Below are 144,179 nucleotides of genomic sequence, written 5' to 3'. Positions count from 1 at the left end.
CCCTGAATCTTATACAAAAGTTAACTCAAAATGGATGAAAGACTTAAACATAAGAGATAAAAACCATAGAATTGTAGAGGAAAACAGGTAAAAGCTTCATGACATTGGACTTGGCAGTGATTTCTTACATAAGACACCAAAAGGATAGGCTACAAAAGACAAAATACATAAACTGGACTTAACTGAAATAAAAAACTTTATGGATCAAAGAACATAACAGAGTGAAAGGGCAGCCCACAGAGTACAGAAAATATTTGCAAGTCATGTATCTTATAAGAAATTAATATCCAGAACATATAAAGAACTCCTCCAACTTAACAACAAAAAAAACTCTAAACAATTCAATTCAAAACTGGGCAAAGGACTTGAACAGACTTTTTCCAAAGAATATATACAAATGTCCAATTAACACATACAAATAATCAGCAAAACTAATCATCAGGGAAATGAAAATCAAGACCACAATGAAATATCACTTCTTATCCATTAATGTGGCTTTTATTAAAAATAAAAAGCCAGGAATAAAAACTGTTGTCAAGAAAGTGAATAAATTGGAATTGTGCATTGCTGGTGGGGATGTAAAATGTTATAGCTACTGTGGAAAACATTATAACAAAAATGTTAAGTAGAAAAATTAAGCCAAGTTATTGTGTGATTTAGCAATTCTACTTCTAGGTATATGCTTAAAGGTCGAAAGCAAGGACTCTTAACAGATACCTGTACACCCATGCTCATAATTACATTATTCCCCATAGCCAAAAGGTAGAAATAACCCAAATGTCCATAAACAGATAAATGAGTAAATGAAACATAGTATATACATGCAATGGAATGTTATGCAGCCTTAAAAAGGAATGAAGTTGACACGTGCTACAATATGGATGAAACTTGAAAATATGCTAAATGAAATAAGCCAGACACAAAAGAACAAAGATTATATGATTGATTCCACTTAAAAGAGGGATCTGGAATAGGCTAATTCACAGAGACAGAGTAGAATAGGGGCCAGAGAAGTAGAGAATGGGGAGTTATTTATTTATTATTTATTTAATGGGTACAGAGTTTCTGTTTAGGATGATGAAAAAGTTTTGGAGATGGGTAACATTGATGGCTGCTCAACATTGTAGACATACTTAGTGCCATGGAGGTGTACACTTAAGCATGGTTAAAATGGCAAATTTTATGTTATATACATTTTATCACAACTTTAAAAAAGAAATCTTATCAGGAGTAATATGATTTTTAGAAATTTTGTTAAAAATTAAAAAGAACAATTTTTAGGGGAATCTGGGTGGCTCAGTCAGTTAAGCATCTGAATCTTGGTTTCAGCTCAGGGCATGATCTCAGGGTCCTGGGATGGAGCCCTGTGTCAGATTCCACACTCAGTGGGGAATCTTCTCTCTGCCTCTCCCTCTGCCTCTCCCCAACCTCCTTCTCTAAAAAAAAAAAAAAAAAAAAAAAAAAGTTTTTATTTTATTTTTTATTTTATTTATTTTTATTGAAGTACAGTTGACACAAATACTACATTAGCTTCAGATGTTATTGAATGTTTTACAGTGATAACATGCATATGAATTTTATGCAATAGAGAAAATTACCAAGTGGAAAGCAACAGGTGTTCTGATTGCCTTGCGTCGTGGTGAGTATGATTTTAGACATCTCTCTGGGCATTTCTTTAATGTGGCTGAGTGAGTGAATACATGGACTGTCAGTTGCATGGACTTAGATACAGAACATAAACAATTTGATAAGAATGAGATCATACTATGCATATTATTTTAGAAATAGAAAAGTTATATTTAATTTGACCTAAATATAACCCAGGGGAAAGAAACTAAAATGAAACTGAATTACTAAGATTTTTTTTTACCATTAGAAGGCAGTTAAGACTAGTTCCAACTTAGGTTGGAGGATACATTTTTTTAAAGCTACATGACTCAATTTTGGACAACATGTGAGCTGACTCCATGCAATGAAAGAAAGGTGATTAGTACTCTTATACTTCCATCTCCTCTATCCCAGTCTCCAGAGTTCTGTTACTTCTATTATTTTTGTTTTATTGGAGTTTAGAGCATTTACATCCTATTCTGAAAAATATGGCTCCCCAAATTATTTAGTTTTAATTTTATATCTATATTGCCTTAGTGACCATCAACAGTCTTCTCCCTCCTATATCTATTGTTGAGACTGGTTTCAACACTGCTAAGTTGATTAGCTTTCATTGTTTGTTTTTTTTAAGATTTTATTTATTTATTCATGAGAGACACAGAGAGAGAGAGGCACAGACACAGGCAGAGGTATAAGCAGACTCCATGCAGGGAGCCTGACATGGGACTCAATCCCGGGTCTCCAGGAACACACCCTGGGCTGAAGGCGGCACTAAACCACTGAGCCACCCAGGCTGCCCAGCTTTCATTATTAAAGTGGGTTTTTCAGGATGAGCTGTAGTGTTTGAATGCCTTTCTCAATGCTTTTTCAAGAATGCCTGTATCTCTATATTCAAACACCAAACTAGCAGGAACAGTATTCTTGAGTCATATTCTTCCTCCCACAGAGCACTCTGTAAGCACTGCTATACTGTCTTGTGGTGCTGAATATTGCTGAGAAAATACCAGAGGCCTGACCAATCCATCCCCACCCTCCTCTGTAGATAGCTTATTTATTCTGCTTGGATTCCAGAAGTCTTTCATTGGCTTTGAAGCTCAATAACTTCCCCTGTATATGTTCCATTGTGAGCAATCTGTATCAATCTTTTCTAGTATATGGTACATCCATTTACCCACAGAACTAGCTATTCTTTCATTTCAGAATATTGCTGAATTATGTTTTAAAATAACTTTTTCATTAGGTTTGTTGAGGTGCTGTTTCAAGGACTAAATTATCTTCATGTTGAATAAATTATATCTGTCTTCAATTTACTCAATTATCTTTGGCCTCTATTTCCCTGTTATTCAATTTCTTTGTATTTTGGATTCACAGGAATATTTCAAGCTTTTTTCACTTAAATGTCAGGTAACTCAATATTCATATGTATATGTGTGTATATATATGCATATATACTTAAATATATCCCATTTGTTGTGGTCTATAGATTTTAAAATCTATAACAGTATAATTTTTATTATCAATTTATTTCTTTGCTTGAGAGCAGGAGTCAGAGCAGCCCCAGTGGCTCAGCGGTTTAGCGCCGCTTTCAGCCTGGGGCAGGATCCTGGAGATCCAGGATCGAGTCCCACGTTGGGTTCCTGCATGGAGCCTACTTCTCCCTCTGCCTGTGTCTCTGCCTCTCTCTCTCTATGTCTCTCACAGATAAATAAATAAAAATCTTAAAAAAGAGAGAGAGAGAGCAGGAGTCAGCATGCTTTTTCTGTAAAGGATCAGAGAGTAAATATTTTAGGCTTTGTGAGGCACATATCATTTCTGTCACATAGTCTTTGTTTTTTTGTGTTTTATAATCCTTTACAAAAGTGAAAAACAATCTTAAATTGCAGGTACAGGCCATACAAAAGTAGTTGTAGTTTGTGGATTCCTGCTCTTAGAATCACTTTATCATCTCACTCTGTTTCTTTATTAACTTGACCTTCTGTTCTTTTTATTAAATTTGTACATTCATTACATTACTTCATATAATAAAGTGCTTGAGAAATCTGCTTCTTTTTCTTATCTTTTAATATTATTTATTTATTCATAAGAGAGACAGAGAAGCAAAGGGAGAAGCATTATTATTCCTCTTCCGGTGGGGAGCCTTGATGCAGGACTTATCCTAGGACCCAGGGATCACAACCTGAGCCAAAGGCAGATGCTCAACCACTTGAGCCACCCAGGTGTCCCTCTTATTTTTTTCAAAAAAAGTTCTTCACCTAATTTTGCTGATAAAATATTTTCCTCCCTCCCAGTATTCCTTCCTGTTTATCCCTTTTCTTCCCTTCTTTCTTTCCTTCCTTCCCTTCTCCCTTTCTTCCTTCATGTGTTTGTCTGGTTGCCATGACATTTTCTTCTCTCTTGCTCATGTTTTATTTAGATGGCTTAGTTCAAACACTCTGCCTTTTATAATATAGTGTGGGTGTTCTCCCTAATTCTCTTCCCATTTACCTCTGGGACCTATTTATTATTTCCCCTCTGGGCTAATATATGAGGGCATTTTTATTCTTTCAAACCACTTTTTAAAGAGGTGAGGGAAAAGAAAGCAAACTTAATCGGGGCTCATGCTGTCCTTGTGGGGAAATCTTGTTCTGCAGTCTGTTTAGGGTGTGAAATGTCTTGTCCTATAACTCACTCCAGTTAGCCAGAGGCATGTGCTACAGATGGGTTTTGGCCTCCCACCCTAAGACAGCACAGCACCCTATAGGGTGATAGGTACTGATTGGCTTCTGCCTCAGTCGAGCTTCTAAGTTAATTTTAGGTGCTTCTACTTTTGAGGAATTTCTCTAGACTTTTCCCACAGCTACCAGTAGCACCCTAACCCTACTCTGCAAGAATTTTGGCTCATCTTTTTTAGTCCTTGCTGATTATGTCCAGGGAAGATTTAGAAGCTGTCATGTTGTGTCCCATCTAAAACTTTTGTCCTCCTACTCACCCCTTTTCTAACTTTATAGTTCAATTTTATTTGCTTTTCCTAGGATGTTTAGAAGAGAGATTATTCAATCCTGCCTTATACCATAATTTTCCCTCAGAAGTCCTTTAAAAAAATCTTCACAGTAAAAAACCCTAGATGATCTATACACCAACATAATGCCAACCAGTGTAGGTTAATTGTAAGAGCTATGATATTTTAAATCAAGTAGAATTAATAATACTCAAATACTAGTGCCAGACTATGAGGCACTGAGGAAATGAAAACACAAACATTGAATGGCAGGATAGGAAATGACCCTCAAAGGTCACATTTTGAGCGTCTTGGCTTTGGGACACTGGTTTGATAGAGTGTTTGCAGTCTACTGTTGAGATTGGATCCATCCAGCACCAAACATACACACGTACACACACACGTACACACATCCTCAACAGTAAAAAGCAGTGCATATATCAAGAGACAGTCTGATAGCAGTTCTCAGTAAAGAGATGACATGACTCCAATGTCTAGAGAGAATGAAAGACTTCCTGTAAGAAAGTGAATGTGATCTGAATCTTAAAGGAAGCATAGAACTCATATGTTCTTTCATAATTTTTAAGTAAAAAAACCCCCACTTTATTCTTAGTTTCAAATTACACTATTTTAAACATGCCATGATTTTGGGCCTGAATCACATAGGTCAGGCTTTCAGAAATATTGTGGGGAAAATCAAAGCTTAATGATGAAGTAGAAGTGAGTCCAACACCTTGTTTTCATGTATATCTTCATCTGAAGGCTACCTTAAAATTAAAGACATGGGAAAAGTAATTCACAGCTTTCTCTAGTATTGTGTTCTATAATCTCCAACTTTGTTTTCTTCTACCAGTTGAAAAGTACTGCAATTTTAAGCATTTGTGAAAGAACAGTGTCTTACTAGATCACTAAGAGACAAATTATGGATCCTTAGGTATAGAAGTATGTCAAAATAAATTTTAAACTTATTTGGAAGAAAATCTGAGTGAGATTTGCTAAGAAATTTTAGAAAATGAAAAGCAATGAGAGAGGGTTGTTCTATGGATTTTTAAGAAGTAATATTAAACCACTATAATTAAAATAAGTGAATTGGTATAGGAATGATTGAACAGAGCAACACTCTGAAAAGTCCATAAACAGAACTGGAAACAAGAAAGTAGTATGTGAACAAAGTGGCATTTCAAATCACTGGGGGAAAGGATAGTAATTCAATACATGGTGTTATAGCAAATGGCTAATTATTTGAGGGAGAGAATATAAAATGTATATTATGTATATCCTTTTATACAGAAGTCTTTACGTATGTAGATATTCCACCCCTAGGAAGATCCAAAAACAGATCTCAGAAACAATATGTTCTTAAATGTTAAAACTAAAACCTTTAAGTGCCAGAGAACCGTTAATATCTTTTCAGTCTCTGGGTCGAATAAGCATTTCCAAGCTTGGTGCCAAAGGTAGCAGATCAAATTATGTAAAAATGAAAACGTGAAGGGGTTTTTGGTAAAAACATTAAAAACTAAAAACCAAAGAAAAGAGACTAAAAAAATACTGCTGTTTTTATAGCAAAGGACTATTACATAAAGAGTACACAGAAATAAATAATAAAAAGTGTCCCATATAACAGTGATTAAATATGTGAATGGGCTTTTCACAAGAGAAGAGTATAAAATGAAAGACAAATATCTTTTAAAATTTGGGTATCATTAGTAAGCAAAGAAATTTTAGGTTTTAAAAGGCTAGCAAGATGTAATTTAAAGAAAAATAGTAACAAATGGACAAAGATTGTTTTTTATTTGCTGGTCAAATTAATTCACTGCCAGAAGCACTGTGGCAAGCATCAAAAATATTTAACACCTTGACCAAGTGATTCCACTTCCAGAATTTTATCTTAACTATATCTGTGCACAGGAATCTTCATAGCAATACTGGTCATAATAGTAAAGAAATTGTAAACAACCATATGTTCAGTTAACTAAGTTATTGTGTATCCATTTAATAGAATTCCACATAGCCTTTTAAGATGATGTTTTACAAGAATGTTTAATGACATGAAACAATGTCTATTATAGAAGTAAAATGCAAATTACAAATATTGCATATACTTCAGAACAGTTCCATTTTTTCCCCACAGGCCTGTGCTTTTCTCAGTGATGGCATTTCTGGAGATATTTTTGTCTTTCTTTCTTTCTTTCTTTCTTTCTTTCTTTCTTTCTTTCTTTCTTTCTTTCTTCTTTCTTTTCTTTCTTCTTTTTCTTTTTTTTACTGTTTTTCATTCCCTTTGTACTTTCTAAAATTTTCTACCATAAACTCTTTTAAGGAGAAAAATATTAAATTTTTTGATAGTGTCAGAAATTTTTGCCAGTAAGTGTCTCCTGAGGGAACCACCCTGATAACATTTTGTGGTTTTGATATAATAACATCTGCTTTCCAGAGTGAATTTAATCCTGATGAAGTGTCAGTAGAGTTCCTTAATCAGAAAGACCAAATTGCTTTGTTCTCCTGCAGCACTGCAAAATTATTTTCACAATTGGGCTGAAAAATGGAGTATGATGGTGATAATCAACGAGTGTTCATTATTTAATTTACCCCTTATACCTATAAAGGAAAAGACTAACAGTGAGCATTTGGACAGGCTACATCAGAAATCTGAAGACCCAGGTTCTAGAACATTCCTTTTGTCCCACCAGCTTGAGGTGTGCTTTAAAGCTAATGAGATAATAATAATTGCTCACATTATTATTATTAACCTCTTGATTACAGATTACTTTCCGTGGCACTTTACTGTATTATCTCTAATTCTCATAGCCTCTTTCTCAGAGTATTAAGTCTTCCTTCCTATTTTCCTGATGAAGGGAGAAAGTGGGGTTCCCAAAGCTTGCTGACTGGTACCCAACTTCAAAGTTGCAGAGCAAGCTGCAAAGATACTTCCAGTTTGTTTCATTCACTAAAGCCCTTTTGCCCCAATAAATATCAACTAAAGGTAGTAGCTTTGGTTTACTTTGGAGGCAGTAGTTTGCAAAGAAAAGCTCAGTAAATTATATTGATCAAAAATCCAGACTTAAAATCCAGAACGCTGTGTGCGGATCCCAGGCCGTTCACTTACCTACTAGCTTTGTGGATCTTGGGCTCTGACTTCTGTGTATCCCAGCTTCTTCATTTGTAAAATAAGAACAATAATGATGCCTGCCTCAAAACATCTTAGGACAACTAAAAGAGTTATAAGTGATGTGCTGGAAATAGTGTTTGGTACTTGTTAAAGTAATGATATGTATTTATTGAAGAATTAATAAAGAAGCAGTTTGGTGCCTAATTATGTAATGTTGATAGTGTTCACTCGTAGAACTACTAGCCTACTTAGAGTTTCGTGCATGTGTCATTCCTTCTAGTTACATCTATTTCTCTTGAGCAATGCCCCTATGTGTATATTGAACTAATTGATGCCTTTTTATCACCTGGTCCTCTGCCTATTTGTAGAATCTGAAAAATATGATCAGGAATATCACTAAAATCATCAGTTCATTGACTAGGTTGAAGGTATTTGAAAAGACTTTGTATTAAAAATGTGTATTTATTACTAGCATGGATCAGTTGTCTTCTCAGTAGCTTTCTTTAAATACAGAGGTTTAAGAGAAAATAAAAGTTCTAAAAATCATAATTAGGGTCAAATATAGAATTAATACTCATAATATGATAGTTCCTAAGTATCTCAGCCACTCTTTCAAATGTGTTTCAGACACACAAGATAATATGAATACATGCTTTTCTAAAATTTTATGGGATTCTGTGAGTAGGTATGGGTATAAGTCTCATTTTTTTAAAGATTTTATTTATTCATGAGGGACACAAAGAGAGAGAGGCAGAGACACAGGCAGAGGGAGACGTAGGCTCCATGCAGGGAGCCTGATGTGGGATTTGATCCCAGGACCCCAGGATCATGCCCTGAGCCAAAGGCAGACAGACATTCAACTACTGAGCCATCCAGGCGTCTCTAAGTCTTGTTTCAGTATTTTCACGTGCTTGGACACTAGCCTTTTAAAGAGTTTGTGACATCATACAAACTTCTAATTATGTATTCCTGCCTAGGTTTGCAGGTACAAAGAATATCTTCATGCATTTGTAAAGTCAGAAAAGACAGCCCTATTTCACAAATAATAAAAGAATTATTAAACAATCAAACATGAGGAAACAGAGGAGTAAGTGACTTGGTTAAGCACATGGTGTAAATTAGCAGTGCTAGTTAATTAAATAATGAATTTTTTGGCAAACTATTTTTCTGCTCACTAAACCAGATTAGATTGTTAAAATACATATGTAGAAAGAGAAAATATAGTTTCTCTCTCAGTGTGGTTTATTTTTCAATTAATTCATTACAATATGTATGTATAAAAAAAGCATATCAAACAACGAACTATGGTGTGCCAAGTACCATGGAAGATGTAGAGAACCACAAGAGAGAATAAGGAAAGCTTGGGAGGTAAATTGATCTTTGGAGGATATGATTTTGCTATTGTTTAGAGCATTTCAGATTATTTCTTTGTTCACAGGTGATCAGGCATTAAAAAATATATAAATTCAATTACTTAATGGAGAGCTCAGTTGCATCTAATTTACCCATCACATTAATTCACTTGTTAGTGAACAAATGCAGTAAGAATATCTGAAGTGGTTAGTATCTCAGAAGATTTTCGGCCTCAGGCCAGGCCATTTTCACTTAAAATGTAACCATAATCATGCACATGTCAAAACGCATTCACTCTGAGACTGATATTGGTTTTGAAGTAGGTTAATACTTGTTTAAGTATAGACAGTGAAAATATCTCCTAGATTTTTCCCTCCCTCTTGCTCTCTCTTCCTTTGCTTATCTTTAAGTGCTCAATGTTTGAATACATTGAAATAGCATTTTTATAACATATATTTTTGAAATTCTACTTCATAGCTAACTTACAATTTAAAAATATCTTTTTATTCTTTCAAAAAATGATCTAGGATGGAAACTCCAAATGCATCCTGTATTACAAAAGTGTAACCAAGTTTCATGTTAGACTTGAAAGGCCCAGAATATTTAATCTTATTTACATTAAACAATGGAATATAAATCCAACAAAGCCTCAAAGATTTTAAAAAATTGTTTTTGGAAATAAGAAAACTTAATTTAAGCAGTAAAGATAATTATCATGCTTAAAAAATATAAGTAGCAGTGAATCACCAAGGACCATTTTACTATGAGTCATAATGATATGTGGTCAGAGTCTTTAGGTTTGCTGCTTTTTTTTTTTTTTTTTTTTTTTTTTTAAAGAATACCCTTTGGTGGTTTTCTTCTGCCTCCGGATTTTTCATAATTTGGCATTGCTTTCTGGGGCTGAGACTTTTCATCTCTAGAAGATTCACTACACTATAAATACAGTCCTTGTGGTTCACATGGTACAACAGAGCTGTTCATACAGTCCCCTTCAATGTCACCTACTCAGCTCCTTTCTCCACCCCATCCTGCCGCATGTGCAGACATGTAAAATGTTCAGTTGATAAACAGGATGGCTTAAGGTGAAAGGTGAGAAGAAAAAAGGATAATATGAAGTATTTTAAGGGTAAATGTATTACAATTTTGTATCCCCCTTGGTGACTAACATAGTTACTCTGCCTATAATAGAACATTAATAGATACTTGATGACAGAAGGAATGCATGAATAAAAAGGGTAACCTTTGAGTATAGTTTGTAGCCTCTTTTATTGTATTTGGGAAAGTGATTTAATTGAAACAACATTGTAAATAAGGACACTGGAATAATAATAACCTATGTTAATGGTACCTTATAAAACATATAAACACTTTCACATAATTTATCTCATTTGAACTTCACAAAACTCTTGTTAAGGAGGCAGATGTTATTATAGTTGGAAAATATAAGGTACAAGATCAAAGATGACAGTGTCTTCCTTCAATATCTCACTAACAAAGCACCGACCTCTGGGAGTGTCTGTCCACTGGATAGCATGTCATTAGTTGTGGTCATTGTGGTATGCAGCAAACCATTCCAAAGATTAGACTTCCACCAGTTTAGGGATGAAAAAATGAGTCTAATGAGTAGCCTTTATGTAAACATGGACACAGTGGCGGGGAGTGAGATGGGATAGAAGCTTATAAACTAATATTAAGCAAGCAATAAACATTTAATGAGGACTTACTATGTGCTGGGCGGTTCGATAGTTTCCCTTTCATATATTTTCTCCATTTTGCAAATGAGGTAATTGAGGCTTTTAGAGATTGAGTGATTTTCCTAAGGCCACACAAGCAAGTATGTGCTAGGGACAGAATTATAATATCCAAAAAGTATGATAAAGGTTCTTGTCTTCAAGAGTTTGAAATTTTGTGGGAGGCAAAACTATGAGTTACGTGCATCAACTAGACAGAGATAGAGCACAGAACAGACTCAGTTGTCCTAATTAAGAATTCAAATGGTGCAGATGGCATGAGCTAGAGTGGCTTAATTTTTAGAGTAGGAAATCTGAGCTGACCCTTGAAGGGTGAGTAGATTTGGACAGACTATATGTAAGGAAAAAGTGTTTCAGGCAAAGTAAAATGCATCAGTAAATTGCCAATAGAGAGGTGAGCAAAACAGAGTCAAGAAACAATAAAAAGTCTGCGATCATTTTCATAATCTTAACAACTGGCAGCTTTTATGATATAGGGCATAGTGCTAGCAACATCAGCAAATTTAGAGGCCTTAGACACTTGACACAAGGAGTCAGAGGGGGCGATCGAGGACTGCAGTGGCTGATAATGGTTTCATAGAGGAGCTGAATCTTTAGTTCAATTCTAACAAAACCTTAGCACTTAGATATACACAGAAGAGGAAAGCCAGACCAGAAGAATGCTCTTGGTAAAGACATGCTGGCTTTAGGTGTATTTTAGTAGAGAGCAACACTGTGATGGACCTCGGAGGCCAAGGTAAAGGGTTTATGGTTTTTTAGTCAAAATATAGGACTAAAAGTTTTGGAGTTGCCTGTCAGGAAAGGCAGACATAGACTAAGACTTACTTTTTTTTTTTTTTTTTTTTTAATTAGCCATGTGGCTGTTTATAAAACTGATCGAAGGAGAAGAGAAACAATAGTTAGGTTTAGAACTGCTTTTCTTGTCTACAAAAGAAGACATTGAAAGGTTACACCAGGGCCCTCAGAGGCCAGGCAAGGAATGCCAGTGTGCATAAGGAGTTGGCGGTGAGGAATGGTGGGGATTGTGAAGAGCTGGACAGCACAATCCCTATATTCCACATTTCATAGCTTCTATTTGCTCACATTCTAAAATTTCTGAGAGGATGGGTACATCTCACAGTTCTGTTTCACCACCAGTGAGGGGGGGATTGTAATGTAGTTGTCATTGCCTGTGCATGCATTAACTTGGTCAAGCTGTTTGTGTCATGGCCGATTCAACGTAATTACAGGTATTATTGATACTACATGTATTGATTTTAATTGTAATATGTCTTTTAAAAGAGTATGCTATTATTGGGCATTAAAGTCAAGGTAAGGTATCCAAAAAAAGGCATGTAAACAGAGAAGGGGGCATACGTTTGATAATTAGCTGTATTCGCTTTTAATCACTTCCATAACAAGTTTACACAAATGGTGCTTTAAAACAGCACAAATTTATTATCTTATATCTCTGTAGATCAGATGTCTGACATAGGTTTTATCGGGCTAAAATGAAGGTGGCTGTAGGACTGTTCTCCTTTCTGGAGACTCCAGGGGAGAATCTGTTGCCAGCTTCCAGGGGCTGCTCACATTGCTCAGCTCATGGCCCTCTTCCTTCATCTTCAACACTAGAAGCAGAGGGTTGACTCCTCAATCACATTCCTTTCACTGTCTTGTATATTCCATACATCTCCCTCTATTGCTGACCTTAGCTGGGAAAGGTTCCTGCCTTTAAAGATTCATGTAATTAGGTTGGGTCTACCTAGATAATCTTGCCATCATCTAATGTTAAGGTCCTTCTTTACATCTGTAAAGTTCCCCTATCCCATGTAAACTAACATACAGAGTCCAGGTATTAGGATATTGATGACAATGGAGGCCATTATTCTGCTTACCATATTGGTAAAACAAAAATTCATCTTTTAAAAAATGCCCATAGCTCCATATTCTTGCAAAGTAACAGTCAATACTTTATGAGATCCAGAAAAGGAAGTTATCATAAAAATAGATGCAGCTGTTATATTTTGTTCCTGAGAAATATACAAAAGATTTTATTACAAGCCAACCAGTGGAACTAAATAAAGGGAAAGTTGCCCAATCTCTCAATGAATATAAAATATTTTATAGCCAAGAGGCTTTCCTGATTGAGGTTTGGAATATTGAAGGGATAACAGACTGTTTAAAATCTAAGCCACATAACTTCTCACTATTATAGTGTCTGAATTAGTTCAACATTTTGCCCAGTTAAGTTCTAATGTATTTCAACCTGGACTTGTTAGAACTATGTTGTCCTCTCTTTGCCCCTTCACCTCTTTCTAGTATAAAAGAACAAGACAAGCTTCACCAGTTAAGGTATGTGTTATTCCTGGGCGAGGGTATGTTAGTGACAATTTCCAGTGTGGGTGGATTTAAGCTTCTGAAGGGTGAATATTTTCCAGTTTGCCTTTCTATCAACATCAAACACTCTATTGTCATATCTGCCCCCACTTACTGCTTCTATCTTGTGCCTATTTTAAATGTTCTCAACCTTAAGATCTTTTACAAAGTTCTTGTTTCATCTATTTAAGTTATAATTAATTACATGGAAGCTTTTTGAGAACCTACCTGTGCCAATAACTGTGTCATTCATTCATTCATTCATTCATTCATTCATTCATTCATTTTTGACTGCTGTTAATCAAAGAAGACATAAATACATGTAAAATTCAGCTGTTGTAAGAGCTATGAAGGAGAGATACATAGTATTATTGGCCTGTCAAAAAACATTTGACCTAGTCCAGGAAAGAAAGAAGGGCTTTCTTAAGTGATGATTCAGAGATTTAAAGGAACAGTGGGATTTAAACAGACAAAACTAGGGACATGCATAGTACTTGGCATAGAGTGGGCACTCAGTAAGGGAAATGTTGAATAAATTGTGTCTTGCTCGTGTGTTGGAATCTCTGTTCAACTTTGATACTAAGTCTCTGGGAAACCTGGGTTGCTTTCGATTTCAAAGTGTATCACTCTGGGATGACAGCTGATGGTGTCTTTTCAATCCCTCTATAGTCTCTTTTAAAAGCTGGCTTTCAGGGACCGTTAGCACCTGCTCACTGGAAGAATGCCAGCTCTGTTTGAGATCATGTGATAAGAGAACCATGGCCTTTAGCTACACAGCAACCACACAAGTAGCTGTGGTTTGCCTAGAAAAAAAAAAAAAACTACTTTAGAAACTGCCAGCCTCTGGAGTTGTTGTGACGCTGTCTGTCCTCATGTCTGGCTGTTTGGCTGTTTGTTCCCATGTGTACTGTGACTCATGTTCTGTCTTGTCCCTTTGCTGTATGGTTTACAAAGGTAAAACTCCCTCAAGGGAAAAAACACAATCACATGACTACTTTTAAAGTGGTGGAACTTAGGTTTTGAATCCACTTGTGAAGGGAATGTCCTGTGGAATGTGTTTTGCTTAAAGAAATAAAACATAATCATAATAAATATTAAAAGTATTTCCTTGGTGGTGGTGAAAGGGCAGGAAGGCATGGAAAGGAGGCAGGCCACAGGTGGTATTTCATGAAAGTCATTGGTAATATGCTAACCAAGACCTGTTTGAGGAGATCCTTGCTTGCCCAATACATCAAGGTAGAAAGCTCACACAAAAAGGCATGGGGTTCTAGGATTTATGGGTTGGGAAGGGTAAGGAGATGGTTGTCCTAATCAACCACCTGGTCCAGCGGTGTCAGTTCAACCATAGCTCCCCTGAGGTTTAGCCCTCAGCACCCCCAGCTTTTTCTTTTTCATTAAGTCTCAAAAGGATATGTAAGTTTTTGTCTTAATTCCTATGGCTATGACATCACCATAGAAGCCAAAGTCTTTCTACATAGTCATAAATACCCTGGTCCAGTTCTTAACCTCTGTCAATATCATCACAGAAAGAGGCTTTCCTAACACTAACAGCATCAATATGCCAAATGTATTCTGTGTATCAAGTGTGAGAGTTCACCCATCATTCTGTAACCACGAAGGAGTTACCATTTCCATTTTATAGAAGATACTGAAGTGTAATGATATCACCGGGTTAATACAATTCAGTTACTAAGGGACGTGTGTCTATGTGTGGCTTTTGTGGCTCTAAAGCCTGCACTCTTTGTACTATCCCAAAACAGTATTTTTGGTACTCTGGTTTTTGTCCTTTTTTTTTTTTTTTTTTTGCCATAATCTAGTCATCATGGATAAGAATCGTGAATAAATCACTTCATTGCTCTTTCCAGATCTCAGACTAATTTGCCTAGTTTCAACAATGAGGTAACTATAATAATACTCAAGTGATGGAGTTCAGAATAATTTTTTTCCTCTTCTTCCTTTTCTCTTCTAGATGTGCTGAAGTTAAAGAAAAATAGGTGCCATTGTTTTTTTTCTTTTAACACGTCATTTGAAAATAAAGATCTTTAAGGATCACTGCGAGCTGGGATGTTCAAGTGAAAGTTACCCATACTGACTTCCTGCAGGTGGAATATTCTAAACAGTGCTGCTGGTATTGTAGCTGTGATTATCTCTGAGATTTGAAAATCCATAATGTAGAATCACAATGGTAGTAACAGAATAAGGTGTGGACTACAGAAACACAAAGTTCAGAGCCTTTACTAAATTCATAATTAATTTAAAACCCAGTCAACCAAAGGAAATTATTATATAAACAAAAAGAGAAAATGCATTAGGAGAACTACCTTGTATGAAAGCAGTTGGATTTGTCTTTCCAAGGTGTGATTGCACACACAGAAACACATTAAAGCATTGGCTCAGGGCATCCATCAGGCCGTGCAGCACATTCATCTGTCTCTCTGCAGCTATGGGTAGCTCCTGTAAGAAGTATGCTGGGCTTAGTGGGGGGAAATAATAAATCAACATGTGCCATCACAACCTGCCCAGCAGCTCCCCCGCTGGCCCCAAGGTTGGGGGGAAGTAGATCTTCTGAAGTTGGCTAGAAACACTCAGGCCTAAGCTAAGAGGTTAATTTGTAAAATACTCAAGACATTTATTATTCTTTTTTTGAACACAAACATACCATTGTTGACTTTTTCCCAACATTTGACTGTAGAAAGGTGAATTTCTTTTTGTATAGATCATCTACCAAGAAAAAAAAAATCCTCTAGAGCTTACATTCAAAGGCAATTTGGAATTTAATTAAATTAAATAAATTAATTACATTAATTGGAAGTCATTTTAAAACCTGACTTGTCTCCTTGTAGAGGAGGGAGACTTTCAAGTTTGACTCAAATTCTTATATTAATGTTGCCATTTTATTTTTAAATTTTACTTATTTTATTTTTTAAAAATGTTGTTTATTTATCCATGAGAGACACACACATACAGAGAGAGAGAGAGAGAGAGGCAGAGACACAGGCAGAGGGAGAAGCAGGCTCCATGCAGGGAGCCTGATGTGGGACTCAATCCTGGGACTCCAGGATCATGTCCTGAGCCAAAGGCAGATGCTCAACCCCTGAGCCACCCGGGTGTCCCCAATGTTGCCTTTTTACATTTCTGGTTGACTGGGTTCTAAATTAATTAATTAATTAATTAATTAATTATGAAGGAAGGAAGGAATAGCAGTCGCTGAAATTCAACCTTGACTCTATCTAATCTGTTGAGAATGAAATGAATGCGGCAAATTTAAAGCATAGTCTCCAAGAAAAGATCAAAATTAATGAAGAATCTCGTAAACATGGTAGAGATGCTGTAATCATCAAAATAATTGAGAGTAAAATCACTATAACCTTAAAGGCACTTTTTACTAAAAAAATTATATAAGAAATTTCCCCCAGGAAAACCTTAAAAACGAACAAGAATCTATGTGATTGACCCTGGGTTGTCAGAGCAAAGATTATCCAGGATAAATAAGAGGTGGTGGCTGATGATTACAACCCATTTTTAAAATGGCCATATATATATATAGAGATATATATATATCTCAAATATATGAAAATACTCAATAAGATTACTGTTGTATATTTCCTTTATATCAGAAAAGAAGCTAATATCTTTGGTAATTAGACTGAAGGGTCACCTTGAGTATTAGCCCAGTAGATAGTTCTAAGAATTTTGAGCACTTATAAGAATGCTTGGTAGTCTAGGATTGCTGAAGGAGAGTTATATATCTCTGAAGAATGTCCTTATCATCAATTTTCAGTTTATTCTTACATGAAATCTTTGATTCATGGCAAAAGATGAAACTGAGTTCAGTTGTAGTAGTTCAGGACACGAGAGCAGAATAAGGACATTTCAGGCAGGAAATGAGAAAAAAGTAAAAAGGGGTTTTGTGATAATGATAGATTTTCAAAAATTAGAGAAAGAAATAAACAGCATTTTTCCCCTAGTCCATGCTGTGTATCCTTCCCTGAGCCTGACAAAGCCAGCTCACAGCCCCCATTTGAAGCATCTGTCACTACTTCTGACTTCCCCTCTTCATCTGGTGTTTCAAATGATTTCTTTTTAAGATCATAAACCATATTCTCTGCAGTTAATGACTATGCAAAAGTGGATTTTTTTTTTTTTTTTTTTAGTTTCTTTGTGTCTTCACTTTTTTTTTTTTCCTGTTTGCTAGGTCCTCCAGATAGTAGTTGTTCCAAGAATCTGCTCTAAGTCAGTCCTTTCATATGTCAAGCCTTAAAAAGATAACCATCCATACTTTGGACAGCCTTGCAGAAGATCTGATTATAACATCTCTTTACTTCTTTACTTATAGTAGAAAAGTATTGTGTTTCTTCAAAGGGTTAAAAGATGTATATAGAAATAAAAATAGACACTTAATATGATACACAGTGAAAAATGAATAATTTCAGAAAGCATCCAACACTAAAAGTACACATGCAAGAATGTAGTACAAGGAAATATGTGGAAATCTTAGTAACCCCATCACCCATCAGAATAATTTTATTTTTGTTTGCTTGTTTGTTTTTCTCCTTAAGGAAGTGAAAATGGGGGAGAGATAGAAACAGAGTTCAAAAAAAGGTAGTAGGTTAAGTAAATACATTGCTGTATATGAGTAAGTTTTTTGAAAAAACTATGAAAAATCTGGCAATTGAGTAAAAAAATGGGTAGCCGCATATCCATTATGCAAATTCAAAAGGAACAAATACTTGTTTTGCAGACTATGGATACCTATTCTAAGAGCAAGACAAAGCTTTAGAAAGAGTAGAGAATAAATACTGTTCTGCAGTAATAGATCTTCAAAAGAGTTTTCAGCAAATATATAATAAGATCTGGAAATGAATATTACTGATACACTATACAGCCTTTGCTGAAAGAGGTTTTTCCTATTCGTCAGAGAAACCCATTCAGGCTAGCTTAAGCAATGGAGGGATGTACTACTTAACCACTCACCTATTGGTTACATCCACTTCATTTCCTGCCATCACAAATGAGAGCTATAATCCACACCTTTGTACATATATCCTTATATTGGCTATGAAATAGATTGCCAGCAGTGAGATTACCGAGCTAAAAATACGTGTGTACTTTAATTTAAATTTTAATAGATGCTTTCCAAAAAGGTGTTAATAATTTACATTTCCAAATACAATGTCCCTGCAGCCTCTTCAGTAAGTAAGCATTGATATTTTAAAATATTAGTCTTGTCTAACAGGATAAAATAAAATCTACAAAAAACTAACAGAACTAATACGTGAATTTGTTGAAGCTATAGAATACAAGGTCAATGTACAAAAATCAATTCTGTCTTTACATTAGCAATAAACAGATTGAAAATATACAGATTACAATAGCATAAAAAGCATGAAATACTTAGGGATACATTTAACAATATATATGCAAAATCTGTATAATGAAAACCATAAGATGTTCTCCTCATATTGGTCTATAAGGCCAATACAATCCCAAACAAAATATTTTTTTGGTGGTAGTGGCTATTTAAATCATTAAAAGTAATTTCTTATAATAAGAATGTATCAAAATGTTAAAACATAGTACCTGATTTGCTCTAGGAGATAATAGCCAAATATATAATACAAACTAAAATTTTCAGAATACCTAAACATTTCTCTTAAAAGTCAGGTGATTGTATATCCTTTAACAGAAACAATTCTGACTTATGCCTTTTGTCCTGATATAATTAATGTCCTCTGTCACTCTCAAAAATACTTCGATTTTGATACTAAATTATGTGGTCATCTTACCTAATAAGAACTCAGTGGTTTAATTTTACCACATTAAGCCAAAAAGTTTAATAAAATTTAATACAAATTACCTGCTTTTATGTTAAACTGGCACATTCTTGTGTAACATTTTAATTCCCTTATTGTTTCTTTTATTACATATATATTTTTTGTTATTTTCTTAGTAGTTTTTCCAGAGATTGTCAGTAGCATGTAAACTTAAAACCATTAGATTAAGAGAGAACTAATTTCAATATTATACAAAAATTTTCCCCAATATAGCTTCATCCCCTCTTCCATTGTGCTATTAGAAGCCTATCAACACAGTTACATGATTGTTATTCATACAATTGTTATTTTAAAATTTTTTTAATATATTATTTATTTATTCATTTGAGACACAGAGAGAGAGAGAAAGAGAGAGAGAGAGAGAGAGGCAGAGACATAGGCATAGAGAGAAGCAGGCTCCATGGAGGGAGCCTGATGCAGGACTCTATCCTGGGACTCCAGGGTCACACCCTGGGCCAAAGGCAGACACTTGACTGCTGGGCCACCCAGGGTCGCTATACAGTTGTTTTTTAAATCAAGTAAGAGAAGAAAAGACTTATCCAAAAAATGCATGTAATGCTGTCTTTTATATTCACATATATATATTTTTTTCCACTGGTGCTTTTACTGTTTCATGTGGGTTCGAATTATTGTCTGCAGTTCTTTCATTTCAATTTGAAGGTCTGTCTTTAGTATTTTTAGTATTTTGTTTATTCTGTAGTGCCTCAATTTTTTCACTTTTGAAGGACAGTTTTGCTGGATATAGAATCCTCATTGGACAGTCTTTCTCTTTCAGCACTTTGAATGTGTTACCACACTATCTTCTGGACTTCATGGGTTCTGATTAGAAGTCAGAATGTTACAGAGGATCCTTCGTACATATTGAACCATTTATCTCTTATGCCTTCAAGATTCTTTCTTTATCTTTGTCTTTTAACAGTTTGACAATGATTTATCTAGCTCTTAATCTCTTTGAGTTTATCCCACTTAGTGTTTATTGAGCTTCTCAAATGTGCAGATTAATGTTTTTCATTAAATTAGGAAAGTTTTAAACAGTTATTTCTTCAAATATTCCTTCTGCTCTTTTTTCTGTCTCCTTTCCTTTTAGTATTTCCATTATATTTATCTTGGTACAATTGATGTTGTCCTGCAGATCTGAGGCTCTGTTTATTTAGCTTCATTCTTTTTTCCTGCATGTTCCTTAAACTGGATAATCTCAATTGATTTATCTTCAAGTGCACTGATTCTTTCTTCTGTCAGTTGAAATTTGATATCAATCCCTTCTAGTGATATTTTCATTTTAGTTATTGTACTTTTCAACTCCAGAATTTCTATTTGGTTCATTTTTTATTATTTCTACTAATTTATTGATATTCTCTATTTGATGAGGCACTGTTTTCATACTTGCCCTAATTCTTTAGCATAATTTCCTTTAGTTCCTTAAACGGATTTAAAGTCTTTGTCTAAGCCATCCAATGTCCATGTTTCTTCAGAGACAGTTTTTGTTGACTACTATTTTCCTGTGTATGAACCATACTTTCCTGTTTTTTTGTGTGTGTCTTTAATTTTTTTTTATATTAGAAACTGGACATTTAAAATAATATAATGTGGCAAACTGGAAATCTGGAAGCCCAAAGTTTGTTGTTGCTAATGCTGTTTGTTTGTTCGGTGACTTTCCAAACTAATTATGTAAAGTTTGTATATTTTGTTATGCATGGCCATTAAAGTCTCCACTCTGTTAGCTCCGTAGTTAGCTGGTGAGTGGTTAGAGATTTTTTTTTTTAGATTTTACTTATTTATTCATGAGAGACACACACAGAGAGAGGCAGAGATATAGGCAGAGGGAGAAGCAGGCTCCTTGTGGGGAGCCTGATGTGGGACTTGATCCCAAGACCCCAGGACCATGACTCAAGCCAGAGGCAGGTGCTCAATCACTGAGCCACCCAGGTGCTCCTAGAGAGGTCTTAAAATGCCTTTGACTAGTAAATATTCTACTCCTTGCTGAAGAATTCTGTGTGTGTATGCCTATGTGTGTATGTGTTGTTGAGGCATACTTTCAGCTCTTAGGGAGACAGTTTTTGTTATGCAAAAAGGAAATTACTTTTTGTACCATATATCTTCTGTGTCTTAAGTTAAAAGCAATGTAAAATCCATGACACATTTTAAATGAACAAAACTCAATACTACTTCTCTCTAAATCTCTATGGATTTCCTTTGTTTTCTAATTGAAAAAGAAATGACTGTCTTACTGTGCTCAGCTATCCCAAGGACCATGTGGCAATGCTTACAAACACCGTCTTTCTACAACAAAATACTTGCTGTTCACAGAAATAAATGTGTCAAGCATACATTAGACTTAGATTGTAAATAATTGAACAGGCACAAGTCTTGAGCAGATTGTCTGCCTAAACATCATTGTTAGTATAAAATGTGTTGCAGTGAAATCATGCTTCTGATAATTCATTGGAATACTGCACTATGCCCTCCAGCATATGGAGTGGTAATGTTTCAGAACATTTTTTAATGTTCTGTTCCATTTGATGTCTTTTTATGTATATCCCAAAGCATGATTAGACATTTAATGTTCTTTAATAAAATTTCTGAATCCATAAAGGCTTACTTCCTCTAATTTAAGATTAAAAGATTTTAGGGGAAACTCATGGTTAGAACTTGGTGGCACAGCTTCCGTGTTTCCTTTTGGACATATTAGCACACCACTTTTTATACAAAAGCAAATGCTTTAATGCAAGGAAGTGGCTGACTTCTGCGTTTCCCTGTGTGACAGACTACATGGGGAATAGCCTCCTGAAGAAATAAGACATTGTAAATACAGGCATGATATTAAGTTACCCTCAATATTTGTGACATGTGTTTCCCATATTTCGCATAATTAGTAATACCTAATTTAATTAACACATTTTAACTGAATCAAAATTTCACAGCAGCAATGTATATTATCAATGAAACCTACAAAGGTTTTTGAATCTCATACAAGACTTTGTGCTTTAAGCTGAAAATATCAGTAGTGATTCACCAAATGATCAACATGTTACTTCAAAATTCATTTGTACAGTAGACGATAATGAGAGAAGAATCTAGCATTTGTGGAAGAACCTATCTTTTGAGTTACACTGTTCCCTATTGAACACTTGCATTTCCTGATTTTCAGCATTGCAGTAAAAACACTCTATGCTGAGTGCCACCATATGTAATTCAGCTTTTATCACGCTATCGTGACACTGAGTTCTTCTCAGAAATTGGGGGATGGAGCATTCATTTCCTACAGTTCATGATACTCTTTGTCATGTGGAAATCTAAGAGGTATTCCTCACGCCTTGTGTTTTACAAAGACCCTCATGGAAATGATCTCTTAGCCTATTTATAGTCTCTCCCTCCCCATACGATTCTGAATTTATCAGAGACCTAGCTAGGAATTAAATGTCATGCTGTGCTCTTCACACCAATCTTTCCCTTTAGGCATTTGCTTACTAAAACCTATTTCCTTCTCTTTGTACCAAAACAAACAAACAAACAAACAAAATATGCTTAGCTAATCCTGAATGACAGTAGTGGACATAGTCTAGGCTCAAACTGAGGATTCCTTCTCTACCTGCTGTCCCAGCTGGGCAGCACCCGGCTTCAAGGTCTGAGTCCCAGGTCTGTGAACCCCCTCCTCTGATCTCCTGGGGCATCAGCACCAGCCAGGCACAGCCACTCCTCAGAGGCTCTGTTGAGTCTTTCCTGTAAGGCCTCTAAGTTCTGATAACTCCCACTTCTTCCTTTTTGCCTTTGGGTGGTAGCCGCTTCCTGGGGTTGCTTATCTGTTTTACCTCAGTGGCCCCTTTTTGCTTTTCAGTTCTTTAACACTCATTCAGTCTTTCATTATATTAACCTGGTGTAGTTTCTGTTTTTCTGACTAGATGCTGGTGGTTAAGAGGGCGGGGGAAGGGGGGTGGCATGATGAGGCTGAAAGGACACAGAATCCTTTGCCTCTGCCAGAGTGAGAGATCTTTGCTGAGAGAACACCAACAAAACAGAAAGCAAACATAAGAAGCCAGTCCTTTCTTCAGCTCCAGCCTCCATGCCTCCCTCTAGTATCTGTTATTGGCTGAATCTAACTGGGAGTCAGATGGCAAAGGAGAGATGTGCTTTGCAGTCTCAGCCCCAGCATCACAAAACAGGGTGTAGAGGTGAGATAGTCACGTAATAATCAGTACTCGTAGTTTTGACCATTGTTTTTATTTTTTTATTTTTTAAAGATTTTATTTATTTATTCATGAGAGACACACACACACACACAGAGAAAGGCAGAGACACAGGCAGAGGGAGAAGCAGGCTCCATGCAGGGAGCCTGATGTGGGACTTGATTCTGGGTCTCCCGGATCATGCCCTGGGCTGAACCAACACAGGCGCTAAACCACTTAGCCACTCAGGGATCCCAGACCATTGCTTTTAAATATTAATGGTCTCCTCTGCACTTCTGACGAGTCTTAGGGAGTCAATGTACTGTGTTAAGGCATGAGGAAGGGAGGCATTCCACAATATATACAGAACTAATTCTTTTTTGTCTTAAATAAACAAAGATGTACATTGTTATTTCATTACTAACAACTTCCATTTAGTTAAAAAAAAAGAGAGAAGTATGTGTCCATGCATTCCAAGATAATTTGATAGCACTATAATCTAAAACTAGGAAATCAGAAAGTAACAAGGAGGGAGTTGTAAAACTTAGTTGTAATAACACACTGTAGAAAGATGCAAGGGTGCATGTGGAGTCCAAGCAGCAGGGAGCAAGTTAGAACCCTGGAGTCATGATCCTATCATGCTTTTATCTTTACTTTAAAAAATGTTTTCTATTTTACTCACCCTATTTATTAAGTAAATATACCTTTTTATTTATAAATATTGAACTGCATCTATTTATTCATTTGTTAATTCAGAAAGTATTTGTTGAGCCCTTACTATAAGCCTGGAAATGTGCAAGATATAAGGAATATAGTAGCAAACAATAACAACAAATAAACATGTTTCTGTGTTAAAATTTTCAAAGACAGGCATGAAGTGAGTAATATAATAAAATGGTTGAAATTTATTATAAGGAAAATTGCAAGTTCATAGCTGGTGTACCTCACCGAGTCTATGGAGTTGGAGATCTTCCTAAAGGAGTTACATTGAGGTTGAAATCTAAAGATGGAATAAGGGTGTAGCCCTGGTGGCTCAGTGGTTTAGTGCCACTTTCCGCCCAGGGCGGGATCCTGGAGACCAGAGATCAAGTCCCATGTTGGGCTCCCTGCATGGAGCCTGCTTCTCACTCTGCCTGTGTGTCTGCCTCTCTCTGTGTGTGTCTCATGAATAAATAAATAAAATCTTTTTAAAAAATAAAGAAGGAATAGAAGTTGAACAGGTGATGGAGAGTGAGGAGGTGAAGGAAGAATGGAGGACAGCACAAGTGAAGTCATACTGGGAAGGAGTCAAGAGTAAGGCAGGAGAGAGTATTCTGGGTGAACAGTTGGTATTCAATGACAATGTTGTTTTCTTCAGACGTATCCTTCTTACAGTGTTACATTACTTTTTCCAGTTTGTATCTCTGGTTTCTAACAAAAGGCTTGCCATATAGTAAGGGTTCAATAAATACTTGAAAAATGGGCACCTGGGTGGCTCAGTGGTTGAGTGTCTGCCTTTGGTGCAGATCGAGATCCTGGGGTTCCAGGATTGAATTCCACATTAGGCTTCCCGCAGGGAGCCTGTTTCTCCCTCTGCATATGTCTCCCTGCCTCTCTCTCTGTCTCTCATGAATAAATAAATAAAATCTTTTCCAAAAAATGTATGCACGAATGTGTTTTCCCTTTCCCAAAGTATAGAACCTCATTGATTTTCCTGTGACCAAAATGCCAACATACATTTAGGTTTAGGCATTTTGGTTTTAGGAAGTCCAGTTATAAGTCCAAAGATCCTACCCCTTTAGAAGAAATGATACATTGGGTCATATTCAATAATAGAACATTTGGAAATGATACTAGCATTTGAAAGTTCAAGAGGCACTAGAGGTTCAGGACCTCAAAGAGGAAATCAGATATTGTCATATTTTAGCTTTGCCTAAAACACTCCGATATAAAATATCAATATTATTTGCACAGTTCTTTAAAATAGAATTAGAAAGCATTGCATCTAATTCATTTAATATATTTTTTTAAAAGATTTTGCTTATTTGTTACAGAGAGAGAGCACAAAAGGGGAAGGGGCAGAGGGAGAGGGAGAAGCAGACTCCCTGCTGAGCAGGGAGCCCAACGTGGGGCTCAATCCCAGGACCCTGAGATCAAGACATGAGCTGAAGGCATACACTTAACTGGCTGAGCCAATCAGGCACCCCTCATATTCTTTATGTTTGTATTTTAAATGGCCATAGGAATGGAAAGCTATTTAGTACTCTGTAAGTGAATTTTTCTGATAAAATTATTAAAGATGTGAGAAGTAGGGATGCCTGGGTGGCTCAGTGGTTGAGCATCTGCCTTTGGCTCAGGTCATGATTCCAGGGTTCCAGGATTAAGAGCCTGCTTCTTACTCTGCCTATGTCTCTACCTCTCTATCTGTGACTCTCATGAATAAATAAATGAAATCTTTACAAAAAAATACATAAGAAGTGAAATGTTATTCTATGAATATAATAATAAAAATGACATGAGTTCTCTCACAGGCCTATATAATCAAATTTCTTACTAAAAAAAGCACAAATATGCAATAACCAAATAAACAAAAAAAATTAAAAAGTGAACCAAAACAAGTGGTTTAGTTAAATTCCTAATCTCTTAAGTAGCGTAAGTAACAAGCAGAAAAGGAGGAAGGAAAGGAAGAAGGGAAGGAGGGAGAGAGATAGAAAGGAAGATAGAAGGTAAGAATAAGGGATCCCTGGGTGGCGCAGCGGTTTGGCGCCTGCCTTTGGCCCAGGGCGCGATCCTGGAGACCTGGTATCGAATCCCACGTCAGGCTCCCGGGGCATGGAGCCTGCTTCTCCCTCTGCCTGTGTCTCTGCCTCTCTCTCTCTCTCTCTGTGACTATCATAAATAAATAAAAATTTATAAAAAAAAAAAAAAAAGAAGGTAAGAATAACTTCTATTCCTGACACCTAGTCATAATAAAATAGTAAAGTCAAGTCAAGGTCAAGTTGAAGTGAGAAAAGTCAGGTAAGGAAAATGAATTATCCATCTACAAAGTAAGGATAGAGATCCTAATTTACTATAATTTAAAAAAATGTAAGTCCCTGGGAATACTAGGTTATCCTGATCAATATATCAAATAATATTTTTATGTGACTATGTACTTATGGATCTGGTTTCTGTGGTAGGGAAGGGCTGATTGAAATAATTAGGAAAATGCAGCTTTTTAGAGCTGGACTTTGCAAACATTAAAAAAATAGAGGAACAGATTCTCATGTGAAATTGGACATAGTTAAATTAAAGCGCTGTGGGGCACTAGGGTGGCTCAGTTAAGTGTCTGCCTTCGCTTTGGATCATGATCCCAGGGTCCTGGGATGGAGCCTTATGTCATCGGGCTCCCTGCTCAGCAGTGAGCTTGCTTCTCCCTCTCCCTCTGCCTGCCACTCCTCCTGCTTGTGCTTTCTGTCAAATAAGTAAGATAAATAAAATATTTTTTAAAAATTAATTAATTAATTAAAGTGCTCTATTAAAGTATTAAAGAATACACAGAGAACAACCTTCCTTTTCAGTTATAGGTTGTTGGACTTGGTCAATATTTCCTATAAGCAAAACCATTTTACAGTATATTCACAAATAACTAAAAGAAGACTCTGGGGCGAGAAAATAAGAAATGGTGGGAAATTAGAACACTTTCTGCAACTGAAGTTAAGAGAAAGCTCTTCCTCCCCATTGGTATACAAAATTAGATACATTGTTTGAAGCATAGAAGAATTATATTCCCAATTTCACACATACCATTTGAGAATGAGTTAGAACAATATACATAATTTCTATTTTAAAATAATGATAATGGCCAAAGTAAATGAAATCTCTTTTAAGATATACTAATTTTTCAGGCAAGTTGACATTTCCTCTCCTTATACTCATGTAATAAAGTCTTAAAAACTTATTAGTAATAAAGTCTTAAAAACTTATTAGATAGTATTTTGCCTTGAACTTTAAAAAAGTTTCTTATTTTCATCTGTGGCTAATGTTTTCCTATTATCAAGACTTTACATGCTTCTAACACTCACCCAGCCCAATCACATTATTATTATTTTTTATTTTTATTTATTTATTTTTTGGTTAAAGTCTGAGTGACAAGTACCTTGATACAACTGAATCATCCTTCTGCAGGCATGTCCTTGTTAACAGATTGGTTTTCGAGTAGATTTATACATTTTAAAAGTGCATTCATTGAACTAGATTAGTCTTTGCAAGATATGACATTTATTCCAGCACTGGGTAATAGAATTTCATACTTCAGACCTGTAAAGCAAACTGGATAGTAAACTGACATATCGTTAAGTAGTTCCTTTCTTTCTGATTATCAGATTAAACCACCAAAATGAAGCTGAAAGGAGTGTTATCATGAAAGTTTATTGGATTAGGGCCAAGTTTCCACCCTCCTATGATGCCAGGATTTTCCAACAACCAAGCCAAGTTACATCTTGCCTTAATATAAAGAAGAATGCAGAAAAACCCGACAGCTGAGAGGGAAAGTAAAGAAGCAAGCAGAAGTTGATGTTTTCTTGGATTTCTACAGTAAGTCCAAAAAGCATTCCAACGAGAACTGTGTAAAATACAAGAAAAGTTAGAAGTTGCTTCCTATCCTGTAATTTTAGGAAAGATGCCACATTGCTCTATAAAAAATAATCATATTAAATTATATTCTCTAATCATTATGCTCTATAAACATATATTAATAACATAATAAAGATCCAAAATGTTACTGTTTGGCCAAATGATAGAAACTTGAATTTAAAGAGTCTTTTTTGAAGGATATAAAGAGTTCATGGACTTTAAAAAAATCTAAGAATGCCATTATACCACATAGTACAATTGTGTGAACAGTTCCAGACATGTTTTATTAGCTTTTTAGGAAGTAAAATGAAGTATGACTTCCCTCAAACAGCAAAGGATTTAGGTAGGGAGAATGAAATTATTTGACTTGGAATTTGACCAGGATGTCGGAATATTAGCATACCTTCTTCTTGAAGAAATGTGTAATCTTAAATGAATACAAATGTACAAAAGGCTCAGCTATTATTTATTTTCCAGAAAATAATTCCTTTTTGCTTGATGGAGAAATAATGTTTAAAAACAAAAGTGTAAATTCTGTAGGTCCTTTGGAAAGGTCTCTCCCTAACCTTCAGGCAGGCTAACCTCACACCTCCCTTTCCATCTATTGTTCCCAACTTCTCTTCTACTTGTTCCTCCTCTACCATAACTCATTAGCATAAATCACAGAAAAATATATGGCCAAAGATTTAGCCTATGTCCTTTTCTGACCTAAATTGCAACAGTCTCAAAGTCATTGGATGCCTGATTTACCTTTAGCATTGGGCATGTCTTAACAGTTGTTATCTACACCCTTCTATGGCACCACATCCACTTTCTGATTTGTTTCCTTTCTCTTCTTGTTACTCTGCCAACTTCTGGTTACCTTTTGGAGCAAGGTCTCAACCCTCACCTTGAAGGTCAATGTCATGCCTGGCTAATTGTGTTTATTCATCTTGTCTTTTATCATTCTATACTTCCTTTTCTGCATAATTCTCTATTTAGAAACCTATTAGTTTCCCAAGGCTGAACTTTTTTTCAATCTCTCTTTTTTTGCTGAAAATGTTTTCTTGCCTTTGCTTACTATTTAATTAAAAATAGAATCACAGACCAGAGATTCATGAGCTTGTAAAAGGACATGTATTCTAGTCTCTTCCCAAATGAAGAAATTTTCTTAAAAATTTCTCAACAAGGTATATTCCTTGATGGGAAATTCACTGTCTCTGAAGACACACCATTCCGTTGTTGAAAACTTCAAGTTGTCTTCCTCTGTGAGATTTCTCTTCATGTCTTTTGCCCATTTCATGATTGGATTATTTGCTTCTTTGGTGTTGAGTTTAATAAGTTCTTTGTAGATCTTGGAAACTAGCCCTTTATCTGATACGTCATTTGCAAATATCTTCTCCCATTCTGTAGGTTGTCTTTTAGTTTTGTTGACTGTATCCTTTGCTGTGCAAAAGCTTCTTATCTTGATGAAGTCCCAATAGTTCATTTTTGCTTTTGTTTCTTTTACCTTTTTGGATGTATCTTGCAAGAAGTTACTGTGGCTGAGTTCAAAAAGGCCAAGTTCAAAAAGTTACTGTTGCGGGATCCCTGGGTGGCGCAGCGGTTTGGCGCCTGCCTTTGGCCCAGAGCGCGATCCTGGAGACCCGGGATCGAATCCCACATCGGGCTTCCGGTGCATGGAGCCTGCTTCTCCCTCTGCCTATGTCTCTGCCTCTCTCTCTTTCTCTCTCTGTGACTATCATAAAAAAAAAAAAAAAAAAGTTACTGTTGCCTGTGTTCTCCTCTAGGATTTTGATGGAATCTTGTCTCACATTTAGATCTTTCATCCATTTTGAGTTTATCTTTGTGTATGGTGAAAGAGAGTGGTCTATTTTCATTCTTCTGCATGTGGATGTCCAATTTTCCCAGCACCATTTATTGAAGAGACTGTCTTTCTTCCAATGGATAGTCTTTCCTCCTTTATCGAATATTAGTTGACCATAAAGTTCAGGGTCCATTTATGGGTTCTCTATTCTGTTCCATTGATCTATGTGTCTGTTTTTGTGCCAGTACCACACTGTCTTGATGACCACAGCTTTGTAGTACAACATGAAATCTGGCAGGAATGGGTGACGGGCACTGAGGGGGGCACTTGACGGGATGAGCACTGGGTGTTATTCTGTATGTTGGTAAATTGAACACCAATAAAAAATAAATTTATTTAAAAAAACTTTAAGTTGTCCTTATATTCAACTGAAACTTTAAATTGTGGGCAACACAAAATAAATTGATCTGTAACCTATAGGCAGTTCTCAACACAACAGCAGTCATATCTTTCTTTGGTCTCCTTTCTCTAGACCAAATAGCTCCAAGCCATTCAAAAAATATTTTCCAAAACATAGCATTCACCCTCTTACATTTAATCCCTGAGTCTCTTTCAGTCTTCATTGCCTCTGTCTATAATCATCTGATTTCCATGTTTCCCTTTCATCAGCTTGCCAGAAAGCATTTATTTCAATATTAATATTTATTTGGTTGTTTAACATGTTTTTTTGTATTTGACTAATGTTCAAGTTTGTGCATATTGCCTATAAACAATTTTAGAACAGGGACTATGTTGTTTCTTACATTTCATTTGTATAGCATATATTAAGAGACAGATACGGTTCCTCAACATAATTTATATGTGCAAAGAAAGGAAAAGACAACACAGGCACCTCCCAACCTCAATAACTAGGCTCCTTTATCCATAAATTAGACCCTTTTTAGGGCACAGTGGGAGTTTTTAGGCCTTGAGTTGCTCTTTCACATTCTCACACATACCAAAATGATAGAAGAGAAATATCAAGGAGATTTGCATGCAATAAATATCTGCTTAGGGAATACTGTATGAAGAAATACTGAAAGTACTCTCAGTGATGGACATTGGGACTGGATCTAAATACTTTTGGGGAAGATTTTTAGATGTAGGTTGTCAGATTCCTGTAAAGCATTTTAAAGAACAACTTCCATTTTCTTTATAGCAAATATGAATATTAAAAGAAAGAAATTTGAAATTTGGCTTAGAAAAAAGTTAGCTTAAAATTTGAGGATATTTTCAATATCATTTTCCTCTCAAACTTTTTATTGCTCTTTCTTCTTCTTCACTGACTGTCAACAGGCTATGAGTTACCTCCACTTACCTAGACATTAAAGCAGATGTATGTACATGAATATTTTCTGAGCATGGGAACAACATTGTCTCACTTTCTGCCTGGTTTAAAACACCTGAAAGAGAACAAGTAACACTTAAGCATCTTACTGAAAGTTGAAAAATATTTTATAGACAATTTTGTGTTTATTGAATTTTATTAAGACTATCTTGCTGATGTGTTTGGTTGCAGGCTGCTGAATTTCTTGTCCTCTTTTTCATTCACTCATCAAAAAATGACTTAAGGAACAGTTACTTGTGATAAATCTGAGTCAGTTATCTGCACAAACAACATGTAATAACACTATAGTAATATTTTTTTAAAATCATGAATGACCCACATTAGACATTTTGTCAAAAGTTTCTTTGTAGAGCTGTGGTTTTAGAAAAAAAAGTATAAACCTTTGAATAAAATATTTCTTAAAACTTTTCAGGCAATTACTGTGTTGGGTAACATGTGAAAGAGTGGAAATGACAGAATTTCATAACATACATTTTCCAGTTAAAAAATCAAGGCCTTGTTACACTAGCCTTCCTGAGTAATTTTAGTATGAATTATCAACAGAAGGGAATAAAAAGATCTTTTGTGATTATTCATGGTATACCTAGGAGGCAGTTTTCAGAATTGTGACATGACAAAAATAAAAGATATCTCACTTGAAGCAGACTTTCTAAACTTTTATTCTGTGTCATAGAGATGATCATAGTCAACAGTGTTCATCATTAATTTTATTTAACTACCATTAGCATTTCCAAAAAGGTTTATTTATTTATTTAGAAAGAGAGAGCTCACGCATGTGTGAGCCCTTGGTGGCGGGGGCGGGGGGGGAATGAAGCAGAAGAGGGGGAGTCTCAAGCAGATGCCACACTGAGTGCAAAGCCCTACAAAAGGGCTTGATCTCATGCCCCTGAGATCACCATCTGAGCAGAAACCAACAGTCAGATGCTTTAACAACTATGCCACCCAGGTGCCCCAATACCATTAATATTTTTATAAATTAGGAGAGTCCACAGGCATGGAGTTTTTTGTTTTTTTTTTTTTAACTTGGAGATATTTATTGCTGTCTCTACATGAAATATTTTTGGGTTGGTAATTAATTATTCTGGCTATCTACTGCTACATAACAAATCACTCCAAAACTCATTGGCTTAAACAAAGACATTTATTTTTGTTCATAAATCTGCAATGAATGTAGGATTAGAGAGGACAGATTTTCTCTGTTTCATTCAGCATTAGCTGGAGTATTCGGAAATCTGGGAACTGGTATCATCTGAAGCCTCATGGTTGTGGATGCTGGCTGCCTTCTGGAATCTTAGCTAAGGCAAATGATGGAACATCTACACTTGACTTTTTCATATGGCTGTTTGACTTCTTTACAATATGGTGGCTGGGTTCCCTGGGTGAGCATGTCACGAGGATTATGTGGAAGACATATCACCTTTTATGGCTTAGCTTTGAAAGACACATAATGTTGCTTCCACTGTAGTCATGGATCCATCCAGTTTTAAGCAAGGAAATATAGAACCTCATCTTTCAATGCAGGAGTGCCAGCATCACATTGTAATTACTTAGCAGGTTAGATGTGGAATACTGATGTGGACATCTTAGGGAAATATAATCTACCACAATGGTGATGGGAAATCATTAGGACTAATTGTTATTCAGTGTTCTACATGAAAAGAACTATAGCTTATTCTATTTACCTAAATGCAACCATGACTACAAGCCTTCTAACGATATCAATGTGATTGTGTATATCTCAACCAAAGTCAAAAGTAACTCTTGCTTATTTAAACCATATCTGAGAATCACAAGTCAGTATATAAGAAAAGTTTGAAAAAATGACTAATCACATTAAATGTCTTCCTTAGGAGCCCAAAGTCTTTTAAATGACCTTTGGTCAAGTTACACAAACTTTATCAGTATCAAGGAGCCTCTCTCGGTGTGATTTTTTTTTCAGAGCTGCTAACAGATTTTATGGGATTGTCTACAAAATTTGTGGTCCTAAATGCAGGCAACACTGTTGTGTGACTGCTCCATATCCTAATTTTCTTTTTTTAAAAAAATATTTTATTTATCTATTCATGAAACAGAGAGAGAGGCAGAGATGTAGGCAGAGGGAGAAACAGGCTCCCCAGAGGAAGCCTGATGCGGAACTCGATCCAAGGACCCCAGGATCACTACCTGAGCCAAAGGCAGATGCTCAACCACTGAACCACACAGGTGTCCCTCCATATCCTAATTTTCTAAGATGGCCACCACCTCCAGGCCTACATACATACTGAGATGAGGAAGAAAGAAAAGCTTCTCTTCAGTTTTACTCATTTTCCAACTTTCCCCTCTGAAGGAATTCTAAGAGAACTATTTCAAGTAGCTTAAATGGTTTTGATTTAAATATTTTACTCTTCTCAAGTTTTCCCAGATTTAGGTTCTTAAACAATACATTGACACTATAGCCCCTCTACTGCCTTTTCAAAGAAAACATAGCATGACAAGACAAGGAAGGGAAATTCCTCAAACAAGTCTCTGTTCTCAATGACTTCTAATGAGAGCCTATTTTACCTTTTCAAACCCTACCTTTTATGTTTATGCTTTTTTATCCTTTAAATTTGATTTGCAAATTTTCTTTGCTTTGAATTTTCCCTGGGCATTTAAAAATGCTTTGCCCTTTGATTTATTATTAATATTCCGTTGGTGCCTTGGAGCATTTCATATGGTGGATATATCTCTTTCTCATGGCTAAGGAGCTGTGTGTATCTCTATGTTAAATAAAGACAGGTAGCACTCAAGACGATACACAGAAAGGGACAGTGTATAGATCCTAGGGGAAGTTGTGAGTACACTAACAATGTTGATCCAGCAAGCCTAGGATTCAAACCAGGATGCACAAATCCACATTTCACCTTTTCACTGAAATATTCCCACCCAACTTTCTTCAACCCTTAAATCCAAAAAAAATACATTTTCCTTGGTCTTGCTTTTTCCAACAACATAACAATCAATCTCCACTTTCCTCCCTCCTCCCCCTTTTTGGAAGCTTCTCTACTACCTCTGCATTGTTCCTTGTGTAAGAAACTACACTTTTAAACTGCAGCTGCTGATTGCTTCTTGAAAGACAGAAATAAAATGGAGGAAGCTGCCATGCTTTTTCAGATTAGTTATCTGTGACTTTTAAAAAATATTTTATTTATTTATTTGAGAGAGTGCAGTTGAGGAAGGGGAGAAGCAGACAGGGAAGGAGAGGGACAAGCAGATTCCTCACAGAGCTCGAGTAGGGCTCATTCTTATGATTCTGAGATCATGGACCTCAGCAGAATTCAAGACTCAGATCCTTAATAGATTGAGCCACGCAGGCACCACTCTGTGACTTTTTTTTCTTAATCAAAGTAGATTTAGCGTGGTGGAGTCTGTACTTTCTTTAATTTGGGGGTACTTCTTTAAGAAAAGAAATATGAAATCATTACAAAATTATTTCAAAAAGTATCATTAGACTGAAAAAGAGAATTGCAAAAAATTATAAATTTATTTTAAAAGCTGACAAATATCACAAATGTAATTAAAATCCATAAAAATAACATAATACATTTAGGAATTAACTGTCTATTACACCTCTGTGATACTTTTTCCCACATTTTTGCTTGCCTATAATTTGATCTCTTCTATCCAGACAGTGATTTTGTAATATTTTCTGTAGAAGGAATAGAAAGATAATTGAATCAGCATAAATTGAAATTTCTTTCTTAGGTTTTTTTCATTGTTAAAGGTCTAGAAAAGTTTCTTTCAGTTTCACAATGCATAGTGGCAGTGTCTCATAATGTTACGTGACACGGGTAATGTCACATAGAGTTTAGGACTGACTACAATTTGGGAAAATCTAACTCAAAGTTTTTTTCGTGTATTGGCTAAAAGGTTTCAGTGCATTTTGTGACTTCTTGACTAATCTTCAATATCCTTTAACGGATGATGCAATTAATTACCTTGTTGTTGATGTCCTGCTCAGAAAGCAGGGGTGAGTGTGAACGAAAGAAATATATTTCACTAAACTCAAGTTGAGCTATCCCCATTCAACTTTCCCTTAGCCAGAACCTAAAAATCCATGTGGCCACATCATTGACACCCAACATGAAAGGAATTATGTTGGAGGGAAAGCTGAAGTGGAAAGATGCTGAGGTCTTCATCATGCATGAATATACACTTTAGTTTTGAAATTTTGCAGAACTCCATGACTGTGTGGATGAATTCATAGGGCCCCTCCCAAGGCCTCTAGGGGTAGTTCATGGAGGTTGGGGCTTCTGAAGCTTCAACTTCTTAGTTTCAATGGTAAACCCACATCTGTTTCTCTTCTGACATTTGTAGATTTTTTTCAGTAAATGTTTTGGAAAGTCTGTTAGGTGCTCAGCATCATGGAATACAAATATGAATTTATAGTTTGGGTAATTTCAGATTTCTTAAAAACCTACTTTAAATTTTGATTTGTTGGCATTTTCAGCATGCTTCCAACATGTGTCTTTCAAATGCATTTATGCTTCATGGTAGAATTACACAAGTTTAATTAAAAGCATTCCTCTGTCATAAGGCAGTGAAATACATGTATTAACTATTGAATACAAGTACAAAATAATTTTGTATAAAATGTGTTTAAGTACTAAGTGAATGATCATTGTGGAATGAATTTATATAGGAAAAAAGCCTTGGAGTTGTTCTAAAGAAAGCTACAGGCATGGAATGAAGAAAAGGGTGAGAATGATGGAAAATAAAGAAACAAACAAGATACTACAGAGATAAATTTGTCAAGGCCTTTTACTATGCATTTAGGAAATTGAAGTTCTGGGACGCCTGGCTGGCTCAGTGGTTGAGCTTTGGCCTTCTGCGCAGGGTGTGACCCTGGGATCAGGAATCAAGTCCTGCATCGGGCTCCCTGCAAGGAGCCTGCTTCTCCCTCTGCCTCTCTCTGGGTTTCTCATGAATAAGTAAATAAAAAAAAAAAAAGGAAATTGAAGTCCTGAGAAATCAAGTTACTTGCTCAAGAGCCTATCTACTAGAGAATGAACAACTTTCAGCAGTGTGTTACCATGCGTTTTTAAGTGTCTCTAATGTGGTTTATTAAATCTGAACACTAGCTAAACCAATGACATTGATTATATAGAAAGCCAGTAGATAGAAGGCAGGTAAATGAGCTACTATTTTTGAAGTATAACTGATACAACATTACAGTTGACCCTTGAACAACATGGGGGTTAGGAGTGCTGACACCCCATGCAGTTGAAAATCCATGTGCAACTTTTGACTCCCCAAATAGCCTGTTGTTGACTGGAAGCCTTGCTAGTAACATAAACAGTTGATTAACACATCTATATATTTATACATATTGTATACTGTATGCTTACCATAAAGTAAGCTAGAGAAAAGAAAATGTTACTAAGAAAATCATAAGAAAAATACATTTACAGTGCTGTACTGTATTTATTGAAAAAAATCCACATTTAAGTGGACCTGTGAAGTTCAAACTTGTGTTGTTTGAGGGTCAATTGTATATTATTTTCAGGTGTACAATATAATTCAAAATTTGTGCATATTGTGAAATGATCACCACAATAATCTAGCTAACATCTGTTACCACACATAGTTACAAAATTTTGTTCTTGTGATGGGAACTTTTAATATCTATTCTTTTAGCAACTTTCAAATATGCAATACAGTATTATTAATTATAGTCACCATGCTACACATTGCATCCCCAGGACATTTATTTTATAACTGGAAGTTTGTACATTTGGACCACCTTTACTCATTCTACCCTTCTTTCACTCTACAACCAACAATCTGTTCTCTGTGTCTATGAGCTTGGTTGTTTTTTTATTTTTGTTTTTATTTTAATGATTCTTTTTCTAAGATTTTATTTATTTATTCATGAGAGACAGAGAGACAGAGAGAGGCAGAGACACAGGCAGAGGGAGAAGCAGGCTCCATGCAGGGAGCTTGACGTGGGACTTGATCCCGGGTCTCCAGGATCATGCCCTGGGCTGAAGGTGGCGCTAAACCACTGAGCCACGGGGACTGCCCATATTTTAATGATTCTATATATAAGTGAGATCATACAGTATTTATCTTTCTCTGACTTATTTCGCTTAGCATAATGCCCTCAAAGTCCATTCATGTTGCCACAAATGGCAAGATTTCATTCTTTTTTGTGGCTGAATAATATTCCATTGTATAGATATACCATTCATTTATTTTATTTTTTTAAAAAAGATTTTATTTATTTATTCATGAGAGACACAAAGAGAGAGGCAGAGACATAGGCAGAGGGAGAAGCAGGCTCCATGCAAGGAGCCTGATGTGGGACTCGATCTGGGGACTCCAGGATCACACCCTGGGCTGAAGGCAGATGCCCAACCGCTAAGCCACCCAGACATCCCTGAACCATTCATTTATTGATGAACACTTAGGTTGCTTCCAAGTCGTGACTATTGTAAATAATGCTGCAATGAACATGGGACTGCATATATCTATTTGAGTTTGTATTTTCATTTCCTCTAGGTAAACCCCCAGAAGTGGAATTGCTGGATCATATAGTAATTCCTTCTTAAAGGTTTTGAAGAACCTTCATGCTGTTTTCCAATTTACCTTCTTGCCAACAGTGCAACATTTTCAACATTCTCAACAACACTTGTTATGTCTTGTCTTTTTGATAACATCCATTCTAACAGGTGTGAGGTGATACCTCATTGTGCTGTTGATTTGCATTTCCATGCTGATTAGTGGTGTTGAGTGGCTTTTCATGTACCACCTGTATGTCTTGTTTGGAAAAATGTCTATGCATCTCTTCTGCCTATTTTTATTTTTATTTTTTTGGCTATTGAGTTACATGAGTTCTTTATAAATTCTGGATATTATACTACTATCAGATACAGATACCTCCACTTTTTGGAAGTTCTTACTATGCTACTTTTCTTACAAAAGACCTGCATTAGTAACTGTTTCATTAACGAAAGGAATCAGAAGAGAATCTACGTTTTCATGAAAAAAGGTGTAAAGCAAAAATGGTGTTCAGCATTTGTTTTGCAGCAAGCCCGTAGAGAGGCAGAGTACATCCCTTGCAGCCAGAGTGGCACCACCAAGCTGCTTCCCCAGGAACTACACTCAGCATCTTAGCACCAAGCTGCCATAGCTTTGAACTATGTGAACATCTGCGCTTTAACTTAATTTATTTTGGGCATCCATTAGCAAGATGTGTTCTAAGGTATCAGCAAAGCCTAAGAGAGGTTTTTTGGGGTCTGAAATTTTTCAAAAGTTTTTCTGTATAAATTAGTGCCATTTTGGCTTATGAAAGCTTTCATAGGAGCGCTCTCTATCATGGATAGCAGAGGAAAACGATATATAATTTGCAAATATTTTCTCCAATTTGATAGGTTACCTTTTAATTTTGTTGGTGGTTTGCTGTGCAGAAGGTTTTAAGTTTGATGTAGTCCCACTTTTAACATTTTTGCTTATGCCGCCTTTCCTTTTGGTGTCAAATCCAAAATCATCACTAAGGCTGATGTCAAGGAGCTTAATGACTATGTTTTCTTTTAAGTAAACATTTCTTTTAGGCACATACTGCAATGCCTAAAATATGGCAGGTGCTAAATAAACGTTAAATTATTGATGTTTATTTATTGATTAAATAACATAATTATTGGTTGAATTATTGAATTGACGTAAATTATTGATTAAAACAATAATTCTATCACATAACACGAACACATTGAATTGGGAATATACTCTATAATACTTCCAGCTTTCTTACTCTATGTTCTCATATGTCCTTTCAAGCTCCTCCCATACATAATCTAAATATTATTATAGTAATCTTCACAAAATTTTTCATATGACAAGTTTAGGAGAACAATGAATGTAACACAATTTAAAACCAGAAATCTATATTCAAAAAGGATTTTTCTCTACAACCTGTGTGGAAGCTGTTACATTCAAGATTTCCAGATGGATTGGATAAAGTCAGGAATATTGAGAGCTGTGCTTTGATATTTTAAGATAACTGGAAGAGGCTGAAAGTCCCTCAAGAAAGCCTCCTAGACACTGTGTGGAATCTAATGTTGAAGGTTGGTTAGGGGATGGTGTGGTGTTACCTTGACGGGCTGAGAGCTCTGATGAGGATGAATTTACTGAGTCTCACCTGCTGCAGCACAGAGCTGAGAAAACACTTGAAAACCAGCTATGCCAAGGAACCAGAAAGAGTGAAAAGTTCTGATGGACCAAGACCCCTGAAGTAAAGATGGGAAGGCCTTGCAGGGGCCTCACCAGTGGAGGCAATGGTCAAGTTCAGGAATGTCAGTGGTGGATGTCAGCACCAAGGCACAAAACCAGATCATCTCCATCTCCCAATTCAAGGGCCAGATGGGTTCTGTTCCACTTCAGTGTTAGTTAGTGAGGGCCAAAGAGAATTGGTGGAGTGCTTTTATGTGCCAGAAACTGTTTTAGATGCTTCATGAATGGAGACCTTCAAATCCATACTATTGTTTAAGGCAGTTCAGTTTTTATTCACCATTTTGCAGCATGGTAACTGAAGAGCCAGAAAATGAGCAATTGGCCCATGATTGCATAGTTAGTAAGTTGTAGAACAAGACTTTTTTTGCCCAGGTGGCTCACAACATTATAGTAAGCTGCCACTGCCATAGGTATTTCTCCTTCTCTGCTGCGAAGGTGTAGAAACTTCTCACTCTGTGTCACAGGAGGATGAGTGAATATCTAAAATAGCATTTCACTAAAAGAGACCTTAAAATAACAGCCTTATTGATATACAATTAACTTATACAATTCACACAAAGTATATAATTTAAAAAGCGGTTTTGGTATATTTTCAGTTGTGTAACCACTACCACATAAATTTTAGAACATTTCCATCACCCTCTGAAGAACTCCCCTGCCCATTAGCAGCTGCCCCTACTCTGCCTCTTGCTTCCTTAGCCCTAGGCAACCACTAATCTCCTTTCTGTCTCTATAGATTTGCCAAGCTGGCATGTCATAAATGGAATCATGCAATATATGTTGTTTTTTTTTTTTGTGACTGGCTTGTTTTAGTTAATGTAATATTTTCAAGATTCATCCATGTCATAGCATACTATCAGTACTTCATTCCTTTTTATTGTCAAATAATGTTCCATTTTATGGATATAGCACATTTGATATATTTATCAGGTAATGGACATTTCAGTTGGTCCTCTCTTTTGACTGTCGTGAATAATGCTGTCATGAACCTTTGTGTACAAATATTTGCGTGAACCTAGGTTTCATTTTTTGGGCTATATGAAAAAGATTCTTACAGTCTAGCAGTTTCTACTCATAGCTTCTCTTTCCATGTTACCCACTCTCTCTCATTCCTTGCAAACAATTTCTTCAGAATCCAGTTGATATTGAGGTCTACAAAGTCAAGAAATTCTTCTGCCTTACAAATATGTCTTACATGTTACAAATTTATTCAACAATAACTCAACAAAATATATTTTATTTATTCCAGCTTTGTACTAGCCACTATTTTGGATGCTGAAGATGCAAGATAAGCTAAAGAGTCCTGCTTTAAGGAATTTATATCTGGTTAGGGAGGTGGAGAAGGTTAGAAGCAAAGATAAACAATAAAAATACTATTAATATGTTTTATAGCTGAGACAAAGAGCACACAGTAGGGGTGCTTATTCTGTTACAGCCAAGGAAGATGTCACAGAATGTGTGATGTTATCGAGGATTCCCTGAACAACATTCAAGGGGATGAAAACTTAAGGGTATTCTAGGCGGAGGAATAGAATATGTAAATGCCCTAGGGCAGGAAGAGCATGGCTGGACTTGAAACTCTAACAGTAGGAGCTGTGGTCCCGAGTACCTCAGGTAAGGTGGTGGAGTGGTGGCAGGTAGGTGGGAAACCAGGCAGCAGGGAAATCAGAATGGACTCCTATAGCTTTCTAAGGATCTGGGCCTATTTTCTAAATAATATGGATCCATTGATTTTTGAACTGGAGGATTAATTATTACTAGAATATTTAACACAAAATGAACTTTGGAAAAAGTGAATCTTATAAAGAACTCTGAACTGCATTTATTATTATATTTCATGATAAAGTGCTTGACAGCCAGACAGCCCAGAAATGGTGATTGAAAGAACCTACCTCTGGAAGAAGGTAGTTTTTCCCAGGTATTATTGTTTTGCTAGCATTCACCGTTTAGTAGTTTATATCAAAAGATAGAATTCTTTGATTTCTATTTTGTTCTTGTAGGGAATTATTCTGCCTTATGAAGTTCATGACCTCATCATCGCCTTTCCAAAGTTGTGATATGTTCTACACTAAGCTCTATAATACCACACAGAAATTGGTGGTACCAACTCTTCTTTGAAGATCCGTTTCAGCTTTTCTTAATACTTTCTTGTTTGCTTAGTTATGCTGTCAATGCTTCTGTCAAACATAGAATCCCTGGATGGCCTCAAGCCCTTTGGGGGCAAAGCTTTGTCCTGATGAAGTACCTGTTCACTGGATCTTGCCAGTTTTCACTCAACTAAATTTATGCCTCAAAAATAAAAGAAGAAAAAAATGAGAAAAAGAAAAAATAATATGTGACAGAAGTCAAGGGAAATTCCATTAAAGAGGGTGAGAATACCATTGAGTCAGACAGAGGGTTCTAGAGCTAATTTAGAAAGTCAGGAGGAAAATTAAGTCATCTCTTTATAGATATTACAGATATTTGGTAAGAATAACCAAGATGAATAAATTTATGTTATTAGTGTACAATCACAATTATAGAACTGCAAAGGACCCCAAAGGAATCCTTCTAGATATCAATGTCATTTTATAGTTTGTAGTACAGGCACATTTTCCTAGGCATTTAACTAGAAAATTCCAGAACTCTTCATATATACTGTGTCTAATGTCACAGTTATGACTATTCCCCTCCCCCTTTCCTTTCTTAATGATTATGACCAATTCCTTCATTTCTTTTTAAGAATTATGGACCACAGGGGCACCTGGGTAGCTCCATCAGTTAGGCATCCCACTCTTTTTTTAAAAAAATATTTTATTTATTTATTCATGAGATACACAGAGAGAGGCAGAGACATAGGCAGAGGGAGAAGTAGGCTCCACACAGGGAGCCTGATGTGGAACTTGATCTCAAGACCCCGGGATCATGACCTGAGCTGAAGGCAGACACTCAACCACTGAGCCACCCACGTGCCCCTAAGTGTCCCACTCTTGATTTCAGCTGGGACAAACCCTGAGACAGGCTCCACGTAAGATTCTTTCTCTCGCTCCTCCTACCTTCAAGCCCATGCACATTCTCTCTCTCTAAATAAGTAAACAAATAAAATCCTTTAAAAAAAAGAATTATGGACTACAGAAGTCACCATAATTTATTTACCAAAACTCCTGAGAAGTTAAGTAGCTGCCAAGAGTAGTGCTGTTTCAGCAGCAACAAAAATTTTAATTAAAGTCCAAAAGGATCAGTAATTGTCCAATTTAGAACAGAAAATGGGAAACAGAATACACTCCAGGAAATACTGATGTATCACTGAGTGAATTCTAACTCAGAAACATAAAAGTTCTTAGTTCTAATTCATATCCCTAAAACAGAACAATATGAGAGCATAAAGGAAACATTTGGAAACCATATTTTTTAATTCTGTATCAAAGGCAATCTTGAGGGGTGCCTGGTGGCTCAGTTGGTTGAGCTCCTGACTTGATTTCAGCTCAGGTCATGATCTCAGGGTCCTGAAATTGAGCTCTGAGTTGGGCTCTGTGCTCAGAGGGGAGTCTACTTGAGACTTTCTCTCCACCTCTGCCCCTCCCCCCACTCATGCTTATTCTCTCTTAAATAAATAAATAAATCTTTAAAAAAGATAATCTTGGAAATTCCATGATTTTTCCTCCCATTTTTCTTCTTATTTATTTTTATTTAGGTATAGCTTATGTATTACAAGTTGCACAGATCTTAAATATACAGCACAAAACATTTATATATGTATAAAACCTCTTTGCTGTTTTTCAATATTGTATAGTTTCCAGTTAAATGGATATATCACAGTGGTATCCCACTGTTCATAAATATTTGGTTTATTTACATTTTTGGACTATTATTTTTTTCATTTTTGAACTATTTTGAGTATAATTACTACAAACATTCTTCTTTTAAAAAAAGATTTTATTTATTTATTCATTCATGAGAGACACACACACACACACAGAGAGGCAGAGACACAGGCTGCAAGGAGCCTGTTGTGGGACTCCCTCCCGGGACTCCAGGACCACGCCCTGGGCCGAAGGCAGACACTAAACCTGCTGAGCCACTCAGGGATCCCTACTACAAACATTCCTATACACAAGCACTAATTTTTGTTGAGTCTATACTTAGGAGTAGCATATCTGGGTTATAGGGTATATATATGTTTAGTACTTAGTGATACTGTCAAAAGTTTTTCAAAGTGGTTGTACCAATTTGCACAAGCACTAGTTACTTATGAGACTTCCAGTTGCTCCACATCCTTGCCAACCCTTACTATTAAGTTTAGTCATTTTGGTAGGTATATATCCATTATGATTTTATTTGCATTTATTTTTGATGATTAATGGTGTTGGAGACCTTTTCAAATGTTCAATGCCCATGTGGTTATTCTTTTTTGTAAAGTGCCTATTTGGGAGTTTTACACATTTTTAATTTGGGGTTGGGGTAAATATTTTGAAGGGGGTGCATAGGTTTCTCTTTATGTTCTAAATATGAGTTCTTTGTGAGATACATGTGTTGTAAATATTTCCTCCTAGACTGCAATCTACCTTTTTACTTTCTTAATGTCTTTTGATGAACAGAAGTTCTTAATTTTAATAAAGTTGAATTTATGAGTAGGTTAGTGTTTCCTGCACCCTGACTAAAAATCTTTGTCCAGGAACACCTGGGTGGCTCAGTGTCTGCCTTTGTTTCAGGGCATGATCCCAGGGTCCTGAGATCCTGGGATAATAAAATCTTAAATAAAATCTTTAAAAAAATTTGTCCATGTCATGGTCATATAGATATTTTCTTCTTTTTTTTTTTCCCTCTAGGATTGTGATCAAACTATTTATTGACAAGACCATTCTCTCTCATCCTGAGCTACAGTGGTGCTTTAGTCGTAAATTGGATGATCACATGTGTGTGAACCTATTTCTGGACTGTCCATGGTGGTATATTTGCCTATCTTCGTACTAATATTACAGTATCTTCCTTACTATTACCATTAAAGCAAGTCTTAGTATAAGTCCTTCACCTTGAGAAGGACATTTTTTTAAAAAAGATTTATTTATTTTATTTATTTATTTATTTATTTATTTATTTATTTATTTATTTATTTATGAGACACACACACACACACACACACACACACACAGAGGCAGAGTCAGGCAGAGGGAGAAGCAGGCTCCATGCAGGGAGCCTGATGTGGGACTCTATCCCTGGTCTCCAGGATGACACCTTGGGCTGAAGGTGGCGCTAACCACCCGGGCTGCCCACCTTTTTTTTTTTTTTTTTTTAATTTATTTTAGATTTTTAAAAAAATTTATTTAAAGATTTATTTATTTTAGAGAGACGGAGCATGAGTGGGAGGTGAAGAAGGAGGAGGAAAGAGAATCTCAAGAAGACTCCATGCTGAGCGTGGAGCCCAACTCAGGGCAAGGGGCTTGATCTCATGATCTGATCAGGAACCCAGTCAGGTGCTTACCTGATCAGACCATCCAGATGCCCCTAGAAGGACATTCTTTTTTGAGATTGTCTTGACGATTCCAGAATCTTTGCAGCTCTGCTTAAATTACAGAAACTGATTGTCAGTTTCCACCAAAGAACTGCTAGGTTCCAACCAGTGTAATATTGGATATAAATTCACTTGGGGGGATTTGACATCCCTCTCAGTTAACATGACATGCTATATTTCTCCATCTAATGTGATTTTCTTTATTATTCTGAGCAATGTTTTCTAGTTTCAGTTTAGGCTTTCTACATATTTCTTTGTACTTATCATAGGTATTTGATGATATTTTCTATGCTAATGTAATTTATTTTTAATTTTTATTTTTTTACTTTGTTCCTATCATATACAAGTACACTTTTTGGAGTGTCTATGGCACTAATTAACTTACTAATTTGAAATAATGTAATTATGTACCTTTACCTTGAAAATTTAAAAATTATTATGTACAATAAAATAAAAATACGTAGAATAATTAGTATTAAATTATCAAAAGTTGTGTAAGACTAGTCACTACATGCTGGCAAGCATTATTTAGGGAAATTAAACATCTTATGTAAGTGGAGAGACATCTGATGTCATGTGTTGGAAGAGTATGTATTTGTAGTAATGTTAATAACAATTTTCCCCATATTTATCTGTAGATTCAGTAAAATACCAGTCAAACTCTCAGCAGAAATGTTTGTAGTAACTGATTACCTCATTTAAAAACTCATATAGAGGGGACCTCTGGGTGGCTCAGCGGTTGGGCTCCTGTCTTTGACCCAGGGCGTGATCCTAGAGTCCCGGGATCGAGTCCCAGGATCGAGTCCCGCATCAGGCTCCCTGCATGGAGCCTGCTTCTCCCTCTGCCTGTGTCTCTGCCTCTCTCTCTGTCTCTCATGAATAAATAAATAAATAAAATCTTAAAAAAATAAAAAAAATAAAAAATAAAAACTCCTACAGAAATGCCAATGACTTAGACTAGTTAAGAAAACTTTGAAAAAGAAGAAGAAAGTTGGAGGATTAACATCACTTCATTGTAAGATTTTTGAAGATCCAATAATCATGACAACATGTTATTGGTGTCAAGCTAGATCAATTGAGTGTAGAATCTAGAAATAGATCACACATATATGGACTACTGACTTTTGACAAAGATGCAGGTGAAATTAAGTGTAAAAAGGACCTTCTTTTCAATAATTGTGCTGGAACAGTTGAATACATATGTAAAAATGAAATTTGATTCAAACCTTACACCATAAATAAAAATCAGCTGAAAATGGATAAAAAATCTAAATGTAGAACTCCATACTGTTAAACTTTTTTAAAAATTAAGAAGAGATTTCTGTGACTTTGGTTTAGGCAAACATTTCTTGGATACATTATCCATATTTTAAAATAATCTATTATTTGAAAAAAATGAATTGAATCAAACCTAAAAACTTCTGCTATTTAAAAGACACCATTAAGAGATTGAAAAGACCAGTTACACCCTGGGAGAAATATTCACGAATTACATCAGATAAAGTAATTGTATCCAGAATATACAAACAACTTTCTTAAGTAGAAAATAAGAAAACAAACACCTCATTAAAAATAGACAAAAAGAGGGACACCTGGGTGGCTCAGCGGTTGAGCGTCTGCCTTGGGCTCAGAGTGTGATCCGGGAGTCCAGAGTCCCGAGATGGAGTCCCTCATCAGGCTCCCTGCAGGGAGCCTGCTTCTCCCTCTCCCTATGTCTCTGCCTCTATCTCTGTGTCTCATGAATAAATAAATAAAATCTTTAAAAAATGGACAAAAAGATTCAAACAGGCACTTCACCAAAGAGAATATAGAAATGTCAAGCCCAACATCTTCAGACCATAACAAGTGATGGCTAGGATGTGGAGAAAATGTAGCTGCACAGATGGTGGGAACATAAAATGTTACAACCACTTGAGAAAACAGTTTGGCAGTTTCTTAAAAAGCTAGAGATAACCTGTCATATCAGCCAGCCATTCTACTCCGAGGTATTTATCTAGGAGAAAACAGTTTTTGTCCATACAAAGAGTTGTACATGGATAATATTAGTAGCCCTATTCATAGTAGCCAAAATTGACAATGACCCAAATAGCTATCAGTAGGTGAATGGAAAAACAAATGGTCTACCTACACAATGGAATTCCCCTTTGCAATAAAAAGGACTGAACGATTGATTAAAGCACCTATACTGATGAATCTCAAAATTACTATGCTGAGTGACCTATAAAAGACCTATAAAAAAAGAATACATACTATGTGATCTCCTCTGTATAAAATGTTAGAAACTACAAACTAATAATGACATAGAGGTGATCTGTTGCTGCAGGACCAAGGTGAGGAGGCAAAGAGTGGCAGGGGAGAGGTTATAAAGGTATTGAGGAAACTTTTGGGAATCTGGACATGTTCATTATCTTGTTTGGATAATGGGTTTATTGGTAAATACATATGTCAAAATGTATCGAATTCTATACTTATCTGTAGTTTATTGTTTGTCAAGGATTCCTCAATAAAGGTGTTAAAAGCTTTTCAGTAATGTATTTATGCTACTTTCATTTATAACTTTTTTACGAGTTGATATAAAAATGAATTGTTTGTATAGTTATTTGTGGCATTTGTTAAATATACCAAGAGATTGTATCATTTTTAAGAAATTATTTTGAGTGTAGTTGACATACTATATTGCATTAGTTTCAGGTGCACAACACAATGATTCAACTTGTATACATTATCCTGTGCTCCCAATAAGTGTAGCTACCATTTGTCACCATACAATGCTATTACAATCTCACTAACTATATTCCCTATGCTGTATCATTTATTTTTGTGACCTTTTCATCCATAATTGGAAGCCTGGATGTTCCATTCCGTTTCACCCACTTGCCCATCCTCCATTCCCCTCTGGCACCTATCAGATTGTTCTCCCTATTTATAGGTCTGATTCTGCTTTTTGTTTATTACATTTGCTTTGTTTTTTTTTTAAGATTCCATATATGAGTGAAATCATGTGGGTATTTGTCTTTCTTAGAGTCTCTATTTTTTTAATTCATTAGTTCATTCAGCAAACATTCAAAGTGCTGCAGGAACAAAAAGCTTTCAAATTAGTTGGGTAGAGAACTAGCGTTTATTGAGTATTGAAGGAGTTCAGAGTCTTTCACCCCCAAAATATGCCACTTTGGCATACTGATTATTTTGAGCTGAAGGAACTTCAGAAATAGCAGACCTATTCTTTTTTATCTAAAACAGGCCATAAAATTTCCCATGAGAATTGATACTGTACAAACTTACTGAATTGATACTGAAATGGATCTGTACAAACTTACTGAAATAGCCTTTATCTTCCACTTGTTTTATATCCCCTTGTCCCTACATTTCCTAGTTACTTCCCCACAATTTCCTACCCATAGCTCATACCCCGTTATCAATTCTTGACAAGTTGATTCTTTGCTTAAAAGGTATAAAAGCTTCCTGTTCTGGTCATTTCTTCTGATCTTCATTCTCTTGGGAAAGCTCCCATGTATGTGTAAAAATTTGAACTTGTACACTTATCTCCTGTTCATCTCTCTTATGCCAGCTTAACTCTTAGAGTTAGAGAGCCAAAGAAGGTAGGAAATTTTTCTTTTCTTACAGAATTTATTACGTAACAACTACTGTTTTTACATCCCTCACTTCATTTATTTTTCACAAAACAGAAGACATATTTATATACCCATTTTACAGATAAATTGAGCCCAAAGAAGTTAACAGAAAGTGTCAGAACTGGCACTGAAATCCAGGTTTGTCTGACTCCAAAGTTATGGTACTTTCCATCAAACCACGATATAAAAATCACAAGTAAAGTGTTCTGGGAGCAGAGAATAAAATCCCTAACTTTCTGAGAAAGTCAGTGAAGGCTCTGCTACTGAGATGCAGTCATGGCTCTAAAAAATATTTAGTATGTTAAAAAAAAGTGTATTGTTGATGAACCAGAGGCACATTATATACTATTCCTCAGGCAGAAGCAATATTTTCTTCTTCATTGCTTTGTAGTATCGTTTATGTGGTCAATTTATAACTCATCCACCTCATGCCTCAGTGAGTTACACTGAAGCTTGTAATTGACAATTACAGTGGGCTGGAAGCTGCCATTTGTAGTTTGATAATGCCTAATATTTTAAAGCATCCTCTTAAAAGGATAATTTATTATTTACCACTCTGTGTGTTAGATACTATTACTATCTCCGTTTTACAAAGAAACAGGCTACAACATAAAAATTATCTAAAAGTGTAAAATAAAGAAAACCTTTGAGCTATATAAAATTAGCAACTATTTTTGTGTATAATTTTGTCTTGGAACTACATTAAACATCAGTAATAGTTAAGAACAATCACCTGGTAGGCAGACACAGTCAAATGCATGTGTAAATTATATTTCAAGTCATTTACAAATATGAACTGCATTTGCATCATTATTATCTTTTTATTATGTATAACAAAGTTGAGTAAGCTTTCAATTCATTTCTAGAATTTGATGTAAAGTATCACCATTTCGAAAACACAGGCTAAAACTGAAATGTGATTTGTTCAGTATAATAATGATGTTGGTTTTTTACATGGCATCATCCACTTCGTATTTTTTCCCCACTTGTGTTCTAAGAAATGAGGGTAGCTAAAGTCAGTACTATGTTTTAAAAAAAGCTGTATTTAATACTGTAAGCATGTTACGCATGCTTCAATGTTCAATGAATGAATGTTCAATGAATACGCATAGAATTTTTTTTTAAGATTTTATTTATTTGACATAGAGAGCACAAGCAGCAGGAATAGTAGAAGGAGAGGGAGAGGCAGATTCCCCCTAAGCAGGGAGCCCAATGTGGGCTCCACCCCAGGACACTACGGTTATGACCTGAGCCCAAGGCAGAGGCTTAACCGACCGAGGCGCTCAGGCGCCCCTGCTCAGTCTTCTTCATGATGCTGATGATAATCGTCTGTATCCCCAGGGTATCCCAGCTGTTCACCAGGCACGGTAACGCAGGATGGAGCATATACGTGAAAGCATAGTGATCTTTTGCAGCCAGGTTCTCCGTTAAACCATATATACCCATGTAACGGGCTTTCCCATCTCCCCCCAAATCTAGGACTAATTAATTCTTTTTTTTTAATATTTATTTATTTATTATTATTATTTTTTTTAATTTTTATTTTTATTTATGATAGTCACAGAGAAAGGGCGGGGGGGGGGTGGGGGGGAGGAAGAGACACAGGCAGAGGGAGCAGCAGGCTCCATGCACCGGGAGCCCAACGTGGGACTCGATCCCAGGTCTCCAGGATCGTGCCCTGGGCCAAAGGCAGGCGCCAAACCGCTGCGCCCCCCAGGGATCCCGGACTAATTAATCCTTAAACCAAATCTGCACACGTTTGTGAACGCCTATTATGGGCCCGTCTCAAAGACGAAAGTTACAGAAGTTTCCTGCTTCAACGGAGCACACAGTCAACTTCACTGTCAGAAACCAGATTCGGGAAATAACCTGGGACGCTGACGTAGGCCAAGGACTCCCGGCTCCAAGCTTTTGCTCTAAATCGACAAACAGTAGACGCTGGGATCCCGCCCCTTTTAACCTTCTGCCAGCCAACCTATCTGTGGGCAGGCCCTCGTCGAAAGACTGTCTCCGTGCGCATGTGTGCGCATGCGCCCCAGGGAGGTGAGCCCCCCCCCCCTCCCGCCCCCAGGGAGCCGCCGTGCAGTGCGCAGATAAGACGTCGCGCGTGCGCAGGCGCTCGGCGCAGAGGCCTGCCGGAAGCCAAGATGGCGCGTGTGTGTTGTCCAGGTCGCAGTCGGCGCGGTATCAGTACTTAAGCCGTGTGTTTTGTGAGGAGCTGTGGCGAACGCCCTCTCCGCCGCCATGGCCCGGCATCGGAATGTCCGAGGCTATAACTACGATGAAGGTAAGTGGCAGGGTCGTGCCGGGACGTCATTTTCGCGGTTCCAGCTGGGACTCCCCGCCCGTTGGCTTGCACTTGGATCTGTGAGTTTCTGGTGAGTGGTGCCAGGCTGGAATTCAGAGTAGGCTCGGTTGGAGAAAATAACAGTACGTCCGAGTGCCAGCGAATGGCACTGTTTTAAGTCGTGATTTCTGCCCTCTGGTATTGATTTTATTTATTTAGGGCGGGGAGGTACCTCGTCGTATGGGAAAAGACATTTAGGAAGGTTGGGATCTCTTGGTATTTATGCACGTAAGCATTATCATCTCTCCCTCCTATTGTCTCCTCCCAGGTCGGGTAGACAATTGCCTACTTGTAGGCAGTCTCTTCCCACCCCGCTTTCAAAAGTGCCCGTGAAACGATGCTTATTTGTAAAAGACGGATTGACTTCATGCTTACCTTCAGCTCTTGTGCTGTAACTTAGATATACATGGTAAATAGTTCATGTTTGTTCACGCATACTTAGTACAGAACCTGACTTGAGCTGACAACTTATTTTCAATGGATTTCAAGTTAAATTGGAGACTTAGGAGATGATAAGAAAGATAGGTATTAAAAAGGTCAAGTGAATAAGTGGATTAGTTGATCTTGAGGTGTATACTCAGTTCTTGGTTGATAATGCTCAATTAAAACGTATTTTGGAGTGGAGGGGAAAAAAAGCAGTACTAGAAGCAAGGGGGCTCTGGAACATCTTGATTTTTAAAAAATGAAATAAAAGATGTACATATGAATGTTCTCTAGGAGTTAGAATTCTAAAGTTTAGGAGAAGTGCATCATCTCTATGCAATAGATAATTGGCATCACCAAGTATCATGCAAACTAAAATTATAAACCAAAAACGAAGGAGTGCAAAAAGGGAGTAAAGACCTATTGCTTTTTAAAGTGCAGATCGTGTAAGTGTGCTTAATATGTTGGTGGTTGTTATTGGCACTGCCAGACGATTATTCTAGAACATCAGTATACCCCAACCTTAGCAGGGAGTGGCTAACAACCTGTGCTACATTTGGAGACTGTCATCTACTTGGCCTGGCACATTAGGTTCCTGTTGTTCACTTCACGTTGGTGGCCCTTTTAAGTGTTGCAGTGTGTGTAAGCATGTCTTGTGGATCACTGCTACCTGAGAGATGACTTTAGCCTGAAAGATATTTTTGAGGTTTTGATATAAAAAATATGAATAGGCCTAATTGCAACTTACTCATTTTTTAAAATAAGTACTTATAATTTCCTCAGCCTACATTAATTGGGGACTTAGAGTACTGCTCTAAGCTATGGGGACTGATACTGATAGTAAGATGTTTGAGGGAATCTAAAGGGAGAAATATACAAGTGACAGATGATTCCGGTATGACGTGCTACAGAAAGTATTCCCAAGGTGCAGTGGGAGTTATGTAAGTGAGCCTTATTCAGGGTGGGTTGGAGGAGTTTAGGCAGAATTTCTATGTGAAGGAAAGTCTTCCTAGAGGAGAGGTGCTTGGCCAGTGGGAGAGAGTGCTGAATATCTTACTGGGCAGCCCCAGTTCAGGTTGTCTTTTTTCATGTTTCTTGGGAACAATTGATGACATCATAAACGAGCTGTTCCTATAGCATGGGAGGTTCATTCCCATTTCCTGCTTATAGAAGTTCTGTTCATTTTAAGGATTCAGTTTCTTTTTTTTCTCAGCTGATATTTCCCCTTTCTATTATTTTCGAATAATAATTTGAAAATTCTCAAAAGTAATGTGACATTATTAGAGAGAGTATGTGCTTTAAACCTATTGGTTCCTCTTTTTAACTTTCACTTTGTTCTCTGTAATTTGGATAGTACTTTTGTACTTTACATGACTGTCTTTAGCTAATACTAAATTAGCTTCTAATTTAAAAGTATGGCATAGTCCATACTTCATTGTTATTTTTACTCTATTGTTCATTTCCTCCAGTAGCTGGTACAATGCTTTATGTGCAGTAAATACTGGAATTTTGTTGAGGAAAAGAGCCTCTTTACAAAGATATTAGGAATGAATTCTCTTCATCTTTTTATACTGTAGTACTGTTAGGGTCAATTTCAGTTGAAAAGCTGGCTTAGTAAAAATGTTTCTTGTCATATGAATATCTAAAAATAATATTTTGTAAATGGCTCCCCATTTATTTGCTAATATATTGTTTACTTGGGATTGTGATCCGATAATTTATTGATTCATACATTTTTTTTGTAAAAGATTTATTTATTTATGATAGATAGAGAGAGAGAGAGAGAGGCAGAGACACAGGAGGAGGGAGAAGCAGGCTCCATGCCGGGAGCCCGACGTGGGACTCGATCCCGGGACTCCAGGATCGTGCCCCGGGCCAAAGGCAGGCACCAAACCGCTGAGCCACCCAGGGATCCCCGATTCATACATGTTTTTATCCAGTAGTAAAATTTATCTAATTTCTCTTTGCTGTAAATATTTGGTCTCAGCCCTTGAACATGCTGTTCCTGCTATATAATACCCACAGAAACTATCCTTTGGAATTTGTTTAACTACTATATTCCAGAGAATCTTTCCCTAGCCACCCCACTCCCTGTTCTGTTTTTGATGTTCATATGTGTAATCCCAAATCACTGTTTTTCATGTCTCAAATACTTGTCATATAATTTTGTAATTGCTTGCATTCGTGTCTATGTTTCCTGTTAGATTTTAGATTCATAGAAATCTTGGAATGCACCTGTCATTCAGTGTTGTCCCTCAGATACATCTAGTAATCCCTGGCATAATCTATTTATCAAAAGAATAGATACATTTATGTAAATATATTTATCTTTCTTGTGCATTTTCATTTTAAATGGTCTCATTCATTAATTTATACTACAATGAGAACTAATTTAGTTCCAGTCATGGCTGGTAGTTGGCTAAGACAGAGGCTTTCCTGAAGGACCTTATAGTCTCATGGAATGAAGCAGATATAGTGCTTCGAAGACAATCAATTGGAGAAGTGTGCTAGAGAGTAAAAGTGGCAGCGGGGCTTGTCTCTTTACCAGAGTGGTCAGGGAAAGACGTATGCAAATAGATGACATAGAGTTGGAACCTTAATGAGGAAAATAAAAACAGCCTTAGGAAAATATGGGCAAACTACATATTCTAGTCAGTAGGAAAAAAAGTCCAGCTAGCATGATCAGAGAGCATAAGAGAATTTAGGATAAGATGTTTTCTTTTCTTTTTTTAAAAATTTATTCATGAGAGACACAGAGGCAGAGACATAGGCAGAGAGAGAAGCAGGCTCCTTTTGGGAGCCTGATTCAGGACTCCATCCCAGGACCTCAGGATCACGACCTGAGCAAAGACAGACGCTCATCCACTGAGCCACCCAGGTGCCCCGATAAGTTGGTTTTTGTAGAAATTAACTAGCTCAACACGAAGAAAAACTTTTCATGATCTGCTCGTATATCCTGTACTAGTCCGTTGTATGGGAAATAAATGCTTTGGTCACAGAAGGCACTTGAAAAAAATGAATGGAAGACGTATTTCAGATTTTAATACTGGAGAGAGGATTCAAGTTTGTGGTCTTTGGTACTATCCTTTTTTGATCACATGCAATAAAAACTTGGAACAATTTTAATAAAACCCAACTAGCTTAAAAACTGAAGAACTACATATGCCTTGATGAATATAGAAAGTCGGTAAGTACCTACTTTGTGGGTAAAGTTTTTAGAATTTTTTGGAAAAGTAGACATTCCAAGTTGCCTTTAATTTTGAGGTACAATTTAATTTAATTTGGAGAGAAGTTAGATGCTTTCTTGTTAATAGCTAAGAATATAAAAAGAACTTGGGAAGAATTTATCTCTTGTGTTTTTATTTTAGATTTTGAAGATGATGATCTCTATGGCCAGTCTGTCGAGGATGATTATTGTATTTCGCCATCGACAGGTGACTTCTAAAAAATACTTTGATTTCCATTGTTTGGATGTTAAAAAATGTTAAGTATTATTGTCATTCTAGGATTAGTTCCATATAGTCTTATGTGTCCCATAAGACTATAATATTATGTAACATTTAAAAAGATATCGTTTTTAACCCTTAAAGGTATATAAAATCATTTCTTTATCCATGAATAGAATTATAAAGTTTTGATTTCATAATTTAGCTTAAAACAATTTGAAGAAAACTTTGAAAACTATGTTTTTTCCAATATTCTTTGTAATGTTTTTTCCAGTATTCTTTGTAACATGCAGTTAATCTAAATTGTACCGAGATGGTAATTTAGTCAATAACAAAAATCTAGGACTTCTGAAGGCCAGTAGCAATTAATGTTATATACTCAGGAAATCTCTTGAATTTTGGAAACATTGAGATGTTATGCATAGACTTCCCTTCATACAGTACTTCAGTTTATCTACCATTAAACAGCTTGCTAAATGAATCAAATATGTGTGGTTCAGTTCTCTGGAACCAGAGTGATTTAGAGTTCACATTCCTATAGGACTCTGCATCAGAGCTGCATCTCCTGTCTTACCTGCAGAAAGAGTTCTTCTTTGCCACTATATAAAGAAAACATGAACATTCGTATCTTCTTTTCAGCATAGAGTGTTTGACCAGACCATTTCTATAATTTTCCTAATAATATATTTGTCTTCAAACTTCAGCCTACTCTAGAAATAGTTGATTAAAATGCCCTCCTGGATTTTTACTATGCCACAAAGGGGTAAAATTAAATTCAGTTAGGTATAATAGAAATATAATTCACAAAACTCATTTTCTCCAAGTTTAAAGGCTTAATATAATTAACATTTGTATTGAAATCCACCTTGTCTTTAGTACTATATTGTTTATGGAGCTGTCCTATAGACCTGTGCCTGCTTTAATCTCACTTTTAGTCTCTGAAGACCAAATATGTCCCTTCTGACTTTACAGAATTCCTTTTAGTATATGTGCTGCTGAAGCGAGCACAAATTCCTTTTTCTTTATACAGCATAGGTGTTCCACAAGTTGTCTTAGCACCTCCTCTGTTCCTGCCATTGCTTATCCTGTGACTTGTTCCTCTGAAATGCATCTAGCTCTTCATTGGTACTCTCATCATTTAGCCGTAGTAATCAAGGCCTTTCCTTTCTTGTTCTAGTGTTACACTGTTACCAGTCAGGATCCTGTTAGGAGATAGAAATTGCACCGGTTATCAAGGAGGTGGTAACTTCAGGAAGCATACCTAGTTCTAGAGGAGCATATGGGTGAGGTTAGACCCTTGGAGGACTGGGACTTAAACCTGTGATAAGACGGTTATGCTTTGCTTCTGAAGTTCAGAAGAAGGACTGGTGAATGGGGACTCAGACCTCTGAGGAGAGGGACACTGCGTGGCTGGTAGTGGTATTGGTGAAAGGACCCTGTGAAGCTGGGATTCAGCCTTTTGAAGAGGGAATACTAGCTGGTTGGCTGGTCATGGTGTCTGAAGGATGTGGCTAGGGACACATGGAAGCTGGTTCTGGGAGTTTTGGACAAGCTCCTCACTGGTACTAATTGCTGTTATTGCAGCATGCAGTATTGCAGGGTCAAAGGGGGCTGGACAAGAAGCAAATAGGAAAGGAGCATGTGCCTTCCTCTCCTGCTCCCCCCCACCCCCCAAGATTTTATGTATTTATTTGTGAGAGACACAGAGAGAGAGGCAGAGACATAGGAAGAGGAAGGAGAAGCAGGCTCTAGGTAGAGAGCCTGATGCAGGACCCTATCCAGGGACTCTGGGATCACACCCTGAGCCAAAGGCAGATGCTCAACCTATCCAGGGACTCTGGGATCACACCCTGAGCCAAAGGCAGATGCTCAACCGCTGAGACACCCAGGCGTCCCCCTCCCCTGGCCTTCTGGTCTCCTTTTAGCATCTCCCCATTGGCTGATCCTAAAAGGGAGCCAGCTGTCGAAGAAATGAACTTCCTAGAGACTGCAACCCTAGCATCACAAGACAGAATAAAGAAGGCTGGGTTTGAAGATGAGAGATGGCTTAATAAGCATTCCTTATGTAGGGGTTCAAGGCCACATTTTGTAGGGATGAAGAATAAAAGAAATTTCATTTTTTCTAAGGAACCTCCCAGACACTTGCCATTTGCAGTTGTTAAAACAAAAACAAACAACTTCGTGGGTTAATCCTTTTGGGTTCTTGTAATAATCCTGTCACAGTTGGCTAGATGATAAAGTGATAGCTGGTAGCATTAACTTCATCACTCATATTGTAAGCTTCAGTAAAAAGCATGATATGTTCATGAAATAAGATAATGTGGGTGTGATAATTAGATTGGAGTTAAAAAAAATCTCTTCTACATAGTAGAGACTGGATTGAAGGTGGTACACGAGTGAATATACATAGATTAGTTTGGAGATTATTATACTAATCTAGAGACGGGGATATATGAGGACAGCGTTCTCAAAATGTGGCCCATATACCATTAACGTCCCTTCAGAATTTATTAGCAAAATAATTCTTGGCCCTGTTCCAGAGTTAGAAACTCAGAGTGGGGCACAGCTTCTGTTTTAACAAGCCCTCTATGGTATGTTGATGATTGCTTTGAGAATCATTTGTTTAGGACAAAGGTGGTAGCATTAGATTTGGAGATAGATTCGAGAGATAATTATAGGAGTTGAGGTCTACAGGATTTGGAAGTTGTTTGAATCTGGCTTGCACAAGGGTGGGAACCTTTACAGAGGGAGAGACTACTGAAAGACATCTTAATCTTGCAGCTCAGCACATTGATTTATCTAGGCTTATCTGGATAAATCATGCTCATTAATCTTGGGTTAGGAATTGATAGTACACCAGGTCAGACATTCTATGGGTGATTTTCTGAGATTTACATTCATGGCCTCCCTTTCTTGAGCTCAGAGTTTATCCTTGTGTCTGTCATAGCTCTTGATGTGTGTCTTGTGGGTGGCTCATATTCAGTACAGTTTTATTCTTTGTACACTCCAAGAAATCGATGACATTATTGAAGCAGGAGATAAATGGTTAAATGGTTTTGAGTTTTTTCTGTGACAAACTGTATTTTTAATGAAAACACGTGGTTTTGGATTTTTAAGTTTTCAAAGCATGTATAAAATAGTAGTGATATTAAATCAGAAATGTTTCCTCTTTAGTGGTATAGTTTCCAAGTGATTTTCAGTAAAAAATGAATAGTTTTAGAAGAATCTTCTCTCTGTTCTTTTTTTTTTTTAAGATTTATTTTTATTTATTTATGAGAGAGAGAGAGAGAGAGAGGCAGAGACACAGGCAGAGGGAGAAACAGGCTCCTTCCGGGAGCCCGACGCGGGACTCGATCCCGGGACTCCAGGATCGTGCCCTGGGCCAAAGGCAGGCGCGAAACCGCTGAGCCACCCAGGGATCCCTCTCTCTGTTCTTAAAGAAACAGCCAAAGTCATTGAAAAGATGATCATATTCATGGTCCTAATGAATTCTGATAATTGAGTGATTTTATCAGTGTATTAATTTTTTCTAAAATTCATCAGCACATATATTGTTTTGAACTCTGCTAAGCACAGTTTTTGTGATGGAAAGGTGATTTCTAAATGTTACAACTTTTTTCCCTTTGGAAAAATTGACTTTGATATTGAATATTGAACATATGTCAAAGAATTGGGGATGGCAAAAAGAACACATATATTACTTTATTTGGACAGATATGGGTTTTGTTTTGCCTACTATAATTAGAAGTGTTGAAAGATAAATTGAGGCATATTAAAATTTTTAATTTATTTGAAATCAAATGTTAGTTTGAGTCAGGCGGCTCCAAACTGGAAGTGGTTAGGAGTGTTCCACTGGAATGGAGCTGGGGCAAGGTTTTTTTTTTTTTTTTTTTTTTTAATATTTTATTTATTCATGAGAGACACAGAGAAAGAGGCAGACACATAGGCAAGGGAGAAGCAGGCTCCTCTCAGGAGCCTGATGTGGGACTTGATGGGACTCTGGGACCATGCCCTGAGTCCAAGGCAGAAGCTCAACCACTGAGCCACCCAGGTGCCCCTGGGATAAGGTTTTTATAGAAACGACAGGAAACAGGGCAGCCCCGGGGGCTCAGCGGCTTAGTGCTGCCTTTAGCTGGGGGCATGATCCTGGAGACCCGGGATCAAGTCCCACGTTGGGATCAAGTCCCACGTCGGGCTCCCTGCATGAAGCCTGCTTCTCCCTCTGCCTCTCTCTCTCTCTCTCTGTCTCTAATAAATAAAATCTTAAAAAATAAAAGGAAACAAAGCAGAGAAATTATTTGATTAATTCTAGTTTAAGGGTTGCATTATTTAGGAAAGCCTAGTTGGCTTTTTTTGGTTGTTCTTAATCCTGAGGCATTTACAGGAATTGACTCTGGCCTCATTTTCCTTTTTTTTTGGCCTCATTTTCCATTTGTTATCAAGGCATTGGAGGCACCTTGGTCAAAAGGCCTCCAATGATTACTTAAATGGTAGTAGTGACCTTATTCAGTTCATTCCAATTCAGAATTTTTATTGAGCATCAGTTAACGTGTAAGGAAAACCCTACTCTAATAAATTTATAAATTAGTATAAGGTAGCATGTTAAAAGTCCTCTTCAGATATGCCACAGCAGTATGGTGGGGGAAGCCATAGTCCTGTATGAAGGAGTCTGGGAAGGTACTTTGGAAGAGGGGGGATTGGACTGGTAATCTGGGAGGAAGACTGGCATCCTGGACAGAGAAAGACAGTAGTGCTTGAGCAGTGGCCTTTATGTGAGGCTCATTTGAGAACACTCACACTATAATGCAGTTGCAGTAGGAATGAGGACTGGGAAAGGAAGTAGGGGACAGACTTGGGAGGTGGTTTTTAATTGTAGGTGTGTTTTTTCTGCTTGTTGGAGGAATGTGAGTCAAGGGGCAGTATTTTCCTAAGGAAGCTGATGACTGCACAGAGTGGACCACAGCAGGGACTTGGAGGGCAGTGTTTCTGGATCTTCACTGCTGATGTTGGTCAGCTGGGAGTCATTTAAAAATATAGATTCCCTGCCCCATTTCCAGTATCACTGAATCAGAACCTCCAGAGGAAGAAGCCTGGATAGCTGTGTCATTAATGAGTACCTCTTACGTGATTTTTATTTTAAGGTTTTTAGAAAACATTTGGGGCAGTTGTAGGAGTTAGATTTTGAATTCTTTGAACTTTTATGTTTGTTAAAATGCCTTAAGTTTTAAAAGTCACCGTGGGTGTCCTGGTTTTTCAGAAAGCATTTCCATTAAAGTTTGTGAATTAATTTAGAAAAGAATAGCATTTTATATCTATCCTTTTTTCTTCATTGCTTTTTTATTGCTCTTTTATTGTATTTGTTGCCTTTTGGGCTCTCATTTCAGCTTCAAAGATTTGCACTGTTTTTCCCCCACTAGTAGTTACTTTCCCTGGGGAATTTGTCTACCCTCCATCCTGACCCACATCCCAGCAAATCCAGCCAACACTGCCTCTAAAATAGTGGCAGCAGTATAGGTTTCTGAGTTGGATTTGTGTGTGGATTGGTGGTAAGGAACCCCCATCCCCCCAGAAAAAAATAGCTCCTCTGGGGTTGAGCAGCAGCCTGAATAGTGACAACTTTCTTTTCCTTATCAATATATCCTAAGTGAAAATTGCTGAGAGATATTATCTGATTTTTTTTCCTCAAAAATTTATTTTTGATTTTTTCTTGGGGTTTTCCTCACAGGTGAAAGCTATGAGAGGAAGCTGAGGAAAGTATATTTGTTACTCTTAGGCTAAACTGAGTAGTTCATTTTAGCTAGGAAAAGAATTTGTAAATCAGGCACAAAGTGGCCCAGTTTACATTTTTTAGTACTATGTTTTATTAAATCTAAGATATCACAGAATGTAAGGGATATCGTTATTTTACGTACCACTTAAAGTAAAACTGTCAATCTAAGTATTACATAATGTTGAGGTGCCATTGATTGTAAGACAAGTCCTCATTCTGGGATTTTAACATGAAAATAGTGGTCATCTTAGAGTCTATAAATAAGATGTCTCTTCTGTTTAGCCATGCTGACTTTATATAATAGTGTTATATTCTCCTTGAACTAGAGGGGGATAAATAGGAAGATATATATACAATATAGTATGTGTATCCTTGAAAGACCTTATGGTCTTCAAAACTGTACACTGAAAATAACAGAACATCTGGGTAAAAAATAGGATCATGACAGATCACTCAACCTGTAAAGTATTAGCAAAAACAGTAATTATCTTAATAAAAATGCTTACACATTTAAGAAGATAGCTTAACTTCCTAATAAATATACCAGTAAATATAGGATTTTAAAAAATATATTAAAAAGCTTAATGAGAAAGAGTTGAACTAACGAGTGATGTTGCAAAGGCAAAATTCTCACAGATATTGGAGTGGCAAGCACTAAGCATACACAAAGCAAGACACACATCCTCCAACCTGAGCCAAGAGAGGAAGCATTGTGGATCTCTCCGGCAGTGCAGTACCATTATGGTAACAGTGTAATATTCTGTGGTGGGTGTTATTTTGTGCCTGCTGCTATTAGGTGATGATGCCAAACATTAAAGTGTTGGGGGGAAAAATATCTAAACCAAAGCAACTTGAATGTTGTTACACCCTTATCATTCTCTTTATCATTTGGTGTGAGTAGGTAAGTAAGCATGCCTGATAGCAGAATAGATTGAATTCTCTCGGCTGTTGTTGATCTCTCTTATTGGTTCTCCTTGCCAGAGATGTCTTCCACTTCCTCAGGTTTTCTGATGCTTTTACCTCATCTTTTCATAACTGTGCCAATCTTCAGTGATTACTTAATCTGTGCTTCTGTGGCACTTGTACTACTTTTTTGGCTTTTATTTAAAAGAAATTTATTTATTTATTTATTTTTTATTTGAGAAAGAGAGTGCGCACAAGGGGGGGAGGGGAGGGAGAACCAGGCTCCCTGCTGAGCAGGCTCCCTTCTCTCAAGCTCAATTCCAGGACCCTGGGATCATGACCTGAGAGAAGGCAGATGCTTAACCAACTGAGCCACCCAGGCGCCCCTCATTGGCTTTTAAAATACATCATTACATTTTTTTTTCTTTGCCTTTCCTATGCATCTCTAAGGCCATCGTTGGTTTATTCTATGAATAGAGAAGCGCTTATGCTACAGCCTTCTGGGTGTTACATATAAACCACAGTATTATCTAATATCTGTATGTGCATTATTTATATGCAGTAGCTATAAACCTTGAATTGTAGTTGGTTTCCCTTTCTTTCATAGATTATGCCTTAAAAACATGAACAGAAGTTAAATGTGTGAACAGTAAGCAGTAGACTTGAGTGCTATGCATGCTCTCTTCTAGAAAGCTACATAATATAAAATCCCTAGTAACAACTTGCCTGTAGAATACTGTAATAAAATTTCAATCTTTCTTGTTCTTTAATTTTCTTTCTCCACAATTGAGCACAATCTCTAGGAATTGAGTGCATTTAGCATCCAGCTGAGGTTAAAGAGTCACACTTTGGGCGTGGTGTCCATTTTCTCCTTTGCTTGCTTGTATTTTATGATATTCAGGCATATATTGGCACTTCAATATTTTGTCTGTCCTCCTTTTAATGAAATATACAATACCAGATATATATTGAGTGATGACAGTGCTATAGATTGGCACAGACTGATCTCTGAAAGTCAAAGTTAGGTATGTGACACTAGCATACAGTGTAGACAGTGTTTAAAAGTAGGAGTTGTTCAAAAGTTAAGGCCTGTGATTTTGGTCAACTGTTGGGTTCAGATAAAATTAGCAATTCTTGGAAAATGAAAATTAAATTGTTTTTAGTATTTTCTTAATTTATGCAAATAAGAATGTTTGGTTTGTGGTTTGAAATATTTGTTCCAAAGAAGAGAACATTTTGCATGAAGATGGAGTAATAGGCAGGGATGAGGAGTTTGGAAACACAATGTTTGAAAACTCTGGAGATTTTGGAGATAGGAAGAACGAAGGATGATGATAGCAAGAGGCCAGTTGAGCAGTTGCTAAGGACATCTGGGCAGGATTTAGGGTTTGGTATGTTTTGTCTTCGTTTGTTTTTGTTTTTATCCATTTATAGAATGTAGGTAAATAGCCATAGGTGGTAGGTCAGAATATTTAATTTTTATTTTAATTTTTATGGGGAAAAAAAGAAAACTTACTGGGAAGTGGCTGTGCTACAGCATTCTTCCATCATTTTCTCTTCTAGCTGCTCAGTTTATTTACTCGCAGCGCGACAAACCTTCTCTTGTTGAGCCTGTAGAAGAATACGATTACGAAGGCCTGAAAGAGTCCTCCAGTTCTCTTTTGAACCATCAGCTGAGTGGAATTGATCAAGGTATAGTAAAAAGTAGTTTATCTGTGCTTCATGTCAGAAAATGATTGATAATTAATATACTAGAATTTACCAGATTTATTGTAATTGTTCATAGTAGTGATTGTGGGTAGGAATGGTACAAATGTCTCTTGTATACTCAAGGGAAATTTACATTTTATTTTATTTCATTTATTTATTTTTAAAGATTTGTTTTTTCATGAGAGACAGAGAGAGAGAGAGAGAGGCAGAGGGAAAAGCAGGCTCCCTATGAGGAGTCTGATGTGGGACTTGATCCCAGGACTCCGGGACCATGCCCTGAGCCAAAGGCAGATGTTCAACCACTGAGCCACGCGGGCATCCCAGATATTTACATTTTATTAAGTATATTTTGTGTGTAGTGTATGGCTAATTGTATGGTTGAAAAATTGGTTGTGTGGCTATTATTTAGTAACTGGAATTTTTGACTGACATCTTTATTTCATCTCCTTAGGAGAGAAACTTCAGTGATTTGTTTTCTCTCAGCAATATTCATTGTTTCATGAGCTCTAATCGGGAAAGATAGGTATATTGTGGATAAAAATATCATTATAAATAATTTTTGCCAGGAAAAGAGGAAAGTTGAACATCCTAAATATAGTTTCAGATCTTTTGTTGTTGTTTTGAAGATTGAGGGTTCTTTCATGGCACCATTTAGTATGGCTTTTAATTATTTCTGTTCTAGCTCGTCTTTATTCATGCCTTGATCACATGAGAGAGGTACTTGGAGATGCTGTGCCAGATGACACTTTGATTGATGCAGTTCTGAAGAACAAGTTTGATGTGCAGAAGGCTCTGGCAGTGGTTCTGGAACAAGAGAAAATGCAGAATTGGAAGGTCAAGAGTGAGGGAGAAATATCTTCAGGGAAGATAGCAAAAGGTATGTTTTAGAACTTGTTCTCTTTTAGTTTTACAGTTAATGCTTTAAAAGAGGCTTTGATTTGATTTGGCTGTTTAGAAAAATGGGCAGAAAATTGTGCATGTTAAAATAATCCTGATTATCATCACTTGATTTTCCCATTTGTGAACTTTTAAGCTGAGTGCTGTGTTCTCTTCTTTTTGTGAAAGCTTGTTTTTTGATTATTTCTCTGCTCTTTTTGGTAACTAGCAGAATATAGGGGAAATAAAGTCAGATAAAAACAAGAGGACATTTGTTGCTTCTTGTCAGTAGCTTAGAGAGCTTTTTGATTATTATTTTTTTTTTTTACTCTAATGGGTTAGGAGATGGAAATTAATAGCCAGTTTATTACAAAAATGCCATTATATTTTCAGCATTTATAGTAAATGTATTAGTTTTATTTAAATATCATATGTATCATAATTACACTACTTTTGCATTTCAAAGCCAAATCTTTAATTTTAAATTTATAGAATTTGGGGTTAAATTTCAAATTTAATTGACATAAGAAGGGAACTGAGGTATCTTTATAATAATTGGTATGGTATCTGTCAGTAGGAGCATGATGATTTATCAAATGGGTTATTTCCTGTAACCTGAGGACTGGATTTTTTTTTACCACAACAAAGTTGTATGCAGTCTTTTACCATGAAATAAGGGTGGTGTTTTATTTTCTATTTAAATTTAAAAAGTTTTGAAAAAAAATGAATAAGAGTTTTGATGGGGAAGCACTTGTAACTGACTGTATGAAAATGAGTCTGTAATATTTTATCTTTACTAATAATAGTTTATCCCAGAAATTATAGAATATTATTTGCTTGTTTTTAATACATTAAAAATACAGGAGAAGATGAACTAGTTCTTTTCATTGGTTTTTTAGACATTTTGAATTTGAGACAATGCTGATGATAATTTCAATATGTTAAAACCTTACATTATAAAATTTGTGAAAATTAGAATATTGACTGACTTGGTACTTATATTTGTATATATCAGTGAACAAAGTATGAAGGTCACTTTAAAAAAGCTAAGGTGGTAAAAGGAAGGTAAAATTCCTTTATTAATTGTTTTTTTTAGAGTGTTCACTTTTTATTAAGTAATGATCAAATATTTGATCACTTTATTCATGTTATAGTCAAAAGAAACATTTAGTAATTAAATGCCTCATTTCATGTTTCCTTTTGGTTGCTGTGACTGTCTTCTGCATATGTCAACCTATTCATCTGAAAATTAATGGCTTTTGTAAGGTAAGGAGTCTTATTATCTTCCTCTCAAGTCTCAGCTGATAATGTTCAAAGCTCTTGTCCTCAATCCACAAACCACTTGGATTGTAGTAGCAAACCCTTTGATTTTTCTGGCTCATTGGCAAAATCTGGATTATATCATAATTCCTCAGTTGTACCAAGTCACTATTTACTCCATAAAAAAAAGAAACTTGACAGACCTAAAAGTGAAAAGAAACTAGAATCATGTAAGTTAACAAAAGAGCTGTCACTAGCTGACCTAATTGATGATATGCCAAGAGATTCTTGTAAAAGTCAACCATCAGTCAAATTATCATCCACAGATGGCCTGGAAAGTCTATTTTCAAAGAATCTAGGTGCTAATATGTTAAGACCTCATGAATCTGAATATGTATCCAAAGATGATTCTTCATTCAAAGAAATACCAGATTTAAAATCCTTAATGATAAAGAACATAACATCTAATAGCTCTTTTTGTATTCAGAATAATTCCCTACCTGATTTGCAAAACATTCCAGTACAAAACAGCATAGGAAATTTAAATAATCCTTTGCTCTTAACTAGCTCATTGGAAAATATGGCTCATGATCATTTAAATGCTAGTGAAATGACTGAAGTTGGAAGTGTTTCTTCAGTTGAACAAAGTGCCAAAAATTACCTTTTAAAAAATGACAGTTTGCAGTTTTCCCAGTCTGAAAGTCCATCCCTAGCTGAACTGTTTCAGGAACACAAAGAAAATAATCCAAGCCAGTGCTTTACGTTATCTGATCTTTGTAGCCAGTCATCTGCTGGTTTTACAGATCTAAGTTTGGAATCCTTTACCCTGTCGCAGCTAGGAAACCGATATCCATCTTCAACTGGAATATCAGAATTAACAGGATCTCTGTCATCTTTGGCATTTTGTAAAGCTTCTCCTACAAGAGACCTTGAGGATTTGTCACTTTCTGATTTGATTGCAGAAACAATTGAAATAGACAACTCTCAGATTAAGAAGGATTCCTTTAATCTCACTTTATCTGAAATGAGGTCACCTGGAATAGATTCAAATATTGATCTTAGTGTCCTTATAAAAACCCCTAATTTTGGTCCAAAACATGCGGTAGACCAATCAGTTGCTCCAACATCAGGAACAAAAGTTTTAAGTTCAAAGTTAGGGAAAAATTTCAATTTTGCTAAGGATTACAAGAAAACCAATAAAGGCCCTTTGACTAGGAAACCACCTTTTTCTCTCTCTTGGACCAAGGCCCTTGCTGCTAGACCTTCAGCTTTTGCTTCAACACTGTGTCTTCGTTATCCACTGAAAAGCTACAGACGACGCACCCTTGACCTATATAAGACTTTTCTTTATAGTAGACAAGTTCAAGACATAAAGGACAAAGAAATAAGTCCTCTTATAGCAATAACACCATTTGACTTCAAATCAGCATCTCCTGATGACATTGTAAAAGCTAGTCAAAAGAAAGCTTTCACTAGAGAATAGTAACAAAAGGAAAACTTGATCACTGTTGTAGAGCTTTTGTTTTAAATAATTTAAAATCTTTATAGGGTTACTTTATATTATGGGATTCAAGTTGTGATTTTTATATTAAAATTGTCTTAAGTCAGTTGATAGCTTCAGTTGATATGTATTTTTGCACTGAATTTTTTTTTTTTACTGTATCTTTTAGTGATAATTGGCTTTATTTAAGTTGATAGCTTAAAATGGGTGTATGTTTACAGAGTGCGTATGGAAACTTGATATTGTGAAATCAAACCTTTCAGATGTTTTTGTTTGAAGCATTCAACTTTAAGTTTTTACAATGAGACATTTTCTTTTTAAAGTATTTTTGTGCTTTGCTCTTAAATGAAAATGCCACTTGGGATTATTATAGTTTAGTGATGAAGATTTCTCCTGTGATTTGTGGCATAGCATAGGTGAGATGTAATTCTATTTTAAAATATTAGTGATATCATTCCCATTCATTATTTTTCTGTAGGTGGGTACTTAAAAGTTTTCTAATAGAAAATTTTAAAATTCCTGACTTTTAAGAATACTGTGGAGATTGTTGAAATACACTTTTGATGATAATAAAATGAAAATCCTTTAGGGGGCCATGTACATACTGAAGTTGGATTAATACATAAATTATTTTTATACATTTTAAAAACCCTTTGTCCTAAATGCATACTTTAAAATAAATATATAGAAAGTGTTTTCAAGTATGGTTGCATGTTGTTTGAATAGATAGATTTATCGGATCTCTCACCCTTTTTTTGTTACTGGAAATAATGAAATGTGGAGTTTTCCTCTTTGACACTGATAGCTGTATGTGCTATATTGACAAAATTTCGGCAATGGTAGACCAAATAAGAGCTCTTCTGGTCATTAGAAACAAGTATGTAATTTATCCCTTAAAGCAGTGGTCCTCTACTAACAGAATCACTGGGGGAGTTTTTTCAAAACACAGATACTGTGGCTTCACTCTAGACATGATGAATCAGTCTCTGAGGGATGACATTTGGGATTGTGTATTTTTAAAATAGTCCCCAGGTGATTTTGGTGTGCTACTTTTACTTGAGAGCCACTGCTCTAGGGTAAGAAATGAGTAGAATGAGAGGAATTACTAATGGTAACAATGTGAATTTATACTTCATAGTTTCTAGTAGTCAGGAATACTAAGGAAAACTGCCCATTAGGAATGATAGTCTTTTGCATAAGAGGATGCTGATACTGTATTATTAGTATTTCTTTTTATTATTATTATTATTAGTATTAGTATTTCTTGCAGGAAAAAAATAATATCTAAAATGTTACTTCTTAATGAAATTGAAATAGCTGACCTTTTCCCAGTAAGGTAGTATTTTTCTCTGACAGCTACTTCTCTATGCTTTTGATAATTTTTTTTTTTGTATTTCTCATTTCAGTTTATTCTCAGAATGACATTCCAATATTTTTAGCTGTGTTTGATTTTTTTATATCCAGTGTTTTGGTGGGAACACTTAAGCTAGAATTAATGTCGTTGTTCTTGACCAAACGCTTTTTTGGTGATGTCTTCAGGTTTTGTTTTTAATGGCATGCCTCAATGCACAGCGTACAGATGCTTAGGAGATCATACAAATCATGTTACATTTTATGGTCAGTTTTAGAATTTGAATTAGTATATATGACTCTTGAACTGGATTTATTTATGGGCAGTCTCCAACTTAGAAGTGAATTGTATTCTATGAGTTTGTTTGGAACTGACAATAATTGCAGATAGATGAAATGCTACGCAAGTGATCTGCTTTGCACATGAATCCACAAATACATATTTAACTCATACTGAAGTTGAACAGTGGTACTATTATTTTTTACCTTTTATAACAGATTTTCAAGTGGAAATAGAATACTTTTAAGCCATATAGTAGATCTTGTAGAGTGAACTAGGTCTCCTTTTGTTGACTTATTAGGATTATAACTACCACTTATAAGATTATTTCTTTTTTTTTTTTTATAAGATTATTTCTTGAGGAGGAAAATCTGTATTGCAGAATGATAGGGAAGGCAGTAATTTTTAAATAGGTTTCCCTCTTTCCCTTGTCATGGCTACTAGTCTGTCAGGTACATACATGATATGGCCTTGTTGACTAATGAAGTGTCACAGTCTCTTAGATTCAGAGAGTGGAACCAAGAAGGCTGCTTGCCCCTCCCACCTTTGGCCTTTGACCATTGATAAAGAGACCAGTGCCTGTTTATGGATATACTGCGAGTGATGATTGTTTGCACTAAGTGCATATTCTGCATTGACTACTGGTTTTTGATTGACTTTCGTGTGTCTTGGTAGCTAAGGTATGCTAAGAGTTTTGGTTTATTTTCTAATTCCAGTATCAGTTTTGTGATGCAAGGCCATGTTTATTTGCATTATTATCAGGTACATTAATATTTTTCTTTAGGAATATAAATGATATTATAATATTCTAAGTGATACAAAATACAAGACATTTAAAATTACTATTTTTGCTCACTTATTTTTGGTCTTTAAGTGATCTAATGTCCACGGATGTTTTGTCCTTTTGTATTCTAAAGTCTTTGGTTGTCTCCTTAGGTTATAGTTCTTCTTTCCATTAATTGCTCAGAACTAGGGTACATGACACTTTGCTTAACTTTTCTTTCTTTTTTTGTTTTACCTTTTTCCTACTTCCAGTTTAATAACTAGCATTCTAACCTCTTTTCCTCCTTTTGGCTTTGAATCCTCCTTTCTTGAACTTTTCTTTTACCCTTTTTCCTTCTCATATAAGTAGTAATAAATATTCCCAGTGTGTTACATGTCATGGTTAGTATTCAGTGGCAGGTCATGCAACTGATTGTCACACCAGAGGTAAAACTAGTACAGTGCTTTTCTTTGTATGTAAAAGGAAGCACTGTTAAGATAAACACAGTTAAGAGGAAAGTAATGGGTTCTTACATGATTATTTACCTTTTAAGTTGACCCAAAATTTATATATGGACCATTACAAATAAACAAGTACACAGTTATACACTGAGGAAGAACTATGTATCAGTAAGCGTTTTGTGTTCCTACAAGTATATATTTGGTTATAGAGTCATTCTTGTAGTAACCTAAAATTATATTTTTGTTACTTATATAAACAAAGAGAATGTTGACCAGATAGGGAATAGTTGATAGTATTCCTTACAAGTTTTCTTTTAGGCTTACTATATGCAGCTGTACATTGTATTTTTAATTTTTAGGGTGTAAAAGACTTGTCATTTTGAGTGTGTATATACATTTTTGTAAAAGCTACATTGAAATAAATTATAATTTGAGATTCTCTTAAACCAAATAAGAAAACGTCACAGTTTATCCATAGGGATTTTTTTTAGATAAGCTTGATCCTTCAGGACGGAATTTTAATAATTTATACTGAAGGTACCTGTTTTTTATGTTTCTGTAAACAAATTAAAAAAACAAAAAGAACTATCTAGCTGTAAAGAATTTCTTCTAAGATATTTGTCACTCAGAATTCTGGCTTTCCAAAAGACAAAATTTTATATATGTTTACCATGGAGGACTTAACATACCCTGCTCATGGGGGGACCATTTTAAACAGCAAAATTAACAACTAAAATCAGCATGAAAAATGTGACACTAACTAGATCATGAAAAGGGTAATTGTTTATGGTGTGAGAGCTGAAACACAAAGGCAAAGTATCACCTTTTGACCTCAGTGCGGAATGCATGTTGGGTGACTCAAATTTTTTGCTTCTCTGCACTTGTCTGGGAATGATTGCAAAAGTGCTACATGTAAGGATTTTGGGGTTACTAATAAATTTTAATGAATAGGTGAATTTGCATATATGGAAACCATGAGTAATAAGGATGGATTATACATTTTTTGACCCACTGTTCTCCATCCTTCTTGATACTTTACCTCCTAAAGGCCATTAGTTTGGGGCCGAATTACTGGAACTTTACTTCTTGGTTTATTTCTCCCAAAACACTTTACACATTACAGCCAGCGTAACTTTTTCAAATTTAGCTCTAATTTTCTGTCCTCTGTAGAAACATTTTAAATTATTTTATAATTTAATTATAAATATTTGTAGATAATATATATAAATATAAATAATATATTTATTCCTTTTAGGAACTGGTTTCTGTTCATGTGCACCCCTCCTCCCAATCCACCCAAGAACAAACCTACCTGAGTTGTTTCTGCTTCCTTTTGGCGCTTTGCCCCTATCACCACTCCCGTTTCTCCCCTTGCTGATCTTGTTTCAGATTGTAGTTTATATATCACTCCCAGTCCTGGGGTAGGGGAACCTTTATATGCATCCTAGTTCACTGTATTCTTTTTATTACCATTCCATGTAAAATTACAACCTCCCTCCTCGACACATACAGCTATTTCCCCTTGCAACGCTGTTTTATTGTTCTTCATAGCACTTAACATCATCTGACATTGTGTGTAACACAGTTATTTTGTTGTTACCTGTCTCTCTACTGATCCCCAAGCCCCCCCTCCCGCCCGCCCCATGCATTCTCCATGAGTGCAGGGATTTTATGTGTTTACTGCTGTCTCCTCAGAATATGTCTCGCTCATAAATGTAGGAAAGGGTTTAAAGTAGAAGATGAGTCTCACTCTTACTACAGTCCCACATTCTTATTCTCTACAGGAAGCTGTAAATAAATCTGTAAACAAATCGCTTTTGTATTATTCTTCTAGAAACTTTACTGGCATATTACATATGTGAACCTACATGTATATCTTTAGACAAATGGGAAGATATATAACACTTCTATATTTGTGTCATTTACCAAGGCATTTTGCAGATCTTTCCTTACCATGTACATAGAGATCAATCTCATTCTTTTCAAAGCTGTGTAGAATTCCATAATAGGATTGTACATTAAATAGCCCTTGTCGATAATCATTTTAAGTGTTTTCAGCTGCTGTTACTAATGACCCCAAAGTGAACATTCTACATTTTTATACGTTGAATTTCTAAGCCAAAAAATAAGTACTTTAAATTTTTGATAGATACTACCTATTGTCTTTAACAGAGGTTGTACTTATTTTTTTCTTAAAAGTTTGTGTTTCTTTCCAGATTCTTATAGATACAGTTATTACTCATTTTTGGTATTACACCAACCTGATAATTAGAAAATATTTTTTTTCATTTATTTGTGTCTTTAATAGAGTGAAGCTAACTGCTTTCTCATATATTTAAATCTATTTGTATTTCTTTTCTTTTTTTTTTTTTTTGGAGCTATCTATTCTTAATCTTTGCCCATTTTTCTGCTGGTTATCTTTCAAATACTTGTGATTCCCAACTTGTTTTTATAGGACAAAATTTAATTTTAATACATTCAAATGTATCAATCTTTTAAAGGTTTTTGTTGGAAAGTTCTGTTTGGCTACAAGTTACAAAAAATTATTCATTTTTTCTAATACATTTGACAGATTTTTCTTTTTCTTTTTCTTTTTCTTTTTCTCTTTTTCTTTTTTTTTTTTTTAAACACCTTTGAATCTTTGATCCAGCTGCCATTTCCAAGATGGAAATCCAGTTTCTTCCCCATCTTTTGTCTTTCCAACAGCTGGATTTGTAATGGTACCTTTTGTTGAATTACATATCCCTTTTCTTTTTTAACCTGATTTGAACTTCTGTCTTTGACATGCACTAAGGTCTTCTCTATGTCTTAATTTTGGGATTCTGTATTGTTCCCTTTCTTTGTCTTGTTTTGTGCCAGTACCAAATTTTTAATTACTGTAGCAATTATTACACAATTTTAATTATGTGGTAGGATATCTTATTTTTTCTTTCCTTTTTCATAAATTTTTGTGAGTTATCTCACTTGGAAACAGCTTGTCAAATTTTCTGAAAATCCAGTTATAATTTTAATTGAGATATTTAATGTTAGAATCTTTTTGGAGAAAATATTCTGTCTTTATAGATGGCAAAAGACTTTAAACATTACATTATTAAACATTAAATTTTAATAGATTTTCTAGTACACTTGTAATATTGAAACCATCCTAGTTAGTCATGGTAGCTTGTTCTTTTACTATGATGGATTTTATTCACTAATATTTTATTCAGGATTATGCTTGCTAGTCATAAGTTTAACTTACAGTTGTGTGTATGTATGTGTGTTCATTTGGGTTTTGGATTTCTTTTTATGATGGTTTTCTAGAGAATTTAGAGTTTTTCTTTATCCTTGAGTAATTTAAAGAGCATTGAAACTATTCCTTTCATCAGAGGATTTATCTTTCTCAATATTCTAGGGTCAGTTTGAATGTTTTGTTTTTCTTAGAAAACCATCTTCATTCAGACTGACAAATGTATTCGTTTAGCATTATAGCAAACATTGTCTTTTTTTAAAAAAAATTCTTTTATATGCAGTTACATCTCCATTCTTATTTATTTATTTTTGGTAGTTTTATTTATTTAAGTAGTCTCTACACCCCACATAGGGCCCAAATTTATGTCCTCAAGATTCAGTTGCATGCTTTTCCGACTGAGCCAGCCAGATATCCCAATCTCTATTCTTATTATAAATATTGTTTTCTCCCTTCTATTTTCTTCTCCCCCTCTGCCAGTTTTTTTTTTTTTTCACGTGGTTTCTTTTAATTATCTTTGTTTTAGTCCCCAAAGATTGGCTCCTAGATTAAAAATTCACTCTATTAGTATGTTTTCATTGGTTTGCAAGTTTATCTCTTTATTACCTAATCTGTTTTCCATTCTTTTTCCTACCTTTGTGAATGGAACTTAAATGCATTTTTATTTCTTTACCTTAGAAGTTAATTTTAATTTATGAGATCGTGAACACAGAAAAATTCAGAAAATAATATAACAGTCACTCATGGATTCACAGATCTCTCTCTGTTTTAAGACATACATTATTAGATAGGAGCCCTAGCGCCACCCTTTCCTCAGACCTCCCTACTACCTTGTAGTAGGTATGCATTGTTCACATTCTGTCTCTTTTTCTTAGGTCTCTGTAATTATTTTTTTCCTGTGGATACTGCATTTACTATGGCTCATAGGTGTTCTTTTAGAATTATTGTTACTTTCTGGGTTCTTTTAGAGCTACTGTTATTTTCTGGATAATTCATAGTTTTGATTTTGATTTCTTTTTTAAACCAAGAACCTGAAAGAATTTTAAAATCTCCAGGTTATTGTGGGAGTTTGTTATTTTTATTATGATTACTGGTCTCATTGTTCCAAAGAATGTGGTCTGTGCCCTTACTTACTGAAATTTATTGAGGTTTTTCTTTGAGTCTCAGTGTAGTTTTAGAATGGTTTCATAGGCACTTGTCAAGAGTATGAATTCTGTCTGAAGAATACAAAATGTGATATGTTTCTGTTGGTTACTTTTTTGGGTTACATTTTATTTTATTTTATTTATTTTTTAAAAATATTTTATTTATTTATTTGGGAGAGAGAGCAGGAATGGTGGGAAGGGGCAGAGGGAGATGTAAAGGGAGAACCAGATACCTCACCAAGCAGGGAGCCCTAGGAGAGGCTCCATCTCCGTATCCTGAGGTCAGGACCTGAGCCAAAGGCAGACACTTAACTAACTGAACCACCCAGGCGCCCCTTGTTGGTTACTTTTTAAATTGTTACGGGTTTGGTATTCTTACTTAAATTCTGTTTCCTTAATTGTTGGTTATAGGCTGAGAGAGAGGTAAGTTAAAATATAATAATAGTCTTGCATTTTATTTCATCTTACTACTTACAGGTTTTACCTTTTGTTTGGTAAAGATATATGATCTTTCTGTGGATTTAAAGTTTTCTTTAAAGTTCCTCTATGATTTGTTTTATGCTTTTTGACTTAAATTCAATTTGCTCAATGCCATGCTTGCTGCTCTAAGTTTTATTTGTCCATCCTTTTGCTTTCATTGTTTTAAATCACTTTGGTTTACTTGTGCCTCCTGTAGATGTGTATAATTGTGTTTGTCAGCAGCTGTTTTAATAGATTAGTTTTTTTCATTTTTTGGGAATGATAGGATAGATAGAATGCCTTCTGTGATAGGCAGTGTATATTTTGACTTGGCATGTACTCTTTGATAACTTGAAGATTTGTCCTATCATTGTAGCATAACACTTTAACTTTTTTTTTTTTTTTAAACTTTTTATTTATTTATGATAGTCACAGAGAGAGAGAGAGAGAGAGAGAGGCAGAGACACAGGCAGAGGGAGGAGCAGGCTCCATGCACCGGGAGCCCGATGTGGGATTCGATCCCGGGTCTCCAGGATCGCGCCCTGGGCCAAAGACAAGCGCTAAACCACTGCGCCACCTAGGGATCCCCAACACTTTAACTTTTTAAAGTAAAATTTAATTTACCAGCCCTAAAAGGTATGTGTTGATCTCATTATGAAAGTTAAGAAATTAATTTATATTTCACCTTCTATTTCTCATAAATTCTGTTGATATTTAAAATTCTTATTTATATCTTTTATACTATCTTTAAAAATTCTTATTTATATCTTTTATACTATCTTTAAATGTCTGTTAACTGTATTGTTAACTTTAAACAATTATTTAAGGAGTCCTGGATTTAAAAGTTCATCTCAGCAAAGTTACAATTTCTCATATTTGCCCCCTTTTCTCTTTTAGTCCTGTATTTTTAGTCATATTATATATTGCCAAGATTTATAGTATTTTTGTTTTATTCTATATTCAAAGCTTCCTTTGTTTCAAACCAACCATAATTATTTTAAAATAGATTTCTCATGATTAAGTTCCTATTTTTGTCTCCTATGACTTTGACATTGGGCTTAACAGCTCACCTTCCCTTCCTTGCAAAAATATATGTATGCGAAATATTTCCCAAATTTTTGAATATTTGAAAGTGATTCTGTGGCCTATATTTGCATGACAAATCGACAAATGATGGTTTTAGGTCCCTCTTTCTTTTGTGGAGGGCTTTTCAGACATTGCTGCACCATTTTCTAGTACTGTATGTTGCTAGCTAGTCTGATTCTGCTGCTTTTAGTTTGGCTTTTATTTCTCTAGTATTTTCCCTCCCTCTGTATTTCTGAGTTCTCCATGCTTGCTTTCCAACTTTTTCTCCTGTTGTTTTTATCATCTTCTCCCCATCCCGAAATATGTGTCTGGGTGGGGAGGTGGGGGTATGGGATATTTCAAAACTAGATATTTTTCCTTAGAGCACTTTATCAGATTAAACTACCCCTTTTTCAAATGTAAAACTAGACTGGTTTGATAGACTCATGAATAAGACAGACCTTGTACCAAAGATTTAAATGCTTAGGTGTAATGATTGCACTATCTGTATCACCCTGACTTGATCATGACATACCACTGATCAGCGTAGAGGGAAATCTGTTTCTTATTTAGAGAAATTTTCAATGTTTCTGTACTTTTAGAATTTTGGAACAAGAACTTAAACCTGTGTGAAAATTAGCCTTTTATTATGGTGTAATAAATTAGAACTTTGATGTCTAAAATAATGCACTAAATGTCGATGTGTCTCCTTAATTCAGATAACATTTTAGTTCATTTTATTAACATACATAATATAGAAAATCAATAGCAAATATAAATAAGCTTCAAATGAGTTATTGTCTAATTTTGTCATACATTCATGTGGGTAGACTGCGAAAAGAGCATATATTTAGGGAGTAAAATCTTGGGACAATTTTCTGGTTTTTGATAGGGTTTTCCTTGTTACCATAGATCTACCAAGGGAGAAAACACTCTCCAAAACTGAGTAACAGACTCCTTTTTCTTTTTAACAGAACGTCCAAATTGAAATACACATAGTATTGTTTGAAAGGAAAATTCATGGCAGAAAAATCTTATTTATCTTTAGAGTTGTATAATTAATCAACCTAACTTGGAAGAAAAATAGCTTTCTACACAATGGATATTTTTGTGAGAGGTGAGGTTTAACTGTTTGATGGCTAATGAGGCTTTTTCTAACATTGGGTTTATTTTGGTTCTTTTAGAAAAATAGTTGACCTAAAAAATGTAAACATTAAGAAAAATAATTGGTCTGCAAATCTGGTAAAGGAATTGTATGTAATTTAAATTTAACATTTTTTATAGTTCCTAAGATGAATATTTCCATTGCCTTGCAAATAAAGTAGTCAATAATTATGCAAATTAATTAGATCATGAAAAGAATTGATTGTTTAAAAAGTGTTGGAGGCTTTGGAGAAATCTATTTCAATAGTGTACTTTACAGTTGAGCTACTGTTTTTGATAAGGTTGGTCTTAAGTAATATTGGCTTGTCCATACTGTTTAGAATATTCGTTTTTCTTTCCCTTTGAACTTCATCTTGTTTTCCCTTCATTTGGAAAATAAACCCTAGTTTTACATAGTGAGGTTGTATTATCTAGCTTCGCTTTGCTTTGCTAGTTTTGCAGTGTTAATACTCTATTAAAACAGTCTTTATAGAGTGTAGCTGTATTCTGTTGTTTGAATGCCTGTAAAATATTATTTATACCCAATGATTTTCATATTCTTGAGTGTTAATGGTAGGTTTTTCACTAGAGAGTGTGCAAGGAATTAAAAGATAAAATTAGGGTTGTAAATGTGCTTGCCACAGGATCATTTTTTTCTACTTCTTTATTGTGCTGTATTTGTCTCTTCAATATGACCTGACTAAATGGAAGAGAAAGTGACATTAGATTTTTAGGAGATGTAGTTTCCTCTTTCTTCTCAGGTAGAGTATATTGTGAGATTTTTATCCTCGTCCTGAAAACAGATCCCAGTTTTAATTTGAAAAATCTGTATTACAAAGAAAACTTATTAATGTGAGATGTTATGAACACTTTTATATGAACTTTTAGTAATGTGCTTAAAATGCATTTTTCATTTTACTTTTTTGTAAGGAGTTTAAAATTGGCATATTTAATTTGCAGTATTTCTGATGCTGCCTTTAAAATATCTTTTTCTTGAAAGATTGTTTTCATTAGTTTATCACTAAGTAATTTTATTTAAGCATGTACAGAAGAATTTTATACTTGTACAGAAAACTTCAGAATTAATTGACTTTCTGCTTTAAAAGTATGTGGGCTTTTGAAAGGAAGTGGTTTATTTCACTGAAGAAACTCATCTGGTTCAGAATGTTTTCAGATAGGTCTTAAGATTCTCTTTGAAAAAAAAATTCTCTTTGTATGTACACCTACACTGGAAAAACTTAAACACTAATTGCTTAATTTAAAAATAATTTGCTTTAGACTCTCAAAACAGCTTATCTTCTTGATAGAGCCAGTACCATGTAAGAATTGCATGGATGCTAAATACAGAGTTTTCTCTTAGGCCTAATTACCTTTTTTTTTTTTTTTTTAAACCATAGAAATCATAATCCAATTCCAGGTATATATTTTCATTTTTCATTCCTAAGCAATTATAATTTTTTTAGTATATTTTTGAGTGCTTAATGTAGCTATATACTAAACATTGCCAAGTACTTCAGCAAGGAGTTGAATGGAAGCAAATGACAAAATTCTTTTTAGCTAGTATTTAATTTTCATGTCACTTTTTTTTTTTTTCATGTCACTTTTTATCAGAAAAGCATGTTATAGCCACTGAAGACAAATCTAGGTCACAGATTCTCCCATGGAGCTTTATAGTAGCGTGGGTATTCTGCTCATCAGGAGAATCTGTGAGTTAGGTAGAAAAAAACTGAGGCTCAAATAAAATAAATAATTTGACATAATTTCACATGGATATTGAGAGGCAAATTTTAACTCTGAGTTCTTTTGAACTCCAGTCCCTTTTTCATGGTTACATGGTACTTGCAATAAACTTTTATATTGTAATAATTTAACCTTGTTTGGTGTTTGTTGATAATTATCTTAAGGATATAATTAAATCTCTTGTTAGGGAAACGAGTTTTACCATTAGTGAGATATTCCAAAATTACTTTTAAGAATTATTTTCTGCTAGTATGACTTAACTAAGACTTAACTAAGAGACGTGGCATTCATGTATAGAGAATTGGTATCAATTTCTAAATCCTTGCAAATGAGCAGTCCTAAGAAGTGAAGCCCTTTTCTCATGTATTTAATTTTAAATCACTTTGTGGTCTTCCATTTTTTGAGCAATGATTCTGTTTGATTTAAAATCTTGAAAAAAAATTTTACAGTTGCTAGCTTGGTGCCATTTTAAGGTAAAAGTTTAAATAAATAATAGTGTTTATTGAGTAAAACTAAAACATTCAATGACCCAATGAAAGAAAAAACATGTCCTTAATTCCATTTTCTAGAATTTAGAGTTATTAGCATTTAAAAAAATTATTTATTTATTCATGAGAGCCAGAGAGAGACTGGCAAAGACATGGGCAGAGGAGAAGCAGGCCCCCTGTGGGGAGCCCAATACGAGATTCAATCCCAGGACTCTGGGATTGGGACTTGAGCCAAAGGCAGGTGCTCAACTGCTGAGCTACCCAGGTGTCCCTAGAGTTATTAGCATTTTTATGCATGTAAGTGATAACAGTAGGCAATATTAATGAACACTTACAGGCAAATATTGTACTAAACTTTTTATCTCTTTTAATATTCACAATAATTATATAGAGCAGGGATTATTTTTATCCTAGTTTTATAGCTGAAGGTTCTAAAGCTAAAAAATGACTAAACATCTTGCCCTAGGCCACAAAACTAGTAGTACATGATGAAACCAACACTCAGAGTAAGATGCTTCTGATACAGATGTCCTGTTTTAATATATTGGTTACCTCTTTCTAGATATAAAGAATATTAGTTTATTTTTAAATGGGATCAGACATCACTTTTTAAATACATTTTAACTTAATCATGCACTATATACTTAAGTTTTAAAAAATCTGTTCAATTTTGTTTTGGTGGTAAAATATATATAACATTAACTTTTTTATATGCAATTCCATATTTATTGCAGCATTATCCACAATAGCCAAGATGTGGAGGCAACTAAGTTAACCTTTTTTTTTTTTAAGATTTTATTTATTTATTCCTGACAGAGAGAGAGGGAGGCAGAGACACAGGCAGAGGGAGAGGGAGAGAAGCAGGCTCCATGCAGGGAGCCCGACGCAAGACTCGATCCTGGGTCTCCAGGATCACACCCAGGCCAAAGGCGGTGCCAAACCGCTGGGCCACCGGGGCTACCTAAGTTAACCATTTTCTTTTCTTTTTTTTTTTTTTTTTTTAGTTAACCATTTTCAAGTGTACAGGTCAGTAGTGCTAAGTATATTCACAGTGTTTTACAACCAATCTCCAGAACTTTTTCATTAGCTCTTCATTTTCCCCTCTGCCTGCCTCTAGCAACATAGACTTACTTGTATGCCAACAGATTTAGGTTTTCATAGTATTCCGTTACTTAATTACTTGCTCTAGAAACTTCAATTTTTCTATTTATTATTACAAAAACTTCAGAGATATTTTGGACATTTGTTTTTTGATAATGTTGTAAAAGATATTTGTAGAGTAGCATTGGATAGAATAGCTGGTTAAAAAGATACGGGCATTTTTAATGCTTTTGCTATATATTGTGAAGTTTACCTTTCATAATGATTGTACTGATTTACTACTTGTATTTAGTTTTTAATCATAATAGCATAATGTTATTTTATAAAGGATAATTATTTTTCACTGATGGATTATATATTTGCATCAAAGTTTTCTTTCATTAATAGAGTGGATAAAAGTCAAAGGTGGTGACTTTTTAATGCCATTTCTAGGAGGCTTGCTCTGATGATGGCCACCTGTGTGTGTGTTCCTGAAAATTTTGTCTGTGCTGCATTATGCATGCCGTTACATAGGTTGGCATTGTATAAAATACCACTTATTCTTGAGAAACAGTACCTAACTTAGAAGTTTCTTTTTTTTTTAATATTTTTTAAATTTTTATTTATTGATGATAGTTACAGAGAGAGAGAGAGGCAGAGACACAGGCAGAGGGAGAAGCAAGCAGGCTCCATGCACCGGGAGCCCGATGTGGGATTTGATCCCGGGTCTCCGGGATCGCGCCCTGGGCCAAAGGCAGGCGCCAAACCGCTGCGCCACCCAGGGATCCCTAACTTAGAAGTTTCTATGAGGAGTAAAGTAACCCATGTGGTGCTGTTGGCACAGTGTGTGGCACATGGGAAATGCTCAGGAAGTGATAATTGACTTAATTCAAAGAAATAAAGTGCTCTTTTACTACCAACTAAGGAACAAGTGCAGTTAAAAGGTGATTATATTCAAGTCTAATGCATTGGGGTGCTTAAATGACTTTTGCTGACATTTTTGGAAAAATCAGTTAATTAATGTATAGCATATTAGTTTCAGAAGTAGAGTTTAGGTAGAGATTCATCAGTTGCATGTAATACCCAGTGTTCATTACATCAAGTGCCCTCCAGCCACTGACTTTTTTAGGCAGGAATTTTTCATTAATGTTTTATTAAAATACTATAATTTCATTTTCCTTGTAATACATTGTCAATTAGAGTATTTCCAGCTCTTTTTTGGTGATTTTATAATATTCCATGATGTGTCTGTACTACAATTTATTAAAGATTTACCATATAAAAGGACATTCATTTTATTTCTACTATTTGTTTCTATGATCGACGCTGTTTGTAGAACATCTGCGAACTTATCTTTACAAAACAAGGCTTTTGATTTTATGAGATCTCCTGTTAGTGGGATTGCTGTTTTGAAAGGTATAGTGTTTGCATTAAATAGGTATGGCCATTGCTTTATGAAAGTTATTATGGTTCATGCCTTTTCCAGCAATAGGTATTAGTTCTTTTCTTGATTTTTAGACAGCCTGACAAGTGAGAAGTTAATGTATCACTGCTACTTTAGTTTGCATTTCTGTGATCATTAATGAAGTCAAGTATGTTCATATATTCATTTGCCATGTGAACTTGTTCTGTGGATTACCAATTGTATCTTTTGCCCATTTTTAATTAGGTTGTCCTTTCCTTATTTGAAGTCTTTATGTTATGGATACTAATTTTTAAAAAAATTATTATTGAAGAATAGTTGACATACAATGTTGTAGTAGTTTCAAGTATATAACATAATGATTCAACTATACATTACTTCGGGCTCGCCACAGTAAGTGTAATCAACTTCTGTCACCATGTGACATTATTACTGACTTTATTCCCTGTGCTGTAATTTTCACCTCCATGGCTACTATGTATTTTATAACTGGAAGTTTGTATCTCTTAATCTCCTTCTCCTATCTTCCCCACCCACCTCCCCTCTGGCAGTCTGTATTTAAGAGGTTTTTTTGTTCATTTCTTTTTTAGAGGTTTTTTGTTCATTTGTTTTTTAGATTCTACATATAAGTGAAATCATGTGGTATTTGTCTTTTCTCTTAGTTCACTTAGTATAACATTCTCTAGGTCTATCCATGTTGTTGCAGATAGCAAGATTTCATTTATTATGGTTAATATTCCATTGTGTGTGTGTATGTGGTGGGTGTGTTTCACATCTTTAGCCATTCATCTATTGATGGATACTTGGGTTGTTTCCTTGTCTTGGCTATTGTAAATAATGCTGCAATAAACATTGTGGTGCACAAATCTTTTCAAATTAATGTATTTATTTCCTTTAAGGAAATACCCAGTTGTAGAATTGCTGTATCATATGGTATTTCTACTTTTAACTTTTTGAGGAGCCTCCGTACTGTTTTCTGCAGTGATTGTACCAGTTTTTACATTCCCAACTGTGCACAAGGGTTCCCTTTTCTTCACATCCTTGCCAGCGGTTGTTACGTCTTGTCTTTTGAATACTAGCCATTCTGACAGGTGTGAGGTGATGCCTCATTGTGTTTTTGATTTGCATTTCCCTGATCATGAGTGACATTGAGCATCTTTTCATGTGTCTGTTGGCTTTTTGTATGTCTTCTTTGGAAAAATGTCTATACATATCTTCTGCCTTTTTTAAAATCAGATTTTTTTGGTGCTATGTGAGTTCTTTTTATATTTTAGATAGTAACTCCTTATGGGTTATCATCATTTGTAAATACCTTCTCCCATTCAGTAAGTTGCGTTTTCATTTTGTTAATGGTTTCCTTCACTGTTACTTTGGTGTAGTCCCCACTGTTTTTGTTTCCCTTGCCTAAGTAGCCATTTCCAGAAATATGTGGCTAAGGCCAGTGTCAGAGAGAATTTTTTTTTAGTCCTATGCATTGTAAGTAATTTTCCCAGTCTTTATTTTTATTTGTGATCTCTTTTTCTATAAAAAAATTTTTTTTAAATGTAAAAACTTTATGTCACTGTATCTGTCTTTTTAACTTACTGGGTTCTAGTCTTGGATTTAAAAAAAAAACCTCCAAAAACCTCAATCTGTAGGTTATATTCTAAATTTTCTTTTGAGAGAATTATGTGAATGTTTTTTACTTTTTTTTATGTCTGACTTCTGATTCTTCTGAAGTTTATTTTTGTGCATATGTAAAGAAGGGTAAACTTTATTTTCTTCTAGATTTCCAATACATCAGCTAAGACTTTCTTTAAAATGGCAATAATAATGTTATCTACTTCAAATGTAGTTTGATTTATTTAACCTAGCTTCTACCATATAATCTCTTAAAGCAGTACTGGTTTCCCTTATCTTCTTCCCTTTATTAATTGCTTTAAAATTTATTACATTTGTTATCAGGGAGTTATTTTTGTATATGAGTAATGTATGTTCCATTTGAATCACTTATTAGCTGTGTGCCTTTAGCAAATTACTTAATGTTGTGTGTCACAAGTTCCTCATTTGTAAAAGTAGGTTAATAGTTCTTATTTTTTAGGATAGTTACAATGTTAAATGAAGTCCTGTATTAAACCATTATAGCATTTCTTGGCACATATTAGGAAACTCATTAAATTTAGTTATTCTACATTGTTGAAGAGGTGTTTCTCAAATATACATTCATGCCTAAATTTAAGACATGATGTATTAACAAGATTTGTTAGGGAGGGTCTTAAGGGTAGATAATCCCAGGAATAGGAATATAGATGAGATTTATCAGGGAGAGTTTAGAATAAATGAAACAGAAGGTCTAGGAAAGAAGGGTAAGAGACACTGATATATATGTTTTTTGAAATATATAATTTCATTTTATAAAAGAAAGAGGCTTTGTTCCTAAGTCTGGTCTAACAATTTTTTTTATCACAACAATATTAACAAAATGTAAATGGCTTTTTTAAAAGGAAAATTATTAGTAATGTAGTATTGTCTTTAGTCCTTATCTCTTAAAGTAGCAAGAATTTTTGTTGCTGTGGAATGGTTAATGTACTATAATTTAAATTTGCTACATATATTAGATTTTAAATTTTGTGGATACTGCTTGAAGGTATATAATTTAATGTAATATACAGGTTGAAACCTGTCCATCTAAAGATTTTAATTTTTAAAGATTGCTGGCTCAGCAATATTTATATTAAAATCTGATCCCAGTGAATATTTTGGGGTAAAATGCTTTCTTCTGTGTGATAGCAGGTAGTGGTGCATGGTGGATTTGATGAGGCAAATTTTGCTATATGAAGGATGTTTTAAAGTGAAAAAATAATTCATACTGAATAAATCACAGTTAGTGCAGCTAAAATATTGAAGGAAGTGGTTTATTCTCTGTAACCTAGCTGGTGTACTTTTTGAATGTACATCTAGTAACTAGAATTTAAATATGTAGTCAGATTCACTGAAATGAAATCATTTGTATTTGAAGTAGTTGTTTTTCACTGAAAGTTTAACAATGGTTTCTTTGAAATCTTGAAAATCTTATTTTTGTGTGTGAGTACCTATATGTACTCTGGTGTATTTGAAACATTTTTAGGGACAATAATGATTGATGGCAAAAAGTATACTTACCTGGAACTCCCACCTCCTTTTCTTTCTAAGCAATCTTAAATGCTTTTTAAACTCAAGATGTTTTAATCCAAATGACTTTAAATTGTAAATTTATCTTACCTTAAGAGTCTGTTATAAATTTATTTTAATTTTCTATCTTAACCTTATAAATACAAAGAATTATTTTCTCCTTTTGAAGTCTTTCAAATCACCTATTCATCTCCTATTTTCCTCAGTATCAAAATAATATATCCTTAATTTAGAAAAAGGAAAGAAGTCACTTATGATTTTCTTACCCAAAGACAATAGTTGTATGTTTGGCCACATTTAAAAAATTTTTTTCCTGTGCATATTTATTTACCTTTTATTTTATTAAAGTTTTTAACACAATTATTATACATACAATTTTGTATCCTCTATGTTCTTTCTTTACATTTTATATCTGTGCACACACATTTTAAAATGTAGAATCAATTTTTTTACATCCCAGTTTGGTTCAGAGAATACTTGAAAAACATTGATTAAAAAATTAGAAAAAAAAATTAGGAAAGCATTTTAAATTTAAAACAAAAACTATGTTCTATGTTAGTATTTTTACATCTTTTAGGTAATATTCAAATTTGAAATTACTTAATACCACCAGGCAAACAAGCCTATGCTTTTAACATGTCCCTTGTAATATTTCTCATGTTTAGTTATGGATTTTACATGGAAAAAATCAAACATATCTTGCATGTTTTTATTGGATTTAAGAATATTATTTCCTAGATAGCAGTTTTCATTAACTAGTACCCTATTTCATGTGCCTGATAGTATTAAAATGTTAAAAACTTTCACAGTTGGGGTTATTTAAAGATTAATGATACATACTTGGGGGAGAGATTCTCACTGAATAGGCTAACTAGTTATTTTTAAAAATAGGATTATGAGGTCAGGAACCTTAAAAGGTCATCTGAACTAATTTCCTGACTTGAGGCAGATCTTCAAACATCTTTTTAGTTATGAACCTGAAACCAGTCAACAAGAGGTAGGTGGTTATAATTTGCAAAGAATGCCGATCTGGATTGGTCAAATTGTATAACTTACATAAACTTCACTTCTTCATCTCTAAAATTATTTTTATATCAGATAAGTTATTCTGAGTTATTTTTCTATCTCAGGGCATCTGAGAGAAACAACACTTTGTCAGCATCAGTATCTTCCAGTGACAAGGATTTTCCATGGAAGAGGGGCAAGGATGGCCTTGTTCTTTCCATCCACCTTCTCTTCCCAGGCTGAGAATCACTGGCTTAGAGAATATATTAGTTTTTTCCATATGCAAAATTATATCATCTTAAGTATTTAAGTGCCTAGTATGTATGTACCAGACATTGGACTGGATGTTGTGGAAAACATCAAAAAGTACCCTTCTGGAGCTCATAGGTTAGTTGGAGAGGTAAGACACATACTTTATATTGATATTTTACAGTATAATCGGAAAATAATATATTCTATATGAGAATATTCAATAAGGATTTTTTTTAAAGATTTTATTTATTTATTCATGGGAGATACAGAGAGAAAGAGAGGCAGAGACACAGGCAGAGGGAGAAGCAGGCTCCATGCAGGGAACCCGATGTGGGACTTGATCCCAGGTCTCCAGGGTCGCGTCTCGGGCCGAAGGCAGCACTAAACTGTTGAACCACCCGGGCTGTCCTACAATAAGGATTTTTGACTTCAAGTCATATCATTTTGGTCTGGAGTTATCATTGGTAAGAATTTGGGAATATCATGTGTGACCTAAAATTGATAGCCTTTAGCTTGGATATATGCTTTAGAGGCTAAATGTCACTTTCCCCTCCTAAAATCAGCATCAGCAAGAGGTTAAGGGGTTAGTATGTGTGTATTTGTTATTAGGGGGAAGATTAGCCTATCCTTCCAGTTTCCCATTGAAAATTAAAATTATGTCAAACAGAAACTTCTTTGGTAAGCAGAGAATGATTTGGCTACTAAGATTAACCAAACAGATTCTTGGGAGATTTTGAAACGCAAACATTAAAGGAAATCAGAATTACTGATTTTAACAACTGACCAGAAGCATCTGAGTAGATACTAATGATTAGCCTCACTAGAATCACAAAATCATCTTGACAAAGCATTAACAGTTCAGATAGACAGTTGACTAAATAGTTTTTGTATACATTTAACTTCAAAATAAACCTAGTTCAATAACCTTGGGAGAATCACAAGAAGTCTGGAGGAGGTGTAACCACAACCAGAGGGGAAAAGAGAACCTGCCTTGGAAGCAGCCTGGAGAAAAGAAGCACAATTTCCACTAATTAGGCATGTGATCTTTAGAATAATCTACTCAAATTTTCATGTGTAAAAAAGAGGGACTGGACCACATGACTTCTAAGAATATAGCCCACAAAATTGCATGACTCCATGAATCTAAAATTCCATGTAGGGATTCTACAAGGAATACAAATACTTTCTGCCTGCCCCTTTATTAGTCTGAGTTCCTCTATTGCCTGCCTTCTCAACCTTCCCTTTCTTTTCCCAGGTCATAAGTTGCTTCATGTGTTGTAATGGGGCTCTCCTTTCTTCTGCTCTGCAAACATGATTATCCAGGTTTCTATCCAATTTCTCTATGCCTTAAAAGAATCTCAGGCCTAGTGTGTTCTGTATTCATAACTAATTTAGAGTCCTAGGGATTAAGACCTCAATTTTTTGTCTCCCTAACAATTCATCATCACAATGTATGAATGTATTTTCCTCTCCTGCCTGTTTACTCTCACTTGTTCTGTATGCTATGGTACGTGCTCAGCTGTAATCATAGCATTTGTCTCCTGCAAAATTCTCATCATTTCCTTGTCTGTATTTCAGTCCTGTCTGTCTGCATGTCCATCACATTTAGCATGAAAGCTAGTTGAAAACAGAGACTATTACTCATCTTTGTGTCCTCAGTGCCAAGAACATGTTACAATTTAACTTGCAAAACTCTAAAGACCTGAGATAGTATCTAAGCAGTGTTTAAAAAAAAAATAACTTGGTGGCAATCCCCATCTATTTAGGAGGAAAAGCAGTCTCTGTGTGGACTGCTGTAATTTTGCACTTGATGAAAGAACCAATCAAGAGAAGCAAAACCCTGACTAGCAGATTTCTCCTAGTTCTCAAGAATGTGTTTTCTATTTGGTAATGACATAACCATCTGCTTTTTCTTCTTTGCTGGAAAATTTGGAAACTGTTATTTCTCTCACCTGCCTACATACGTACAGGCATCAACTAGTCCTAATTTTACCCTATAACAGCTTGGATATCCCTTTCTTTGTCTCCATCCTCATCTTACTCAGTGCATAGAATTTCTTACAACAGTTTTCTAACTGTTCTCCCTCCAGTCTTGTCTTAATACATTTTCTGTGCTGTGGTGAGAGTAAGTTTTAAAAGCTCTGATATTTTACTTCAGTGCTTTAATTCTGTGTGGATCTTATATTTCAAAAATTATGGCCTATATGTTATACATGGCCATAAGTGTGTTACCTCTTTTTCTGTTCTTATGTCTTACCCACTTAACCTCTTCCCCTATGTTCCAGCCATGCTGATCTACAGGCAGTCATATTGTTTCAGGCATTGTGTCTTGTGTCCCAGTCCTTTTTTCTTTATTTTGTCCTCCAAGATTCATTAGCAATATTTTAAAGGAAACCTCGCCTAATTCTTTTAGTGTGTGTGGGTTGGTACCTTTCCTATACACTCACTGTGCCTGCATTATCACAGTTCACGTGGCAATATGTGTGTTATCTCAAGTAGACTTCTGTTTCTTGAGGATAGGAATCATGTATTATTTCATCTGTTTATCCTAGTATCTAGCACAGTGTTACACTGTTGGCATTTTTCTCCTCCTCATCATGAATTAATATGTGATTGCCAGAGAGTAATTTGTGTCTGGATTCCGTGGTGTCAAATGAGGAAAAGGAAGTTGGTATTTTGGTGATAGCAGAGACTCACAGACTGCTGCTTTCTGACATTACTCTGAAGTACTGAGTACTTAATATATGTCAGGCATTGTTCTAAGCCCTGTAAAGGGCTGTGTTGATGTGTTTAAATCTCATAACATCCCTATCAGGTAGATCCTCTTACTGTTATTTTATAGATGAGGAACCTAGGCACAGAAAGAAGTTAAATAACTATAACTCACCTGAAGTAGCAGAGCCTGGATTCCACCTGGGTTATCTTGCAGCAGAGTCCCATGTCTTACCTACTTTACCAAACTCTGAGTAGTAAACTGGAGGATTTTGACATGGAGTGGTTATGGGAGTTCTCCTGTGGGAACATGAGAGTGCACATGTATCTCTAGGTACTTTATTCTGTTGCCAGTTACACAGTGGAGAAGTGTTTTTACTTCATAGGCTCTCAATAAATCTTTGTAGTAAGAATCTAAGAGTCTTTGATCATACAGTGCTAAAGTTGGCCTCTGTGATTCATGCATTATCAAGAAGCCTTGGCTTCCTTGTATTAATAGTTTTCATGAAATTAATGGCATTTGTATGAACATGAAAATAGCATGGGCTTTGGCCATAGATGTGAGAAAACGAGTTGTGTATGCCCAGAAAATTCCAGTTTGCTTATGGGAGTAGTAGGGAAGACATTAGTCTTATACAGTAAATCAGCCATGAGATCCCAAGGGCCTGATCTAAGCTAGGGAAGGAAAGAAAAGGACAAATTTGAGAATTAAAAAAAATTTTTTTTAAAGATTTTATTTATTTATTCATGAGAGACATGCAGAGGGAGAAGCAGGCTCCTCATGGAGAGCCAATGGTGGGACTCCATCCTGGGACTCCAGGATCACGCCCTGAGCTGAAAGCAGACTCGACCACTGAGCCACCCAGGCGTCCTGAGAAATGTTTATGAGGAAAAAGTAAATAGAATTAGTATTAATTGGATATAGAGGTTTTGAGAAAAGAGGGAATCAGAAGTCAACAGCTATAGGGTTTCAAGCTTGACTGGACAAGAAAAGGCAAGATCATTTTATGGGCAAGAGGATGAGTTAGGAGATGATCTATACATTTGAGGTGGTGATTATAGGGTGTAGAATATGTATTTAGTGCTTTATCTAATACTATAGAGCAGTGCTTAACTGGAAGTGATTTGAGGCCACAAGGGGACACTTGTCTGTATCTATAGACACTTTGGGGATGCTGCTAAACATCCTGTGATAGGGAGGCCAGCTCCTGAAACAGAGAAAATCCTGTCCAAAATACTAGTAGTACCAAGGCTGAGAAATCCTGCTCTAGAGAATGTGAGGCCTGCAGGATAGATTTTACCGTGACACTGTTCAAAGAAGTCACATTGATAATTCCCTTTTAGTTTTCACCCTTACTCCTTTAGAAATATGTCAGAGCATTGAAAGAGCTACCAGGAAATGATTTCTTTTGTTCAATTCAGCAATCAGCAAACATGTATAAATGATGTACAAAATATACATTGCAGAAAATAGAGAAATAACAAAATTTTCAGCCATCGCTGTCAAGGAGCTTCAGAATCTAAACAAGGGGATTGCTTAACACAAAAGACAAACTGTGTAGAGTGTTACTTTCAGCTCTTTAGAGCATTCTGAAATATAATTGTCATTGAATGATTGGGTAAACTTTTATTTCCAAATAGAACTTTTCAGTGATATATGATATTCAGGATCATTGATGGATTTTGGGATGTGATATGCTGATTCTAAGTGTTACTGTCAAGTAGGATTTTACTTTATTAACTTCTAAGAAAAATCAAGAGCATCTCTGAAGAATAGTACAGAAAGAAGTTTTTAGTGTTTTGAAGTGTTTGTTTTAATTTGAACACATTTCACTTAAACATTTTTTTTAACTATTTATTTGAGAGAGAGAGAGCATAAGCTAGGAGTGGGGCAGAGAGAGATGGTGAAACAGACTCTGCACAGAGCATGGAGCCCAAAGCAGACTGGATCCTAGGACTCTGAGATCATGACTTGAGCCTAAGTCAAATGCTTAACCCACTGAGCCACTCAGGCGCCCCTTCACTTAAACATTTTTAATTATAAAAATAATACAGTTGTATCACAGAAGTATATAAATTTTGAAATGAAAGTTACTTCCTTTTAAATATCACTCTTTAGATGTAATTACTTTTAAAAGTTCACTTCCATTCTTGTGGACGTTTTAATGTCATGAGTATAGTGATATAGCGTCTTTGCTATATAATATTGCATTTGCTTTTTCCACTTAATGTGCATGGTTTCCTTTCCGTGCATATAGGTTTAGTATGTTTATATCTGAAGCCAACTATTTCCATTGTTTGGGTGCATCATAATTTGTTTGACCATCATCTTACTGATGTACACCCACCATTTTTTTGCCATTATAGACAGCACCACAGTAAACAGTCTTGTTCATACAGTGTTGTACAGGAATGTTAATATTTTTGCAGAACACATTACCAAAAGTATAATGTACTTAGTAGACTTCTTTATTCTATCACATTTTTCCCTGCCACAAGTACACCAGGCTGTGCTCTTGTCAGCAGTGTCTGTTAGCACTCTTTTCCCTTGGCAACTCTAGATGCTAATAAAAAAGGAGAAATATTTCTACGTATTCCTCACCCTCTGTTCTCCCTCTTCCAACACTTCCCTTTTTTAGTCCTCTATCCTAAGTCCCTCTCCCATTCCTGTCTCCCCTTTCCTTTGCCACACCTTTCTTTGACTTACATATATTGACCTGGTTGGTTTTTTTATTGTTTACTTTTTTATTTCTGAGTTGTTTTCTCTTGTTGGTTTGTATGAGCTCCTTTATTATATATATTAACCTTGTGTATATTTCCTTATATACTTTATGTTCTCTTGTGGTATCTTTAGTCAGAGAGAAATTTTAAAATTTTTATATAAAACTTCTCAGTCTTGAAGATTATAAATAGATTTTTATGCATTTTTTATTCATATCTTTGATCAACAAGGAATTTACATATGATACATAGACATATGATAGAACCTTTCTTTCAAACGAATGGCTAATATTCCTAATACAACATTGAATGACCCATCCTTTTCCCATTGATTTGAAATATCACTTTGCATATAGTGAATTTCTGTTTGTAACTATATGTGTATGTGTGTATACACATACATATATATATACACTTACATATTTTTCTGTATATCAAATGTTATTCTTATGTATAATAAATATAAGCATATTCCTATTAATTGGTTCATTTGCAGATGCTGTATTCTAATTCATCAAGCTATTCCCCATTTTAATTTACTCAAGCTTTATAAGAGGTCTTGATATCTAGTAGTTCAAGTCCCCTATTATTATTCTTAATTTAAAAATTTTATTGGTCATTCTCTCACATTTACTCTTCCAGATGAACTTCAGCAGCACTTGGCTTGTTTGTCCCCAAAATAGTCCCTTTGGATTTTGTACTACTGGATCATTCTTTTTGTTGTTGTTATGTACTCTTGAAACTTACTTGCATGACACTTAAGCAAATTAAAAAAAAAAAAAAGAACTGGGCTCAATCTAAAGGTAAGGTACACTTTTGTGTAACTGTCTGTTTATAACTAGGCCCAGTCTTTTTTCAGAATTTTTGCCTGGTTGACCCTTAAGTATGCTTTTTTTCCTCAAGTTGTTTTTGCCTCCCTTTCTTTACCAGGGTCATGTCAAATCTTATTTGTTAAGACTTTTCTAATTAGGCACATACTTTGAATTCTCTTTCTTAATGTTTCTACAACTCATCTCTACCACTTTTATAATTATCTCAGGGTAGTGTATAAGCCCATTGAGAATAGCCACCATGTGATTCATATTTTTTTAAACCCAGTAATATCACAGGCCAAGGTTGTATAGCCTTTCTCAAATCAACCTATTTGGCCCTCCATTCTCCTAAAGTAGATATAATTATACCTACTCTGCAAGGTTGTTATGAAGGCAAAAAAGCACGTAAGCACTTAACAGGAGAGCATATGAGAGTGCCCATAGTAGGACCAGATGGGCTTCTAGAATTAAGGTCTCTAAACATTAGGAGATGGCTCATATTACGTGCATGTAAAGGTAGAGAGTAAATTGAGGTTATTGTCCAAAGAGATCAAAGATAACTTGGAAAAGCAATACAGATCATTTCATGTTTTGAAAATGTAAAACTCTTAGGGATTAATCATTAAACTCTATTTACTGTTTGTTGTGGGCAGAGCACTGTGTCATGTGCTGTGGACTATGAATATATATATGTATAAGACCATTTCTATCATCCCAAGAGCTGGTAATCTAATATTGAGTGTGCTTTAAAGACCAAAGAAATAAATCAGAGGCAGGTAAATCATGTGGATATGCCAAGTGTATGTTTTCAGTAAATTCAGCAAGAGTATGGTAGTTGTGTAGTGCTGGAGAGATTGAGCTTTGTATCCTTTAAAAAGGCATTCACATTAAAAAAGATCTTCAGGACAAGAGACCTAGATAATTTTTTTTTTAAAGATTTTATTTATTTATTCATGAGAGACACAGAGAGAGAGGCAGGCTCCATGCAGGGAGCCCGACTTGGGACTCCATCCAGGTCCTCAGGATCACGCCCTATGCTGCGCTAAACCACTGAGCCACCCAGGCTGCCCAAGACCTAGATCATTTTGTATTTAAGAGAAAACTTAGACACTGCTATTTAGATCTTAGTTGAGAAAAAAAACAGTGGAGCCCTGGAGGAGAGCAGCCCATTAAGGAATAACTGCAGGGACAAAAGATGACTGGAGTAGGAGAAAGGTGAATTGGATAGGTAGGTGAGATGATTAAGTGTGGGTCCTGCCGTTTACCGTGAAGTCACTTAATTTCCTTATGTCTTTTTGTTGTCTATAAAACAAGCAGGTTAGGCTTGACCAACTGGGTAAGCTGTTCTTTCCATCCGATTGAAAAATCAAAATGATTGATTCTCCTCCATCCTCCTAATGGAGAGGATGAACACTAGTCACTAATATGTGATTCTTCAGAATGCATATCTTTTTGGTGACAGGGTTTTTACATGACTTGAGGGAGGACATTGATTATTTTCCCTTCAAATAGCACATTTACTTTTACCTCCTAATGAGCTATTTGATTTAAAATCATTTTAGTGGTTTGGGAGTCATAGACATCTACTAAACTAGAAATCATTTGTTTCATTGTAACAGACAGCCCCCCTCTTATGATTCTACTTAGATTTTTTTGACTTTGCAATAGTGCTGGAGTGATAATGCATTCAGCAGAAACCATACCTTGAACTTTGATCTTTACCTGGGTGATAATGTACAATTCTCCCTCATGATGCTGGGCAGTGTGACAGGAAGTTGCAACTTCCAATCAGTCATCTGATCATGGGGTGTCAACAGCCAATATGCTTACAGCTATTCTGTACCCATACAACCATTCTGTTTTTCATTTTCAGTACAGTATTCAATAAATTATATGAGATGCTCAAAACTTTATTAAAAAATAGGCTTTGTCTTAGATGCATTTTCCCAACTGTAGGCTAATGTAAGTGTTCTGAGCATATTTAAAGTAGGCTAGGCTAAGCTGTGAGGTCCTATAGGTTAGGTGTATTAAATTCATTTTCGGCTTACGATATTTTCAGCTTATGATGGGTTTGTTGGGATGTAACCTGTTGTAAATTGAGGAAGATCTGTAGATGAGAAAACTGAAGCTAGTGAAATTAAGGGAACTGCTTTAAGCTATAAGGTAGGTAGTACATAGTGGCAGAGCAGGAACCAGAATCCACACTTCTTTTTTCTGTGAAAATACCCCTTCTGTGCTGACATTTCTTGTTTTGACTTTCTGAAAATTCAGTGCTCACTTTTTCAGGTGGTTATGTAGTGAATGAATTTCTAGTTGGTTGGGGAAGATGGGAGAAAACAGTAAACATTTTATACTTTTATGTGATGAATTCAAACACTCATATGTATCTCTTAGTGATTCATGACTGGTTATTTTAGTTATTAGTTTATTTCTAACCTATCACATTTTTGCCTGCCATCAGGGTGATGGTAATTATGAGAGGAACTTCATAATGTGGTTGGATAAGTGGAAGTGTATCACATTGCTATTGACAATAGCTCAGTGGAAAGTTTACTGAATGTATCTTTTTTCTTTGACTTTGGATAACATCAGATTGAAATGAGCATATTTCCAAAATAGCCCAAGTCAAGCTTAACTCTCAAGGGGAGAATTATTGAACCCTTTGAAATAGTATGCAAAATTTTGTGTGTATGGTGGGTGCATTTTTCTGGCAAGCGTGCCCCATTGTTTTCGTGAGCTTTTCTAAAGGAATGTGTGACCCAAATAAAAAGATTTGAGAACTATTGCTTTAAGAGGCTATATTCAGATCTATAATACTAGACTTATTTTACTATGAAAAAAAAAGGACTTTCACTTAACTGAATTTTTGAAATACTACATCTTGTATTTGATGTCTTCTAGATAAGAATCACTAGAAATGAAAGTAATATATATTTATTGCATCTGCTAGAAATACTGTAGAATCATTTTGTGATTTTTTTTTAAAAGATTTTATTTAGAGACACAGAGATAGAGGCAGAGACATAGGCAGAGGGAGGTGGCTTGATCCCAAGACCCTGGGATCATGCCCTGAGCCGAAGGCAGATGCTCAACCATTGAGCCATGCAGGCATCCCTCATATTGTGATTTTTGTGCTTTAGACCTTCTGTGTCATTTTATGACCGACCTACTTTAAAAAAAAAAAATCAAAATTACAGTTTTTCAATGTACTAAATGTAGGAAGTGGGAATTAGTCTTGGATGGCCCAGATTGAGACATTTCTGTGCTTTATGGGTCTTCTCTCCACAGATGTCCAAATCCACCATGCCTCTTTTCCTTGTCTTAGGATGTCCTCCCCACTTACATACACTGCCACCACCACCACCACCACCACCATCATCTTCATCAGTGCTGTGTGTTCTCCTTTTTTATCCCTTTCTCATCCCTCTCTCATCTCTACTTTTGCCATAACTCTGGAACTGCTTTTTTCATAAAAATTAAACCCCTCTGTAATTCTTAATCTGTTTTCTTAGTGGTTTTTCCAATCCTTGCCTTACTTCACTTATACTCCCTCCAGTCTTGGGATCTGAAAAGTCAGCTTTGTTCTTTTTGCTGCCTTTTCCAACATCATTATTCATCCATCCTTTTTTTTCCTCTGAAATCTCTGCTCCTTTGAAATTCCTGTCTTTTGCCTTAAACCACCTGTTTGTTGGTCCTCACTGCTATTATTTACTGAACAACCTCAAGTCCACTCTTCCTTGTTCATTGAATACTGGCAGTTGGCTTACAGTGTTCTTCTTCATCCTCAGCTCTTGATGCATCAATGTGGAAAAACACCAACAAATGCTGCACCTGGACTTGAATTCCTTGACAACTTGATTTCCAGTGACCTTCACCTTCTCAGCAATTCACTATAATCTTCCCTCCTCCGGAATTATGAATTCACAGTCCTGTTCTGACCACCACCACCTAGTTGTGCTTCTCATAGCATGACCTTTCCTTGACCTATGGACCTCTCTTCCTTATTCCATTGCATCAGTGCTTTTCCTTTGTCATTTTATTTGTTTAATCCCACTTAGCATTCATGATTTATAATTTGAGTAACGTTTCCTCCCATTTTGCCAGTACCTTTAACTGCCTTATTTCTCTGCTTTCTCCTTGCACCGGTTGGGTAGAAACATAATCCTGAATGAAGCAGTTAATGTCTTCCGTGTGCCTGTTCCTAAATGGGTGAATGTTGCTAGAAAAAGTCACAAAAAAGGCAGATTGATTCCCTAATAAAGGTATTACCACAGATCTTTTCAAAAAGGTGTTTGAGTATAGTTGACCCACGATGTTATATTAGTTTCAAATGTTATTATCGCTAATTTTAGGTGGGCCTTCAATACTGTCTGACAGTTCTCCTTTGTGCAACAATTATTGAAAACTATTTGTTTCACCAGCCTTTTTTTACTTTCCTTGTTTACCCTCAGTCTCACCAGGCTCCTCATTATGGAGAAAATAGAAGCTAACCATTAGAAATTTTCATCATCTAGCTCTTCATACAAACCTTCCTCCTATTACAGCAAAAAGAGCATTTTGCCTGCTTTAGTTTAGATCAGCCTGACCTTCATATCTCAGCCCTTTCTGCCTTCTCAGGAATTCTAAAATATCTAATGTGACCTTTTCTCTTCCTAATATTCTTAACCAGTCCCTCTCAATTCTGTCTTTTCTATCAGCGACCCTTTTGCTACCATTCTACCATAGCCCTCCTCCCTTTCCAGCCAAACTTCTTAAGTTTTCAAGTTAAGATATGTGCAAATGACATATCTATAATCACTCATCTAAAGCCCTTGGGACCAGATTTGACTCAGAAATCAGAAGTTTTGGGATTTAGAAAAACATTAACCATGTATGTCCTACTTGTCTATGGTGTGATAACCTCATTGGGATGGGGGAAAGCACCCTATAAACATCACATTGTGATTTCCGAGCTTGAAATGGATGGCTTGTCACTTTACGTGGGATAAATAAGGGATATAAATAGCCTTCATGTCAGTCCAGGTCAGGTTTTGCTTCCAAATTGAAATAAAACAAAGACCTTAATTTTCCAGAGCTTTCAGGTGTTAGAATTATGGATTAGAGATTATGGCCGGGTACTGCCTCTGTTTCACTTTTTTTTTTTTTTTTTTTTTTAACCCATTCTGGCTTCTTGTTTCACTTCCCCAGACTGGTGATGCCAGCTCCATCAAATACTCTTCCCTTGGCTTCTTGGCACCCCATCCCCCCACCCCCCTTCCTTGGACCTCCTCAGGCTCAGCATCCTCCATCTTATGATTTAAGGCTGGATTTGTTTCAAGGCCCTGTCCTAGGTCCACTTCTGTTCTTAATTTATATTCACTTGCTTTGTGATCTCACTTATGTCTGTGCCTTCAACTACTAATTATGTGCTGATGAATCACAAATAAAACACTCCAGCCCTCACTTCTCCTTGAGCTTGACTCTGTCCTCTCCTCTCCTCTCTCTCTTTTTTCCTCCTATCACTTGCCACCATTTTGGTGGCTTCCAATTTTGTCAGAACAAATGTTAGATCTTTGACATGGCCTAAAGGGCCATGCGCGGCCTGGCCACTGCTCCCACTTCAGCTACATTAAGTTAGCTCTGATCCCTTTCCCTTCCACTTTTACTTCCTCTGAGGTCCCACACCGCCTCCCACTACACACTACTCTCTGTTCACAGTGCTGTTCCTTTCTGTGGAGGTCATTCCTACTCATTTTTGCATCATTGCTTAACTCTTAACTTTCTGTGGAAGCTCTAAATTGTATGCCCTGTCACCAAATCTTATGACACTATGTACATATTCTAACACTAATAAGAATTTTATTTATTTTTTAAAGATTTTATTTATTTATACATGAGAGACACAGAGGAAGAGAGAGAGGCAGAGACAGGCAGAGGGAGAAGCAGGCTCCATGCAGGGAGCCTGATGTGGGACTCAGTCCCGGGACTCCAGCATCATGCCCTCGGCTGAAGGCAGACACTTAACTGCTGAGCCACCCAGGTGTCCCAAGAATTTTATTTTTGATTAGTTAGTGCACTTCCTCCATGAGATGTAAGCTCCTCAGCACAAGGATTATGTTTGGTTTTGTTTACTGTTAGATCTCCAGCATAGTGCTTGGCATATAATAGGCAAATAGTAAATGTTTTGTATGCATTATATACATTAATTTTTTTTTCTAATTTAAAAAGTAACATATATATATATATATATATATATATATATATATATATATATATGTTAACCAGTGTAGCATGTGCAGTTTCCATTTCTAAGTGGACCCAATCCTGATGGTAATATTACTGAAAATTATAAAGATACTCTCTAAAGAATTCCATGAATTACAGGTATATTTTTTAAAGGATCAAATGCATAAACATCTTTTGTCTAGCTCATAATTGATATTGTTCTGAATTCACTTTTTCTAAGTTGATTCCCCCCATATTCTTGTTAGATATCAAATATCTTACTAAACCTAGGATTGTATGCAAGTAAAATATATGCAGTGTCCAGCACAGTTCAGCAGATGCTTACTTTGTTCATCAGTTTATAGATATCACGAGATTAAAAATAGCTTAGCCATCTGCTAACTGACCAAACAATTTTAGTAGTGTGAAAGGGCGTGGTGGGGGAGAGGGATCTAGGGCCTAGGTATTCTGTCAGAGTGAGGCTCTGCAGAAACCACCTTGTGACCTCTTAATACTGAAACTTAAGAGTCAGTTCAAAATTAGGAAGAGATTTGGTGGAAGTTAAGCATAACAGAGTCCCAATAGTAGGGGGTTTCCCAGAATATAGAGTGACAAAAGAATTTCAGCATTTTAATGTTCACTGAATGTTTTTAGAGAAAATATGTATAAAGATATAAATTCTATAAAACTTAATTACCATGCTATATATTTATGTACTATATAATGTGTAGCAAATGTTTCTAGAAATCAGTTTCAATTAATTAGCCTTTTATATTTTGCTCTCTAATTAGGAAAATCAATAGATTCTCAGTCATCTCGAAGTGAATCTGAAATTGTGCCAAAAGTTGCCAAAATGACTGTGTCTGGAAAGAAGCAAACTATGGGATTCGAAGTGCCTGGGTAAGTTTTTAAGCCTTCCCCCACTTTTTTTGGAAATTGGTATTGTCTTCCACTCAACTGTCAGAAAAGAGAACCTATTTTAATAAATTTTGCTATGTTGGTGATGTTAAAGTATCATGGGCCATCAGTGCGACATGATACAAAGAAAAGGGGATGATAAATTAGGCTTGATACCAAGTAATGTATGTTACTTAATCTATCTCACTGTCAGTTTTCTCATATGAATTAACTAATTTAGCAAAAACCCTCTATTTTGTGTAATCTAGCGCTCTGAGCTAGGTAATCCTTGTACCACTAGATGGCGTAGATAAGCAGTGTTTGGGAATTAAATGTGGTTGGTGAATCGTAATCATTAATTAAAAGTTCTTTTTCTAACTGTACTCTTTAAACTCTTTAAGATTTTCAGGTTGAATGAAATGGATCACTAGAACAAAGGCATAAAATACAAAATGAAACATATCTAGAATTTCAAATATGCTGAGAAATGATAGATCCCTACATTAGTAGCATTCATTTATTCTTATCACAATCTTGAGGATTTTCCCAGGAGTTTTTGTAGGCAAAGGAAGTTGGTTGCTTGAGGCTTAACAGCACAGTTTAAAAACATTAACTTTAAACCGCTTTAAAAATTTTCAGATTGTATAATCATTTCTTAAATCAGTTACTTATAGATTGCATATATTTTGTCTGTCATTTAGAAAGAAAATCATTATTATCAAATACAAACAAAAAATAGAGGATTTTAAAACAAATTCAAGAAATTTAAACCAAGCAGCTTTATTTTTTTTCTCCCTTACAACATTGTTTTATCTATTAAATTTCATGAGTCTTGGTTGTGAAGAATCTTAATGATCACTTAGTTTAATTTTTTTATTTTATAAAAGCAACACTTTACTAGATTCCAATTCAGTGAAGGAAAGAACTCCATAATCAGGACATAGTAGGTATTCAGTGTATGTTGAATGGATGAATGAAATTTTAGTGAGTGACATTTAATGAATTAAAATGAATGGCATTTTAATTTGGGTAACTTTAGCCCATTAAAATAATTTTGAGTCTGATTTATTTACCAAAAGCTTAATGTAGTCTTTTCTCTCTGAATTGGGGTTGGATTGTCAGAATCATAAATTCCTTTATTATTCCTAGATTATTTCCATTGAGAGGAAATAACTAAATAAATATACAATTCCTTATTCTAAGGATTTTATAATCTTATTGCAAAAGGTTTTGAAAGTCTTAGAAAGCAACATGCTATTTGCATAAGCCCAAATTAATGTATCATGTTAGAAGTAAATCATAGTTGTCTATGGGAATAACTATAAAAGATAATAGATAATAAATGATCAAGAGGGACACCTGGGTGGCTTAGTGGTTAAGCATTTCAGCTCTGGGTGTGATGGTGGGGCCCAGGAATTGAGTCCTACATCAGGCTCCCTGCGAGGAGCCTGCTTCTCTCTCTGCCTATGTCTCTGCCTTTCTCTCTGTGTTTCTCATGAATGAATGGGTAAAATCTTTGGGAAAAAAAAAAGTGATCAAGAAAAAAAAATAGTAGTTATAAGTAAGTAATTCTTGACAACCTAACTCTATACTTCACAAGTATAATGCAAGCCTTTCAGAATCTTACAAGACTATATGCTTCATGAGGACAGGAACCATTAATTTTAATCAATGTATTTGTTTCATAGAACAGTTGTTTAAACATTTATTGATCAAAGTTATTGGGGAAATATTTTTTATCTTAAAAATAAACTTGGAAATATGTAAAGGTGAAAAAAACAGCCTGTGAGTCAATATTTTGATATAGCTCTAGAAAAGAACTCATTAGAACATTAGAGGTCTGTAGGTATAAGTCAGGATAATCAGAAATGTATAATAATATTGCTCAAGGACCAAGCTATATTTGTGTCAAATACTTATATAGGGTTTTTTTAGGAAGGTTATGTATACTAGGATAATACTTAAGCTGTTATTCTGATTTTATCTTGGAAAAGCACAGAGAAACATAATGAAACACTTCTGAGTCAAGATTTCAGCATTGTAAATACCTACATAGTGTGATTCCCAGTGGCAGCTCCTTAAAAAAGGGTAATGCACTACTAAGAAGAAATTAAAACAGCAAGGTTTTTCTGCACTAATATTTAAAGATAATAAATGCTTCTCTAGAAAAAGCTTATTTAAGTATAAATGATTAGAACCTTGCATAGAGAACAGATACTCTTAAATCTAAATTATTAGCTTCCCCGTCTCATTTAAGTAACTCAACAAGAAAAATTAAGCCTCTAGATTCATGTAGAAATATTTCCATTTTTGGAAAGATGATTTAGGAAAAAAACTAGAGTAGTTATTTTATAATAATAGATAAGTCTACAAAATTATATCAGCACCTGAAAAAAACATTCAACCAACTTAGTCTTTTTCTTTTCTTTTCTTTTCTTTTCTTTTCCTCTTTCTTTCTTTCTTTCTTTCTTTCTTTCTTTCTTTCTTTCTTTCTTTCTTTCTTCTTTCTTTCTTTCTTTCTTTCTTTCTTTTTCTTTCTTTCTTTCTTCTTTCTTTCTCTTTCTTTTCTTTTCTTTCTTTTCTTCCTTGATTTAATTTATTTATTAATGAGAGACCAAGAGAGGCAGAGACATAGACAGAAGGAGAAGCAGACTACCTATAGGGAGCTTGAAGTGGGATTGGATCCCAGGACCCGGGGAGCCAAAGGCAGATGCTCAACCACTGAGCCACCCAAATGCCCCTAGTCTTTTTTTCATGTCAGTCAGTAATTACAGCCTTTCTAGGCCTCATCTTAGACATTTTTCAAAACCTTAAAATACTGAATTTTATTTTATAATATGTATAAGTTTTTACTAAGCACAGACTTACATATGATGCTTTTCTAATTACTTTAGTTATTTCCTTCTAACACTATACAGTTTAGTGAACTAATTTATATTTTACCTAGAAATTACTTGAATGTTTTCATGAAACCAAGAGAAAGGCAACCCTTTCGTGTTACTGAATTGCAAAAGAAATAATCAAGTCAGACCCAAGCCCTTCCAATGCTGGGCCGGCTGAGCTTCAGGTCTCTATCCACTCTGTCAACCATAGTTGTTCTTTCCCTTTTTTTTTTTTTTAAAGACTTATTTATTTACTCATTAGAGAGAGAGGGAGAGACACAGGCAGAGAGAGAAGCAGGCTCTTCACAGGGAGCCTGATGTGGGACTGGATCCCCAGACCCAAGGTCACGCCCTGAGCTGAATCAACTGCTGAGCCACCCAGGCGTCCCAACCATAGTTGTCCTGCTTGTATCTCTTCTCCATACTGGAGTTAAATGCTTTCCTTTGAAGAAAAGCTTCTATAACTAAAAACAGATTTGAAACCAGAAATTGTGATTTCTCCCAGGTCTGATCAGAACCAGAGCCCTAGTTATTTTGGTTGAACACTTTTATGAGAATTTGTAGAGATTTGTTTGTTTGTTTTGACTTGCCTAAATGCAGATTTGTCATGTTTTGGTTTTAGAACTAGCTGTGGTCATTCAAATATTTGCAAATTACAGTCTAAGATTTCACTTAATTTAGCCTTTAGAATCCTTCAAAAGAACTGGAACCTTCACATACTTAAGTTTGTTCCCTGTGGTTCTAGATGAAGCTAATCTAAGTGGTGTTAACGAATGAATGCCAAAATTGTTAGTAGAGATTTGCAAAAGCAAGAGAAAAGGGGAGAGTAGATATGAGGTTTTTAATGAAGTTGCAAATATAACTAATGTGACCCTTTCCTGAGGCCTAGGATGAAGGGTCTGAGTTGAGACATAAAAATGCCCCGAGAAGGGAAAAAGGAGTCTGCTTTTTGTTATAGTAGACAAGAGGAAAATAATGTACTGTTCTCATATAAACTGCTTTTTGTATGTAATTCTTTGCCAGTCTCAAATGGAGTTGGATAGAATTGGTTTCATTCTTAATAACTTGTAATTTAACCTGTTATTTGTCCAAATTCTGTTTATCTGTGTCACTGAAAGGAATGTAAGGTATATTGTAGTCTGATTGATTAGATCACATTACTGCTAGCCATCCATAGGATAGCACTGATACAGTTTCTGTAGGTAATGGTCAAAGAGCTTAATGAACTAAGGTCAGAGAGAATAAGTTATGCTAGATGGTCTTGTTTCTACTTTATGTATTGAGTCCCTCACTACATTATAAGCTTTTGGGATTAGTAGATAAATTTCTCATCTGCATCTTCTTTTCTTCTCAACATCAATGTCTAGTATAAGTTGTAATTTTTAGAAAATCAAGTATTTGTTTAGTTAATGAATTAAAAACTTCTTTGCTGAAAGTATTGAGAAAATGTAGACAGATAAGATATCTATCTCCCTTAAGGATAGTGTTTGAGCAAAAAAGATTAAAGTCTCTGTCCTGTTGGAAGAATGAGTTTGGGATAATTTTTTTTTTTTTAAATACTACTTTACCTCTGGGAACACTTTTAGTGCCAAGTTTTGTTTTGTTTTGTTTTTTAAAGATTTATTTATTTATTTATGATAGAGAGAGAGAGAGAGAGAGAGGCAGAGACACAGGAGGAGGGAGAAGCAGGCTCCATGCTGGGAGCCTGACGTGGGACTCAGTCCCGGGACTCCAGGATCGTGCCCTGGGCTGAAGGCGGCGCTAAACCGCTGAGCCACCCAGGGATCCCTTTTAGTGCCAAGTTTTACAAAATCTCTTCTTTATGCCATGTTTTGATAGGATCATATGGCTAAGGCTATGGCCTTGAATTCAGTTATTTTATGGGATATTTTCTTCTTATCTCAGCATTTGGTAGACTGTTTTTCTCCTGGGATCTTCTAAGTCTGTATTTGTGTGGTTTGTGTCTAGCTACTTAAAATTTCCACCTTAATAGGCTAGCCACTTAGTAGAGATCATTTTTGGTCTGCAAGTGTAAGGAATTAGAAGAGACAATTTCTCTGCCCTTCTGACATTAACAAGAGGATGTCAGTTGAGTTGGTTTAAACACTTTTTTCCTATCTCTGCTTTCTATAGAGTAACTGAAGAAAATGGTCATAGTTTCCACACACTTCAAAAAGAACATCTTAGTGAAGAAACCAGCATTGCTTCTTCTGATGTTCTTGACACTGTTTCTAAATCAGTTCTCCCATCCCACACCATTCAAACATCAGAAGAGCAGAATTCACCATCAGTACCGGTGAAGAAATCTGGCAAGCTGAGGCAGCAAATAGATGTCAAAGCGGAACTGGAGAAGCGGCAAGGAGGGAAGCAGCTCCTCAACTTGGTGGTCATCGGTAATGCCCTTTAGTCCTCTGGATGGTCACTCACCTCTGCTTTAGCCTAGCAACCTCCTAGTGGCAGCGTGGACACTCGTTCCCACTCTTTGAGTTTCTGTGTTGGTGTAAATGGACACAAGCAAGGAGGCATTGCATCATGATGCTTTCTAGTCACTTTGTGGGGAATGATGCCAAGTTATCAAGGAGTTATTAGACTTGTGGCATTTTCATTTTGTGAATATTTTGAAAACGCCATATCTTACTGACAGTTTTAATTTCCAAAAGTCAAGGAAACTCCCCCCCTCTCTAAAGAGATACTCTTTTTTTTTTCTCCATTTACTTTAACTATCTTTTGATAAAAATTGGTATTTATTACTCGAAACACTGACACGAATTATTGGATTACATATGCATGCAATGCCTCGATGTGAACAACGTCTGGAAAATGTACCTAGTATTAATCCTGAATCAATTTTCCTTAGGTCATGTTGATGCTGGGAAAAGTACTCTGATGGGCCATATGCTTTATCTTCTGGGTAATGTAAACAAAAGAACTATGCATAAGTATGAACAAGAGTCTAAAAAGGCTGGCAAAGCTTCGTTTGCATATGCATGGGTCTTGGATGAGACTGGCGAAGAAAGGGAAAGGTAGTCATTATATTTCAAAATTTTCAGTTTGCAATGATATATAATCTTTTAAATAAGTATGTAATATGTGTTGAATGAAACATGCCATGAAATATTTTAGAAACTTCTTTTAGAGGAAAGCTTTCAATTATTGGGGAAATATTTTTATTATAGTTTCCATTGAATCTGTATACATTTACTATTCCAAATTCTATGAGAATAGTTGAATTTTATCAAAAAAAAATTAAAACACGCACACAGTAAAAGGCAGTAAGAACCCTTTGTTAATTATTCTGTGGGAGAAGTTTCAGTTGTCCCTTCCCGAAATATGTCAAATTGACTTGATATTGAATTAAAATTACGAATGAGACTAAATTTTATAGAAGATAACTTTAAGGGAAGGTAACTTTTTGCAGTAAACTCTTTTCTGTCTGGAATTAAAATGACCAGTAAATTTAAATTATCACACTTAATTCATTTTTTATACTTTCTGTAGGATGTTTTTATAAGATAGAGTCAACAAACAAGTAATTAAACCTACCTCCTACCATGGAGATTTAGTCTGTTACCCCTGTATCTATTACTGTGCCCAATGCTAACTCTGCAGGAGAGAACAGCTACTCATGGACCTCTGGCCAAAGTATTTCTTTTGAAGTCTTTTTAGAGTGATCATATGTATCATGTTAGAATTGTCAGGGATCAGAGAGCCAATGGCACCTTTGTCAGGAAAGAAAGAAGGCACCTAAATAAGTGAATTGGCAGATGTATCAACTGTGTCAAAATAATAATTAAGTCCTCTGAAAGTCCTCTGAAAGTCCTAAATCAACAAAGGAAGTATTCTGTGTTTCTTATCTTCCTTCTGAGTATGATTAGAGAATATATTTGGATTTTCATACTTTAAAAAAGGTGTATATTTACTTTCTTGGAGTCTTGAATAGTCTACATTAAAATATATAAGGTAATCTCAATAAAGGGGGTCACAATATTCCTCAGCTCTTGTGATAAACAGAATTGTATATCAGGGTGGGTTTTTTTTTTCTTTTTGTAGGTGTCTTATTTATTCTTTATAGCATCACATGCTTGTTTTCCAACCCAGTAAGGAAAATTAGTTGGTGGCAAATTTTTGGAAAATGAATATTGGAAAACAGTGGAATTTTTGTATGATGTCAATGTTAGAAGAACAAATAATTTCCACCTATCAGCTTACCAAACGGATTATTAAAATACATGGCTCCTTAGTTACATTTGTGTCATCTGTTAAATAGGTAAAGAGATTGAGAATGGTATAATTTAAGTTAGGATGACTTGTTTGAATTAATATGTGAGTTGAACTGGCAGGTGAGCTAATTATTTAATTTCTGGAATAGTCAATAATTTTAGTGGGGTTTTTATTCTTTTTGATACTATATCTACTGGTTGGCTGTTATATTTTTGCTGCTAGTAGTTTTCTATTGCTCAGAATGATGCAATTTTAGAATATTTTATGGTTCTGTAGATAGCAGATGCTTCTAGTTACATAATAAGAATTTTAACTCACCAGTAGTAATAGTATTTCAGTAGTATTTCAAAAATACAGTGTGTTATATCCTACCATATTAAACATTTATAAATTGTTCTGCTCATATGTTGAACAGAAATTAGTATAATGAGGGATATTTATATCCCTAGGGTTACAAATGCAGACCAGACCTGGCTCCAAAGAGTGTGTTTTGGTCAAAGCAGTCTATGGAGAAGCTCAGAATGAGTCTTGGTTCATCAGTCATCTAGACAATTATTTGAGGATTATTAGAATTAAACATCATTTTCACCAGGTCAAATGGCCCATGGTTTCAGATTAAGTTAGAATGACTTGAGCAAGGAGACCCATGTGTTATTTCATTGCTCTGCTAGGGTATTATCAGAACAGTTGGTAGTAGAATGGAGTGCCCATTCATTACTCTGGACTGTTTGGGGCAAGCCAGGATGAATGATTACCCAGTTTATTGCCCACCCAATTTCCTTTTCCTGATGTCTAGAAAGACTCAGTACCTTTGTAGACCCTCCCTGGGCTTTCTTATAATCCAAACCTACATTTTTTTTGGCTAAGAAGAGGCACTGTGTTGGTCTTCAAGAAGGACGAAACGGGATATAAAACAAACTGTTGTTTAGTTCTCTCGACTTTTAAAAGTTTTGGTATCTCCTTTGATATTTCCTTTTTTCTAAATGTGGAACATTCTGACCTACCTTACAAATGAAAGTTTAGAAGTTTATTTTTATCATTAGTGAAGTATCTACATATGAAGATGAGGAAAACTGCCTCCATCCACTTTACCTTCTCTCATGGGCAGTATTTTCTGTTTTCTCTTCCAGAGGTGTCTCCATATATTTTTTTGTTCGTAGTCTACATAGCCTCTTACCCCCAGAAAAGGAAATGGGAAACATCCAGCATTTTTGTTAAGCTCTTGCTGTGTCCAAAATCTTATTTTAAAGGCATACACATGTAATTCTGTTAATTGCAGAAATTCTAGCTCCCAAGTGATAGCTTAATTAGTCAAAACAGTAGACTGTGTAATAAAATTCCCATTGTTTCTTAAGAATTCACTGTCAATTAGCCTATATTATTAAATGACTTAATCCATGGCACTGATTATTTCTATAGTATTTTCTAACCATTTTATGTTTTCTTTAAGGGGAGTAACAATGGATGTTGGTATGACAAAGTTTGAGACCACAACCAAAGTTATTACATTAATGGATGCTCCAGGCCATAAGGATTTCATTCCAAATATGATTACAGGAGCAGCCCAGGTACCAGATATTTCCTGAATTATAGTACACTGATTGTACATACAATTTCCTAATTCTGAGCTTATAATTCTGGGATTGTAACTTTTAAAGTATTTTGAAATTAAAAAATTTAACTTTTGAAAAAAAAGATTGTATTATTATGATCTCATTGTTACTATATAAAACCTATTCTAATTATATAGATGCAAATTTATAAAAGCTATGAATTTCTTATAATAAAAATAATGGTAAAGTTCATGATGAAGTATAGCTTTATATTTCTTATTAATAAGTTGGAGTGAATATTTCAGTATCTGCCTTTTTACTGTATTTACATCCAAGGCCTATATCTTTTAAAAGTGCTGATTTATGCAGAAGTAGTGAAGCTTGGGAGTTTTGCCCTTGGGGTTTACTTTCTTTATAGGATTAAAAAACTTGCAATTTATAGAATTACATGATTCTTAAGGATACTGAAATCAAAGATAATAACTTTAAAATAATTAAAGCAATGAAAGAAAATAGCACTGCACCTAGAGGACATGGATTTTTTAAAAATAAAAGATGATGAATAAAAGATTATTGGAAAATATAAAGAGTTCAAAAGTTTGCCTGTGTCAATTATTGGCAAAAAGTGTGACTTGGGCAGCTGGGGTGGCTTAGCGGTTTAGCGCTTGCCTTTGGCCCAGGGCATGATTCTGGAGACCCGGGATCGAGTCCCCACATCAGGCTCCCTGCATGGAGCCTGCTTCTCCCTCTGCCTGTGTCTCTGCCTCTTTCTCTCTGGATCTCTCATGAATAAAAAAAAAAAAAAAAAAAAAAAACTTAAAAAAAAAATGTGACTTAAGCAATTGACTGTTTTCTGAGTTCTTAACATCTATTTAAAAGGAATGTTAGGGATCCCTGGGTGGCGCAGCGGTTTAGCGCCTGCCTTTGGCCCAGGGCGTGATCCTGGAGACCCGGGATCGAATCCCACATCGGGCTCCTGGTGCATGGAGCCTGCTTCTCCCTCTGCCTATGTCTCTGCCTCTCTCTCTGTGTGACTATCATAAATAAATAAAAATTAAAAAAAAAAAATAAAAAAAAATAAAAGGAATGTTAATATAAACATTTGTCAACCTAAAAAGGATATACAAATAAATTAGACTATATTAAAGATAAATGACAAAATATTCTATTTTAGGAAGTTGATATATAATTTATTATATATCAGAATATTAATTTAAGGTCCATGGACTGAACAATTAATGAAGATTGAAAAATAATAATCACTCTTGGTTGAGTGCCACATATGGGCTAGACACTCTGTTAGGTGTTTTGTATGCATTTAGTTTAATCCTTATGATGAGGGATCCCTGGGTGGCGCAGCGGTTTGGCGCCTGCCTTTGGCCCAGGGCGCGATCCTGGAGACCCGGGATCGAATCCCACATCGGGCTCCTGGTGCGTGGAGCCTGCTTCTCCCTCTGCCTGTGTCTCTGCCTCTCTCTCTTTCTCTCTGTGTGACTATCATAAATAAATAAAAATTTAAAAAAAAAAAAAATTTTTTTTAATCCTTATGATGAAGGTGCATATTATCCCTATTTTATTTTACTTTTTTAAAAAAGATTTTAAGTAATCTCTACATCTACAGTGGGTCTTGAACCTACAACCCTGAGACCAAGAATTGCATGTTCTGTCTACTGAGCCATTCAGGTGCCCCATTCCTATTTTAAGTTAGTGTACTTCTCATTGAATTTACCAAAGAACACAATATATTTTTCTCTTTGTTTCTGTGGTGTATAAATTTACTTGGCCTGCTGTGTGCCGAGCGCTATGGTAGGCATTGTAGGGATATGATAACTAAGAAGCACATTTTGATAGTTTAATGGGAGAGGCAAACATCGAAATAAGCAGTTACAATGAAATTCTAGAATTCATTTTTTTGAATGTTTTTGAATCCTAGAATCTCAGAATCCAGAATAATCATAAAGATCGTTTATTCTAAACTCCTAATGGAATTAGGATAGGAAAAGATTTCAGTAATTATCTAATTGCATTCTGTTATATGACAAATGAAGAAAATAGGCTCAAAATATTAGAGAGCTTAGTGTACAAAGTACTGGGGTAGGCTGTTAGGGTTACAAAGAAGAGTGCAGGGTATGCTGCTTCTCAAGGAAATCATATAAAACATGTAAAAAGGAAAGGCTAACACAAATGTACTACAAGAAGAGTATACACAGTATACATAGGGAAAGATATCTGGTAGTGCTGAAAAGTCTTCCTTGGTAATATGTAGGCATTTGAGCTCCCAAAGACAAGCTGCTGCATGAAAGAATAGAGAAATTGCCCTGAAATTTTTTGGAGATGGTAATGAGAAAGAGAATTAGGAAGAGTACTTACTGCCTTAGATATCTTAATGCCAATCCAATGAATTTCAAATTTTAACCTAAAGAAATAAATACAATTTGATAGTTATTAGCAAAACCTGAATGGAAGGAGATTTACAGTTATCGAGTCTAGGATTTGGAAGGTCAGGCCTGGGTGCTTTTTTCTATAAACTACACTTACTCTTTACTGTTTCTGTGAAGTGAGTAAATGTTTTTTTCTTTTTTTAAGTTTTCATTTCAATTCCAGTTAGTAACATATGATGTAATATTATATTCAGGTGTACAATATTATCATTCCACATTTCCATAAAACACCTGTTACTCCTCACAACCAAGTGCACTTTTTTTAAGTATTTATTTAAATTCCAGTTAATTAACATGCAGTGTAATATTAGTTTCAGGTGTACAATTTAACGATTCAGCACTTCGGTACAAGTTAATGATACCCAGCAAGATTAAACAATTTGTCTGAAGTGTGAGACCTGTTAGTACATGAGAGAGTCAGCTTTCAAATGGATTGCTCCAACTTGTGCTCTTAACCAAGAATTCTTGTTCAAAGAACTAGATCTCATTGAAGAAATTAGGGTTCAACGTTTTAAGTCATGAAGGAATGGGACTGAATGCTGAACTTAAGAGGAGAAGAAAGGCAGGAATATTTGGGTAAGGATAAATGGAAAAAGAACAGAAATCATAGTGTAAATTGCCCCCACCAAAGTATGTGGATGATGCTTCTAATTTAAATTATAAAGTTCTGTTCAGAGTGTAAATTGCCCCCACCAAAGTATGTGGATGATGCTTCTAATTTAAATTATAAAGTTCTGTTCAGAGCAAAGTATCTGATAAATACTTACTTTATGACCATTTTATTTCTCATAATGGTGAAGATTATATGGCAGCGTATGTGAAATTCTTTAAAAATTGGATAGCATGAACATAAAATGTCATTGAGGAAACCACAAAGAGGAAAGCTATTATGGACTCTGTTCAAACCAAAAGGCTAGAGCGCTTCACGTGGATGGAACGTAAGAAAGCAATTGTCCAGTACTGGTCTGAGGTGGCACAGGAGGGCACTGTTAGAGTTAGTCATTATAACCTGGATTAGAGAAAACCACATTTCTATTAGAACAGGCAGGCCTGCAGGGCAAAAACCACAGAAGGGAAAAAGAATGCTCCTTTAAAGAACGTCCTGACACTGTATCACCAGAAATACTTGAGAATGAAAGTAGAGGGAAACCTATGATTGCACTAACAGTTCTCTGCAGATTTTCAAAGACTGCATCCACATAATGCAAGTGAAGTCACACAAAGTAGTATCAACATGAGCACCTGGGTGGCTCAGTTGGCTAATGTTCACCTTTGGCTCAGGTCATGATCTGGGGGTGCCGGGATCAAGCTCCTCATCTGGCTTCCTGCTCAGTGGGGAGTCTGCTTCTCCCCTGCTCGTGCTCTCTCTCTCTCTGTTCTCTTAATAAATAAATAAATAAAATCTTTAAAAAAAAAAAAGCGTCAACACCAAAGAATAGTGGGAACCCGTAAAACTAGTGTCAATAAGCTTAAATAGGAAAAGGCACTAGAGCTAAGGTTAGTTTTTTTCCTTCTTTTTTTGTGTTTAAATGGAGTGTGAGAGGTAAAATGTCTTTCACCTGATTCTCAAAATGCTCCAGAAAGGTTACCAAAATTCGTTAAGTCAAGGTTCTATTTCTCTGCAGTAGAGGGTGAATGAATGTCCTTTTTTTTATTTTGGATAACTCATTTATTCAAAGTTTTTCATCATTATAAATAGTACTCTGATAAACATTTTTGTTGACTTATCATTTTCTAGGATAAATTTCAGGAAGTGGAAGTAATAGGAAGCAAAATATGTATAATTTTAAGGCTCCTGAAACCCACTGTTGAAACTGCCCTCCAGAAAGCTTCCTTAAACAGGTGGTGCATAAGAATGCCCATCTCACTGCACTCTTACCTGTAGTAAATCATTCTTTTAAGTGTTGCTTATGTAACTTCTAGGAGTGGGAGAAGTAAGGAATATGTTCATGTATTTTTAATGTCCTTTTTTTTGGATTTCTAATGAATTTGAATTTTTTTCATGTTTCTTGGCCATTTCTATTTCTTTAGCAAATTGTTTGCTTGTACCCTTTAACTATTTTTCTACAGAGCTGTGTCTTTCTTCCCTGTTTTCACCTGTAAAGTTCATAATAAGTTGATAACTTTTCCAAATGTCTCTCCCTGTTTACTTATGTTTTAACTGTGTTTATGTTTTTCCTCCTTTGCCTAGATATTTTAATTGTTATAAAATCAAATATGGGAATTTAAAAAAATTCTTTATGTCATTATTTTTGGCCACATGCTAGTATTTTTTTATCCATCTGTGTAAGCCTTTTGATTTGTCTTGGGGTTCAGTGTCAGGTTAGAGTCTGCCTTTAAAATCTGACCACAACTGGGACGCCTTGGTGGCTCAGCAGTTGAGCATCTGCCTTTCAGCTCAGGGCGCGATCCCTGTCCTGGGATTGAGTCTCACTTTGGGCTCCCTGCCTGGAGCCTGCTTCTCCCATTGCCTGTGTCTCTGCCTCTCTCTGTGTGTCTCTCATGAGTAAATAAATAAAATAAAATCTGTATAAAAATAATTGACCACCATTAATCCACGAATCTAGCCTTTGAATTCAAATTAAAATGCTGTGATATTATTTCTAGTTTTGATTATTTCTTCTTCCTCAGGCGGATGTAGCCATTTTAGTTGTAGACGCCAGCAGGGGAGAGTTTGAAGCTGGATTTGAGACTGGGGGACAGACTCGAGAACACGGCCTCTTGGTTCGTTCTCTTGGAGTAACACAGCTTGCAGTTGCGGTCAATAAGATGGATCAGGTATTTGAAGGCGAATGAGCATTCATTTCATTTCATATGTTAGTTAAGATGCTATTCTGCTTTATCAATGACCTCAGACATGACTAGTGTATATCTTATTAGTCTAGTGGTCATATTTAAAAGAGATAATTCATGACCCTCAATTAAATAAATGAGATACAAGTAAATTTTAAGCAAAAATGTATTCTGACTTTCAACATTAATTTTAAAATCTTAAAATTGCTTTTAGTTGTAAAATAATACTCAATTTATTTTAGTATAAAGAAACTTGAAATAACCAATATAGGTTGGAAATATATCCAATTCCCCTAACCCCCAACGAAATCTTTTAACTTTTTGTTTTGTGCGTCCACCTGGTTTATTTTTATAGATGAAAATATTGTTCTTCATAACATTGTGTTATGTATGATCTATCTGTTCTGTTAGCTCCTTTTTAAAAAAATTGGTAATGTTCTTGTGCATATTTCCAAGTAATTAACTTTTGTATGAACAGATTGTTTTTATAGCTTTATTCTAGTCCGTTTTAAAGATATATGTAACTTATTCAAGTAATCCCCTACTTCTGAATATTTCTAGGTGTGTGTGTGTGTGTGTGTGTGTGTATTTGGACATAGTTTATTCTGTGGAAATTTCTGGGTCCAAGGGCATATGCATTTTTAGACTTGCTATATATATGATCAAAATTCCTTCAAGAAAAGTTCTAGTTATTTACTCTCAGCATATATGGTATATGCACTTTCCCACTTAACACTGCTGTTCTTAAATGGTTATTTTCCAATTTGATATTCAAAACATGTTTCTTTTTTTTAACCTACTTTTCAATGAATCTTAATATTTCAATATACTTTGTATATTTATTAACCATTTATGTTTTTAATTTTTTTAATAAATTTATTTTTTATTGGTGTTCAATTTACCAACATACAGAATAACACCCAGTGCTCATCCCGTCAAGTGCCCACCCCAGTGCCCGTCACCCATTCACCCCCACCTCCCGCCCTCCTCCCCCTCCACCACCCCTAGTTCGTTTCCCAGAGTTAGCAGTTTTTATGTTCTGTCTCCCTTTCTGATATTTCCCACACATTTCTTCTCCCTTCCTTTATATTCCCTTTCACTATTATTTATATTCCCCAAATGAATGAGAACATATAATGTTTGTCCTTCTCCGACTGACTTACTTCACTCAGCATAATACCCTCCAGTTCCATCCACGTTGAAGCAAATGGTGGGTATTTGTCATTTCTAATGGCTGAGTAATATTCCATTGTGTACATAAACCACATCTTCTTTATCCATTCATCTTTCGATGGACACCGAGGCTCCTTCCACAGTTTGGCTATTGTGGATGTTGCTGCTAGAATCATCGGGGTGCAGGTGTCCCGGCGTTTCATTACATCTGTATCTTTGGGGTAAATCCCCAGCAGTGCAATTGCTGGGTCGTAGGGCAGGTCTATTTTTAACTCTTTGAGGAACCTCCACACAGTTTTCCAGAGTGGCTGCACCAGTTCACATTCCCACCAACAGTGTAGGAGTGTTCCCTTTTCTCCGCATCCTCTCCAACATTTGTGGTTTCCTGCCTTGTTAATGTTCCCCATTCTCACTGGTGTGAGGTGGTATCTCATTGTGGTTTTGATTTGTATTTCCCTGATGGCAAGTGATGCAGAGCATTTTCTCATGTGCATGTTGGCCATGTCTATGTCTTTCTCTGTGAGATTTCTCTTCATGTCTTTTGCCCATTTCATGATTGGATTGTTTCTTTCTTTGCTGTTGAGTTTAATAAGTTCTTTATAGATCTTGGAAACTAGCCCTTTATCTGACACGTCATTTGCAAATATCTTCTCCCATTCTGTAGGTTGTCTTTTAGTTTTGTTGACTGTATCCTTTGCTGTGCAAAAGCTTCTTATCTTGATGAAGTCCCAACTGTTCATTTTTGCTTTTGTTTCTTTTGCCTTCGTGGATGTATCTTGCAAGAAGTTACTGTGGCCGAGTTCAAAAAGGGTGTTGCCTGTGTTCTCCTCTAGGATTTTGATGGAATCTTGTCTCACATTTAGATCTTTCATCCATTTTGAGTTTATCTTTGTGTATGGTGAAAGAGAGTGGTCTAGTTTCATTCTTCTGCATGTGGATGTCCAGTTTTCCCAGCACCATTTATTGAAGAGACTGTCTTTCTTCCAATGGATAGTCTTTCCTCCTTTATCGAATATTAGTTGACCATAAAGTTCAGGGTCCACTTCTGGGTTCTCTATTCTGTTCCATTGATCTATGTGTCTGTTTTTGTGCCAGTACCACACTGTCTTGATGACCACAGCTTTGTAGTACAACCTGAAATCTGGCATTGTGATGCCCCCAGATATGGTTTTCTTTTTTAAAATTCCCCTGGCTATTCGGGGTCTTTTCTGATTCCACACAAATCTTAAAATAATTTGTCCTAACTCTCTGAAGAAAGTCCATGGTATTTTGATAGGGATTGCATTAAACGTGTAAATTGCCCTGGGTAATATTGACATTTTCACAATATTAATTCTGCCAATCCATGAGCATGGAATATTTTTCCATCTCTTTGTGTCTTCCTCAGTTTCTTTCAGAAGTGTTCTATAGTTTTTAGGGTATAGATCCTTTACCTCTTTGGTTAGGTTTATTCCTAGGTTAGCATATTCTTATGCTTTTGGGTGCAATTGTAAATGGGATTGACTCCTTAATTTCTCTTTCTTCAGTCTCATTGTATAGAAATGCCACTGATTTCTGGGCATTGATTTTGTATCCTGCCACACTGCCAAATTGCTGTATGAGTTCTAGCAATCTTGGGGTGGAGGCTTTTGGGTTTTCTATGTAGAGTATCATGTCATCGGCGAAGAGGGAGAGTTTGACTTCTTCTTTGCCAATTTGAATGCCTTTAATGTCTTTTTGTTGTCTGATTGCTGAGGCTAGGACTTCCAGTACTATGTTGAATAGCAGTGGTGAGAGTGGACATCCCTGTCTTGTTCCTGATCTTAGGGGAAAGGCTCCCAGTGCTTCCCCATTGAGAATGATATTTGCTGTGGGCTTTTCGTAGATGGCTTTTAAGATGTTGAGGAATGTTCCCTCTCTCCCTACACTCTGAAGAGTTTTGATCAGGAATGGATGCTGTATTTTGTCAAATGCTTTCTCTGCATCTAAGGAGAGGATCATATGGTTCTTGGTTTTTCTCTTGCTGATATGATGAATCACATTGATTGTTTTACGAGTGTTGAACCAGCCTTGTGTCCCGGGGATAAATCCTACTTGGTCATGGTGAATAATTTTCTTAATGTACTGTTGGATCCTATTGGCTAGTATCTTGTTGAGAATTTTTGCATCCATGTTCATCAGGGATATTGGTCTGTAATTCTCCTTTTTGGTGGGGTCTTTGTCTGGTTTTGGAATTAAGGTGATGCTGGCCTCATAGAACGAATTTGGAAGTACTCCATCTCTTTCTGTCTTTCCAAACAGCTTTAGTAGAATAGGTATGGTTTCTTCTTTAAACGTTTGATAGAATTCTCCTGGGAAGCCATCTGGCCTTGGACTTTTGTGTCTTGGGAGGTTTTTGATGACTGCTTCAATTTCCTCCCTGGTTATTGGCTGTTCAGGTTTTCTATTTCTTCCTGTTCCAGTTTTGGTAGTTTGTGTAATTTTGGAATGATTTACATAATCTACTCGTGTTTGAAACTTACCAATTTTTAAGTATAATTATTGAAGATATTAATCCTTTATCTTGTCTTAGATCTTTTTCCCAATTTGTTATTTTACTTTTCATTTTGTGTGTTTTTGACATATATTCAAATTTAAAAGTATTTCCTTTTGATTCTTTATCCTTAGGTATTTTCTTATCCTGGGATCAGATACTTACCTACATTTTTTTCGATATACTTCTTTTACAGTATCATTATTACACATACCTTTTATTTTTCCCTAATATTTTAGTATGAAAAATTTCAAATAAAAGGAATAGAAAAAAGAATAGTAGAAAGAATTTTACAATAAATACTGTATTATACCCACTACTTAAGATTCTCCGACATACTTATTCGCGTCTTAGTCTGTCTGCCCCATGTCCATCCTATTAATCCATTTTATTTTGACAAGAATTTCCAAGTAAGTTATATGTTGTTATACTTACCCCTAAATACTACAGCATGCAGAGTTCATATCACATATACATTTTTAGTCTATTTGGATTGGCAGGGGTGTATCAATATTTTTATTTTACTTCAGTAGTTGGTCTGAGCACAATTTAATAATTTTATTCACTCTGTCTCCTTAAATTTGAAGTGACTTATAGCATATACAAAAAGTTCTATGTGTATTGGAGTTTGTTTCTAGGCTTTCTGTTGTAGGAAAAGTTATTTTTAGATCATATTAATAGTAAGATCTGATATTCCAAATTTGAATTTTAATAGATTTCATATTTAATATATTTTATAGTCTTCATTTTTTAATGTTTTATTGCAGAAATTTGTATTTTATATGTAGCATGGTCTGAAGCATAGTTTTAAAAATTGAATCTTTATCAGGTTAATTGGCAACAAGAAAGGTTTCAAGAGATTACTGGAAAACTTGGGCACTTTCTTAAGCAAGCAGGTTTTAAGGTAAGATAATTTTAAATTTATTTAGTTACTTTGATTTTAAATTTAGTTACTTTATTTAGTTACTTTAAGTCTCATCTTACTGATATAGGAGAAAATACTAATACAGATAGTTTGGTGTCCTTGTTTTTATTTCTGCCTGGTATCATGTATATCTTACGTTCTTTTCCTTACTTCAACAAGGAAAATTGCACATTTTATAAATTGGCTTGAATTTAACATAAATAAAAGACTTTTCTCCAGCTATTAAATTAGGTGGATAGGTTTAGCAAGGTCACAGAGGAATGGATACTATACGTCCACTACAGTAGAAACTAGTAGAGAGGAATTTCTCTAGCAAAATGTGAATGAAATATGTGTATGTTACCAGGTAAAAATGCTTGAGTGTTTTGGAACAAATTTGTAAGTTTTCCACAAAATCAAATTAGTTGAAAACTGTTGGATTAGATAACTTCAAGGCTGTAGTTCTATGATTTCTACTACTTTTTTAAAAGTACATAGTTGCTTTTGCAAACTTGGTGCAGCATGGTAATAGCCTTTTAACTTTTTGAAAGCAATGTTGTATTAAGTTTCGTATATTCAATCTTTTTTAATAGGAAAGTGATGTGGCTTTTATCCCTACAAGTGGTCTCAGTGGTGAAAATCTAATCACAAGATCTCAATCAGGTGAACTCACAAAATGGTATAAAGGACTATGTTTATTAGAACAAATTGGTAAGTACACTGCCATACTGATTTTAATGCATTATAAGCTTGATGTTGTTATTTAAAGTTCTTGATGGGAGACAGGTGATGTGTATGAAAAAGCATAGAGTTTATAGTCAGAAAAGCTAGTATAGTAGTTTTGAAATCGCCTGCAATATTTATTATTATTTTGTAATATTTTATTTATATATTCATGAAAGGCAGAGAGAGAGGCAGAGATATAGGCAAAGGGAAAAGCAGGCTCCCCTGGGGAACCCCATGTGGGACTCGATCCCAGGACCCAGGGATCACAACCTGAGCAGAAGAAGCTCAACCACTGAGCCACCCAGGTGTCCCTCACCTGCAGTATTTTTTTTTTCACCTGCAATATTTAAACTAATACTCAATTTTCTTTTAGTTAATGAGGTGCATGTGTATCCTGCCTAACCCATAGACTATTGTTGACATTAAATGAGATTATGTATATGGAAACATTTTATAAACTACAGAGTTATATGAAAGAGAGTCAATTTACTATTTGTAATTAAAAAAGAAAATTATTTTCTAGGAGACATGGGACTATAATGGGATGATTGGACCTTAGTCAAAAATTACTTTTACATTAAACCTTGTTTTTTTGCCATTTTTCCAGATTCCTTCAAGCCTCCTCAGAGATCTATTGATAAGCCTTTTAGATTATGTGTATCTGATGTTTTCAAAGGTAAGTGCTACTTCTATAGTGCTTCTTCAGTCTGGCCCCTGCTTTTCATTTTCTCTTTTCTCAGATAAAATTATTATACTGTCTTCATATTCTCCCTTCCCATGCCAATGTAAGGATCGTTGCCAAAGTAATCTTGAAATGCATAGTTTTAGTTACTTAACTCCCCTGCCCAGAAAAATCTTCAGTTTACTTCCGTTTACTTCATTTCCCCTGCTCATACTCATCCTCCAGGTATAGAACACACTTTTTCCTTTCTCTTCCTAGCTAGCCTCCTGTTTTTTTTTTTTTGTTTTTTTTTTGTTTGTTTGTTTTTTTTCCCTCTCTTTAGATCTCTTTGGTTTTTGTATCCTTCAGCCAAATGGATTGTTACAATTTCTTAACCACATAGAGTCTTTGTTGCCACTCTGGCTAGCCAATGTTTTGCTCTTCTTTTTATTTCCTTGCCCTTTTCTAGGAGTCTGGGTCTGGGTCTGTTTGGGAGATAGATACCATACATAGGTAAAAAGAGAAATTTAATATAAAGAAATATTAATATGATAAAAGAGTGGCTGTAAGATAAGAGGAAACTGCCTGGTACTGGAGGGCTGAGGAAGAGTATGCAAAGAAAGAAGGCCATGTTGGGGAAGGTGTATAAAATACCTGAGTGTACATCCAATTTAATGCATACAAGACCCTGTTTAGAAAACTATAATATAGAAATGGAGTCTAAATAAATAAATAAATAAATAAATTAGTTAATTAATTAATAAATGTATAACATAAATGTTGAAATAATTAGATATCAGTGGTCTCCCAATCCCCCGTTATCCCGGAGTGGGCAGTGCAGAGTGGATTTGGAACTGAGCAGCAATAAATTGGTAACTGATGGGCTCACCCACACATGTACTCTGAGGTGCCCTCTTTGTTCTCTGTCCTCTGTCATTGCATTGTTCGTGCAGTATTGTAATTGTTTCTGTGCTTTTTATTTAACTTAGATTTTGAAATCCTTAAAGGCAAGTACTGTCTCCTCTATGTCTTTGTCTGCAGGATCTAGCTCAGTGCCTGACCCATAATATATGCTTAATAAATGTTTAATAAATGGATGAGTGAAGGTGCTTCCCAGAAAATCCTTCAATGAAATTGAAATGAATTATTATTATTATTATTATTATTATTATTATTATTATTATTATTACTGGCTTCCCAATTCTAGTAGAAGAAATATGGTAATGCTCATTAAAATGCTTGTTATCTATTTAAAATACAAAATACAAAGGATTAACAATAGTTGCTGACTCTGCTTTTTCACCTTCTGTTCTCTCTCTTCAGACTGCTTCCTGGCTTCTGCTTACAGAAGTGTTACCAAATGACTCTTTGGTTGCCAAAGTGAAAACACATTTTTCAGTTCTATCTTATTTCCACCTTACTTGAATTTGGCATTACTTCTGAGGCTGGCGGCCATATCCGTCTTGAAACTTTTCTCCCTTGGTTTCTGTGACCCACTTTCTCCTGCTATCCTATTTTCTCTGACTTCTCTGTATCTTCTTTTTCTGTTCTGTTGCTTCAGTCTTTTTCTTAGTCTACATGGTGTTTTCAGACAGACATCCATGGCTCATCTACCTCCTATGTCTTGATGCTTCCCAGATTTCGATTTTTTTTTTTTTTTTGCTTCCCCGATTTCCAACTCAGGTGTCTTTTCACTCTCTGTGCTATTGCTGGACATCTCCACAGAAAGTGTGCTCCTAGGGTTCCATTCTCATGGAATTTGATGTGACTGGTGCCCCCTGAAATGCATCTTCTCGACTGGTGCCCCCTGAAATGCATCTTCTCCCACCTGTATGCCTTGTAGACACTTCAAGTTTACCGAGGCTAAATGGATTTTGTTGTTTAATTTCCTATCTCACATTTAATGCCACTGTCATCATAGACTTCTTCCTTTTGCCATTATCTATCATCTACCTTATTCCCAAACTCTTGAATTTACTTCCTATCTGCAGTGTGTACATTTCCCCCATCAACCTCTCCTCCTTTCTGACACAAAAATACCATCGCGTCACTTCTCTGTTCACAGTTCTTCACTGGCTTCCTGTTCTTTAACTGAGGATGGAATTCCAGCCTTGAGCATGATTTATGATGCCCCTTTATCGTTTGTCTCTTGCCTGTCCCTGTTGCCTCATGTCTTGCCTTTTCCTCCTTATTGCACATGGTCCCATAAACATTTCACATAAAAGACACATGGGTCTTAGCACATGTCACATGTGATTATGACTCTATGCCTGTGCACAGTCTCCTGGGTCAGCAGTGTTTCCTCCTTCCCCCTACCCTTATATACAGCCACATGCTAAACTCCTGTTCTTTCTCCTTCTGAGTGCCCAGCTAGTACAGTCATTCCCTCTCATGGATTCTTTGGAGTACCTTCTATTCTTATTGTACATTCTAAATAAATTTGTCTCTGGACAGTGTAATCATTTTTGTCTTTCTCTTCACTAGAGTAAACCCTTTATGGGTAGTGGCTTACATTTTCATCTTTTTATCCCTAGTGGTTACATGGCTTGGTATGGAGTAAATGCTCAGTAATTATTCAAAAAAAGAATGAATCTCACTTTTTGTAACATGAAAGTTTTTATTTGTAAGAAAGTCTAGAGTAGAATGTGGGATGCCATATTTAGTAGATATGTTAAAAATTCTGAAATGATCTTTGCTTAATGTTCATTGCACTGCTAGTTTTATGTAACTCCCAGGTGTAACCAACAGCGATCATCAGGTAACATTGCTATGTGAATTGTAAGATTTGGTCATGTTTTGCAGATCAAGGATCTGGATTTTGTGTAACTGGTAAAATTGAAGCTGGTTATATCCAGACTGGTGACCGACTACTAGCAATGCCTCCTAACGAAACTTGTACTGCAAAAGGTATTCCTCTGCGAGATTCTTTTGCTAAAAACCTTCAGGTTGAGACAGCAGATTTTTAAAAGTAGTTTAGTTATTAACTCCTGAGTGAATAACCTCTTAGTGAAATTGTAACTGACTGTCAAAATGATACTAACTGTTGAAGATAAAAATGTGAAAACATTAAACGATTTTTTCTGTTGTGACTATGTGTATATAAATGTACATAGAACATTCAAACTGTGGTGGCATTTCTTCTTTTTTTTTTTTTTCTGACACTAATTCAAAAAGCCTGGTTAGGATTTAACCAGATGTATAGACACCTGACAGATACATTTAAAATAGTATTCAGTAGCAGAAATTAAATCTAACCCCATCCTGGCACTGAACAGTGAGTAACAAAGCAGACTGCTTGCTACTGTGTTGTTTTAAAACGTATATTTCAGAATTACTATAAGGTAACAGCTTTGATCGTGTTTATACCAAAAAAATATTTTTTGCACTGAGACCTAAGAAAATAAGATGCAAATGCAAAGAATCCTAATGTTGAAAAGAGAAATTGAGCTAATGTGCCAGTTACTGCTTTCCCACATGTAATATATGACCTTTCATAATGAACAATAACATTTCTATCTTTGAATCCTTTGCTCTTACAAGTGTATGTGTTACTCTTTCTGAATTCTGCTTGAAAGTTTATAATTCTGTATTTATCTTAATCTAGCTTCCAGCTAAGCCTCCAACTTCAACATAAAACTGATGATATGTTTTATACTATAGTAGTAATATAATAATTTATAGCAATTTTAAGCTAAAATATAGTGGGAATGTTAAAAAATTTTAGATTTCAGTGCTCTTCTTCTATCTCTCTCTCTCTTTTTTTTTTTAAATTTATTTATTTATTTTGGAGAGGATGAGTGGGAGGGGCAGAAGGAGAGGGAGAGAGAATCCCAAGCAGATTCCCCGCTGAGCCTGGAGCCCAGCACAGGTCTCTGTCTCAGGACCCTGTGATCACAACCTGAGCTGAAATCAAGAGTCAAGTATTTAACGACTGAGCCACTCAGACACCTTTCCTCTGTTACACTTATTTATAGTTTATATGCAGAGTTGTACCTGACTGGTTTATAAATTTGAATGTACATTTTGTTTGAATTATTTTGCTTACTTTAAAAGTTGATTTCTTAAAGATTATAAGAAATTAATATCTTTTTAGGTAACAATTTAAAGAATAAGGGAATGAAAGCCAAAGTTACTTCCATTTTATTTTTTTCTTTCTGCTTGCCTACGGATTGTGAAACTTCTGTTTAGATAAAGAGTAATGCACACATTGAAAAAAAAGATTTATTTATTTATTTATTTTAGAGAGAGAGAGAGCACAAGGGCATAAGTGGAGGGAAGGATAGAGGGAGAGAGAATTTCAAGCAGACTCCTCACTGAGCGCAGAGCCCAAGGCTTGATCTCACAACCCTGAGATCATAACCTGAGCCAAAACCAAGAGTCAGACGCTCAACCCACTGAGCCACCAGGCACCCCAATAATGCATGCTTTTTATACAAGAATCATTTTCCATCAACCTATTGTTTGCAAGTTCAGATCTCTGCTTTTGTTTTTTAAAGTGATCAAGAACTACAACATTTTTGACATACTAATTTCTTTGTTAATGAGGTCTTTTGAGAACAGGAATTTTTAATAATCGATAGGCATGAATTAAAACCATGATCCTAAAATTATCATAGACTTTACAGATTGGCTCTTTTGTGACCTCCAAAATCATACTTTACCTCTGAAAGTACCACATTCTTTCTCTCTCTCCTTCCTGTCCCTTACCCATCAGGAAAACTCTAACCATTTATCTTTAGTCTTAAGGAGAAGCTGTATCAGAAGCACCTGAGATCATACTCCACTCCTTGACGGCCACTCTTGTAACCCAGCTTTGGAGGTTCTCAGTTCTTAATTTCTAACTCTTGCTTTTGCTTAATTTACTTGATTGTTCAATGCACCCTTCTATCTCAACAATTCTGTCACTAACCAGTAGTATCCTAAAAGAGAGAAAGGACTAAATCTGCTACCAATAAATGGAAATTCTAAATTAAGTTTTCATTTTATTAATGTATCAGGTTTATGGACTGTTAAAAAAGAACTTCTTTGTATGATGTCTGTCCAAGGAAGAGGGTCCTTAAGAAGATGAGTATTATATATAGGACAGTCTAACATATTTAAAGAGAGAAAATCAGATTATAGATTTCCCCTAAAAAATTTTATATTGCTTGTTGAACATCTAGTATGAAAACTCTTCAGAATTCTAAGCTAAAGGCAATCTCTGTTAAGTGTAAGTAGCTAGCCTCTGTCTTCAGTTCCACATTTCATAGCAAAAATCAGATGTGGTCACTTTAAGTTTACATTTTAAAACTAAATTTCATTAGTTGAAAATTTAACAAATACTTCTTGATATCATAATTGTTAACATTTTTTGGAATCAAGAACCTCTTTGATGCCTTGATGAAAGTTATGGCCCTCCTAGGATTAGTGCGAATGTGTACATAAATAAAATTTTACATAAAACTGTAGATTGTCTCAGAGCTCTTCAGAGTTCTCCCTGAACTCATAAAAAGTCTGAAAGAAACTTATTTAAGAGTTTCTTAAGAGCATGCTACATGGGAAAAATAAGTATTTTGAGAAAGATAAGGATGAATTATAGTTTACTAAAATCATGTCAGTTAAGAACTGTTTCTCAGTGGTCGGCCCATGCATGTACTGTCTTCATCAAAACGCTCAAGTTCTGGCAGCCTGGGTGGCTCAGCAGCTTAGCGCTGCCGTCAGCCCAGGGTGTGACCCTGGAGACCCGGGATCAAGTCCCGCATTGGGCTCCCTGCAAGGAGCCTGCTTCTCCCTCTGCCTCTGTCTCTCTCTCTCTTTATCTCTGTATCTCCCATGAATAAATAAATAAAATCTTTAAAAAACAAAAAACAATAAAACTTCAGGTTCTAGTGGAAAGAAACTTATCCCATCAATTGCCTCTCAGAATCAGGAAATATGAGATACCTTTTAAAAGCTTTTGAATAAGGTAGCTGAGTAGTACCCTTTGTAATTGTTCTCCAGGATTATCTCTAGGTAATAAAAGTATATAGCAACACCTGAGATTATTTTTAAATTAAATTCCTGCACTTTTCATATAACCAGTTATCATTGTGTATCTCTCTGGAAAGTATTTCTTTTGAGCCAGGAGTAGTGAAGGGGCCTGTCAAGAGCACAATCTGAGCAGTGATGCCCAAAGGATTACTCAGAAAACTCAGGTGATTGTTTGTTTAGGTGGTTGTCTAATTAAAAGCAGAGTTCAAGAGAATAAAATATAAGTGGGCACCTTCTTTAGTCCCCTATTTTATGTTATCAAGTCATTTGAGCTGCATTATTATGCATGCAGTTATAAGAGAACTGTTTGGGGTATGTTTAATGAATATACAGGTTTTATAAATGAGTTTTAAAATCTTTATTAATTAAGCAGAAATAGGCCTTTTTTTTTGACAAATACAAGTCACTTTATGTTTAGGGTGGTGTTCTAGAAGAGTTAAGTCTAGAGGAAGTGTGTTTTCCTCAACGCTCACAGTTACACTTCTCATTCTCAATCCATTCATATTGAAAATGATGAGTAGTGACTGATGAGGCATAAATCAGCCAAGCTCTCTTGGTTATGGTTCGATATTGAGGTGTGTCACTGTATGCTTTGGTTTTTACTCATTTCCAGGAATCACTCTGCACGATGAACCGGTCGACTGGGCGGCAGCAGGTGATCATGTTAGTCTTACGTTAGTTGGGATGGATATCATCAAGATCAAGTGAGTGAGAAAATGAGTTTAAGTGACCATTGTTTTGGATATGGGACCTCAAAACATAGGTTTTGCTATTCACCTGCTAAACTGAAAGGAGTATTAATTTCAGATTTCATTTGGCCAAACATAGGCACTTGTAGAAGTGTAAGAATGATGAACAAAACCTACTTAAAACTGAAATTAATACATAACAGCATATGTACTTGTCATGTTCTTTGAATGAAAACTATTAGGTATGAAAGTGTTACAGTGTTAATAATGGTTATAAAGCTATGCTTTAGCCCAAAGGGGTATTTAGAAAAAGTTACCAACTTACTTGATTGTTTCACTTTGTAAATGATTTTAGAGGTATTCCTATTGGATGTATATTTATTTATCCTTCAACTACCTTCTTTTTTTTATTTTGTCTCATTACAGTGTTGGTTGCATATTTTGTGGCCCCAAAGAGCCCATTAAATCTTGCACTCGTTTCAGAGCTCGAATCCTCATCTTTAATATTGAAATTCCTATTACTAAAGGATTTCCTGTAAGTTTCAAAATGTTTGTTATTGTAACTTCAAAGTTAACTTCGAAGTAACTTCATCCTAAAAAGTAGAAACTTATTTTATAAGCAAGAATGCTACAGTTATTTTCAACTAACATCTTAATACTCTAATCCAGAAAAATATATTAGATTTTGAAAGTCATTTTTATTTTTTTATTTTGGTCCTTGAACCTGGAGGTTTTTTCAAAGAGGAATTAAGAAGAAATATTATAAATAGGATATCAACTAATGATAATAGTAAAATTCATCTAGGGAAAATGGTAGATATTTTTTACTGTGTTCTAGAGGTTATTTGACTAATCTTAGATTGTGTTTTTCTATTCTTGTTTTAACATGCTTATTCATATTTTATTATTGTAAGAGTAATACATTATTACATGAAACTTTGGAAAACACAAAAGATAAGGATAGGCTATAATTGCATAATACATATAACTATCTCTACACTTTACATTTTAATGGGTTTTTTTTTATGTGTGTATGTTGTCCACCCATCAGTATTTATGGGCATATTCTAGGGATGCTTGCCATAGGATTAACTAATTTAAGAACTGAAGCAGCACATTCAAACTTAACAGGCTGTGATGTTCGTTTGGTAGGTTATCATTTCCCAGCATCATTTGAACATTTATGGAAAGGAGGGGGATTTTATACTATAATGTTACTTAGCCAGAAGACATATTACTAGTGAATTGTATGAGTTCCTTCTTTTATGTGTAATTTTTTCCCAGATATTTGGGGGTCATGCTCTGTTTATAGATTGATACTTTGCTTTTGCCACTTAACAGATAAAGTTTTTCCCATTAGGCTTTTTTTTTTTTTTTTATCAGCTTATATAGTACAGATTTGTATGATAATCAAAAGTATTTCTCAGTGGAATTAAATGGCTTGCCTTTGAAAATACAAACAGATTGTTTTTACCATTTGATACATCTTGAAATAATAATAAGATAGTAGTTGACCTTTAAACTTAATTTGGTTAGTGATAAGGTTTTTGAGGTTGGAAATAAATTTATTTAGCTCATTTAAATTCATTTTATACTTAATATACCTTTATTTGAGATAACCATGTGCTTTTTTTTTTTTTAAGGATTTTATTTATTCATGAAAGACACAGAGAGAGAGAGAGAGAGAGAGGCAGACACACAGGCAGAGGGAGAACCAGACAGGCTCCATGCAGGGAGCCTGACATGGGACTCCATCCCAGATCTCCAGAATCAGGCCCTGGGCCGAAGGTGACACTAAACCCGCTGAGCCACCCGGGCTGCCCAACCATGTGCTTTGATTAGAGTTCTTTGTAATTATTTCTATGTGAATTTGATCAGATAAAAATTATAAGATACTGTTTTTAAGTATTTTAGTTTTATGAACATATTCCATTTCTCTCATATGCTGAAAAAAGGAGTAAAGTTTCTCTCAAAAAAAAAAAATTTACAGTTGAAAACATTTAATTTTTAAATATTTAGAATTTATGTTTGATAGGCAAGAAACTACAGCTTATTTGCTATGAATGAATGATACTCGTTCTTAGAAAGCAGTATGTCCAATGGGGAGAAGATAGAGAGGTTGGTTACTGTATGTTTTTACTCATGCAGCAGTAATTTTTTGCCATTGGAGAGGCAGAGAGGTCAAGAGGTCAGTAGTTACTTTCAGTAGTAATACTGTCTTCCTGTCTACTGTAGTTTCTTAAAAATAAGTATGAATTGAAAGTTTGTCAGTGCTGTTTTATGAGATTCCGCCTGTGTATATTGATTCATGAATACCCAGACGAAATTTGTTTCAGAAAAAAACAGTCAGGTTTTGTCACTTAATCTACCTCTTGTGGGAAGAAACCTTCAGTGTTTGTTTTGTTTTGTTTTAAAACCAAGAAAAGGCTTCCTAAGCGATTAAAATTTACTATTTAGGGAATAATTTCTTAATGCTACATAAATAAATTTGTGTCTCTTGGTTTATATGGTAAACTCTATTTAAGAAGAAAAAGTAGGAGAATGGGTTAGATTTTAACTAAATTCATACTTTTTATTGTGGTAGAATATTTCATAACATAAAATTTACCATTTTAATCATTTTTAAATGTACAGTTCAGTGGCATTTAGTACACTTACATCATTCATTGTATGGCCATCTGTACTATCCATCTCGCCGAATTTTTCCTCATCCCCTTACTGAAACTCTGGACTCATTAAATAATAACTCCTTATTATTCTTTCCCTTTTTCCCCTGGTAACCTGTATTCTGCTTTCTCTATGAATTTGCCTATTCCAGATGCCTCATATAAGTGGAATCATAACAATTTATCCTTTTGTGTCAGATTTATTTCACTTAGCATAGCATAATGTTTTCAGAGTTCATCAATGTTGTAACATGTTTCAGACTTTCATTTCTTTTTGAGATTGAATGCTATTCCATTGTATGTATATGCATACGTATTGTTTATCCATTCATCTGTTGATGGTCATTTGCATTGTTTCCATCTTTCAGCAATTGAACATTGGCATACAAGTATCTGTTTGAGCCCCTGCTTTCAGTTCTTTTGGGCGTATACCCAGGAGTGGAATTGCTGGATCCTATGATCATTCTGTTTAACCTTTTGAGGAATCACCAAACTATTTTCTTTTTTTTTTTTAAGATTTTATTTATTCATGAGGGAGAGAGAGAGAGAGAGAGAGAGAGAGAGAGAGAAAGCAGAGACACAGGCAGAGGGAGAAGCAGGGTCCATGCAAGGAGCCTGACATGGGACTCGATCCCAGGTCTCCAAGATTAGGCCCTGGGCTGAAGGCGGTGCTAAACTGCTGAGCCACCTGGGCTGCCCACCAAACTGTTTTCCATAGCTGCACCATTTTACATTCCTGCCAGCGGTACACAAGGATTCTAATCTGTCCACTTTGTCATCAACGCTTGTTAATGTGTGTGTGTATCGGGGGTGGTGTGTGGTATTTGTTGTTTGTTTGTAATAGGCAAACTAATGGGTATGGAGTGGTATCTCGTGCTTTTGATTTGTACTTCCCTATTGGCTAGTGATGCTGAGTATCTTTTTACTTCTTTATATATTTTAGGTATTAATCCCTTGTCAGATACATGATTTGCAGATATATTCTTCATTCTGTGGTTTGTCCTTTTGATCTTTTAATAGTACTGTTTGATACACAAACGTGTATTTATTTATTTATTTATTCCTTTTTAAAGATTTTATTTATTTGGGATCCCTGGGTGGCGCAGCGGTTTGGCGCCTGCCTTTGGCCCAGGGCACGATCCTGGAAACCCGGGATTGAATCCCACGTCGGGCTCCCGGTGCATGGAGCCTGCTTCTCCCTCTGCCTATGTCTCTGCCTCTCTCTCTCTCTCTCTCTCTCTCTCTGTGTGACTATCAAAAATAAATAAAAATTAAAAAGAAAAGATTTTATTTATTTATTCATAAGAGATACAGAGAGCGAGAGAGAGAGAGGCAGAGGGAGAAGCAACTCTATGCAGGGAGCCTGACGTGGGACTCGATCCCAGTTCTCCAGGATCAGGCCCTGGGCTGCAGGTGGCGCTAAGCCGCTGAGCCACCTGGGCTGCCCATGATGCACAAAAGTTTTAAATTTTGATGAGGTCCCCTTTAGCTTTGTTTCATTGCTTATATTTTTGATGTCATATATAAGAAATCATTGCCAGCTTCAACATCAAGTAAACTTCTCCCTCTATTTTCTTTTATGAGTTTCATAGTTTTAGTTCTTATGTTTGGATCTTTGATCCATTTTGAATTAATTTTTGTACATGGATAAAGTAAGGCTTTATCTTCATTCTTTTGCATGTAGATATTCCATTTTGCCAACACCATTTGTTGTAAAGACTATCCTGTCTCTATTTGAATGGTCTTGGCATCCTTGTTGCAAACTAATTGACCATATAAGCATTGATGATGGGTTACTCAGAGGTGTAAGGAAAATAATAATTTGGCTTATTTTGCCACCTAACAGATTATGTAGCTCCTTGTAGTTTATAAGACACTAGATAATTTTATTTTCACAACTGCACATGAATTACAGTGCTAACCCTTATTTGCAACTCTTCAAGCTAGTGTGTTTCAGAATGCAGAAATATTCAGATTATAGAAAGATGATGTGATGCATGCATTTTACATAAAACCCTTAACAAAGAACAGGGCAACATCCTGTAATTAAACATAGTAATCATTCTCTACCACAACTTATTAATATTAATGCTAAGTAAAATAAGTAAGGACTGGAAATTGCCTTATTTCAAATGCTGTTTACTACTTAAATAAGTTTATAGCAGAATTAGGAAAAAATTAGGTTTTCAGTCTTTCAGATTTTGGAATTACAGATAAGATTGTGGACTTATGTTAGTGTTGTCTGCACTTTAAGAATGAGGAATTGGAGACTTGGGAGTGGTGACTATCTGAATAATAAGTGATTAAGCCAGGACTCATTCTCAGCACTTTTCACTTTGAAGTGCAGTACTTTCTTTTTCTTTTACATTATGCTTCAGACTGCTTTGAATTATAGATGACTTTGATTATATAGAATATGAGTTAAATGTTAACATATAATTATTTTCCACTTATTGGCATATAGATTTTTTTCACTTATGTGTTCCATAAGGGTTTTGTTTTTGTTTTTATTTATTTATTTTTTGTTTTTGTTTTTGAGGTACTATTTGGAAGGTGGTATGGAGATAAAAAACAAATTAAACTTACCCCCATACTGCCACAACCTGTTCTTCATCCACCTCATTGGATGGAACCCACCACATATAGCTCACAAATAGGTTAGAAGAAACTTAACTAGGTTCATATGCCTCTACTTTTTCAAATTTGGTAAGCCATGGTTGGAGACCAGTACCGATTTCATAGTCACACCCGAGCCAAGTAAGGTGATTTCCGCTTGTTTACCTGTTTGTTGCAAAAGAAATGTTTCTTAGATATGTAGACCCATATTTATGTTATTCATTGGTGCTCTTTGACCATTGGATGCACAAATGTGTCTTTACCACACGTTATGGAAGGCTTTTTTTCCCCCTAAGAATTGGTCATTAAATTTTTCTAGAATGTTTCTAGTTTATAAAGGTCAAATGCCATTGATTAAAAAAAATAAATTAATTAATTAAAAAAATAAAACCTCCAAAAAACTCAAAACTAATTTGCCTTTGCAGAGAAATGGAAGTTCAGTTGTGCCTTAAAAAAAGAAACACCGTATGACTGATTTCCTCCATGTGTTTTAGGTGTTCTTATTCCTTCATTCTTATATTTATTTCACAAATATTTACTGAGTGCTGATTAAATATCTGGCACTGGTGTACATAGTTCCTAGTCTCTGTGAGTTTATATTTACATGGGAGGACAGGCACTTAAAACAGCAGTTACAGTAAAGATGAGATGTTATGTTGTGGGATTATGGAACACAGAGGAAGGCATCTAGCTCAGACTAGGGGTTCAGGCTTCTTGCAAGAAGTGATGCTTTTCTCTGAGAGAGGTGGTATAGTAGGATGAGTGAGTTAGCCAGCTGAAGCTGATGTGTTCCAGCCAAAGGCATGATAGATGTGAAAACCTGAAAGTTAGAAAGGGCTTGGTTCATGTAGGTAGTGGAAGCTCAGTGCGTCTGGAGTGGAGAAGGTGAGAGAAGATGGAGAGACGCTAGGCTGGAGAAATAAGTGAGGGTCAGGTTGAGAAGACCTTCGGTGCTTCTGTGGTTTTAAAAAGCAAAGATGTACCATTAAATTTGTCTTTTAGAAAATCAGTCTGGTAGACGTAATGAAGAATGGATGAGAGAGGGACAAGCGTGGCAGAGACAGACCAGGGAGGAGTGTGCGTTTTAACTCTCATGAGAGAGGATGGTCCTGGATTGAGGACAGCATTGTCCTGGAGAGAGGAGGAGACAGAATTAACAAAGTACTCCCTGAGAGACTCTGTTTTTAGAAAGTTACAGAGTCCAGGATTTTGCATCCATAAGTCCCCCTTGTATTTCTCTTTTCTGAATGTGCGAACTATTTCGGCCAGGAAGTTTCATCTTAGAAGTGTTTCTTCAGGCATGAGATGGTACTTCTAAGCAGTTAAACTTTAGCTTTGCTGCATCCTTAGTGTCTGGTCTTCCCACTATACCCCACTGTAGACAGGTTGCACACTTGGTGCTAATTGTTTGAATGAGGATAGCCACTCTAATGCTGACTCCAGTTGACCTCAGCATAAAGTTCACCTCTGAAACATCATTGTGGCCACAGTAAGTCACTTAACCTTTTTGATATTAAACTTCCTTACATGTAAAACATGAACATAATAGCTAATATCCAGGGTCATCAATTAACTGAATGTTTACCATGTGCTAGACACCACTTCAAAATAACCTTGATTTTCCTTGGTGATAAGGAACCTGAGGCTGCAGGTGTTTAGGGGAAAAGGGCTTTTAAAGAACTTGGCCCAGATCATACACCTGGAAATTGTAGAATCAGGCCTGACTTCAAAGCCTGTCTAAATTCCCACATAATATTTTATTCTCATTATCCAACAATGAATACATTAAGTACTGGCAAATCTCACATGCTTCCCCTTCCCTCATTTTTATGATGAAACAGTTCACAACTGATGAGCATCTACTATACTGGGCACTGTCCCTGATCCTCTTCAGTTCTCTACACGATCCTGTAAGGAAGGTTGCGTGATCTGCTAAGGTTCAGATAGTAAGGTGGTGGAGGAGAAATTTGAACTGGCTCCTGTGACCTGTTTCCCTTAGTAAGTTAGGGAACACCCTGATCACAGTGCTGGGTTTAGAGGAAGCAGCTGGAGACCCTGGAAGGTTCAGGCAGGAGTGCTGGGTATAATAATATGACGAGATGTGACTGTCCGAACAAAAGCCACAGATGTACGGTAAAGTGTTTTTTGATGTGACAAGTTTTTGTTTTAGGTGCTGTTACACTACCAGACTGTCAGTGAACCTGCTGTTATTAAACGATTGATTAGTGTCTTAAACAAAAGCACAGGTGAAGTGACAAAGAAGAAGCCAAAGTGAGTATTTTAATGCACAAATAGTGAACACAAGCAATTTAGTAGGTTTTTTTTTACTGATTAATTCATTTTTATAGTGTTTCTCTTTGTGATAAGTGAAATCTGTTTTTACTTGCTTCAGAAATCTTTGTTTTCTTCTCAAAGACTAGATTAAAAGAAACAAAAAGCTTATTTAAGCTCCTATCTAGGTATGAATGGTAGATATAATTTCTATTTTGAATGTTGGCAGTGGGGTGTGAATTGTGTATAAAAATGTAAGTATAAATTTACATATATGTGTCAAGTTCTAGATACTAATGTTGTAAAAGTAATGGGCACTAAAAAAATCAGTTCTGCATTTTAGAGAATGAATTTGAATTAGGCCAAGCTACTAGTCCCAAATTCCAGCTGAGTGTTCTTGTCACTTCCTTAATAAGAATCATTCTCTGTGCTAAGAACACTCCAGGAAGAAAGTGAATTATATATATACTCTATGGCATCTGTTTTTTTCCCCACCCAGAAATTATTTCTGTTTAGAATCCACTTGGAGCTTTAAGCTGAGGCAATCACCACCATGTTGTTTCCCTCTGATTACCATTAATATACAGGCCTTAGTGGACAGTTTCCTTTGGCTGGGACAAGGTTGGGATTTTTCAAAGGACGTGCTTCCTGAGAACTTAAGTTTCTTACCTAATTCAATAAAGGCTAACCATAGTTTGGCTTGGCTGCTTCAGCTTTGGGGTTTTCCTCACGTCAACCCTATGGGGAATCCCACCCAAAATCCCCCCCTTTTTCAGTCTTTGGGTGTTCCTCCTCATTTGTACCTTTGTAAGAGGCCAGAGGTGGTTAGTGGGTTAATAGGTTGGCTCTGAGTGGAAGAGTCTTCACACTGCTCTGAACCCATTCATGTCTGTTTCTCCCATTAGTTAGGAAGAAAGGGCTACTTAATCTCTCAAAGACAGTTCTTTAATAGTTCTTTTTATTTTATTTTTAAGATAAATTTTTAAAACATTGAAAATGATTGGCAATGTTCTATTGGTTTCAGGTGTGTAGCATGGTGATTTGACAGTTATGTGCATTTTTCAGTGCTCACCACAGTATAGTTCTTCATTCTTAACTTGAGTCCTTAGCTTCTGGCATGGCTTTAGTATCTGCCATCATGTTCTGAGAAATATAACTATATAATAAATATAATGGATAAAATTTCTTGGGGACCACTATTTCCTAGGCTCTATTTTCACATGGTTTATATTCTTAGCAATTATATGAAGCTGCACTATTTCCTCCACTTTTCAGATAAGGAAACTAAAGTTTAGAGAGGTGATGTAACATATTCATGTTCACAGAGCTAGCAAGGGGCAGAGTCAGGGTTTTAACCTAGTCAGTTGGTTCACATAAATTATATTATTTTTGGCAGGAGCCAGGTTGTTTGACCCACCCAAGTGACTTGGAGAATTCTCAATCTAAAAATTGACTTACCTAATCCTGAATTTTCCCCTCCCTGCTCCTGCTACAAAGTCCTTGCTCTATGATGCTAGGTTTTAATATATTCTCATATTAGTTTTCCTTGGCCCTTTATTTGTAGCTTCTCTCTATTTTGCACCAACGCCATTTGGTCTTTCTTGTTCATTTCCACTTCAGGTATATTGTAGACTCGATTGCTTTATATGGAATGGAATTGCGCTTTTTGGAAACAAAATTAAGTGCAAATAATGAATATATTAGATGATCTCCTTTCTTAGGAATAGGACTTTGGATTGAAATTGTCCAAAACCAATATTTGGAAATTTTGGAATTCTTTTTTAGAAACTTGTTCAGCTTATTCTAATTTGTCCCTGAACTTATCTTTCAGAAGGAGGGTTTGCTATCTTCTGTCTTTCTAGAGCACATCAAAATTAAATTAGACAACCTTTGCAAAGTGCCCCCTTTTGGTCTCTACTCTTTCAGTAAGTTTGGGTGAGCCCATGTACAAGGATTTTGTACAATCAGGCTCATGCCTCCCTCCCATTTTCTACAAACACCATATTGTGGAAAAATCGTATGTGATTTTACTCTGAACCCCTGTTAAAGACGCACTATTCCTGTGTGAGAAAAGAGAGGGAAAGGAGGGGAAGAGAGATTTAGAGTAGTCTGTTGGCACTAGGAGATTGTCCTCTTCATAGATAACTTCCCAGCATTAATCCACCAGTTAGAATTTTACATTGTATTCCTCTTTTACAATGAAAATTCTTTACTTTATTGAGTCTTTCAATTGCATGAGGAATGAAAGGGAAGGCTTTGGTAGAGGGTCCTTGAGCATTTTAGAGTATAGGGTCCTTCAAGAGTTGTATTTGGAAGATTGGTTTAGAAATATATAAAATATCTATCTATCTATCTATCTATCTATCTATCTATCTATCTATCTATCTATCTATCTATCTATAAAATGAACCAGCTAATATTTATTATATCTAGAATTATTCCTCTCATTTCTTTCAACTAACCCAGAAAATTTAGGCACATATTTTCATTTTTAAAAACTTCTTTTCTTCTTAAGTTTTTGAAAGTTGATTTGTGAATGTGAAATCTTTATTTTTCAGTTTATTGCCTTTCTTTACCTGTATGGGATATCCCTGTTCCTCACCCACTTTTTACTTGACAGATTATTGACCAAAGGCCAGAATGCCTTGGTGGAGCTGCAGACACAAAGGCCAGTTGCTCTGGAGCTGTACAAAGACTTCAAAGAGCTGGGGAGGTTCATGCTGCGCTACAGTGGTTCTACGATTGCGGCAGGCGTGGTCACGGAGGTATTGCAAAGGGGGTGGTCGCTCCTTTGTCTGCATGTCTTTACCTATTTTGTAAGAATAATTGCTGAGCATTTATGGCTTAAGGGGAGCACAGTTAGGATATTAGAGTAAGATTTTTAAATTTATAGTAAAATTAATTTTTAAAAGATGGCAAGAAAATGTTTGGTTTTAGAACTTTTCATAGTGAGGCTTCCAAACTCTTCTTCATGCATAATGTTTCTCAAAATTAAAGTAAGTTTATTGAAAAAGAGATTTGTAAGTAGGCAACCCAGATTAAGAGAATGCAGACTTTAAGAGTCAAATGAATTGGGGGAAGTGATTTCTCTTAATAGGATGGCCCTCATTGCCTTTTTTTTTTTTTTTTTTTTTTCTTTAAAGAACTGGTTCTGAGTGCATTTGAAGTGATTCATTCAGAAGGTTCAATTAATGTTTCTGAAAGGGACCTATTGTATCATGTAAGGTGCAGTTGAATTTTGGAGAAAATAGCCAGAGGTGAATCAGCACTTCAGTGATTTAAACCTTCTTTCACATAATCATGAGTAATATAAATCTTAGAAATACTGTATTTTTAAAGGGGGCTTCGTTACTTCATATGATTGTTTTTTACATAAAAATTATTCAGTTCATTTAATAGGATATCTACTTTGAATGTAGGGTTTTATGTTGCATCAAAATTCAGTTATACGTGCATCCTGCAAAAGGCTTTAGAGTTCAGCTGCCCACATTTGTTTTTGCCCCTCTGATTCATAGCAGCACAAGCACATTTTCTCCTTCAGTTCATTTACCTGTAGAAACAGGGTAGTATAACCAACCTCCCAGAGATATGAGTGAAGGGCTCTCACAAAGCATGTGGCATAGTCATTGGCATTCCGCAAATGTTACCTAATGCACTATCATCAACATCACAATCTGCCAAAGCATTCTTTCTAAAAGAGCATTCTAGAAGATACAGTTTCTTATAGAAAATAATGGAGAAATTGTAGCAAACCTCAGAAATAGCATGACTGGAGAAGGGGAAATGTTGCATGAAAAAAGAAAAGTTTCATCTTGATATAATGATTATATTGTTGCCATTTTCCTTTTGCTGTTGTTCTTTAAGTGCAATTGATTAAATCATAGCACTTTTTTTTTCTTTTACAGATAAAAGAATGATGAGTCAGAATTTCTACCATGTTTCCAAATGCAATGAAATAGCTAAGCTTTGTTTTTAAAGAATTCAGTTGTTCAGTTAAAGGAACAATGTGCAATTGGTATTTTTTTAAAATGAGAACCTTAAAACGATATAATCAGCGGCAAAGAAGTATTAATCATCGCTCCTGCAAAAATTTCAAGTTGCCAAATGACAAAGAAAGGCTAATATTGCACTTTCATTAAAAAAAAAAAAAAAAGATTTTCCCTTGAAATGTTAGTGAATGGATTTACTTTGCTGAGGTTTATGGGAACTATCTGAAATATGTATTAGAAGACATTCAGTCATCATGAAATGAAATCTACTTCCAGCCAAACCTCAAAATATTTACAGTGTCTTCTTGATTTTCAACTCTACTGCACATATTTTAAGGAAAAGTAACCAAACTGAGTTGTTTAGGCAGTTAATATTCAACCTGAGCAAAATTTTTTTTTAATTAACTCTAAGAAGAGATTTGCTGAAGGTTATAGAAAAGGTATTTTATGTTGAACATAAGAATATTCTTCTTCCAACAAGTGAACTTTTGAAAGCTTAGTTTGGAATTAGTGGAAACTGTCCCTTTGATAACCAAGATATTATTTAAGGTGTAAAGCGAGCTAATAAAATGTCTTAGTTTGAGCATACCTGCAGACTGTGTTTTGTTTCTTGGATTCTGTTTATGAGATTCTCTACCACATCTTTATCTTGCATATTTTATAGACTGCAAGTCCCCTGTGAGTAAAAGTCATGTTTTTCTTTGAAGTTTTAACGGCAAATTCCAACGTATATTTAGTTGAGTATTTGTTGAGTGGTTTCCTGAGCATAAGTTGCTTTAGAGGAGAATTTGTGCTCAGCTGAGCCTCAGACTCTGATCTGATGGATTATATGATAAGCTTTTTTTATTGGGAAATGGTGTGACTTATATGTTGATGACTTACCATATACATCAGCATTTCTTTTATTCTGTGGAAGAATAACATCCATATGCTAAAATGCACAAAGCATAAATTCTTGGTGAATGATCACACAGTGAACACACCCATATAATACATTTCTTTCCTGAAAAGTATTTGAATAGTTGTTACTTCAGAGTTTACTTGCTCAGGTAAGAAGGTGTCTTATTTATGTATTACGTTAATCAGGAATTTAACTGGTAAATCTGACACAATTAAAAGTGACTTAAGCAGAAAAGAAGACTAGCAGTAGACTTGCTTTGACTCCACCCAGATCGAGCAGCTCCCAGTGTTAGCAAAGACTCATTTATGCTCTGCCTTCTCCGGTGTGGGTTTTGCCCTCAGACTCCATACAGAACCCCCTGTAATCCCATATCTGGGACCCTTGGGTGGCTCAGGGGTTGAGCGTCTGCCTTTGGCTCAGGGTGTAATCCTGGAGTCCTGGGATCAAGTCCCACGTCAGGCTCCCTGCATGGAGCCTGCTTCCTCCTCTGCCTGTGTCTCTGCCCCTCTTTCTGTGTGTGTCTCTCATGAATAAAATAAAATAAAATAAAAAAATCCCACACCTAGATCTTCAAAGCCTTCATCAGGGCCAAGGGCAGGTTTAAAGAGCATGTGTTTTCCAGAATTTCTAGAAACATCTCATCATTGACTATAACTGCATTTAATTTCTTTGGGGCATCCTTGTATTTGAGTATGAAATTAATCACCCACAGCACATAGCTGAGATTCATGGGAGGGTTGGAAGGAAATTCAGGGTGCTTTAGGAGAGGGAAATGAATTCAGACCTGGTAGGACTAAGGACAAGAACAGGAAGCATCTTCTGCTGTGTTAGAAAAGGCCATGATGGGGAATTCCTGGGTTGCTTAGCAGTTTGGCACCTGCCTTTGGCCCAGGGCGCGATCCTGGAGTCCCAGGATCGAGTCCCACGTCGGGCTCCCAGCATGGAGCCTGCTTCTCCCTCCTCCTGTGTCTCTGCCCACCTCTCTCTCTCTGTCTATCATAAGTAAGTAAGTAAGTAACTAAGTAAGTAAGTAAATAAATAAATAAATAAATAATAAATAATCTTTAATAAAAAAGGACATGATTAATTTATTCTTATTTAAAACAAATGGTAGTAGCAGTAGTAGAAATGAGTTTATTTCTTCCCTCTTAAATTGTGATCAAGTGCAGTCTTTTTATTTACATTATGTTTACAGCTGTTTGTTGCTTTAGGGAGTGGTGACATTAAGGGGACCACCTGTGGGACACATGTGCCGACAGTGGAAAGTTGGGGTTAAGAGACAAGACAAGACAAGACATACAGCAAGCATGCCCAAGGTTGGCTTTGGTGGAAATCCTCCCCCTGAAACTTCTATGAATACCAGTAATAGTATATTCATTGGGGTTACTTTGCTTCCCATACTGTGTTTCTTATTCCTATGTGTGGTTTTATTGTTTATTGTTTCTTCGCAGGAGTGGCTTTGTTCTCTGATCTCAACTCTGTGAGTCTCTACTGCTCAATTGGCCTCTGGAGTAACTAGGCTTAAAAAACATAGATCCATGTTTTTGATTTGTTACTGTTTTTTCACATGTTCATTATTTATGACAGTATTGGAGCCTCTCTGTGATCTTTTTATTTTGTGATGTAGCAAGATTTTTCAAAAAATATATTATGCAAAATTATTTAAATGTCCCTAGCAACATTCCTGATCTGTCGGAGTTCATCAAGATTGTGCAGCTGAAACACACCACACACACACACACATACACACACACACACACCCCTTCCAGAAGATGACCCAATAAAAATTACTGGGTCATCACTTTTCTAGTTTTCCTCTAAAATGTTCATAGAGATAGATGATTGGAAAAACATTCCTTCCTTCCTCAACATGCACCTGCCATACTTTAGGCACAGGAGAGAGCTCTGGAGTGCAGGTCTTCATTGGGCTGACAGCTCAGCCGGGCGCAGCGGGGGTGGGGTGGGGGGGATGGGGGGGTGCTCTAGGTACCACATACTACAAAGGCGAAGTAACAGTATGAAAGCATCCAGCAAGAATGTACCCTAAGGACAACACAGGTCTAAGTAAGGAGGGGGAGCCATTAATGCTGAAGTCAAATTTTACTTACACAAAAGCTTCTTATGAGTCAAAGTAATTCAGCCTGTAAATCACAATCTCCCTCCCACCAATTTAGAAATTAGTGGAGGTAGAGAGAGAGACACACATTTTGCTTTGGCAAAATCATCCAAGAGGGCAGTCTTCAAAACAGCAACATTAAAAATCCCACCAACAGTGAAAACCATTCTTTAGAACCCATCCACCTCCAGTAAGAAGAGCCACATCAATGAGAATATTAACATTAGGACCAGAGCTGGCACAAGCCAGCAGAATCACACACTGAGGTGAGGGACAGATGCAAGTGGCAGGATGAGCCCAATGGTAACCCTTGTTTGAGCTATTGAAAGCCTTTCTGTATCAAAGGGCTTATGAAAAGTAGAATGGATGTATAATGAACAATCCGTTTCTTTGAAAATGCCAAACCTAGTCAAGATTAAAAAAAAAAAACAGGATTGAGATGAGGTAGAAGACAAGGTGATAAAGATTAATTGGAATGGGAAGTGTAACATGAGGTTCAGCTCTTGTGTATCATCATCGCTTTCTCAGGGAACCCTAGACTCTGCTTCCAGTAACAGAAGCTGGGTTACTGTGGCTTTCATAAGACCTAGTTCCTCTCCTTGGAATACGTTCATGGCTGGAATTTCATATTTACTTATGTAATTCACTGTTTTTTATCCTACTGAAATTAAGTCTCAAGAGGAAAGAGACCTTTTCTGTTTATTATTTAATTATTGGTATAGACCCTAGCACATACAAGTGTTAAATGACTGAAATAATTCACGCTGGTGGTAGCAATATGAATGATTTTAATTTCCTTAGGTCTATGTTGTCTGAAAATCACAAGCTTTTATTTCTATTTGAATGCTGTGTGTACAGGGGCTATTTTTATAATGAAGGAAAAAGAAAACTTACAGAAGCAAACTTTAGCACTGCTTCTGACTGTCTGTTAAGCCACAGCCCTGCTTTGGAGTCTTTCCTGTGCTGAGGTGAGCCTGGGAGATTCATATGTGCTTGTATCTCAGCATCAGGACAAGAAGGCACCTGGCTGTCAGGGATTCTGGTGGCTGAGGGAACTTGATGCATTTGAGCTTGCCAACATTGGGCTTGGATAAAATTCTTCTAAAGATGATTATGAAACACAGTAACAGGCCTGCAGAAAAATCAGAAGTATGTGTAGGGTTCTGAGCAGATGGAGGCAAAAACCTTTCTGGTGTGTTGTAGGTAACAAAAGTTTTCTTTAACTGCCTCATGGTGTCTGTGAGATGAAGATTGGTGGGTTGAGAAGACAATCAGGATAGGTTAGAAGAGATGGCATGGGAACCTAATCATAATAGCAACATCCAAATACCAAAGCCTGTAAAATAGATACTGATTACAGAAAGGGAATTGATGATCTAGAAGTTGTCCTTGGAAACCACCCCTAGAGTATAGAGTACATGGATAGATGAAAGCGATAAACAGACCCCAAGGTCACACCTGAAGAGAGTATACCGTTGTTATGCAAAATATTACAAAGGGATTACAACCACATTTTTTCTGTTAAAACTTTTACATTTCTAAAATTAAAAATCTTGGGAACAAAGCAAAGCTCCCAAAAAAGTCATCTTCAGAGAAATTAAGTAGTAACCCCAGTCTTCTGTTGCATTAAATTTCAAAAGTCAAAGCAACACAGGAGCTGAACATATAAAACTTCAAGTTAGAGAGATTGCAACCCACTAACTCATTATTCAGCTGTGTGGTGTTTACAGGTGAGGGTAAGTTGTCCTTGTGGAAGAGGGGTGAAGGAAGTGGGGAGGCAGGATGTAAAATGTTCAGATCATGGAGGTAGTTCAGAACTTTATCAGGGAGGTCATGATAGAATATTCTGCGGCAAGCTTATGTTGGTGCCCATCATTTGTGGATGTCATTGGTCAAAGATCACCAGGGCACAGCTAGTCAGAATTATTTCCATTGATCCTTGCTGTAGCAACAGAGACCACACACCATAGAGGATGATGAGGTCCTTCTCAGAAGGCAGGTTTAAGGGGGGGCTTGTCAAAGTATTTGGCACATGTAAGTAGGTAATTCTGAGGAGAGCTCAAGTGAGCAAGGATTTCTTCTGGTTTGGGTGCTGTCAGGGAAGAATTCTGCATCTGGGGAACCCAATTTTATCTAAGATGTAGGGGTGATGCAAGAAGATAAGGTGGTGGCAGTCACTCCAGTTAAATACAAGAGGGGGGTACTTAATCATTCTTAAGATTTGCACACTACTTGGGTTTCGCTCCGTGTGATTAGCGGATCTCACTTCATTGGGATCACAGAGTGACCTTGTGTGATGTCAGAGAATTAGGAATTGTTAATGTTTGATAGAAGAACACCATGGCCTACATGTGAGGGCCAGGCTGGCTTTTAGCTCCCAGAAACAACTTTTCCTCACATGGAAATCACTTAAATAAGTAGAAATAATAGTGCAAAACAACATAAATAGGTCCATTAAATTATACCGAAATATAGGGACACCAAATAGCTTGTGGCCTTTGTAATATCAATTCAGTACCCCATTACCTGGACTTAATTTTGTGATTCTCAGAGCAGTGTTCTCCTGCTGGGGAAGGTGCACACTTTCACTTTGCCAGGCTCCTGTGTTCCCCACACTGGTCTCATAATATGACGCTACAGTGGAGAGACCTGAGCTCCCTGAAAGGCTGGAAAAGCAGGAGGGGGAAGAACGAAGGCTCAGAAAGGAAAGAGCTGTCTGCTGGTGGAGGTTCTTGTGGAGACAGAGGGAGGTGGAGTCCTGAATAGGAACTTTCTCTGCCTGGCATCACTTACTTCCTGTCTGCCTGTTAACGTCCTCCCCATCCTTCCTTACCATCTCCAAGTTCCATCCTCTGATCCCTTTATTGAAACGGGAGCTCTCCATCCCCTGCCTGGGTTTCTGCTGAGCATAATGTATACGTCTGGGATGCCCACATCCTATTACACTGTGGCTGGTTTAGCGCTGTCTCCCCTGGTTGAAGGTGACTTCCCCTAGCACCAAGTACCCAGATGTCTCCCTATGGCTTCTGGCAAATACTACACACTGTAGTACTTCCTGGTACTGCAGCTACCTGGGTAATTCAGAGCTCCAAAAACACTTGAGAGCTCTCTAAATCAGGAAATACCTACCTTTTGAAAAGGAATAACTTCTGTCTATGAGGTGAAAACACCTTATCCTCATCTGAAATATTCTAGAACAATTCTTCATAATATTAATATGCTCCATATACCATGTTTATAATTTTTGTCCATTGAGCTGACAGTCTTGAGTCTTGTATTCTCACTGTGCAGGACCTGGCACTGGGCTGCAGCGGGGGCAGATCTGGTCGCTGCTAATGGGAATACACTTGAATGCTCCTTCGGGGGCATGATCCGAATGGCTCAGCGCTCAGCAGAACACACACTCAAGAGCAGGGGGACCAGTCCAGGGGATTCAGGAGCAGGTCACATCCAGGGGCACAGTGATGCAGGTGGAACTGCCAGGGAGTGGGATCTCTATTCCTAGGCCTGGATATAGGATTTTAAGTCTTAAGGGAAGCCTGGCAAGAGATGACTGGTCCCACTTTTTGAGGGAAGGGAAGCACTTGGTGCTAGGGGAAGCCACTTTTTAAGTGGCTAAGGGCATGAAGGCAGGTTAGGGCTTGGGTTGAAGTGAGGCCAGATGCCGTGTCCTCAGGAAGCTCTGGTTCCAGAGTTAGGTATGTGGTTGACCTGCACGCAGGGATCAATGGTTATAGTCTGAGCAGAAAGGGGCTGGTAGGACGGAGGGAGAAGGCAGCGAAGGGCCATTGCATCACGCCAAAATGCACCAGGTCAAGTTGGACAGCAAATGGTGCAAAGACTGGAGCACTCCTGTGAGTAGTACCCATGTGCCCATGTCTGCTAGAGGCTGGGCCTCTTTCTGTGTGGGGAAGTTCTGAGAAGCACTAAGTACTTTTTAGAAGTACTGAGTCCAGTTTTTCACATTATTCTGCTATCATGTGGCAGAAAATTCCATCCCTGTGGTGTCCTTGGAAAGTCCCTTTCTTTATAAAGCTCTCCCTTAGGTAGTCCTCTAGTTGGACTCTTTGGGATTATTATGAACCACACAAAAAGAAAAAAAATCTGATTAATCGATCCACGTTAGTCTCTGTTGCTTCTGGCACATAATCAGGTTTT

General features: G+C 35.9%; 1 protein-coding gene and 1 long non-coding RNA gene across 6 annotated transcripts; one reads left to right on the top strand and one right to left on the bottom strand.

The window, feature by feature from the left end:
- Positions 1-49,827: 49,827 nt before the first annotated feature.
- LOC125755480 (uncharacterized) lies at positions 49,828-52,135 on the bottom strand. The gene is made up of 2 exons (XR_007412139.1): positions 51,006-52,135; positions 49,828-50,676 (listed from the first exon to the last, which is right to left on the bottom strand). It is a non-coding gene; the product is annotated as an uncharacterized LOC125755480 (long non-coding RNA).
- On the top strand, positions 50,357-137,592 carry HBS1L (HBS1 like translational GTPase). Of its 5 annotated transcripts, none has more exons than XM_025422340.3 (18): positions 50,373-50,570; positions 54,422-54,487; positions 62,736-62,864; positions 63,565-63,759; positions 98,793-98,901; positions 103,914-104,173; positions 104,638-104,803; positions 107,452-107,569; positions 112,627-112,773; positions 117,303-117,377; positions 117,971-118,088; positions 118,711-118,779; positions 121,567-121,671; positions 125,387-125,477; positions 125,889-125,997; positions 132,915-133,015; positions 135,636-135,780; positions 136,921-137,592. In XM_025422340.3, exons 1-18 carry the CDS (start codon positions 50,528-50,530, stop codon positions 136,930-136,932), a joined length of 2,058 nt encoding a protein of 685 aa, XP_025278125.1. In that variant the 5' UTR covers positions 50,373-50,527; the 3' UTR covers positions 136,933-137,592. The 5 variants fall into 5 exon arrangements, with proteins under 5 accessions (XP_025278126.1, XP_025278125.1, XP_035566396.1 ...); XM_035710503.2 differs by having other exon boundaries at positions 50,376-50,570; positions 98,805-98,901; XM_025422342.3 differs by lacking the exons at positions 62,736-62,864; positions 63,565-63,759 and having other exon boundaries at positions 50,376-50,570.
- Positions 137,593-144,179: the final 6,587 nt, after the last annotated feature.

Source organism: Canis lupus, chromosome 1, assembly GCF_003254725.2.
Source record: "Canis lupus dingo isolate Sandy chromosome 1, ASM325472v2, whole genome shotgun sequence".
Lineage (NCBI taxonomy): Eukaryota > Metazoa > Chordata > Mammalia > Carnivora > Canidae > Canis > Canis lupus.
Note: the sequence above shows the minus strand (reverse complement) of the source record. Positions and strands in the feature narration are given on the sequence as shown.

Excerpts from the sequence above, each read along its gene's own strand:
- HBS1L (XM_025422340.3), top strand. The coding sequence starts at position 50,528 with ATGGCCCGGCATCGGAATGTCCGAGGCTATAACTACGATGAAG. Across the intron at positions 50,571-54,421 it reads AGGCTATAACTACGATGAAG|ATTTTGAAGATGATGATCTC; the intron begins GTAAGTGGCAGG and ends TTTTTATTTTAG. Across the intron at positions 118,780-121,566 it reads TGTATCTGATGTTTTCAAAG|ATCAAGGATCTGGATTTTGT; the intron begins GTAAGTGCTACT and ends CATGTTTTGCAG.